Below are 124,907 nucleotides of genomic sequence, written 5' to 3' on the forward strand. Positions count from 1 at the left end.
TTTATATGGACATCCCATTTGGTGCCTAATTGAAGCAAGTGTGCTTTGCCTTGAATCTAGGGCTAATTTGGCCTTCATTGTTGTGGGTGTGAAGCAGCTTTTCCCTGTCATTATTTGATATTTATCTATATGGCAGTGGTGGGTTTCAAAAATTTGTAGACCCTATTCTGTAGATATGTCTTTTTTTGTGGGAGTGGCTCGGCAGTCATTTGACCGGGTGGGAGTGACTAGGTGGGTACGGTCATGTGATTGGGTGGGCATGACCAACTCGATGTCACTCACTTGCCCCTCCTCTCCCAGCCAGTCCTTGCCTCGTCTTGTATGTTATGGTGGGAGAGGAAGCATTTTCAAAGTCATCTCCCCCTTGAGCCAATAAGATGAGATTTTGCTGTTTGCTGCCTGCTGTACATTTCCAAATATTGTTTATTACCATTCTCTTGGTAAGACTGGGTGGAGAGCTTTATAAAGAATAACAGAGTTGGAAGGGACCCTGAAGGTTTTCTAGTCCAACCCCTGCAGAAGCATGAGATGAGACCCTATGGACAAATTTCTTAAAAACCTCCAGTGATGGTATACCCACAATTTCTGAAGGCATCCCATTTCTCTAATTGTTCTGTCAAGAAATTTCTCATTTCTAAGTTGGATCTGTTTGCTAAGTTTCTGTCTCACAGATCCGTCTCACAGTTACTTCCAGTTGAGCCAGGCACCACCTATTGTAATACATTTTCCTTGCCTGTGTAAAATCTTACTTTGCTCTTCATTAGACTGCATTTTTAGTGAGAAATGATGTTCTACAGTTGTATTCAGTTTACTACAATAATTCTTGCAAACTGCATTAAAGGTTGAAGAATACACCTCTGCTTATACTGATAAAGATTATTCTTTTTCAACATTAAAGCATACAGTCAATCAAATATTTCCAATCCTACAATTGAAAACACATTAGAAAGGCCTTTAGTGCCTTTAGTGGATATTTTACCATTCTTTCTCTTCTCCTTTAATTAAATCTTTCTGCTTTATTTTTTTTTCTTAGGTGTTATTGCAATATTTCAAAATTTTCACAGATCCTTCACAAAGAACCAGTTCTAATTTAACTGGAATACAAAACAATCTTTCCAGTCTGGAATTCCATGACTCACACACTGACCCCCTCAGCTCCTCAACACTTCTCAGTGTTTTTGTTAGATCGGGTAAAGGAGGCACACATGGCTTCAGTAACAACAGCTCTTCATTGCAAGTCAAGTAAACATCTGGCTGGGGAATGGTCGGGCAGCAGCCCTTTTTAATGGGATCTGTCAGACCTCTTGACCAATGGGATTCAACCTCTGTTCCCGCCGGAACAGAGGACTTGGTGGAAACCTCTGTCAGTCTGTCAGCCGGGGGGGGGGGGGGAGGAATATCTAACACCCCTCTAGGATGGATCAATCTAACTGGTGACATCACGCAGGTAGGCGGGCTTTTGCGTTGCTCTGCCTGACCTGCGCAATTCAATCTTGGTGTTTTGTTCGAACAAGTCGGACGGACCTGTTGATTCCGCAGACCTGCCTAATGGAATCTCCTGGAACTTTTCACAGGCCGTGACTGGAGCTTCTGGAGTTGACTTGCTCGGAGCTTGCTGTGGGCCTGCATCGAAACCAGAGAAGTCTTCCGATATTCTTGGGCCTGATTTGGTCTTGGAAGTCCTGTTATTTTTTGTGCAGTTTTGACCGGTTTGTGCAGGAGTTACTGTTGGTTGTCTAAGCACCAAGTTGGACATGCGGCTGCAGAATTGGTCTATGTGCCTTCTCCAATTTCTACCGTCCTCGAGTTCTATTGTGTATGATCGAGAACCGGTAATTCCAATTATGGTTGCAGGAATCCACAACGTTCCCTCGGTGTAGTTATGTGCGTATACCGAACCCCCTATGGTGAAAGACCTAATCTTGCTTGTGGAGTCGGGGTGTTAAGGTGGAATAATTTGGATGTAGCAGGTCTAAGTGAGACCTTAAACAGCACCCCATGAGGAGTTCAGCGTGGCTTTTCCCAGTGGTAGCACTGGGTGTGATGTATTGAATGAGTAAGTAGTGGTCGAACTGCTGGCAGTCAGCAGAATTAGCCTGCAATACTGCATTTTGAACACTCCACCACTGTACCTTGAAGAAGCGAAATGCTGCAGAACTACATCTCATTATTATAACTTGCAATTTTGGCTCTCCTGCTGCTGCTTCTTGCTGGGAGATCGTTGTGAGGCTGAGTAGTCACAATGTACAGCCATGATAAAGGCATGTTGTTCGGGCTGCACCATAAGGAGGTTAGTCTACTTTGCACTCCACTTGGACAGCAATGGGAGAAGACTTTGATTTTGAGAGAGCAGGGTACCCGGAATGGGCAACTTTTAACTCAGGTCTGACTTTGATCTTCTAAGGACAAACTGGACAGAAACAAGGTTGCTCCAGGTGCCAATAGTGGAAACACAAATGGGAGCTGATTGATCATATTAACTGTGACTTGGGAAAGACTCACAAAGTTCATAAGTTGTGACGGATTGCTCCCTCAAAAGGTTCCGGGATCTCTGACAGAATGATGACATCTTGAGGGTACTTCTGTCCAAAGGCTAAATGGTCTAGATATCCGGCCATAGGTTGAGGTACTCCAGTAAGCGCTCATGATGTAATTTTATTCATAATAGTATTCATTCATATTGCGTGTTTTTAAAATAATTGTTCTGGTGTTTTATATTTTGATACACATTTTGCATATTTTTTGTTTTTGCACGAATGCTGTCTTGTACGTCATAGAAAATAAATAAATAACCGCTATGGGGTTTCCGAATGTTAGTGCTCTGCAAAACCATCCTCAGTTATTTGAAACTCTAAACTTGTCATTTGGATTCTCTCAGAGGTTCACTTAGTGTCGGATGTCCCGTTTGAAAAGGTAGATAACACAACCTAAAGGCTCAAATAGGGCCCACACTGCAGCACCTCCCCAGCCCACATGTGGCCTTCCACAGACCTCCCCCACCCTGAGACCTCCTGGGCACTGCTTGCAGCCCCACTCGGTCCCCAAAGGTATTGGGCTTGCTTTCCTGTCGTCCTGGGGTCCCATGGCCTCATCCCCATCTGCCGGTCATTGCTCACTTTTATTTATTTATATCCCACCTTTATTATTTTTGCAAGGCGGTGAATATATCCAACATATTTTTTCCTCATTTCTTCACAAGGACCCTATAAGGTCAGTTGGGCTGAGACGGGGTGGCTGGTTTTGGTCATCTTTCTTCCATGCCCAAGGTGTATTAGAACTCTGCATCTCTTGCTTTCTGACCCTGTCCCTTAACTCCTAGACCAAATCTTTTGAGTAGATCTCTTCAGGAAAGAGCCGCTCCAATGCATGGCCTTCTTGACAAGAGGATTTATGCTGCTGTCCTGAAAACGGGCTCCATTCTGAGAGCAGCTGCAATGATTTTTGGCCACTCCAAAAGGGCAGCCACTTTGTGGACAGCACTCCAGGGCTTCCACTCTATAGGGAAGCTGAGGGCCAAAGCAGCCGCTCTCTTCGAACATCCTCCTCTAGTCAAATTCTGGAGATCATATTTGGAAGGACTTATGATCCACACCCCTGCCTAATGGAACTTCCCTTCCACATGCAGGGAAGTAGGCAGTGGGGTACCCCAAGGTTCCCACTCTTTCCTTAGGAATACTAATTAGCATTAACTGGGTAAATGGGGAAGGAAGAGAACTGAGCTGGAAGGGACCTGGGTGGTCATTTATTGTCAAAGTCAATTGATCGGCAAACACAAGGTGTGAGACCAGAATATACTTTGATTTAAGTACCAAGATAGAAGGATCCAGGCTTTGAAAGCCTCTAAGGCCCCGATTACAATTTTACACTCAATTTTTATACTCCAAAGTGAGTCACACAGACACACCCTTTCCCTCTAACTAATAATGCTAATAATATTTATTGATTACCTGGGTTACAGCTTCCCCCCCCCAAAAAAAGATTTTACACCTGTTCTGCTAAATAGCTAAATCTCAGGTCACCTGTTGCCTACCCCAGGTCACAGGTATCTTTCAAAGCTTCTAGTTTCATATTCTAACTGTTGTTTTGGGGGTTTCCTTGTAAGGGAGCTATTCTTGCATTCAACATCCTGGCTAAGTGGTTTTTGCAACTCCCTTAAGTCCCTTTCGTAGACCAAATTTAGTTGTGAAGATGCCATGTATCTCCAATTCTACAATGGGGTATGTAGAATATGTTGACTGAATTCTGAAATGTGGAATAGAGAGCAAGGAAGGGGTGGTGCATGGCCAAAGGTGGAGCTCCTGCCTCATAATCAGGAGGTTGTGCAATCCTATGTAGGAGCAGATATTCCTCTTTCTGTGGCACAATGAGAATATATCAGCTGAAACAAATTCCGCATTGGTAACAGGAAGACAGGAAGGTACCAAGATAGAAGGACCCATGCTTTGAAAGCTGCCAACTCCCAGATTATAGTTTTACCCCCAAATTTTATACTCCATGGTGAGTTGTCTTCCCACTAATAATGATTGGTTACCTGAGTTACAGTGCCCTTCAAACACTATTACGTTTGTTCTGCTAAATAGCTAAATCTCAGGCTGCCTGTTGCCTATCCCAGGTAACAAAGCATCTAGTTTTTTATTCTAGCTATGTGATATTGGGGGTTTTCTTGTAAGGGAGCTATTATTACATTCAACATCCTGGCTAAGTAAGTTGTTGCCTTGTGTGGAAGCCCAATGTTTCAAAAAATAATTGCAAGAAAGTCCAAGGGTCCAGAATGAGAAGCGAGGAAGGCCCAGGTAAGCCCCCAGGAAGGTGGGCTAAATTATGATTACTCTCAGGTGTCACAGAGTATTACGCAAAAGGAAAATAAGGCAAGGAGATAAACTACATGGAAGTTCCTGAACTACAAAATGAGGGGGGGGGGAAATATGATTATTCTGAAATCACTTTTATCTTCTTCCCTTAATGATTTGCCCTGTCACCCCCTCCCACAATGTAGGCACCCCACAATAATGAAAATCTGTTTTAACATTTTCAAGCTGCCAAGAGTCTCCTGGAATCAGGAAATTTAAATAGTATATATTATAATAATAGAGGGAAGGATGTCTACATTCAAGGCTTCCTTTAGGCTGGCAATAGCCATCGCGATCTCGCCCGCCCGTCCTTCCAGCGGAGAGAAGAAGAGGGTCTTGATGCCAGGCGGCAGGAACACCTAGAGTGCGGTGGGGTGCTGGTGGGGGAGACCCAGCTGCAACCCCCCTTCTCCCGCCAGGTGGAAAGGGGGCCACCCGGAGGTGCCCACGGGGCTGCAGGCTTAATGGGGCGGCAGGCTCAATGGGGCGGCAGAAAGGGTTCCGGCACAGGAAATCGAGGGAAACCTCCGTCCATTCGCACCCATTGCAGCCGCTTTGGGAATCCCCCATTCGCCCCTCTCCCTGCCCCAATTCCGCCAAGCAGGCTTGCGGGGAGGGGGCGGAGCCAACGGGGCAAGGGAGGAGCCAAGCAAGGAGAGGAAAGCTAGGAAGGCAGCCGCTGTAGAGTTGAGCAGGAGGTGTGGCCTGGCGGCAGCCTGCCAATAAGATGGCGCACCAATGCAAATGACGCAAACTGGCTTTCTTCCCAACTTCCGGAATCGGGCCAAGAGCTGCAGGAGGCGTGACCAGGAGAGAAAGAGGCTGGAAAAGGGACGGAGACCGATCTGTCCTTCACTTTCGGATTCCGAGAAGCAACGAAAGGACTTTTTCCGATTCGGGTGCGCATGCGGCCTGGTGCAGGTAGGGCGCAGGGGACGCCGGGAGTCGCAGTCCGGGAGGGTCCTCCATAGAAAAGAGCCTTGTGAGGGAGGGAGGAGAAGCCGGGGCGCCCGAGGCCTGGTCTGGCGGGCGGACGTAGGAGGCGGAGGTTTCAGCCCGGGCGCAGGGGACGCAGCCGTGACCTGTCGTGACCTGTCTCTCTCTTTCTCCCCTGCAGGAGATCCCGGCGCAACTTCTCAGGGAGACGGCGGGGAAAGGCCGGGAGGCTCCGGGACTGCAGGGGGGATGAGCCCAGGGGGACCCCGGGAAAGGCGGCTGCCTGGAAAGCGATGCGGGGAGAAGGAAACGGTCGGAGTCCCCGAGACGGTCCTGGAGGGCGGAGGCTCCTTCGGAAGACCCCGGAATCCCCAAAAGATCCAGAAAAGAGGAAAGAAATATCAGTGCCCGGAATGTGAAAAGTCCTTCAAGAGAAATGACCATCTTGAAAACCATCTAAAAATCCACTCATTTGGAAACCCACATAAATGCTTTGAGTGTGGAAAGAGCTTCAATTGGAGAGGGGATCTTATGCAACATGCAAGAATCCACACAGGAGAGAAACCATTTAAATGCCTGGAGTGTAGAAAGAGCTTCAGTCAGAGGAGCAGCCTTTATAAACATCAAAGGATCCATTGGGGAGTGAAAGGGAAGAAATGCCTGGAGAGCGGAGGGACCTTTGGAAGACCTGCAAGTCCAGGAAGGATTGAGGAGGGAGAAGAGAAATATCAGTGCCCAGAATGTGAGAAATCCTTTAAGAGAAAAGCTTATCTTCAAAGACACCTAACAGTACACTCAGGCGATAAATCATTTAAATGTATGGAGTGTGGAAAATCCTTCAAGAGAAATGGACATCTTCAAAGACATCTAAGCATCCACACAGGAGAGAAGAAATACCAATGCCCGGAATGTGAAAAATGTTTCAGAACAAAGGACTTCCTTCAAAACCATCTAAGAATCCACACAGGAGAAAAACCTCATAAATGCCTGGAGTGTGGAAAAAGCTTCAGTTGTCCGAGCAGCCTTTATAAACATCAACGGATCCACACAGGAGAAAAACCTCATAAATGCTTGGAGTGTGGAAAGAGCTTCAGTCAGATAATCAGACTTTATACACATCAAAGGATCCACTTGGGAGAAAAACCTCATAAATGCCTGGAATGTGGAAAGAGCTTCAGTGAGAGGAACAGCCTTTATAGTCATCAAAGGATCCATTCAGGAGAAAACCCTCATAAATGCGTGGAGTGTGGAAAGAGCTTTAGTCGGAGGAGCAATCTTTATACACATCAAAGGATCCACACCGGAGAAAAACCTCATAAATGCCTGGAGTGTGGAAAGAGCTTCAGTGAGTTGGGAAATCTTTATAGGCATCAAAGGATCCACACAGGAGAGAAGAAATACCAATGCCCAGAATGTGAAAAATCCTTTAGACGAAAAGACCATCTTAAAATCCACCTAAGAATCCACATGGGAGAAAAACCTCATAAATGCCTGGTGTGTGGAAAGAACTTTAGTCAGAGCAGTGGCCTTTATACACATCAAAGCATCCATTGGGGAGAGAAACTGAAGAAATGCCTGGAAGGCGGAGGGTCCTTCGGAAGACGTCTGACTCATCCTGTGAGTCCCCGAAGGATCCAGGAGGGAGAAGAGAAATATCAGTGCCCAGAATGTAAGAAATCCTTTAATAGAAATGCATATCTTCAAAGGCATCTAAGTATCCATTCAGGAGAGAAGAAATACCAATGCTCCGAATGTGAAACATCATTCAGAACAAGAGATCATCTTAAAACCCACCTAAGAAAACACACGGGAGAAAAACCTCATAAATGCCTGGAGTGTGGAAAGAGCTTTAGTCGGAGAAGCAGCCTTTATACACATCAAAGGATCCACTCGGGAGAAAAACCGCATAAATGCCTGGAATGTGGAAAGAACTTCAGTCAGTTGGGAAGCTTGTATAGACATCAAAGCATCCACACAGGAGAAAAGAAATACCAATGCCCAGAATGTGAAAAATATTTCAGAAGAAAGGAGTTCCTTCAAAGCCATCTAAGAATCCACATGGGAGGAAAAACTCATAAATGCCTGGAGTATTGAAAAAGCAATGGCATTTATCAAAGGATCCATTGGGGAGAGAAATGGACCTCTTCATAGGCATCTTAAGTATCCACTTGGGAGAGAAGAAATACCAATGCCCAGAATGTGAAAAATCATTCAGAAGAAGAGACCATCTTAAAACTCACCTAAGAATGCACACAGGAGAGAAACCTAGGGACCCTAGAGACAAATCGCTAACGTGTCTATTTACAGTTGGCCAAACTGAATACGCATTTCAATTCCTGAGATAGACTCTGTGACTTCTCACACTCCCTTGTGAATTGAGTAGATCTCTTCAGGAAATTTAACTCATAATCATTATAATACAGGAAAGGATTGCTACATTCAGGCTTCCTTCAGGCTGGCAATAAATAGAACAGATAGAATTCTTTATTGGCCAAGTATGATTGGCCGCACAAGGAATTTGTCTTTGGTGCATATGCTCTCAAGTGTACATAAAAAGTCAAGAAAGTACAACACTTCATGATAGTCATAGGGTACAAATAAGTAATCAGGAAACAATAGTATAAATCATAAGGATACAAGCCACAAAGTTACAGTCCTCCAGTCATATGTGGCAGGAGATGGGTGATAGGAACGATGAGAAGACTAATAGTAAGGCAGCCTTAGTGAATGGTAAAGATAGAGACGTCACCCACCCTTTCAGCAGAGAAAGAAAGCAGGTCTTCATGCCGGGCGGCTAGGAGCATCTGGATCCAGCTGCAATCCCCCCTTCTCCCCCCAGGAGGATAGGTGTCTACTGGGAGATGCCCATGTGGCTGCAGACTTAATGGGCTGGGGTAGGGAGCAGTTCCGGAGATGCAAAAATGTTCCCGCACACAAAAGCCAAGGCCGGCGAGGGAAACCTTTGTCCGTTCCCGTCCATTGCAGCCCCTTTGGGAATTCCCCATTCACCCCCAATCCCCCCCCCCCATTTTCACCAGGCGGCGGGAGGGGCAGGGGCGAAGCTAGCGGCACAAGGGAGGAGCCAAGCGAGGGGAGTGACCCAGATGGGAGGAAAGCCAGGAAGGCAGCCAGTGCAGAACCAAGCAGGGAACATGGTCCCACATATCGAGCAGGAATTCTCAAGGATCATGTTCTAACGTTTCAAACCACATGCCCACACCCCCTCTCTGCATCCTGTAAGAGGTGAAGATATTCCGGACCTCTGAGGCTTATTGAGGAATTGACAGAATATGGGAAAGTAGCGGGTCTGAAAATAAATACAACAAGGGCTATAATGTTGGTTAAAAATATGACGCTTGACTTAAAAGAGGGTTTAATGAAGAAATTGGAAATTCAAATCGTCAAAAAAGTGAAATATCTAGGTATACATTTAACAGTGAGGTGTGTGTCCATCGAAGAAGACAATTATATTAATTTGATTAATAAAACTAAGCAAGATTTAGGTGGAAAAATTTATAATTGTCCCTGATGGGTAGTAGTGCGATCATAAAGATGAATGTACTACCAAAATTTATCTTCTTGTTTCTGAACATTCCCATCAGATTAGAAAAAGGCTTTTTAAAGAATTTGAACCAATTGGCCTCTCAATTTATATGGCAGGGGGAAAAAAATAAGAATAAAACTCAAAGCTATGCAAGACACCAAGGAAAAAGGAGGATTTGGCGTTCCGGACTGGGAACTTTACTATACCGCGGCTATTCTTACATGGATAAAGGAATGGATAGTGTTAAGAAACAAAAGATTACTCACATTGGAAGGTCATGGCCTCCAAGCTGGATGACATGCCTTCCTATGGTATGAAAAAGGATTGGCACATAAGTATTTTCATAGACACTATGTTAGACAGTCCCTGATATTAGTTTGGAATAAAATTAAACATGACCACTATATTGAAGTATCTATTTGGCTATCCATGATGGGAGCATATATACACCGAAATTTATTTTTTTAAAAACTTTTTATTTTGTTTGTACAAACTTCACATCTTTGCAACACATTACATCTATTGTGCTTTTTTATCTATACAAATAAATCTTTTATAACTGTGTGTGTGTGTATTTATAGTATTTCATACATTTTTTATTTTTAAATAATCTATATTCTATAGATTATTTACTATATATCCTTTAGTACATTTGCATCATTTTGTATAATATTTATTTGCTATGATGTATCTCATATTTTTTTCTTTTGATCATTTTCCGGTTTTGTAGTTGTTTATTAATTTGTTGATCTTTCTTCCTTTTTTTTGGCTTTCCTGCTTCCCCCCCTTTCCTCTAGCCAATTGTATCATAAATCCCATATGGAGTAATATTCAGATTTTTCTTTCTCTTTTAGTTCTTTTGTGAGCCTATCTCTGCACATTCCAATATTTTTTTTAATTACGTTTTCTTCTGTTGGTATATAATTATTTTTCCAGTTTTGTGCAAATGTAATTATTGTTGCCATGAGTATGTGTAGAATTAAGTATCTTTTTTTTCATAATTTCCTTTTATAATTCCTAACAAAAATAATTCAGGTTTAGTGCAATTTGGTGTGTAGTGATCTCCTCTAGCCAATCTTTTATTTTTTCCCAATATTTTTTCACAGATGTGCACATCCACCACATATGGTAGTATGTTCCATGTTGTTGGTTGCATTTCCAACAGATAGGTGAGCACCCCAGGAACATTTTTGCAATTCTCACTGGTGGGAGATGCTATCGGCCTCCCCCCCGCGGGGAAGAGGACGTAGCCGTGACTCGCCTCTTTCTCTTCTCTGCAGGAGGACGGAGGAACCCCGACAGGGGAAGGAAGGAAGGAAGCGCCGCCTGAGAGCAGGAGGTCCCGGCGCAGCTTCCACGGGAGACGGCGGAGAAAGGCCGGGAGGCCCCGGGAAAGGGCGCTGCGGGAAGAAGGAAACGGACGGAGACCCCGAGACGGTCCTGGAGGGCGGAGGGTCCTTCGGGAGACCCCCAATCCCCAAAGGATCCAGGAGGAAGAAGAGAAATATTAGTGCCGGAATGTGAAAAATCCTTCAAGAGAAATGACCATCTTAAAAGCCATCTAAAAATCCACACGGGAGAAACACCTCATAAACGCCTGGAGTGTGGAAAGAGCTTCAGTCGGAGGAGCAGCAGTTATAGACATCAAAGAATGCACGCAGGAGAAAAACCTCATAAATGCCTGGAATGTGGAAAGAACTTCAGTTGGAGGAGCCACCTTTATAGACATCAAAGGATCCATTGGGAAGAGTACATATGTCTGGAGGGCAGAAGGTCCTTTGGAAGACCCCCGAATCCCCAAAGGATCCAGGGGGAAGAAGAGAAATATTAGTGCCCAGAATGTGAAAAATCCTTCAAGAGAAATGACCATCTTAAAGCCATCTAAAAATCCACACGGGAGAAACACCTCATAAATGCCTGGTGTGTGGAAAGAGCTTCAGTCAGAGGAACAGCCTTTATGGACATCAAAGGATTGATTGCAGACAGAAACAGAAGAAATGCCCAGAGGGCGGATGGTCATTTAGAAGACCTTGGAGTCCCCAAAGGATCCAGGAGGGAGGGAAGGAATATCCGTGACCCGTCAAAAGCGCGGACGGCAAAAGCGCGATCGACAAAATCGCGCCTTTGACGTCATCACAGCGCGACGAAAAAGATCGAAAAATTCAAATAAAAATTAATAAAAATTAAATTAAAGCAAGCCGATTCACATAAAGGTAAGGGTTAGGGTTAGGGTTAGGGTTAGGGTAAGGGTAAGGGTTAGGGTTAGCTTTAGAGCGTTAGCGTTAGCGTTAGGGTTAGGATAAGGGTTAGCGTTACGTTTTTCGTTACTTTAACGGTTAGGTTTAGGGTTAGGTTTAGGGTTAGGTTTGGGGGGGTTAGGGGAAGGTTTTAGCTTTATTTTTACATTTTTTCGATCTTTTTCGTCGCGCTGTGATGACGTCACAGCGCGCTTTTGTCGAGCGCGATTTTGTCCTACGCGCTTTTGTGGTGGAACCGGAATATCAGTTCTCGGAATGCAAAAAATCCTTCAAAAAAAAAAGTAGCTTTGGAACCATCTAAGGGTCCATTCAGGAGAAAAACCTCAGAAATGCCTGGAGTGTGGAAAGAGCTTCAGTCATAGGAGCAACCTTTATATACATCAAAGGATCCACACCGGAGAAAAACCTCAGAAATGCCTGGAGTGTGGAAAGAGCTTCAGTCAAAGGGACAATCTTTATAAACATCAAATGATCCATTGGGTAGAGAAACCGTAGAAATGCCTGGAGGGTGGAGAGTCCTCCTTCGGAAGATCACAGAATCACAAAAGGATCCAAGAAGGAAGGAATATCAATGCCCAGAGTATGAAAAATCCCATTTAAGGGTACATTCAGGAGAAAAACTTCATAAATGTCTGCAGTATGGAAAGAGCTTCAGTCAGAAGGGAAAGCTGGTTAAGCATGAAATAATTCACACTAGAGAGAAATCCAGCAAATGCCTGGCGTGTGGAGAGAGTTATACTGAGCGTAGAGACCTCCAGGGTCACCAGATAATTTATGTGGGAGAAAAATGATAAACCTGCCTTAATGTGAGAAGTGTGAGTGTATCTCAGGAATTGAATTGAATTGAATTGTGTATTCAGTTTGTCCAATTGTGAATAGACATGCTAGGAATTTGTCCCAAGTGCACAAACTCTCAGTGTCCTTACAAAGGAACAGAGTAATGATATCCATGATAATTATATTTACAATAAGAGGCTTGGGTAAAGAAGGTATTAAGTAAAGTAAATAATTGCCAAATAAGGGACTTTCCCAGGCTGATTAGTAAAGGACCTTTTCAATTGTACATGCCAGATGTTTCAACTGGCTGAAATTGTACCTTTTCACAACAGACTTAGGTGACTCATGATGCCATTTCCCATGTGAATGTTCTCTTTTTAATGCAATGCTCGTTTCAATACTTGTGCTTAATATTATGGGATATTACTGTCCATGTCTCTGATGTAACTGTAGCTGAGCAGGATGATTTCTTACATGCTTTAAAAAAGTCTGATTTAAATTTTAAAAAATATGTTTTCTATATTTTTTTTAAAAAAATCTTTTTATCCCATTCTGATTTCTTCCATGGAATAAACTCTTCTGTATTTTTTCTACTCTGTGGAGTATAAAATGAAACCAGATTCTGTGTTCTGGATTCCCTGTTTTCATTAAGGGAAATTTCTTAATACTCTAATAAATTGCCTTTAAATGGACATCCCACTTGGTGCCTAATTGAAGCAAGTGTGCTTTGCCTTGAATCTAGGGCTAATTTGGCTTTCATTGTTGTGGGTGTGAAGGAGCTTTTCCCTGTCATTATTTGATATTATCTATATGGGTTTTCCAAATGCCCCGGAATGGGCAACTTTTAACTCAGGTCTGGCTTTGATCTTCTAAGGACAAACTGGACAAAAGCAAGGTTGCTCCAGGTGCCAATAGTGGAAACACAAATTGGAGCTGATTGATCATATTAACTGTGACTTGGGAAAGACTCACAAAGTTCATAAGTTGTGACAGATTGCTCCCTCAGAAGGTTCTGGGATCTCTGACAGAATGATGACATCTTGAGGGTACTTCTGTCCAAAGGCTAAATGGTCTAGATATCCGGCCATAGGTTGAGCTACTCCAGTAAGCGCTCATGATGTAATTTTATTCATAATAGTATTCATATTGCATGTTTTTAAAATAATTGTTCTGGTGTTTTATATTTTGATACACATTTTGCATATTTTTTGTTTTTGCACTAATGCTGTCTTGTACATCATAGAAAATAAATAAATAACTGCTATGGGGTTTCCGAATGTTAGTGCTCTGCAAAACCATCCTCAGTTATTTGAAACTCTAAACTTGTCATTTGGATTCTCTCAGAGGTTCACTTAGTGTCAGATGCCCCGTTTGAAAAGGTAGATAACATAACCTAAAGGCTCAAATAGGGCCCACACTGCAGCACCTCCCCAGCCCACATGTGGCCTTCCACAGACCTCCTCCACCCTGAGACCTCCTGGGCACTGCTTGCAGCCCCACTCTGTGGGGATGTTTGCTTTTCTCAGTAGCTGGCAAACCACTGCTGAGGAATGCAACGTCAGCACAATGATCATTAAACTGATCCTTCCTTAAGAAGTGGGAAACATGAAATTTGGCACGTAGGTACATCGCTTGCAGCAGGAAAACATGAGCTGTCCATTAACCTTCTCACATAGATAACATTAGCCATAGCTTGGATTTTGTCTAGCTAATCCAATCAGTACAAAGTGTACTTTGATCAATGAATCAGTTTCTGCCACAGTAGCTGTATATAACAATAAAAGGGAGTTCCCATGAGCTGTTTGGGGTGCCTTCCCATTAACCTTCCTGCCTGTGCGTCTTTTCTTCATCACAACAACACCACTCAGTCCCCAAAGGTATTGGGCCTGCTTTCCTCTCCTCCTGGGGTCCCATGGCCTCATCCCCATCTGCCGGTCATTGCCCACTTTTATTTATTTATATCCCACTTTTATTATTTTTGCAAGGCGGTGAATATATCCAACATATTTTTTTCCTCATTCCCCCGCAAGGATCCTGTAAGGTCAGTTGGGCTGAGATGAGGTGGCTGGATTAGGTCATCTGGCTTCTATGCCCAAAGTCCTGGTCTTCACATTTGTGACCCTTGTCCCAATTCTACAATGTGATCTTTAGCGTATGCTGACTGAATTTTGAAATGTGGTATAGACGGTAAGGAAGCGGTGATGCATGGCCAAAAGTGGAGCTCCTGTCTCACAATCAGGAGGCTGTGAGATCTATCCTAGGTAGAGGCAGATATTCCTCTCTCTGTGGAACAATGAGAATATATCTGCTGAAACAAACTCCACATTGGTGACAGGAAGGACAACCGGCCAGTAAAAACTCAGCGCTTGAACTTCAGATAAAAATAGCATTGAGGGGGATTGCCTTAACTGAACTTCCCTTCCACATGGAAGGAATAAGGCAGTAGGTGCCCCAAGGTTCTGCCTGGGGCCCAATACTCTTTAATTATCAGGGTAGGATAAGATGGAGAATGGAACAAAAGAGAACAGAGCTGGAAGGGATCTTGTTGTTGTCCCCAAATCTGGGTCTTTGTTTGGTGTCAAAGAAAAATTGATCGCCAAACACAAGATGTGAGACCAGAATAAACTTTTATTTTGGTACCAAGATAGAAGGACCCAGGCTTTGAAAGCCTCGAAGGCCCCACTGCAGTTTTACACTCAATTTTTATACTCCAAGATGAGTCACACACGCACACCCTTTTGCCCTCCCACTAATAGTGCCTATAATGTTGATTGGTTACCTGTTACAGTTCCCCTCAAACACTTTCATATTTATTCTGCTAAATAGCTAAATCTCAGGCCACCTGTTGACTACCCCAGGTCACCGGTATCTTTCAAAGCTTCTAGCTTCATGTTCTAGATATGTGCTTTTGGGGGCTTTCTGCTAAGGGAGCTATTCTTGCATTCAAAAACCTGGCTAAGTGGTTTCTGACAGGTAAGTTGTTTCCTTCTGTGGAGATAGGATGGTTCAGAAAACAATTGGAAGAGAGTCCAAGGGTCCAGAATGAGAAGAGAGGAAGGCCCAGGTAAGCACCCAGGAAGGTGGACTAAATTATGATTACGCTCAGGTACCACAGAAAGTATTCCACAAAAGGAAAATAAAACGAGAGAAACTAAACAGAATTTACTGCATCATAAAATGAAGGGGGGGGGAAAGTATCCTGAAATCACTTTCATCTCCTTTTCTTAATGATTTGGCCCTCCCATAAAGTGCAAATACATTTGCAAACTGCTAGGAGTCTCCGGGGATCAGGAAATTTAAATCATAGTTATTATAATACACAGAAGGATCGCTACATTCAAGGCTTCTTTCAGAAAGGCAATAGCCATCGCGACCTCGCCCGCCCTTCCTTCCAGTGGGGAGAGGAAGAGGGTCTTTGTGCCAGGCGGCCAGGAGCACCTGGCGTGGTGGGTGCTGGTGGGGGGAGACCCAGCTGCAACCCCCCTTCTCCCCCCAGGAGGAAAAGGGGCCACCCGGAGATGCCCACGGAGCTGCTGCAGGCTTATAGGTGGTGATGGGGGGTAAGGAGCAGCTCCGGGGAGGCAGACGAACGCCGAGGCCGGCGAAGGAAATCTCCGCCCATTCCCGTTGATTTTAGCCCCTTTGGGAATCCCGCAATCGTCTCCGGCCCCAATTTCGCCAAGCCGTGCGTTGGGGAGGGAGCGGAGGGGCGGAGCCAGCGGCTCAAGGGAGGAGCCAAGCAAGTGGAGGAAAGGCAGGAAGGCAGAGTCGAGCAGGGGGCGTGGTCCCGCGGGGCCCGCCCGCCAATGGGATGGCCTGGAAGCTGTCCCGATGCAAATGAGGCGATCTTTTGCAGGAAAAGCGCTTTCTTCTCGACTTCCGCAATCGGACCAAGAGAGCAGAGCTTCAGGGGGGCGGTGCCAGGAGAGGAAGAGGCGGAGCTTGACCGAAAAAGGGACGAAGGCCGATCTGGCCCTCCCTTTCGTATTTAGAGAAGCGACAGAAGGACTTTTCCTATTCGCATACGCATGCGGCCTGATGAAGGTAGTGCGCAGGGAACGCCGGCAGTAGCACTCCGGGAGGCTCCTCCGAAGAAAAGAGACCTGTGAGGAAGGAGATCCTGGGGCGCCCGAGGCCTGGTCTAGCGGGGGAGGGGGGACGCTGGGAGGGAGGTGGAGGCGGAAGCCCGGGCCTCGCCTGCAGGGAAGGGGACGCAGCCGTGACTCGCCCACCCTCTCTCTCCCCTGCAGGAGGACGAGGGAAGGAAGGAGGCGCCCCCGATAGGAGGAGAGCGGGCCCCGCCCAGCAACCATGCCTTGTCCAGAAAGCGGAGGGCGATGCGGGGAGGAGGAAACGGGAGGAGACTACGAGCTGGGCCTGGAGGGCATAGGGTCCTGCGGAAGATCCTGGAGGCCCCAAAGGATCCAGGAGGGAGGAAAGAAATACGAATGCCCAGAATGTGAAAAATCCTTCAAAAGAAACGACCATCTTCAAAGGCATCTAAGGGTCCATTCAGGAGAGAAACCATTTAAATGTTTGCAGTGTGGAAAGAGCTTCAATCAAAGGGAAAGTCTTGATAAGCATCAAAGAATCCATACAGGAGAAAAACCCTACAAATGCCTGAAGTGTGAAAGGAGCTTTAATGACCATTCAAACCTCCGTCGACATAAAATGATTCACACACGAGAAAAACCTTATAAATGCCTGAAATGTGGAAAGAGCTTCAATCAAAGGGAAAGTCTTGATAAGCATCAAATGATTCACACACGAGCAAAACCTTATAAATGCCTGGAATGTGAAAAGAGCTTCAATCACAGGAGCGACTGTGATAGACATGAAATAATCCACTCAGGGGAAAAGGAATACAAATGCACAGAATGTGAAAAGTCCTTCAAAAAAACCAGAGATCTTCAAAGGCATATAAGAATCCACAATGGAGAAAGGAAATATCAGTGCCCGGAATGTGGGAAATCCTTCAAGAGAAATGACATGCTTAAAAGGCATCTAAGGATCCACACAGGAGAAAAGAAATGCGAATGCCCAGAATGTGAAAAATCCTTCAAGAGAAATGACCACCTTAAAAGGCATCTAAGAGTCCACTCATTAGAGAAACCATTTAAATGCCTGGAGTGTGGAAAGAGCTTCAATTATAGGAGCGAGTTTGATAGACATGAAAGAATCCACTCAGGAGAAAAGATATACAAATGCACAGAATGTGAAATATCCTTAAAAAAAGGGGGTTCTCTTCAAAGGCATATAAGAAACCACAAAGGAGAAAGGAAATATCAGTGCCCGGAATGTGAAAAATCTTTCAAAACTAATGGGCATCTTCAGAGACATCTAAGCATCCACTCAGAAGAAAAACCTCACAAATGCCTGGAGTGTGAAAAATCCTTCAAGAGAAAGGACCAACTTCAAAGCCACCAAAGAATCCACACAGGAGAAAAACCTCATGAATGCCTGGAGTGTGGAAAGAGCTTCTCTCAGAAGAGCAACTTTTATGTACATCGAAGAATCCATTCAGGAGAGAAACCTCATAAATGCCTAGAATGTGGAAAGAGCTTCATTCGGTTGGGACACCTTTATACACATCAAGAGATCCATTCCGGAGAGAAACCCTACAAATGTCTGGAGTGTGGAAAGAGATTCATTCTGATGGGAACTCTTTATAGACATCTAAGGATCCATTCCAGAGAGAAACCTTACAAATGTCTGGAGTGTGGAAAGAGATTCATTCTGAAGGAATACCTTTATAAACATCAAAGAATCCACTTGGGAGAAAAACTTCACAAATGCCTAGAGTGTGGAAAGAGCTTCAATCTGAGGGGAAACCTTTATAAACATCAAAGGATCCATTGCTGAGAGAAACCATGTGAATGCCTAGAAGACCTGGAAGTCCCCAAGGATCCCCAAAGGATCTAGATGGTAGAAAGGAAATACCAATGCCCAGAATGTGAAAAAAAAAATCTTCAGAACAAAGGACCTCCTTCAAAGGCACCTAAGAATCCACACAGGAGGAAAACCCTTATAAATGCCTACAGTGTGAAAAGAGCTTCCTGTCAAAAGGGAAAGCTTGTTAAGCATCAAATAGTCCACTCTGGAGAGAATCCCTACAAATGCCTGGAGTGTTGAAAGAGCTATACTGAGCATATAGGCCTCCATTGATACCAAATAATTCATGTGGGGAAAAATGATAAACATGCCTGAGTATGAGAATATCTTCAGTCACAGTTGTATCTCAGGAATTGAATTGCATATTCAATTTGGCCAAGTGTGAATAGTTGTTAGTTGCGAAGTTGTATCGGACCCATTGTGACCTATCTTGACTCTGGACACCGTCCTTTAGGCCTTTCTGTCCTCTACCATGCTTCGGTGACTCCATTCTGCCACCTCATTCTTTGTTGCCCCCTTCCTCATTTGCCCTCAATTTTCCCTGCATTAGGCTCTTCCAGTGAGTCAATCCTTCTCATTTGGTGGCCAAAGTAGTTGAGTTTCATTTTCAGTATCTGGCTGCCTAAAGAGCAGTGAGAGTTGATCTCCTCTAGGACTGACCTGTTTGATCGCCTTGCAGTCCAAGGGACTCGCAGGAGTCTTCTCCAGCCCTATAGTTCAAAGGCCACAATTCTTTCTTTCTTAATGGTCCAACTTTCACAGCCTCACATTGCCACTGCGAAACCCATAGCCTTGACTATGCACACTTTTGTTGGCAGGGTGTGTCTCTGCTTTTTAGTATGCTGTCTAGATTTGCCATAGCTTTCCTCCCCAGGAGCAAGTGTCTTTTAATTTCTTGGCTGCAGTCTCCATCGGCAGTGATCTTGGAGCTCAGGAAAATAAAATCTTTCACTACCTCCATTTCTTCCTCATCTGTTTGCCAGAAATTGAGAGAGTTGGATGCCATGATCTTAGTTTTCTTAATGTTGAGTTTCGAGCCAATTTTTGCATTTTCCTTCACCCACTTCAAGAGGCTCTTTAGATCCTCTTCACTTTCTTCCATTAGAGTGGTATCTGCATATCTGAGGTTGTTGATACTTCTCCCGGCAATCTTAATTCCACCTTCTGATTCATCTACCCCCGCCTCTCTCATGATGTTCTCTGCATATAAGTTAAATAGGCAGGGCAACAGTATACAGCCTTGCCGGACTCCTTTCCCAATTTTGAACCAATCAGTGGTTCTGTGTCCAATTCTCACTGTTGCTTCCTGACCCGCATATAAGTTACTCAAAAGACAAATAAGATGGTCTGGTACTCCCATCTCTTTAAGAACTTGCCACAATTTGTTGAGATCCACACAATCAAAGGCTTTAGCATAATCAATGAAGAAGTAGATTTTTTTTGGAACTCCCTAGCTTTGATGGTCCAACGTGTGTTGGCAATTTGATTTCTAGTTCCTCTGCCTCTTTGAAATCCTAGCTGTACTTCTGGTAGTTCTTGATCCACATACTGCTGGAGCCTAGCTTGTAGGATTTTGAGCATAACTTTAGTAGCACGTGAAATGAGAGCAATGGGGCAATAGTTTGAACATTCTTTGGCACTGCCTTACTTTGTAATTGAAATGTAAACTGACCTTTTTCAATCCTGTGGCCACTGTTGAGTCTTCCAGATTTGCTGGCAAATTGAGTGTAGCACTTTTACGGCATCGTCTTTTAAGATTTTGACTAGCTCAGCTGGAATACTGTCCCCTCCACTAGCTTAGTTGTTGCTCAGATTGTCTTAGATCAATTTGACTTTACATTGTAGGATGTCTGGCTCAAGGTCAGTGGCCACCCCATTGTGGTTATCAGGAACATTAAGCTCATTCTTATTCTTCTGTGTAATTTTGCCATCTCTTCTTAATCTCTTCTGCCTCTGTTAGGTCCCTGCCATTTTGGTCCTTTATCATTGCATGAAATGTTCCCTTCATATCTCCAATTTTCTTGATGAGGTCTCTGGTCCTCCCTATTTCTATTGTTTTCTTCTATTTCTTTGCACTATTCATTTAAGAAGGCATTCTTATCTCTTCTAGCTATTCTCTGGAATTCTGCATTCACACCACCAGATAATGTACATCCACAGCTGAGTGTCCTTTTGGCTTTGGCCAGCTGCTTCACTCTTTCTGTGCTACTACTACTAGCCCTCTGCTCTTCCCCAGTAGCATATTGGACACTTTCCAGCCTGAGAGGCTCATCTTCCAGCATCATATCTTTTGGCACTGACCATGGGTTTTTCATGGCAAAGATACTGGAGTGGGTTGCCATTTCCTTCTCCAATAGACACACTAGGAATTTGTCCTGAGTGCACAAGCTATCAGTGTACTTACAAAGGAACAGAATAATGCTATTCATGATAATGATAATTCCAGTAAGAGGGTTGAGTAAAGAAGATGCTAAGAAGATAATTGCTGCCAAATAAGGGATCTCAGCCGGTCTAGGCCATACCTGGCTAGGAACAAAGGGAGCTGTAGTGCATTGGGGGTGGGTGGGCTTGGACACATACGAGTGGTGGGTGGGGCTCATGCACAGGGAGGCGTTCGTATTGCATTTGGGGGTTGGAGCACACATGCATGCATTTGCGTATGTGCTTTCGGCATTCTACACCAAAGAAGTTAACTATCACTGCTCTAGTTCCTCTGATTGGGTAGTCGGGACTATACACTTACGGCAATGTCATTCCATTTTCCTTTCATGTTCACCCAAGTGCATTCAAGGGGTTTTTCTTCTTTTTGCAATTAATTGCCTAATAAATTGCCTTTAAATGGACATCCCACTCGGTACCTAATTGAAGCAAGTGTGCTTTGGCTGAATCTAGGGCTAATTTAACCTTCATTATTGCTTAATAGCATGATTCACTTAATGACCGTGATTTGCTTTGCAACCTGCTTGTAAGCTCTCTAGAATAGCTGTGAGCGATTAATAGCTATGAGCGATATAAACAAACAAACCTTACAAAAAATGGTCTTAAATTTGGCACAACCCACTTAACATCCTTCCTTAGCAATGGAAATTCTGGACCCGATTGTAGTTGCATGTCCAGGACAACCTGTATTGGAGATCTCTAATTCTATAAGGGAGTGTATAGAGTGTGCATGACTGAATTCTGAAATGTGGTATAGAGAGTATAGAAGAGATAACTATGGAAGAAAATCTACATAGGCAGATATTTGTATGTAAGCCAAAGAAGGTGAAGTGAGGACTGTAGTTCCCAAGTTTCCAGGCATTTTGTCTTGATATTCCTCTCTGGGCACAATGAGAATAATCTGCTGAAACAAACTCCACATTGGTGACAGGAAGGGCATCCGGCCGGGAAAGACTCAGCGCTTGAACTTCAGGTAAAAGTAGCATTGAGGGAGATTGAACAAGCATGCAAGTCAAAATAGTCAAGGAAGAGAATCCATCCTGAATATCTACAAAACACCTGGCTCAGGAATTCTGGGAGTTGACGTCAACTGGTCATAGCAGCAATAGCAGTAGACTTATATACCACTTCATAGGCCTTTCAGGCCTCTCTAAGCGGTTTACAGAGAGTCAGCATATTGCCCCCAACAATCTGGGTCCTCATTTTACCCACCTCGGAAGGATGGAAGGCTGAGTCAACCCTGAGCCAGTGAGATTTGAACCGCTGACCTGCTGATCTAGCAGTAGCCTGCAGTGCTGCATTTAACCACTGCGCCACCTTGGCTCTTAAAGGGTCATAAAGGGGCCAGGGAACTACTTCCATATGGAGGGAAGTAGGCAATGGGGTACCCTAAGGCAGGGGTCTCCAACCTTGGCAAATTTAAGCCTAGTGGACTTCAACTCCCAGAATTCCTGAGCCAGGTGTTTTATACATATTCAAGATGGATTATCTTACTATTTCCTTGCCTACTTCCAGCAAAGGTGGCTGGGGAATTCTGGGAGTTGAAGTCCACCAGGATTAAAGCTGCCAAGGTTGCAGCCCCCCTGCCCTAAGGGTCCGCCTGGGGCCCAGCACTTTTCCATAACCTTCATAAGCAATTTAGACGAGGGCTTAGAAGGCCAACTCATCTAATTGGCGGACGACGCTAGCAGCGGTTTTAAAAATAGGCTCAAAATTCAGGATGTGGACAGATTGGAAGTCTGAGCCCCAAACGCAATTCTGTGGCGAGAAAGGCAAGGTTCTCCGCAGGCGATTCCTCCTGTTTAGTAGCTCTCTGGTCCGGAGGGCGGGTTGCTGAAGTCCCGCCCCCGGAAGTCCGCCCCTTTGGCGGCAAGAGGAGGAGAGGGAGACGCTCGGCCGTCTCCCGCGGCCCATGGCCGGGCACAGCGCCCTCCCGCCCGGCGCCGAATTCGGGGAAGGCGGGGAGCCTCCCTGGGCAAGCCTTGCCGGTAAGAACGGCCGATTGGCCCTTGCCTCTGAGCACGGGCAGAGTGTCTTTTGCAGGGCAGGGGGGAGGGGGTTGAAATTTCTTCGGGGTGCTGTGCCTCTTTCCTGGCTAGGCGGGGGGTGATGGTTCCTGGGCTGGAGGAGAACCGCCGTCTCTCAAGAGAGGACTCCAGGCCCCATGGTTCCCACCCAGGGAGGTCGCAGACTGGGGGTGGTAGTCGCTGGGATTGGTGCTGGTTCAACTGTGTGTGAGTGAGGGTAGGGGGGTGCAATTCCCATTTTCTGCAACAGAGCCGAGGAAGAAAGTACTTCTGAGCATGTGCAAAGTACTTTTGCTTGTATTTTTTTTAAATTTTCTATTTTATTAATTACATCCTTAGTGCATAACAGTGTGTTCTGGCTATATGGTTTGCTTAACCATACAGATTGCATTCTTTTTGTGGTTTCCTCTGACTTCTCTCATTGGGGCCAGAGGTTCAGATACAGTTACTATGATGTGAGATTTATAGATCAATTGAACACGTGAACACGTAGATAAAATAGGCAGGAACATTAGAGAACAGCTTGACCCTGTGCCCTTGAGCCATTACTTGAAGAAATACCATAATACAATATGTGGAAGACATCCTATTGGTGTTTGATTAAATGCTATCACAGAGCTCCAGAAGAATGAAATGAACATGAGCTTTTTATTTTTGAATTATGCTCAGTCAAGCCAGGGTCCAAACTGCCAAGATAGCTTAGTGAGTTATGCAACCACTGAACCTCTGCCAACTTAGGGATGACTCCGGCACACTCAGTGGGGTCCCAGCCTTGCCCTTGCAAAAGATGCAGTTCCTGATCTTTCGGACAAGGCTGGTGTCAAAATGTTTTGACTTCTAAAAACCAGTGGCTATAAAGGTATGGTGACAGACGGTCCTTTCAAAATACGTGTAAAGCATTTACCACATTCCAGATTTGCACTCTGCAGATCTGTGCACATATTCTGCCTTCAGAATAGTTTTGCAAGTTTAAACAGAAAAGGATGGATGCTTTTTAATGAAAAAAATGCATTTATTTAGATAATACAGGATTAAAAGATCCTGTATTAGAATATAATAAAACTCCGGTATAATTAATTACTACCCATGTTGTACAACAGATATCTTCTATTTTGATTTCTAATAAAGGGCTGCACAACTAAAAACAAACAATACAGATTACATTCTTAATCTCCACCCCTTTTTTTCCCAACCATTGATAAAACAGGTTTCATGTTTGATAATAATCTGTATCTTCTTCCTGTTTAGTTCTTTTTAAAAAAAAATTTTTTTTATTTTTAAAACAAAAACAAAACAACATATACAAAAAACTTTCCTCAATTTCGTCAAGCATGTCATTTGGTTACAAACTTTTGTACGTCAGTTTTTACAATTAGAAATAAGATCACTGGTTATCCATTAAACATAACTAAATACATCACTATCATTGAGCATTATGTGTTCAAGTTACCATTAATATTAATCATCCATAGAGTATACAATACTTATAGTGTGGCATATTCAACTCCAGAAATAGTTTTCCATTGTTAATCCAAGTAGTTATTGAAATATTTCAATTCATGTATGTATCAATTATTCATTACCTCATCATTAGTCCATTTAACATATAAAAATCTTTCCAGTATAACATGATCATTACTTACAATTATACATAGCGTTCAAACCATCCCACTCTTATACATTAAATACATAGTCATAAACAATGACTATAACTTCCTGTTTAGTTCTTAATGTCGGTCTGTCCATTTCTGCGCACTCTAATATTTTTCTTAATTTTTTCTTCATCTCACGGTGTTTCTTGGTTTTTCCAGTGATACAATCCTCGCTGCGGTCAAGATGTGCAATATTAAATGCATACTTTTCTTACCAGGTTTACCTGATATTATACCTAATAAAAATAATTCAGGTTTGAAATCTACATGCTTCCCTATCATCTTTTCTAGCCAATGATGTATTTTTACCCAGGGGTTTTTTTCCGCTTTAAGCACAAATCCACCACATATGATAGTATGTGCCTGTTTTATTTTTTACTTGTATTTTTACTCGCAGAAGGTGTGGTATTCCCATCCTTGACTTCTAAGGACTGACATTGGCAAGCTGAATTGCCTTGCGGGTGGGTGGGTGGGATTTAGAGGGTCTTCCTGTTCTTTTCACTTGTTTTCTTACCTGCCGCAGGTGGGCTGCCTGGAAACCTCGGCGAAGGAGCCAACCCCTTTTCCTTCAAGGCCTTCGTGAGAAGCCAGGAGCAAAAGGCAGCCACGGCCTCCTATATGGGCACCAAGAACGGCAGCCCCGAGGTGAGGGGGAGAGGGGGGGGAGGTGGTTTTTTTGGGGGGGAGGACAGGAAAATGGGGGGAAACTGGGCTTTTTCCCTCTCCAGAATACCCCACCCCCTTTTGACACTGCCGGCCTCAAAGCAAGTTGGCTGGGGAAAAAGAAGCAAGAAGTATTTTGCTGGCGGTTTAGAGTCAATTGTGAATTTGGGCAAGAGAAGCTGCAGGGAATTCCTTTAATACTGATCGATCAATGCAGAACTAATCAATGCAAAATTGATTCCTAGAGGAAGATTATTAGCAGGGCCCAATTGCCTGCCCATGGTTGCTGGTGAAGGACAGGCAAAGAATCTTTTTAGAAAAAACCAGCATCACAATATAAATAATAGCCATTTTCTCTGCTGATTACTGTGTTTTCGTTGAGCAGCAGTTTCAAATAGAATAGTGCTGGAAGGGACCTTGGAAGTCTTCCAGTCCAACCCTCTGCTGAAGCAGTTCTTCATAAGGAGTTGAGGGAACCCCAAGATATTGGAACAACCTGACATAAAACTTATTATCTGAGGAAACTTCCCAAGATATCGAGTGGAGGCAGACATTTGGCTGACCTACATAGCCCCTTTTTAGAAGAAGAGGCTAAGCCATAAAATCCCAAGGAATCTACAAAATATGAAAGTTGTTGATTGCTCTATTTTGTATACATGCTTCTAACTGCTTTCAGTGGTTTGAATTTGGGGGTTTGGTTGTAATTATTTTGATGTGTGTTGTTTTTGGTTAGGCTGCCTATATACATACATACATATATACATACATACATACAGACATTCATACATGATGGGAAGCTATACATTGAACAAATAGATGCATCCATGCTGTAGTAGCTGAACTTTGCTTAATGGAGTTCTTTAACAGTGTTGTTTCTCCTCCCTTGGTGAGGCTGCAAAAATGGTGGGGATTGACTTCAGACTGCCAAAAAAAAAAACATTTGGAAATCTCTCTTAAAAGAAGAGAAATGTAAGGGAAATGAACAGAGTGGTTCCTTCTTGTACAGCCAGTCCTTGACTTTACAACAATTCATTTAGTGATCAAAGTTACAACAATAGTGAAAAATGACTTATGACCATTTTTCACACTTGTAACCATTGCAGCAGCTCCGTGGTCACGTGGCTTACATTCGGGTGCTTGACAACTGGTTCATTTTTATGATGGTTCCACTCTCCCATTACCACGTGATCCTCTTTTGCGACCAGCAAAGTCAGTGGGGAAACGAGATTCACTTAACCATGTTACTAATTTAACACAGTTGTGCCGTGATTCACTTAACAGATGTGGCAAGAAAAGTAATAAAATGCAGCGAAAAACAAATCTCTCACTTAGCGACATAAATTCTGGGCTCAATTGTGTTCATAAGTTGAGGACTGCCTGTATTGGCTCAGGTGACACAAGTGGCCATGAATGGAGGACACTTTCGGTCTTCAGCCTCCTGGCTTTCCTCACATTCTTCGAAGAGTTCTGATGGAGTTTTTTACTGTCAATAAATGAGTTGTTATCGCCCTTGAGGGGATTTTTAGAAAGCTACTGTCATGTTTCCGAAAGATGCCCTAATTAATCCATGAGCCTCAAACCAAGTTTCAAAAGAAATCCAGTCATTTATTAGGAACAGCATTTCGGCAATACCCCATTGCAGTCAGATCTGATCTCATTTTAATTATGGCTGAACTTTACCCCTGTTTCCACCCTCCCCTCCCTCTGTGTCATAAATCACATTCACCAACGAGATGCACCCTCATAAGCCTGCTGTAGTAATCTGAGATCCGAACTCCAGCTGAAGGTATGCATGGAATGCGCTCCCCGTCTTTCCTCACCATGGCAACTACAGCTTCTGCTAGATCAGGGGTCGGCAACTCGTGGCTCTGGAGCTACATGTGGCTCTTTCATCCCTCTGCTGCGGCTCCCTGTCGCTCAAAATATGCATCACAACCGCCAATGTATGATACACACTGGCATGTGATTTATTGAGTTTTTCGACCGCCAGTAGACCAACCATGAATAATTCCAAAGAAAAGAAAAGTTTTCAGAAGAAAACAATGTTTAATAGTACGTGGGCAGATTCATTTGCTTTCACTGCTGACATGACTGGTAAACCAGTATGCTTAATATGTGGTGAGAAATTGGCAAACAACAAAAAGTTGAATGTTTGTGGCAGGTGGATAATTTAAGTTTGGCTTTTTACTGAGGAGGACTCAAATAGGCACTGAGTGTTTTATTTGAAAGTAACCTTGAACTCAGCATCTTCTCTTTTTTTTCTCCAGAGCTCAAAAAGGTTTTGTTGCATGCAGGAATAAAAATTTCTTTTCTCTGTAGCAGTTCATTGATTTCATAAATGCAATACACTATAGAGATTTTTTTTTAATTCTTAGCATAAAGGTAAAATATATGCAGCGTTGTCTTCATTTTAGATGTCAAAAGGGTTTTGTGGCTCTCGGTGTTTTCTATGGGAAATGGGTCCAAATGGCTCTTTGAGTGTTTAACATTGCTGACCCCCTGTGTTAGACAGTTTGGTGCAGAAAGGCCCTTTGGCCTCGGCGTAGGAAAGGCGTGAAATGCTCAGAATCCCAAATGTTTTGCTTTGCTTGCAGGAGCCATTGAGGTCCTGCCTCCTGCTGGATGAGAGCTCCTTCTTGGCCGAGTCGCTGGGGTCGAACAAGGACTTGCGAGAGCCGTTTTTTGAAGACCCAACTCCCTCGGACTCCTTGCTGCAAGATGAGGAGGATGACTGGAGCGGCTCCTATCAGCCCTCGGCCGTCGAAGAAGCCCACTTGGTCAGAGCCCCCAGCGCCTCACTCAGCAGCAGCCCAATAGACTCTTTCTACGGCAATGTCTCAGATCTCCAGACCTTCTCCCCAGAGCAGCTGGGAAGAAATGACCACGTCTCCTGTGGCTGTCTTGGGAAAGGGGACCAAAGCTCGCTGAGTGATCAGACGTCCCCAGAAGATGGCTTCTGCCGACTGCTGCAGCTGCGTTACCAAGAAGTAAGTGTCGTCGTCCTTGTGGGGGAAGCTGGCTTCTCCCAGACAAGAAGGCTAAATTCCTAGAAAATATAACTTGGCTGCATGCATATCCCACCTTTCTTCTGAGGTAACGTCTTTGGTTTCACCCCTTCGTTTTTATCTCCACAGCAACAATTTTATGAAATATGTTGAACTCATAGGTTGTTGTTCCGACCCCCTCCTCCGTCCAGTAACGAATGCCGAGACAAGCTTAAATGGAATGTACTTTAATTAGCAAAACACCAAGACCTCGGTGGCTGAAAGCCAAGCATAACAAACAGATAAGGACCTTGGCAGCAACTCAGGCAAACTCAGGCAGCAATAAACACAGATAAGGCTTGGCAGCAATCCAGCCTGCCAAGCTCACAGTACTGTCCTCCTGCGTTGACTTCTACAAAGAGGGCCGTGTGCACAAGTAGCTTTTATAGTCTGGAGAAGAGCTAACACCAGCGAAGTACAATCACCTCCTGTAATTGCGTGATTGTTCCTGACGCCTAGTAGCTCTTTAATGGCGTGCATTCAGGAACAACTCACTGCTGGCTTCTGGATCACTCTCCCTTATCTCCTCCCCACTGGTCCAAGGTTCAGGCGCCACCTGGTGGCCAACCAGTCTCTCTGCGCCCTGCTCGGAGTTGGAACCCTGTCCAGGGTCCTCCACATCTGCCAGAGCCGACTCATAGGGCCCCTCGCTGTCGGAGTCTGGTGGCAGCTCCAATGGCTCCTGCTGGGCCACAACAGGTTGTGATTAGTATAAAGATACTGTCAGCTCTTTGGGGTAGGCCAGACTAAGAAGTCAATGCCACATAGCCGTGATGGCTGTCACTGCCATATAGGCCTAAAATTACTTTTATTAGGATGGCTGTAATAACAGAAATTTGCAGTCCTGAATGCGTTTCCCCTCCTCACTTCCTGTGTACTAAGGAGGGCTTTGTCTGAGGCGTTTTCTCAAGTTACTGTTCTGCCCCGGACTTGGGTTTCTTTTATCTGATCACTGAGGATGCCCATGATTTGTTTTCCAACTTCCAAATACTCACAGGTCCAAAATGAGGGGAATCCCTGTTTTCTATTCCAAAGGTTTATCTCATCCTGTTTCGTATCAAATTTCGCTTCCAATCATTTGGTGGCATTCCCTTCCTAGCACAAAGCTTGGGATTCTATCCTTGCAAAGCTCCATTGCGATTCCTTTCATGAGGCTGAATGGGCAGGCTGGTGACCTGGTGTGTTCTTCATGGTCTGAGAAATTTTGGGTTGGCTTTTTTTGTTTTCCTTCCTGGTTGTGGTGTGGAATGTAGGAATGCAGCATCACACGGATTTTGAAGCATTGCAGGGTTTGCTAGGTGCTTTGTGAGAAACACAAACTTGGCATTTGAAAAGACAGAAATTTTGTGGATTTCTGTGGTCAAGACTTTTTCGCCTCTTTGGCTACTTGTCATTTCCTTGGTTGTGACCTTGGGTTGATTTTCTATCTTGCTGCCTATCCACTTTTTGAACAGTCCCTTCCCAGAATTCCCAAATCCTTCAACGCCTGAATCTTTTCCTCTTTTACATAGCTGAAAGAAGAAAATTCCAACTTAAGAAGTACACTAAGCCAAATTCAAGCTCTTTCTGAATCTCAGGCGGAAAGGTGGGTGTAAAATTAAGATTAGTAGAAAAATAAAACTTTAATTGATTAGTTCTCTGACTTGAGCCTCCTGAATCAAGAGAGAAAGTACATTTAATCCTGAGAAATAAACATAGCATTCTAAAAATATGAAGGCTTGTCTGACTGGAGGTGACCTGGTCACTCCAGAGTGTAGATTTTTTTTCTCCAGTTCTTTTTCCATTAGTCCCAAAGGATAAAAATCTGGTTTCATTTCTATGTCCATTTTCAGGATTTTCTGTATTAGAGTGTGAATCATACCTCCCGTTTTTTTGTTTTTGTTTTTTGGCTTTATCACATGTTTTGAGAAAAATATATTTGATATATTTTCTATATATTAAAAAAATGGTCAAGGAGACTATGAGCAACAAAAAGCATCTATTTATTTACACTTGCGCAAGTGAATTCTCGGAAAGGTGAGAATACTGAACAGTACAACAGGTGAGACTTAAATACACAAATTGTAGTCTCATGGGTATCATTAAGGTGCGTCATAATACAACTACATGAATGTACTTGGCCTAATCAATAACAATAGTTGGCAATATTGACAATAGTAGGCAATAATTAAGCTACAGCCCAAAAACAGATCTTCTGTGTTCCTCCTTGTAAAGTTTTCCCCTTCACATGCATGTCAAGAACGTACAATATTTTAAACTATATAAAATTCCCCCTCATTTCCTCAGTTCCCACATTTTGGACAATAACAAGGTAATAACCGAGCTTCCTGAACATATCTAACATCATATCCCCAGCTACGTCACATCCCCAGCCAGGAGACTTCCTAATTCCCACCTATTCTTGGCTAAGTCAGAGTGACCCAAGTTGTCATAATTTCAGCAAAACATGAAATGCTTTTCCAGCTAGTATTTTTCCATCTAAGCTATATAGATATGTATTGCAAGATCTCATTCAAAGTGGAATCTGTTAGGTTCATTCTTTTTTAGACAAATAATTCAAATCTGATCCCATTTCTTTCACATGTCCACCATAGATGATAAAAAGTCCCTTCTTTATTTTTACACTCCCCGCATTCATTTGACATGCCTTTATACATCTTAGAAAGCTTTATCTGGTGTTAAACATCAAGCCTGCTTTAAAAGGCATCCTGGCTGATTTCATGCTCCCAGGAGACAGCGAGGACAGAACTCACAAGACTCTGGAGCTGGAGCTCAAAGGTGGACTCATTCCTTCTCTCCACCAGAATAAGGTATCTGGAAAGGACTCTAGAGAAGAGCAAACGGAAAGAGGAGAAGGAGGCTCGTGAGCTGGAGGCCATGGTGCAGCAGGTGGAAGAGAATCTCCAGTTAATGACGGTGAGTCTGGGGCGCTGTGGGAGCCAGCCCTCTCCCGTGAATGGCTCTGTATTGGGGTAAGGTGGTAGCTGAGCCCGTCTCGTTCTGGGGCTCTGAAAGTGCTTCTCTCATCCTCCTGCCAGAATTAATAGGTGGGATGATCTTTGTGTGCCTCTATTTACCTGTGTGGTAGTCCTCTCCCGGTGCTAAAAACTGTGGATCATGTTTGCCCACAGCTGTTCAAATAAACCTTTCTCTGTTTTTCATTCCAGAAACGGGCCCTGAAGGCAGAAAACAGTGTCATTAAGCTGAAGCAGGAAAACATGCACCTTCAGGTACATAGTAAGGCCTCACGCCAGTGGGACAGATAGAAAAATTCTGAAGAAGCTCGGGGAGATAGAATACGGTTGGTCCTTGATTTACAACTGAATTTGGAACTGGAAATCTGGTCATAAGTCAAGCCTTCTATGGGACTGGAAGTGTTTTTCTAACATATTTGGTGGCACTTGTTAAGCTAATTCTGCCTTCTGGTGAATACTGTGGTCATTCAGTGAATCTCTTCATTCAAATAGCATTTTGTGCTGGAATACTGGAAAAAAAGCATGAATTGCATTCACACGGCAACTGTGGGACTCTGCAATTGGTTGTAAAGTCGATGGGTTGCAAGGCACGTGCCCTACAGTAAGGGTGGGGGGATGACCATTTACAACGGCCAGGGGGTTTCTTTATTCCATGGCAGTCATAAATTTGAAGTGTTTTTAAGAAACTGGTTGTAAGTTGAGAACCACCTGTATCCGAGCTTGTAAATGTAGATTTCGTAAATTGTGCAGAGTTCCACCAGTGAGTAGTCTCTGAAGCATATTTTCCTGGCTTGAATAGAGAGAACCTCTGAGGTTCAGGTGTACAATTGGACAGACAGACAGACAGCCTCTAACTGCTCTCCTCTGCTCTGTTTCTTCCCAAGCCAGCTAGGGATCTAAAATTAGCAGCTGCACCAACTTCTGGAATTGTGATTCTAGCTGGCTGTGGGTCTGTGAATTCTGAGCTGATTTTGACTCAGTGCTGCTTTCTAAAGCCAGTGAGGTAGAATGATACACTCTACAAAGCAACTTGTTTCCTGTAAATGCTTTTTTTTTAAAAAGGGGGCTTTCTAAAATAAATGTCAAGCTTCCTAACGATGTCATAACTGATTCATAATAATCGAGCCAATGTTTTAATACAAAAACCAGTGATTTATTGATGGCTTCATTAGGGAATATTCGTTCGCAGCCAAATCTTTGCTCTGTTTGTCTGCTTCTAAACTTTTCCTCCCCTCAGTCTGTGTCATCAATCATGTTACCCAATAGATACACCTATCTCAAACCAGCTACTGTAATCAGATCCAACTCTGCAGGCAGAATGCATGGAATGCACTCCCACTCATTCTGTCCCCATGACAACACGGAGAGTTTACAATAAAGATATAGGGAAGTAAATGATCGTATGCAAACCTCCTTGGAGGTCTTCCCTGGGCCTTGAACGTTTTGCCAGAAACACCCTTAGCTCGTGTCACGCTTTGAAAACTACAGGGACTGAAAAAGCAATGTTTGTAAAGTCCGTGGCTAATAAATGCTTCTCTGCTTACATGAAGGTTCAGATGGAAAGCCTCAAATCGGAGAACAAAGCCTTAAAGTCTGGCCATCTGGAAAACCTGACCACGGTCAAGCAAAATGCAGATGTTGCCTTGCAGAATCTCCTCTCTGTGATAACGAGATCTAAATCATCAATCAAGTAAGTCTTGAGTAGGAGAAGCAGATGAAAACACTGAATTCATACAAGATGCAAAGTTTTGTTTAACAAGCCACAGTTGGCTTAACATATAAAGGTAAAGGTTCCCCTCACACATATGTGCTAGTTGTTCCCGGCTCTAGGGGGCATTGCTCATTTCCTTTTCAAAGCTGAAGATATCTCTGGTCATGTGGCCGGCATGACTCAACGCTGAAGGCACACGGAACGCTGTTCCCTTCCCACCAAAGGTGGTCCCTATTTTTCTACTTGCTCATCTCCTTTTCAAAGCTGAAGATATCTGGTCATGTGGCTGGCATGACTCAACGCTGTAGGCACACGGAACGCTGTTTCCTTCCCACCAAAGGTGGTCCCTATTTTTCTACTTGCTCATCTCCTTTTCAAAGCTGAAGATATCTCTGGTCATGTGGCTGGCATGACTCAACGCTGAAGGCGCACGGAACGCTGTTCCCTTCCCACCAAAGGTGGTCCCTATTTTTCTACTTGCATTTTTACATGTTTTCAAACTGCTAGGTTGGCAGAAGCTGGGACAAATCACGGGAGCTCACTCTGTTATGCGGCGCTAGGGATTCGAACCGACAAACTGCTGACCTTTCTGATCGACAAGGTCAGCATCTTAGCCATTGAGCCACCGTGTCTCATGGAGTGGTACATATACCACTAGCCAATTTGTGGGTTTGTAATATATCCCACTTTAGCCATAAAAGCTAGTTAGGTGAGCTTGGGCCACTCCCTTTCTCGGCCTAACTCACCTCACAGGATTTGTTCTTGTAAGAAGAAGTAATTAGATATGTTCCCCACCTTGAGTTCTTTATAAGAATAATAAAGGTGAGCTATAAATAAATAAACCTTTCTGTTCCAATGGATTCCTTTTTAAAAATGGTCCTGGAGTTTAAACAAATTGTTATGATGGATGGGCTTTTCCCAGATAATGGTATGTTAATTCCTACTGCTGTTTTTTCTCCTTTTTTTAGTGTCTTCAAAACACATCTAACTTAAATATAAAGGTTAAATGCTGCCCTTTGGCTTCAATGTGGTAGCTACCCAGCGTAATGCTTGAATTACTCTTTACAGCTAGGGAAGATAATGTGTGTAGGAATAGAGGAAACGTTACATAAAGACATGTGCAATAAAATGCCATGATATCAGTAGCTGGTTACCTTGAATACCTATGAGCTCACCTAATTAGCAGAACCAGATGTGGGAAGAGAGGAAAGTTTACGTACAGACATGCGCAGTAAACTGCCAATGATCTCAGTGACGAATGACCTCAACTGTTTATTAGAACCAGGTAGTACCAGGAGATACACTCTATTGCCAAAAGTATTCGCTCCCCTGCCTTTACTCGCCTATGAACTTACTGCAAGTGACATCCCATTCCTAATCCATAGGGTTCAATATGACGTGGGTCCACCCTTTGCAGTTATAACAGCTTCAACTCTTCTGGGAAGAGGTTCAGGAGTGTGTTTATGGGGATTTTTGACCATTCTTCCAGAAGTGTATTCATGAGGTCACACACTGATGTTGGGTGAGTTTACGTGGCCTAGCACTTCGGGGCTGAGTTGCTGTCATTCCCAAACACTTCCGCGTTCTTATAATACAGCTGACAGTTGACTGTGGAATATTTAGGAGCAAGGAAATGTCACCACTGGATTTGTTGCACAGGTGGCATCCTATCACAGTTCCATGCTGGGATTCACTGAGCTCCTGAGAGCGACCCATTCCTTCACAAATGTTTGTCAAAACAGTCTGCATGCCTAGGTCCTTGATTTTATACACCTGTGGCCATGGAAGGAATTGGAACACCTGATTCTGATTATTTGGATGGGAGAGCAAATACTTTTGGCAACATAGTTGTATGTGAAGCATCTACTCTGGCCGGGATGGATTTAGATATTGACAAGTAAAATGAACCAATAAGATGCTGTTGCTATCCCTGCTTTTGCTTTGCTTGTTAAAACTGTATAAAAGCCAAATAAACTCTGCATAAGGCGGACAGACATTTTAGACACCACTGCTGTGACGGATTTCTGAAACCTACAAATGTGGGCTTTACAAACCATTGTTTTCCAGCTTAATTGATTTTGGCTTCAGCTGCCCAGCTGCTAAACTATCAATCAGTGCATTTATTTATAGAAGGATATACAGATTGGTAACCTTTATTCCAGAGGTGGAACTTTTTTACTACCGGTTTGGGCGCACTCACGCGACACTTTGGCACATGTGCAGAAGCATCCAGGCAGGTGGGTGGTGCCTCCCGCTGCCGCTACTACTACCGGTTCGCCCAATCCAGGCCAAACCAGCAACAACCCATCTCTGCTTTATTCTGAAACAGAACACTTGAATTCCCAAATTTTTAATCTTGGAAGAATCCAAAATGGCTGGAAAACAAGGTCAGAGCAGAAAACCTTGTACTGCACGGGGGTCAAGCTTGCTTGCATCATTTTTTGCCTTTGCGCATCCAGCCCATGGGTTTGACACCTCTGTTGTAGTGGCCCACATATGGAGGGGGGGATGCTTGAGCCATGGAGGCTGGGCCTGTGATGCCAAGAAGTCAGTTGTGACCTCAAAGCATAGAGATGGAGTTTCTTGTTTCCTTAGGTTTTTTTTTGGGGGGGAGGGGGGAAACATGGGAGTTTTACATTAAATTAGCCTATTTAAAGTTTTATTTGGGTTTTCAGCTCCAAAATAGCAGAATACAGTGGATCACCAGAGAGAGAGAGAGAGCAGAGTGTAAGAGAATATAGACTTGAACAAGTTGGGCCTGCCTGAATCCCTGCAGGCAGCAACATAATTGTCATCATTGTGCTTATTACTGTCGTGTGGAGGCTCTGCGTTCGAGGCCAAACTCTCCCCCCCCCCTCAGCCTCATTGATGTGGGGTCCACCGGCCTACCTCGCAGGGTTGTTAGGGAGAAAATAGGAGTGTTGCTTCAGAGAGGAGGGGGACAACGTATTTTTCAAAGCACCTGAAGGCCAGACAAGGAATGATGGGTGGAAACTGAACAAGCAGAGGTTCAACCTGGAAATAAGGAGAAATTTTCTGACAGTGAGAAGAATCCACCCATGGAACAGAAGTTGCCTTCGGAAGTTGTGGGAGCTTCATCCCTGGAGGCTTTCAAGAAGAGACTGGACTGCTGTCAGAAATGGTGTAGGGTCTCCTGCTTAGATGGGGGCTGCACTAGATGACCTACAAGGTACCTTCCAACTCTGTTAATCTATTAATCTTGTGTTCCTTCTAGGCAGCTGGTTTCTGGTGCAGAAGAACTGCAGCTTGTGGCTGACCTCCTGAGGTCTCTAGACAAAATATCTGAGATACCATCACAAGGAACCCCCTGAGTTCCCTGAGGAACCCCTCTCATTCTTGGAGAAAACTAAGATTGGAAGCTGGATTTTTTTTCAGTGGCTGTGATCTTTAACTTCTGAGACTGTTAAGAAGGTTGCAGCTCTTAGTTACTACATCTGGATTGATCAATGGAAAATATTTCATGATGTGCAAAAATAACTAAATATTTTCACACTTCACTGTTTGGCTGCTCATTTAGAGATTGCTTTAAAAGTCTAGTCAGGAATATATTTCTTATTTAACATGGGTGCCAGAGATATTCTCGAGCACACACAAGAGATATTATTAAAATTGTCTTCTATAAATCACATTTTTTGAAAACCAGCTGTTGTACAGGTGTAATAAAACCTTTCATTGCTTTTGTATAGCAAGGTATCCAAGATTTAACCTTCTGAATATAGAGTTTTGAAGCTTTTTAGTTTCTCCAGGTTTTGTAATAGTATTATTTTTTAAATTAAAATGAAACTGCAAGTATGGAGCTTGGTTTGGCTTATATTTTATGTTTTGGTCTCCCCCCCCCCCCCCAATCATGGTGAAGAGCAGGTCCATAGGCAAATGCCGCCTCTTTAAGGATTGATTTTGGAAGAATTAGATACGAATGTGAACTCTTTTGGGGGCTGAAGTTTCCATTTGCTGCCTGTGTGTTGGGAATGCACATAAATATATTTTTATATTTTTGTTTCTTATGATGACTGCTTTCATATATTTGGCTTTGTTATATACTGCTCAGAGTCCCATTTTTGTAAGATGGGCAGCCACATAAATGTGTATATATAAAAGCCAAATACCACTCACTCATCACAAAATCTGCAAACTGTAAAGCCTACAAACTTGAAATTCAGCATGGCTCTCTCAGCTTCTAAGTGCTTGCTAAGAAAGGGCTTTCGAAATGACCATCAGATCATCAATATTTCTTATATGGCATTATATTAACACGTGTTAATGCTAAGGAGTTAGACATTTCTACTCCACCTGAATGGAAGTCTCTTCCAACTGCCAGTTTCCTTATACGGCAGTGGCCAGTGGGAGTTTAAGACATTCTATTCCCTCTCCCCACCTGAAAAGAACTCTTTTCCAACTGCCAGTTGCCTTATAGTAACACCCTCTGATGCTAAAGAGTTATTTATATACATATATACACACATATACATACATACACACACACAACACATTAATTTGCAAACTTTAAGTTTCAATTTATCAAGTCCTATCAAATAGTTTCGTAGCCAAGCATGAGTATCCAGCTGGTATAAAATGCACCTCTTTTCTAGTTCATAGTGGTTTAGAAGTGCTAACTGACAAGCTGTTTTACGATTATTTGGAGCATTTTGAAGATAGTGTATTGAGTGGCTGAAGGAGAATTGTTTTACCTAGTCACAAAAAGAATTGAACAAACTAAGGCTTTCATTGCCAACTGCTGAGTGAGAAGTGCCAAAAACATGAATCTTGAGATTAAGTCTTTCAAGAAATAATTTTCTTAAAAAGATACTGGAGCTGGATGCATTATTTTAATTAGTATCCTTTAAGAGAAGCTGGATGCATTATATTAATTAGTATCCCTTAAGAAATACATTTCTTAAAGGAGCCGGATGCATTATTTTAATTGGTATTCTTTAAGAAATAATAATTTTCTTAAAGAATACTAATGCATGCAGCGCCAATTAAGGTTCATTGTGGAAAAGTTGTGTAGTATTTTGACTTCGGAAAAACTGAATTTAACTCTCAGGAACAACTTGACTTGAAGGATTCAGCCATGTATTAAAATTGGCCCCAAGTTCATCAAGGAAAAGTGTTACATTTAATTTATTTAATACTCTGAAATCCTAGTGGCATTTTGGGATCCCTCTCCTGGCTTTCCTCAATCCCATTAATGCAAATATTAGAATTTCAAGCCTAGATAATGGTGGTTTGGGTGAGCTCACACCCAGAAGTCATTTTCCTGCCCATTGGTTCCCTTAAGTCCCTCCACAAGCCATGATTGAGCAAGCCATGGCTTGTTTAGTTTGCTTCCATTCAGAGGCAGCGCTCCTATTTTCTCCCTAACAACCCTGCGGGGTAGGCCGGCTCGCTCCGCATCGTCTAATGAGGCTGAGGAGGGTTGCCCTTGAACTGGGAGCCTCTACGTGACAGTTATGTATCTTCCAAAGCACGCAAGGTAACGCGCCCGTCTGCCGCGGGAGATCGCGCGGACCGAGCGGTTCCTTGTGAAAGCGCGCCGGACGCACTGCATCCTCTCCGTTCATTGGCTACCGTCACATGTAGCAACCCCCCCATTTCCGTTTCTTTTCCTTCTGATTGGCTGTTCCCAAGACATCATGTGGTCTCTCCCTGTCGTCGTGCGCCGCTATTGGATGATGCTCCGCGGCCACAGATTGGCAAATCCCGGAAAAGAAAGCGAACAGCGCAATGGCTGACGAATAGACAGGAGGGCGGAGCCTAGGCGATCGTTGGGCCCAAGAGTAGAAGTAGGTGGAGGTTTCTCTTTCCTGAAACGGGAAAGAGGTGCTTGTAATTCCGGTTTCATTAAACCCGTGCGTGACGTCACTTCCTGGTCCGTTACCCGGTATGTTTCCCCTGCTTCCGGCTGAGGGTTCCTAAGCGTTCCTCCAACCGTAGCGGCTTTGAGCAGGTGAGATCCGTGTCGTCGGTTAGGCTGGGGCAGCCGCAGCTTCTTTCGGCCCGGGGGAGCGGCGGCCGACAGCTAGGCCCGCGGGAAGCCAGGGCTGGATTAGCTGTGTTTTATGATTGGACCAGCTGGGATAGGCTGGAGCCATCCCCGCAGCGCGAATGTGTCGTGTGAACGCAGCTGAACCGGGGACAGGAGGGGGGCGGCTTTTGCAGGGTGGGCGCCTTAAAAGGAGAAGCCCTCTCCCTGCTCCTCTCGGGCCCTTCTCGAGGGTCCCTTTCCCACCCACACGTTGGGAGGGTGCTTTATTTTGCATGTGGCGCTTATTCGTGTCAGAAGCACCTGCGAATGGCAATCAAATGGGTGTAAAATCGGTCGTAAAAATACAGCACGGGCTGCTCTGAGGAGCCTCCCAGAATCCTTTGGACAGTGAAAAAAAATAATAATAAATGAAATGCATGAAAGAAACAAGCGTGGCTCCTTTTTTATAATTTGAATTTGGCTCTTCAAATGTTATCTTTAGGGAAGCTGCAAAGCAGCATCTGTATTTTTTTGCATCGGATGAAGAGAGCACATCTTTCGCCTTCTGTCCTGGCTACTTTTTACAGAGTTTTTAACAAACTGCATCCCTGTCTGGTTCAGTGGCAGCAACGCCTCAAATAGAAAGTCCCTACAGAGAGTGGTGAGGACAGTAGAGAAGATTATAGGAAGTTTGCTTTCTGTCATTCAGTATGCTGCTTATAAGTGCTATGTACTTAGGACTCCAAGCATTGTTAGAGACCCCACACATCCACGGTGGACTGTTTCTTTTGCTCCCCTCTTGGAGGAGGTTTCAAAGTAGGACTACTAGATTCTGTAACAGCTTTGTTCCTTATGCCGTCCATCTTATAAATTCACAGGATTCTTTCTCCCCATTCTTTTCCCCTGCACCATGTATATGTATACATTCATACTAGACTGTGATGCTTCTCTGTGTCATATATTGTGGATATGTGAGTATATACATCATGGTTATCCTTTGAGAGCTGAACACTCTCAAAATTTCATTTCAATATATTCAATGTATTAATGTACATTTAAAGTGACAAAGTTCTATTCTGTTCTGTCCCTCCCCACCCCATCCCATTCTGCATTCTGTTCTAATTCTATTCTATGTTCTGTTCTGTTTGAATTATATTCTGTTTTCAGTGTTCTGTTCTCCTCTTCTATTCCAATTCCTATTCCTTTTCTATTATTTGACTTTTCTGACTTGTTTACAGGCGCCTCAGCAATGGAACTCGAGGCAGAACGAGAGAAAATCAGGCGGGAGATTGAAGAGCTGGAGAGGAGTTTCGGCCCAGTCATTCCATCAGATAGGATTGGAGCGGTGGACTCCAGCTTAGAATCTGGCTCTGAAGAGGAAGGTGTGGCCTGGTGGAAAAGATCTCCATCTTGCCTTTTCAGATCCTTCTGCATCAGAAGTCTCCAGTGGCTGGACCCCAGTTTGGTGGGGAGGAGAGAAATAACTGAAACCAGAAGCAGGGCCTTCAGTACTATGAACAGCATTCTTGTGCTAAAATTTTACCTTGTGCTTCCAGAAGATGTCCACAGTGCTTAAATGTTATTGTAAAACACCACAAGAGAAAAATGTGATGGGTCCTGATGGAAATTAATAGAAACTCACAGGACTGTTAATTATTACAAAACTAGAGAACTGTTATCGTAATGATCATTTGTAAACTATATGTGAAATGGGCTTCCCGGTCACCATCTCAGCAAAAGTTATAAGTAGTCCCTTGTTTCCAAGTTATCTTTTGAAATCTTTACATTGCAAGTTGCCCAAAGAACTGCCAAGTGGGCTGCATATGAATAATAAATAATTAAAATGTTTCTTTCTCTTACATTTATCTCTTCTCTCCTCAGATGACCTGGAAGAGGATGAATCTGATACTCAACTTGAGATGGCAAGTAACAAATCGGAATTCTTGAAAGTTGGGAGGCCTTTGAATATTGTTGCACTTCTGGACATGTTTTCCTTTCTAACATTCATCTTTATAGAAATACAGGAATGACTAAAAAGAAGGAAGCAATGCAATGGCTTGAAATTGGGAGAAAGCAGAGTTTCTTGTTCATTTAGCTGCTTTTTGAAACCTGCCTTGTCCTTTTATATTTTTATTAATGAATATTAATACTCAAGAGTTTAAATGTACAGCCAATTTTGCAAAGAGCCAATTTACATACTTTCCATTCATAAAAGGACTTTAAAACTATGCAACTGGCTCTTATAATACAGCTAAATAACAAAATCCATAAACTCTCTGGATTCTAATGATTAAAGATAAATAATGCCTAGCATTAAAATAATAGGAAAAGGTGGAAAAAAGAAATGAACGTGTAGTAACATAACCTTTTTTTTTCATTCTGCAGGCCTTGACCTTAACATTTTTATTTAGAGGAGTTTCTTGTTTTCAGGAATAACAATTTTCTAGCTTTAATCCCTTCTTCTCTCTCAGGAGGTGGACCCAGGTGGGGAGAAAGATGATAGTGAGGAAGATGAGGAGGAAGTCAACCTACCTCAAACCCCCGAAACCTGCCTCCAAATGAACCTGGTTTATCAGGAAGTGATTCAGGAGAAGATTGAGGAGATCAACAAACTCCTTGCCCAAAATAAAAAGCAACAGGTGAGTTAAACTGCGGGTAGCTTGGAGCAGGGTGGAAAAGCCTCATCTCCTTTAAGACCCACCTTTTCCAGAAGAATTGTCACAGTATGCCCATTTCACAGATTAATGGGGATCAGAGTATCAAATAGCTTTAGAGGAGATGTGGTATGATCTCCAACACACAAGTCCAGCCCTCCTCTCTCTCACACACACACATTATAATTTCTCCTGTTGTGAAATTCCCCTCCCTCCCTTTTTCCTTTGATTTGTTGACCCATGACCCCTTTTGGATCAAAATGTAAATTTGAGAAAGCATAAATGCCTTTAAAAGGCCGGTTAATAACTGACTGGTAACTAGCTCTAGGGACAGAGCAACTATCTGTACACGTTTGTCGCTCAACAAGTCAGCAACTGGCCTTTCAGTTTTGCCTGCCATGTGCTTCATTCAGCCATTCAGATGACCACAATCGAGCCCACAACTTTGTTCATAAAGTGGGTCATCATGTAACTGTGTCTGATTTTATGATCCTTTTTTTGCAATGATTACTAAGTGAACCCATTGTATGCTATTGGGCAATTTTTGCTGATAACCAGAAGTAAATTCCCACAACACTGTTGCAGTGGGACAGTGTAACTGTCACAGTGGGAAGGTAACAACGCACGGAACACTGTTACCTTCCCACCAAAGGTCCCTATTTTTCTACTTGCATTTTTAATGTGCTTTCAAACTGCTAGGTTGGCAGAAGCTGGGACAAGTCACGGGAGCTCACTCCGTTACGCAGCACTAGGGATTCGAACCGCCGAACAGTTTGAAAGCACATTAAAAAATGCAAATAGAAAAATAGGGACCACTTTGGTTCTTGCTGCTTAGCAACCATTAAAATGGGACTTACGACTGGATTCAAAATTCTGAAGGTTTTGAAACTTTAATTTACCCTTTTTTGATTTATTAGCCACTGAGCCACCTTGATTAATATATTATAACAATATTAATTTCCTATCCCTTGTGAAACAGGCCGCCAAAATTTTAAACTAATTCTATTTGCAAATTATTAACCTGTCGTTTAGATACTATGTTAATGACAAAATAGTGAAGAGGAAGAACAATAATAAATAAAAAAGGGTAAATTAAAGTTTCAAAACCTATTAGAATTTTGAATCCGGTCATAAGTCCCATTTTTGGGATCTGTCATACGTTTTAATGGTTGCTAAGCAAGTAGTCTGTTGCCAGGTGGTTTTCAGAATCCTTATATTTGTCTTGCAAGCCCTGCACTTTTCCCCCAGCCCTGCTAGAAGCGAGGAGAATTTTGTAAGGATGTTCACTCAGCTGAAATGTCTGAATAATTGGGTGGTGAGATGCCTTCATCTCAATTCTGGGATGCAGTTGCCCACAATTCTGGCTTCATGGGAGCCTTCTGTTTTTGAATGCCCTGCAGGAAAAACTCACCTGGGAGCTGGCTGGAACAAAAGGCATGAAATCGAGCGATGGGAAATCCTTGCCAGCAAATATGTTTTTGGGCCATTTTATGAAGCCATATTTTAAGGACAAAACATCCGGATTTGTAAGTATAACCGCAATGGTAACTTATTCAACTCAGATGCTGCCTGGCTCCGAAAAATCTCTCGGTGGCCCACAGCAATCAAATTACAATTGGGTCATTAAAAAGAAAAGATGGGGAGTGTGAGAATGGGTGTCCTTCCCACTCGCCCAAGGCCTGGGAAGAGACCCAGGGCTTCACGGCTCTTCTGAACAGCAGTGAGGGCCGTCGGGATCTTGGGAGAGAAAAGTCATTCTAGTGGGCAGGTGCAACTGTAGAGCAAGTGCCCTTTCCAGGGTCCCAATAGGTAACAAGTGAAGGATTCCTTAGGACCACAATGGAACCCAAAGTTTCTGTTGTTAAGCGAGGCATTTGTTCAGTGAATTTCCCCCCCTTTTTATGACCTTTGTTTATGCCACCATTGTTAAGTGAATCCCTGCAGTGGCTGAATTAGCCACACGGTAGTGAATCTGGTTTCCCCTTTGACTTTGCTTGTCAGAAGGTGGCAGGGATTCCATAATCCGTTGCCAAGCGTCTGAATTTTCGATCACGTGACCCTGGGGATGCTGCGACGGATGTAAGTGTGAAATATGTCACTTTTTTCAGTGCCGTTGTAGCTTTGAGCGGTCACTAACTGAACTGTGGTAGGCCGAGGGCTACTTGTACAGATCATGGCCACGTTGCAAGATCAGAGTGGCTAGGCAGATCCCACGGGAGACAGGTAGTCCTTCCAGTAACCAAGTCTTGGAGGCCAGGGGTCCCCTAACCTCGGGTCCCAGCCCACTACTACACCTTGAGGCTTTTGGAACCGAGGCACGGAAGTGGTGGGAGAGTGCATGCCCTTACATCCTCACTTGCACAAGCAGCGGGTGAGTAGGTGTGCTTCATTTGCACAAGCAGCAGGCATGCGTGCCCATCACTCGCGCAAATGGAGCTGCGCATGTTATAGACCAGTGATGGCAAACCTTTTTCACCTTGGGTGCCAGAAGCATGTGGTCTAACGTACACACATGTGTACCCACCCCTGTAATTTAATGGCTCCCCCCCCCCGTGCCATGCCTCCTGTGCATGGACACATGATCCCCCCCTGCTGCCCCAGACATGCGTGCACGGCTTTCTTGGAGCCTGGGGAGGGCGACAACGGCCTCCCATGCCCCACAGGAGGCCCTCCAGAGGCTGGAAACAGCCTGTTTTCTGACTTCCAGTGGGTCCAGTAGGTCCACTTTTCACCCTCCCTAAGCTCCAGGTGCTTTCTAGGAGCCAGGTGAGGGTGAAAAATGGCCCAACACACAAAAATCGTAAGTTCGGGAACGGAGGGTGAAAAATGGCCCAAAATCAGGGCCCAAAATCAGCTGGCCAGCATGCGCATGCGTGCTAGAGGTGACAGGGCAATGCCTTGCGTGCCCTCAGAAATGGTTCTGCATGCCACAGCTATAACATGGTTATAGACTTTAGCAATTTCTAATTTCCCTGGTTTGCTTCTCCCTTCATATGAAAGTCATCTTTGTTGTTGTTTTGTGTCAAGTGTGTAGTCCTTAGCTGTTGTCAATGCAGGGAGAAAGATTTCAGCCAGATCCGATGTCCCTCCTAACAGGATTAAGCTGATCTGTGCCAAGCAAGTCACTTTCTCTCTCTCTCTCCTGCAATCTGGATTTGCTTTTCCTGAAATCTCTGAACAGAGTCTCCCCTTCATTCCAGAAGCCCCCAGGGAAGGGGGTTGTTTTGTGGCAGGGATTGAAGTGGGAAGAGCAATAAAAGTTTGTTGGATTTTTTCCCCAGGGCCCTCCTGCCAACGATGACGCTCGAGAAAAGGCCAGGCAAGGCATCAAGTCTTTCGAGGAGCTGATCACTACCAAATGTAAGCGGCTACGGTAAAAGGACCGTTCACTGGGGAAAGGGATAAGGGTCCTCACTGTTCTGACCCAGCCTTAGCAGAAGCAAGAGACAGACTCCTTGTCACGAAAACACCTTCTTTATTTACCCCTTGTGAATTAATGGCATTCACACACTGAAAAATCCAAGCAAGAGTCCTTCAAGAAGTTAGCTGCAGTAACAGACCTTATCAGTTCCTTGCGGCCATTTGCTCCCACTGTAAGGCTGCAAATTAAGTTCTGGCAAGCAGTCTTTGACGCACGAAACACAATGACAAAATATTCAGAAATACGAACTGTTGTCTCCTATGACAACCACTCACCTTTCCTTCTACTTATTCCCCAGCCAGGGAGGGGCCATTCAGCGTCCATATGTGCTTTGCTTCCCGAGTCAACTCCTCGTCCTCCATTGTTCACCTCTCCTAACTGCTCTGCGCATACATGCACTATGAAGCAGTATATAAGGGCTACTGCTATTCCTTGATTCCCTTGCAAACTGGGCTACCTCTCCCTGACAAGGACTTCACAACATTCAAAGCTAGCTTTTTTCCCCTCAGACTGAGAATTCTATCCTGAGATGGATCCATTGAGCATAGAATGCTACTTTCCTAAATCCCAACCCTGCTCTTCTTCCCCAGGGAAAAACCGGGAGAAGCTGCTCCTGCATCAGGCCATCGTGAGCGATCGCTTACAGCATCTGCTGCAGCCAAAACTGTTCAAGTAAGTTCCCTTGACTTCTGGTTAAAAAAAAAAAAACAGGAGGAAAGAACCTCTTAGCCGCACCAATTGTGTCGACCGGAAGAACCCATACTTTCTGTCTACCAATTTTGGGCTTTTCGTAACCTTTCTTGAATTAGAGCAGGGGTGTCAAACTCAGGACCCGGGGGCTGGTGCTTAGATCTCGCCCACAGGGCCGCCCTGGAAAGAGTGAGGGACCAGCCTGCAGTGCCTCTGCCAGCAAAAATGGAGCTTTGGAGGGTTGCGCGTGGCCCTAGAAGCCCATTTTCGGTGGAAGTGTGGTTGGGCCACCACGGGCGCCTCTGAGTGATGTCAAGCTGGCTACACCCACTCTGGCCACGCCCACGCCTCCTACCTAGGTAGAACCCAACCCTGATGCATCCCTCAATGAAATTGAGTTTGACGCCCCTGAATTAGGGGGAGATTTATTCAATGCCATCGTGCATTGGGACGGTCTTATACTTTGGAGGGATAGTAATGGAAATAGAATAGAATAACAGAGTTGGAAGACACTTTGGAGGTCTTCTAGTCCAACCCCCTGCTCAAGCAGGAAACCTTACACCACTTCAGACAAATAGTTATCCAACATCTTCTTAAAAACCTCCAGTGTTAGAGCATCCGCAACTTCTGGAGGCAATTTCTGTTCCACTGATTAATTGTTCTCACTGTCAGGAAATTCCTCCTTAGTTCTAAGTTGCTTCTCTCCTTGGAGCAGACAAGCTTTCTAGGAAACATGTCTAACTTTGAGGCTGCATCTCCTTAGGAAGAAAATCCCAGCCTTAGGGTGAAAATCTTTGTTTCTTCATCACTCCATAAACAAGCTGGCTTTAAACTTTCAAATAAATGGTTCCTGTTCTCCAACCTGCTCTTAGAAGGGGTTTCCAGAAGACACAAATTGAGGCGCCTCTAGAATCGGCCCAGGCACACTGAGGCTTTGGTTCTTTCTACTCCTTGAGATGAATTTCATAGTATGACCGGAAAAATGCGAAAGGACAAGACTGCTCATATCATCCAGCTTGTTGCAGGGGGTTGTTCCCATCTCTGTTTTTTGCGTAGATCTCTTCTAATTTTTTTCAACAGGGTGGATTATCTGAATGAAAAACGGGAGAAATCCAAGGATGAGATGGAGAAGCAGATCTTGGCGAAGCAGATCCAGGAAACGGAACGTGAAATAAATGAAATCAAGTAAGATTCACCACTTGAACACCAAAATGACAAAGATCTTCTTCTGGTGACTGCTCGTGTCCCTGAAATGGATGTGAGCCAGAGCGTAGTTTGGGAAGCTTTCCTAAAGGAATTAAATCCACCTTCCAACAAGAATGATCTGGCAAAAGGGAGCAGGAGAGAAAGAGGGAAGGAGTTGACTTCTGCCTTGGTCATTGCATCCGACTCAAATGATTTAATTAAATCTCTCAAGAGCCCATGTGGCTCTCTACCACGTATTCCATATTCCAGTCTTTCTCAACCGTGGCAACTTCAAAATGTATGGACTTCAGCTCCCAGAATTCCACCAGCCGGCATGCTTGGGAGAAATTCTGGAGTTGAAATCCACAGACCTTAAAGTTGCCCAAAGTTGAGAAAGATGCTCTTATTCTAGGGGTCTCCAACCTTTTGGATCTCAGGGCCTACTAAATTCATAATTTTAAATCTCTTGGACCGCTAATATGATCTGCTTAATGACTGTCTGGCTGGGCATGGTTAGGTGGTCATGTAACTGGGTGGGTGTGGCCAACTTAATGTCACTCACGTCGAGGGTCACTCACCACCATCTACTCACCCCTCCCCTCCCATCCACTCCTCACCCACCCTGGCTCCTTAGGGCCCCAACAGGAAGCAGTTGCTGGAGCTGAGCAGCCACCAGGAGAAAGAGTTGGTTCAAATTGGATCTGACTGAGAAGGATGCTCAGCAGAAGCACTTCACTGAGGACTAGGAGCATAGGCTTTCCAAGCAGAGGGGAAACCTACAGGAGTGCAAGGCCAGGGACCGGCTCCTGGAGGCTGGAGGCTCAACGGACTGAAATGGTCAGCCAGTTCCAGACTATGATGCAGTCCCATTAGAACAAGGCCCTCCGGCTCTTTGCTACCAACGGCGCTTCCCACCAGTCTTCGGCCAAAGCCCCCCACCAGGAGGCCAAAGCAGAGCCCAAGTCACAATTTCTGCCCCCTCCAACCCGCAGAAAAAGATCCTGAAGGGGGAGACTCTCTGCAGCAGCACAAGCGTTCATTGCACATATCCGACCAAGGGGCCATAGTTTGAGGACCCCTGATTGAGTGCAATATAAAAAATGCAAATAATTTTTCTGCGGACCACTAAAATTTGCTCGCGGACCACGGGTGACTGCTGCTCTATTCTAAGAAAAACTCTAATTTTTATAAGGGTCTTACACAATATGCAGGGCTAGGATTGGGTGATAGTTCCTTAAAGTTGCTGAAGAAAACTGGTATACTGAATGGATCCCTACCTGGCGTAAAACTGTCCAGAAGCAGGTTTTTCAGTCCCTGATGCCTGGTCTTTGATTGAGGACCATCTTGGCAGTGTTAAGAAGTTAGGGCTAGGATTATAGGAGCAACTTATAAATTGTGGGATACTCTGAATTTGAAGCTGCTCTGGTTCCTTTGGGTACATGCCAAAAATCTCTGGGCAGTCAGTTTAGTAGTTCACCATGGGCATGGTTTTGCCAAGAACAGAAGTAACTTCAGGCTTCAGTGTTGTAAAACACAGCTGTGTGACCACAGGACACTGCAAATGGCTGTGATTGTGGCTGTGTTGCAGGGGACCGAAGTTCGCTCATGTGACCGAGCTTGTGTCAGAAATTTGAATCCAGGTCACAAGCCAAGGTGGCCTGTTTCCCCAAAAATAAGACCTCCCCAGGTAATCAGCCCAACTGGGCTTTTGAGTGCATGCGCTAAAATGAGCCCTCCCCCAAAATATTGCAACACAGCAGCAGCCTTGAGGTGACCACACTCGCCCCCTCCTGCACCTCAAAAATAATAAGACCTCCCTGAAAATAAGGCCAAGCTCTTATTTCGGGGGGTGGGGGTCAAAAGAAAATAACACCCTGTCTTATTTTCAGGGAAACACTGTAGGTCTGTTGTAACTTTAACGTAGCTAAGCTCCTCTAAGTCATGGACTGTCTGTATGTTAACAAGCAAAACTGAGCTGAAAATGGTGCAGCAACGTTTAAACCCAGGAAGGGAGATGACTGCAAACTCTCTCTTCTCCTACGCATCTGTTGTTGTGGCCCACCAGTGGAATTGGTGGCAGATTCAGACAGTGAGGAAGTTGGGGAGGAATCTGGGCCAGTCCTGGAGTCTGGGGAAGGCTCTGATGAGGGGTCTGTGTGGGAGGCAGAGAGGGGGGCAGGACCATCTGACAGTTATCAGCTGCCTTCGAAGTTGGATATCCATGGGGCTGAAGAACAGCTGGAGCATGTTCCCGATGTGCGCATGCGCAGAGCTGCCAGGAGAAGGGAACAGCTAAGGAACAAGGGCCGATTCAGGAGTAAAGGCACAGGTGGAGGGTGAATGGCCCCTCCCATAGGGAATAAAGAGGGGAAGGTTGTTTGCAGGCGACAGTTCGCTTAATTGGTTTGTGACTTTCCAAGACTCCTTGCTAAGTACAGCGTTGTGTTTGGAAAATATCAGCCTTGCAGCTCTCCAAGCCTGATAAGGTCTGTGGTTGTAAATTCACTCTTGAAAGACACTTTGCTGGGACTTTGCTGGATATGAATGAGAGGAATTCACATTGGCTGAATAAAAGGGTTTTGTTGGGTCTACTTCATGATTTGGTGAAGCCTAAAGTTAGAACATCTGCCTAGAGAACAGCACAAATATTTTTCTAAGTGTGGCTGTATTTCCTCTGGATGTAGCATGTTGCCAGAAGAAGCTTTGCTGGGAAACAGACATGATGAGCACGACTGGGACAAGATCGCCAACATCAATGTGAGTCCACCCAGTCCCTCTGCCTAGTGCCTCCAAAATCTTCTGCAGGAACAGTGGAGGGAAATTTGCCTGGAAATGAGATTTCCCCTGTGTGTCTTTTTTTTTAAATTAAAACAACAACAACACTGAAGTTGTGACCATTTATTCCATCTTGCCTCCTCTCTAGTTTGAAGGAACACGCAACGCAAAAGAGCTGAGGAAATACTGGCAAAATTGTGAGCATCCCAACATCAACAAGAAGGAATGGAGCGAGGAGGAGATTGAGAAACTGAAGGAAATCGCTGTCCGGCATGGCGGTCTGCATTGGGAAGTGGTCGCCCAAGAGCTGGGGGTAAGGCCAGTGAGTCTAGCCAGGATGCGGTAGAACAGGGTGTCAAACTCAAGGCCCAGGGGCCGGATCCGGCCCGTGGAGTGCTTAGATCTGGCCCATCGGATCATTCTGGAAATAGTGAAGGACTGGCCAGCAGTGCCTGTGCTAGCGAAAACGGCATTTGATAAGATCTATAGTTGTAAATTCACCCTTGAAAGACTCTTTGCTGGGACTTTGCTGGAGGTGAATGAGAGGAGTGATGTCGAGCTGGCCACACCCACCCTGGCCATGCCCACCCCTGCTCCCAAAGGTCAAACACAACTTTGATGCGGCCCTCAATGAAATTAAAGTTTGACATCCCTGCAGGAGAACCTATTTGTGTGTGTGTGTGTGTGTGTGTGTGTTTGTGTGTGAAGGGCAGTTAAAAGTTCGAATGTCCGGGGACGTCTGTGGTGACATCATCATGCTTGGAGCTGAGGAACGGGAGCTCTCCTAACCTCTAACTCTAACTTCTTCGTTTGGGCTCATTTCTGAGCGCTGTGGATCCTGAAGGGACCAGCAGAATAAGGGGGAAACTCTGAAGCCGCTGGGATGATAAGGCAAATCCCCCAGCGGGTAGGAGAAACCCACTAAACGGACAAGGATCTATCCTGCCACTTGGTTAGGACCAAAGCGATGGCAACCGCATAAGAAGGAAGCAGAGAGAGAAAGCAATTGAACTCGAGACATCTGTTACTATTATTGACAACCCAAAGAAGAGGAGGACAATGCGAAGTTGGTAGAGAGGGTTAACTGGAAAGAAAGAGGCTCTGGGAAGGAGACTGTTTTTGCAGTTCAGATTTTTGCCGAAAAGAAGTGAGAGCATAGATACTGAGTTGGAATTGACAGCCTGAATAACTTGAAGGAAATTGGCTACAGTGAGAACGAAAACCTGGCATGGACAACAGGAGTAGAACATAGTAACTGCTGAGAAGACTTGGAAGGCACAGAAAGGATTGTTTAACAGTCGGGTTGGTTGTTGACTTTTTCTTCTTGCTCTTCCTTCTACCGTTTTGTTTTTCCAAAGAATAGTTGAACTTACAAGTATTTGGTATTTATTCACCTCGGAACTTGGAACGGTACCAGAGACAGTAGAGAGAGAACTGCTTTGGAACGATTAGAGGGCGTCTTCACCCACCCCCTTTATTTTCTTTTGCCGCTGGACTTGCTGTATTAACTAATTGACACTAACAGTGATACTGAGGAGAGGGTGACACCTAATGGATTATAAATTTGAACCGTGACATCTGATGGAAGAAAACCAACGGTGACATAAGCTGATATATATACATAGAGAGAAACTAATTACTAGAATTGAATACCTGTATAACTGATACAATTGAGAGCCATCTATTTGTATAACAGTGTGATATATAACTCTATGATATATAATAATTAGGGATCAAAAACAGAATAGAATAATACATATGAATGTTTAGATATTGAAATGTGATATTAAGGAAGATTAATTATTGTTAAATATTGAGATATATAATTATTGATACCATTGATATTGCTGATAAAGTAGAAGTAAAGTAGAATGTATATGCAATTGTGGGCAAGGATAAATGGGGGATAAAAATGGCAACTTCGGTAAATTTAGTGAAAAAAACTACACACAATATGATTTCGGCAACACCCCCCTCCTCAAATCAAAGATCAATTGAGAGCGCATTGGAGCTGGATAAAGGTGGAACGATGGCAGGAACAACAGGACCAGCACCAACAATGCAGAGTATGCAATTGATGCTCTAGATGATACAACAGACATTGACGAAAAGCCAAGAAGTAATGGCTACAAATCATGAAGAGACAAGGAGGAATCATGAAGAAATGAAAAATGAAATGGGAGAATTGAAAGGAAATATCAAAAACGTGGATGACAAAATTGAAAGGATACAGAATGTCTTAGCAATCAATGAACAGAAAATCCAGAATATCGAAACAAAAATAGAACAAACAGATCAGAAGATGGAAAAAATGGAGCTAGAATATAGACAAGTTAATAAAGAATTAGAGTTATCAATAATCTGACTTGAAAATGAAAGCGCTGCTTCTAAGCTGATTCTATCTAAGATTCCAAAACATACCGGAAGAGAAGGAGGAAGACCTGAAAGGAAAAATGATCAAAATCTTCACTGAAATTCTACAGAGAAAAGAACAAGAGTTGAAAGGGGACATCGATGAAGCTTATCGTGTGCATACTTATTATGCCAGAAGACATAGGCTCCCGAGAGAAGTGCATGTAAGGTTTGCTAAAAAAACAGCTAGAGATGAAGTGTACAAAAAAACCAGAGAAGGGACGATTACATTTCAGGGAAAAGAATTGATCACACTTAAACAGATTCCACGGAGAATTCATGAACAACGTAGACAATACGAATTTTTAACAAATCAGTTAAATAAAAACAGAATAATGTACAGATGGTTGGTACCAGAAAGGGTATTGGTATCTTGGCAAGGGAAAAGATATAAGATAGAGAATATAGAAGAAACACAGAAATTCTGTGAAAAACACTGCAAAGGGGAAGAAGACCAAGGAAGTAAAGAGGACCTAGAAAGTAGAAGTCAAGAGGAAGAAACATCAGAAGACAAGGAAAGGAACAGGAGAGAAGAACAGAGGCAAGAAAGAGAGCAGAAAAGGAAGGCGCGAGAGGGAAAATCAGATACAAACCAGAAACAACAAAAAACACCACATCTAAAGATGGACCAGGAAATAACAATTATTTCGATAAACTTGAATGGACTGAACGCGCCAAAAAAAAAAGGTGCAGATGTTTAATAAGCTTAAGAAACTGAAGGTAGATCTAACCTGTATACAGGAAGTGCATATTAAAAGGGAACATAGGAACACTGGAAAACAAAAAACTAGGGAAATTATATACAGCACTGGCAGATTCAAAAAAAAGAGGGATAGCAACCTATATAAAGGAAAAAATAAACTCCAAAGAAGTCTACTCTGATGAAGAAGACAGGATGCTAATGATTGAATTAGAGACAACAGAAAAACCGATATTATTAAGTCATATATGCACCAAAATCAGAAACAAGAAGAATTCTATAGGAAATTACACAACAAAATAAACGAATTAGAATATGAAAATATTTGCTTAATTGGGGATTATAATGCAATAATGGATTTAAAAAATCGGCTATGAAAGCAAAAAGAAAAATAAAACAAAAAAAATACATTACCCAAATCCTTTTTTGAGATGGCAATGGAATATAAAACTACATGATATTTGGAGAGAAAGGCACAAAACAAGAAAGTAATATACCTTTTATTCAAACCCCCACCAGTCTCTATCAAGAATTGACATGGCTTGGATTTCATCTGGTCTATGTAATCAATTAGATGAAATTGAAATAGAAGCAAATGAGTGGGCAGATCATAATCCAATAAAATTAAGATGGAAAGGTCAAAGAAGAAGAAAAAGATGGATGATGAATTCAAATATTGTAAATCAAATAGAATACACTCAAATGCTGAAGAAAGAATTAAAACTATTCTTTAGAATGAATAAAAAAGACACCTCAATTCAAAATCTCTAGGACATTATGAAAGCATACACAAGAGGCCTTACGATTGCCTACATGGCGAGAAAAACTAGAAAACAAAAAGAGCAACAAGAATGTATGCAAAAATAACTTATGGAAGCCGAAGATGAACTACAGAAAGACCCAAAGAATAAAATTAAAAAAGAAAAAAGAGAGATGATAAAACATAAGATCAACTTAATAACTCAAAAGGAATTAGCACAGAAAATTAAAGCAGCCAGACAAAATTACTTTGAACAAGCCAACAAACCTGGACGATGGCTGGCATACAGATTGAAGAATGAAAGAGAAAAAAGGATGATATATCAATTAAAAGATGATGAGGGAAGAATTCAATACAAAGCAGAAGAAAAGAAGCATATTATTCATAAATACTTCGCAAAACTATACGCGCAAGATAGTATGTAGGAAATCAAAATAAAACATTATTTAAACACCGAAAAGATAACACCAATCTCAAAAGAACAAAGGGAGGCGATAAACAGGCCAATAACGTTAGCCGAAGTGGAATTAGTCCTGAAAAACCAGAAAAATCATAAAACCTCAGGGCCAGACGGAATACCAGTGGAGTTATACAAATATAACAAAATAATATTGGAAGAACTAGGAGTGGAAATATTTAATGAAGTTTTAGGAAAAGCCAAGATACCTGAATCATGGACAGAAGCAATAATATCGCTAATCCCAAAAGAAGAAACCAACCTACAAGAAATTCAAAATTACAGGCCAATTTCATTACTAAACTCCGATTATAAAATATTTGCAGCAATTATGGCAGGAAGAATTAAACAGATTTTAAATGAACGAATACACCTGGACCAAAACAGATTTTTACCTCACAGACACATTAAAAATAATACGAGAGTCATCCTAGACATAATAGAGTATTACGAGGCGCATCCAGAAAAGCAAATGGTACTGGTTTTCCTTGATGCACAAAAAAGCATTTGACAACGTAATATGGAAATTTATAATAGCACTATTGGACGAGATGAAATGGGGAGAAAAATTTATAAAATGATAGAGGAATTTTATAACAGACAGCTAAAGTTCTGATGAATGGAGATCTAACAGAGAAGATTGAAATAAAAAAAAGGAGTCAGAGAGGGATGCCCCCTCTCTCCTTTGCTGTTTATATTAACTTTGGAAATTTTATTAAATGAAATTCGGAAGCACCAGGGAATAAAAGGTTTAAGACTCAAAAATGGAGACTATAAGGCCCAAGCCTATGCTGATGACTTAGTATTTGTTCTAGAGGATCCATTAGAATCCAGTCTGAAATTAATTCAAAAATTAGAATATGGCGAAGTGGGACTAAAGATCAATAGATACAAAACAAAAATGATAATCAAGAACATGACAGAAAGCAAGAAGAGGAACTGGAAGTAGCAACCAGAATGCAAATAACTAAGAAAGTGAAATACTTGGGGATCCGGGTATCGGCAAAATGTTCCACAATTAAAGATGATAATTATAATAAATTAGTGATACAAATAAAGAAAGATTTAGAAAATTGGAAAAATATTCCGCTATCACTCATGGGATGTATAGCGACAATTAAAATGAATATATTACCAAGAATCTTAATTCCTGTTGCAAGCCGCACCTATTAATCCGGGTAAAAAATTATTTCAAGAATTAAACAAAATAACAGCTAGGTTCATTTGGCAGGGGCGAAAAGCGAGGATTAAACTAAAGTCAATGCAAGACAGCAAGGAGAGGGGAGGCTTAGCATTACCAAATTGGGATTTATATGCATCAGCAGTAACAATAACATGGGTGAAGGATTGGATAGAGCTAAAGAATAAAAGAGTTTTGACCTTAGAAGGCCATGATTTGCAAGCAGGCTGGCATACATTCCTATGGGATGATAAAAATAAAATGCACAAATACTTTCCAAATCATTTAATCAGAAGAGCGTTATTGCAAAAATGGCTCAAAATCAAAAAAATCCACTATATGAAAATCCCGAATTGGCTATCACTGACAGAAAGGACGATTCACCCAAATTTTATAGATTTGAACAAAATGCTAAGATACAGAGACTTAATTGATAGACAGGGAAATTTAAAAACAATTGAAGAATTGGCAGAACAGATCATGAAAGTTGACTGGCTAACTTACCTCCAATTCAAAACTAAATACAATAATGATACTAAATTATATGACATTGAAACAGAACCACACGAATTGGATAAAATTATTCAAAGCTCAGATAGAAAGATGATAGGGAGAATATATAAATTTATATGAAGTATAAAATGGAAGAGGAAATTATGAAAGAACAAATGATAAAATGGGCGCAGAACTTTGGCTATAATATTGAATTAGACAAATGGGAAAAAATTTGGGGAACAAACTTAAAAATGACACTATCAGTTGCATACAAGGAAAACCAGTACAAAATGTTTTACAGATGGCACCTGGCACTAACAAGGTTAGCTAAAATCTTAACAAATACCTCCCCCAAATGTTGGAAATGTGAATCAATATATGGAACATATTACCATTTATGGAGGACCTGTGAGGAGGCTAAACATTTTTGGAAAAGGATCAAAAATTGGCTGGAGGCAATAACGGGGGTTAAAATAGAATGGAAACGGGAAGTTTTTTTATTAGGAATAATGTCTGCAAAATACAAAAAAGAAATCCAGTATTTAATACTACATATAATTACGGCGGCAAGGATTGCCTTTGCCCAGAAATGGAAAAACAAATTAATTCCAAGTAAAGATGAAACAATAAGAAAGGTTATGGATTGTGCTGAAATGTACAAACTAACTAAAGAAATCCAGGGAAAAGAAGAATCAGAATTCTACCAGATATGGGATAAATGGTATAGGTGAATGGGAGGAAAGAAACAAGAATCAATGAAGGAATATAACAAAACTCAAAAAATAATAGTTATGAGTAAAATAAGAGGGTTAAGAATGGTGAAATCCAAATGAGATATAATAGAAGGGGAAATAATATAAGGTGAGCCGTATCGATTGATAATTATTAGAAAGAACAGGAAGCTCCTGTTCATATTGTATTGTGTAAATGTGATGTGCATCTAAGTTGTGTGTGTGTGTGTGTTTTACATGTTTGTTAATTAATTTTTTTTAAAGTCACTTATCCTTTGGATATCCATACGAACCATTGAAATAAATGCATGCGTGGGTCGTCCATGCAGCTGCTCCGACTCCTCTGCCTTCCCCATTTCTCCCTCTTTCTGGCCCGCTATGCTCCTCCCAACCCGCTGCTTCTTCTCCCTCCCCAGACGCAGCGCACAGCCTTTCAGTGCCTCCAGAAGTTCCAGTCCTACAACAAAGATTTCAAACGGAGCGAATGGAGCCCTGAAGAAGACCAGATGCTCAGGCAGCTCGTGCAGGAAATGCGAGTTGGGAATCACATTCCTTACCGGAAAAGTAAGCCACCTCCTAGTGTCCTGATTGTAGCACCCGCTGTCAAGGTTCCGACTGACAAACCCAACCAAACAGAGTACATCATTTCGGCACAGAATGAAAGCAAAACCAGCTCTGGTTAATTTTCGGGCAATTCAGTGTATGAAAGTATAGAATCCTCCCTCCTTTCATTAGTGTAAATCACATTGTCCAATTAGGTGTCCAGATGTTGTTATTGTTGTGGTGCACCGGCAGCCTGCAGCGCTGGCAGCAGAGTCGGGCAGTGAGGAGGTTGGGGAGGAACATGGGTCAGTTCTGGAGTCTGGGGAAGGCTCGGATGAGGGCTCTGAGGCAGTGAGGCAGCCAGGGCCATCTGGTAGTCATGTGCTGCCTCCGGAGTCAGACATCAGCGAAGCAGAGGAACAGGAGGAGCCTGTTCCCAGCGTGCACATTCCCAGAGCTGCCAGAAGGCAAGAACACTTAAGGGAAGTGCTCCTGGTGACCGGGGAGGACAGAGACCAAAGAGGCAACTTGGGAGTAAGGCTTAGAGATGATTGGCTCCCTCCCATAAGAGATAAAAGAGGAGCAAACAGATTTGAGACTTTGCAGGAAGCAAATTTGTTCGTTCTGGTCGATTTAAACTCTGAAGCTCCGTCTGACTCTGCTCCATTTGGCCTTGCAAAACTAATTGGCAATTAGAAAAACTAATTGGCAGCATTTGCAGGAAGATAAAAGTGGTTGCTTATCAGCCTTACCCTGAAAGATTGTGGCAGACTTCTGTCAGACTCTTGACAGACTCTTGACAGACTGGTTGTGAATCATTACGGGTTGTGAATGAACATAATTCACAGCCGTTTAAAAGGGTTTTTGGGACTAAGCGTGTGATTTTTACTGTCTCAGTGTTGCAGAAAATGACAGGCGTTAGACTTCTCAGGATACAGGAAAAGTTTATTTGGCAGCCAGGTTCAGAAAGCTAGCCCATGGCTTAGCATTGCAAGTTCTGAACAACCTTCATTATCGAAGCACACATTCTTATACATTCTCAAAAGCATTGCAACACGGAAATACTTAACACATTTCTTAGTGGTTACCTTGAGGAGAAAGTCTTATAAGGAGATGGGGTCTTACTTCTTTTGTTTATGGAGTACGTGTCATTAACGAACTTTAATTGAACCTTGGACTTTTGACATAGGCTTTTGACATAGGCTTTTGACATAGGGACATCTTGTGGTTAGGCACTGGCTTCCTGTTTCTTTTGCAAGCTCCAACTCTGTCTATGTGGCTTTTAATATAGAAGTAAAGGGGCTGTCCAGCCTGACCCAGTAGGTTTCACACTTAATGTCCAAAACTACGTCTGCTTTATCAGGAAGCCTAAGTCAGAGCAGTTATGGGAAAATCTCCACGACTCTGGCAGACACCTGCTGATATGTCCTTGGTTCCCTTGGTTATCGTCTGGAATGCACCTCCCAATGTCTCCCTCCCAGAAGTGTGGGTTTTCAGCTCCCAGAATTCCCCAGGTAGCCAAGTTGGTTGGGGAATTCTGGGAGCTGAAGTCTACACATCTTCACGTGGCTAAAATTGGGAAACACTGGTTTAGATTCTTGCATGACTCCTTCCAAAACATCCCCGGTTGGCATTTGAGGGCCAAAGAGGCGAGGATTTTAGGTGCCCAGGCGTGAGATGTTAGAGCAGCTGATCTTGAGAGGCACCTGGCTCAGGTAATGCGAGGAAGCCCTCTTCTGTGGGAAGGGTCAAAGCAGCTGGTGCTGAGCATAAGTGACGATCAAGCCATAGGGATTTTCTGATCCAGTAAAATACTGACTGTAAATGTTGTCTGTTCCACAGTGGCATATTACATGGAGGGGAGGGACTCGGCCCAGCTGATCTACCGCTGGACCAAGCGAGTGGACCCTAACTTAAAGCGAGGCGCCTGGACACCAAAGGAGGATGCTGTGAGTAAGGACCCTTACCTGTAGGGAGGCTCAACAACCCCTTTTGCTTAACTCCACTGGGACCCACCTGGGCATCTCCGCCAGCTCCATTTTCTTTCTTTTTAAATAAATTTTATTAATTTTCTATTGATTACATTTCTTAGTGCTTGATAAAGATTGTGTTGTCTGAGTATTTAATTTGCTTAACCATACAGATTCCGTTCTTACTCTCCACCCCTTTTTTCCAACAATCAGTGAAATACCGTATTTTTCGGCGTAGAAGACACACCTTTTCTCCCGCTAAAAAGTGTGGAAATGTTGGTGCGCCTTATACACTGAATACAGCTATTTTTGGCCTCACAAAGCCCTGTCTCCTCATCCTGTTTTTTGTGAAAAATGGGGCTGTTTTTGCCTTCCCCCACCCCCCAGAAGCACTTTGAGGGCTTCAGCAGGGCTGGGTTAAGGGAAGGGAAAAATGCCCACATTTTAGCGAAAAATGGGGCATTTTTACCTTCCCCGAGCCCTGCTGAAGCCTGCAGAGTGCTCCTGGTGACCAGGGAGGACAGAGACTTTTTTTCCTGACTTTCCTCTTTGAAAACCTAGTGCGTCTTATACACCGGTGCGTCTTATAGTCTGAAAAATACGGTAAGTTCCATTGTTTGATAATATTCTGTGTCTTTCTGTTCGATTTTCGACGTCAGTCTGTTCATTTCTGCACAGCCTAGTCACTTCTTAATCATCTCTTCACCTTGAGGTGTTTCTTCATCTTTCCAATATTGTGTGAAGATAATCCTCACTGCTGTTAAGATATATAATACTAAATACATACTTTCCTTATCAATTTTTTCTGATATCATCCCTAATAAAAACAGTTCAGCTTTAAAATTGGCATGGTTCCCTACTATCTTTGCTAGCCAACTGTGTATTTTTGCCCAAACTGCCTTTTCTTGATTTCCTCAGTTTGTTTGAAGGAGGGCAGGTGCACCCCTCTTCCTCCGCCAGCAGCATACATTCATTTGCCCCCCTTCCCTTTTGCCTTGTCCTTCCAGTTGCTCCTGAAGGCCGTGGCAAAGTACGGAGAGCGGGACTGGTATAAAATCCGGGCAGAGGTGCCTGGCAGAAATGACCTGCAGTGCCGAGACAGGTAAGTCCCACTTTGGCTGTTTGAATTGGAGGTTGCTACTCAGACCAGGCCCATCTCTGCCTGTCCTGTGTTAAATTAGTAGACTAGCGAAATACTGTGGACATAAGATACTTAGACTTCAGCAAAGCATTTGACAAAGTAGACCACAAGCTACTTCTTGGTAAGCTAAAAAAAAGCGGAATAAGTAGCATCACCATCAGATGGATTTTTAACTGACTGACAAACGAGTAGTCCTTAACGGGTCTAAGTCTACATGGAAGGAAGGAGGCAATGAGGTACCAGAGAATTCTGTCTTAGACCCAGTACTCTTCAATATCTTCATAAACAACTTAGATGAGGGAATTTGCAGATGATACTAAGCTGGCAGGAATAGCCAGCACCTTAGAAGATAGGCTCAAGATCCAGATGGGTCTTGACAGACTTGAACACTGGGCCCTATCGAACAAAATGAAATCCAAGGGAGAGAAAAGTAAAGTCTTACATTTTGGCCAGAAAAACCCAAAGGATGCATATAGACTGGGTGGAACCAGTCTTAACAGCAGTAACTGTGACAGGGATCTTGGAGGCTTAGTGAAGAACCACTAAATAGGAGCCAAAAAAGCCAATGCAATCCTAAATTGCATTAACAGAGGGATGCAATCAAGATCAAGGGAGCAATAGCAATAGCAATAGCAGTTAGACTTATATACAGCTTCATAGGGCTTTCAGCCCTCTCTAAGCGGTTTACAGAGTCAGCATATTGCCCCCACAGTCTGGGTCCTCATTTCACCCACCTCGGAAGGATGGAAGGCTGAGTCAACCTTGAGCCGGTGAGATTAGAACCGCTGAACTGCAGATAACAGTCAGCTGAAGTGGCCTGCAGTACTGCACCCTAACCACTGCGCCACCTCGGCTTGAGGTGCTGATAGCACTCTATAAAGCCTTAGTAAGGCCACACCTGGAATACTGCATTCAGTTTTGGTCACCACACTATGCAAAAGATGTTGAGACTCTAGAAACAGTGCCGAGAGGAGCAACCAGGATGATGAGGGGGCTGGAGGCTCAAACATAGGACGAATGGTTGCAGGAACTGGGCATGGCTGGTCTAGGGAACATAGCCACAAAGCTATCAAATTGTCATAGTAAACAAATAAAACTATAAATTGAAAGATAACACGTTTTCAGGAACTGGACCTGCCTAGTCTAGGGAAGAGAAGCACCAGGGGAGACAGGAGAGCATCTTCCAATATTCTCCAAAGCATCTGAAGGCAGGCAAGGGACAATGAATAGAAACTGAACAAGGAGAAATTCAACCTGGAAATAGGGAGAAATTTTCTGATGGTTGTTAAAATGAATCACTGCAGTTGTTAAGTTAGCAATACAGTCGTTAAGTGAATCTGGCTTCCCCCCCCCCCCCCTTGACTTTGCTTGCCAGAAGGTGGCAAAAGGGGATCATACGGCAACGGTCATAAATATGAGTTGCCAAGCGTCCAAATTCTGATCACGTGACTAAGGGGAGGCTGCAATGCAAAATGTGAGAAATGCTCTGAGGTTACTTTTCTCAGTGCCGTCGTAACTTTGAACAGTCACTAAATGAATGGTTGCAGTTCGAGGGCTGCCAAGAGTCCCCATTGTCCAGCATAACACCTTTCTTTCCTCTCTACCTATGACTGTAGGTACCTGCATTCCTTGCACTACGACATAAAGAAGGGGAAATGGAGCGAAGAGGAGGAAAAGAAACTGATTGAGCTGACCGAAAAACACGGCAGGGGTAAGGGGAGGGGCTCCTGACCAAGATGGAGGGGGGACGTGGGGCTTGTGCCCTTGCCTGTTGTGGGGGAGGGGTTCAGCAGGCCCTAGAGGTGTCCTGTTAGTTCTCCGGGGGGTCTTAGTGGCTTCACATGAGCTCACAGAGGAAACATTGGACTGCCATTTGTCAGAAATGGTGTAGGGTCTCCTGCTTGGGCGTGGGTGTGGGGGTTGGACTAGATGACCTACAAGGTCCCTTCCAACTCTGTTAATCTGTTAAGGAATATTGCCAGTCACATGAAGCCTTAGTGCCGCTTTACAAAACCCTAGTAAGGCCACATCTGGAATACTGAAATCAATTTTGGTCCCCACATTATAAAAAAGAGGTTGAGACTTTGGAAAAAGTGCAAAGAAGAGCAATTAAAATGGCCAAAGGCCTGGAGACTAAAACATATGAAGAACGGCTGCAGGAATTGGGTCTGGCTAGTCTAAAAAAAAGAAGAATTAGGGGTGACATGATAGCAGTATTTTAATATTTGAAGAGCTGCCACAAAGAAGAGGAAGGGGTCAAAATACTCTCCAAAGCACCAAAGAAGGCAGGACAAGAAACAATGGATGGAAACTAATCAAGGAGAGAAGCAACCTGGAATTAAGGAGAAACTTCCTAACAGTGAGAACAATTAACCAGTGGAACAGCTTGCCACCAGAAATAGTGGTCGCTCCATCACTGGAGGTTTTTAAGAAGAGTCTAGACGGTCACTTACCTAAAATTGTATAGGTTCTCCTGCTTGAGCAGTGGGCTGGACTAGAAGACCTCCAAGGTCCCTTCCAGCTCTATTCTATTCTAAACCTGATGCACTTTCCAATGTTTTGATTTTTGCACGGAGAGCAGAAAGCTGGCTATATGCCCTCCTCTGTCTTCTGTGATGGGCGCTTTAAAAATCAATGCTTGTCTTGCCTTATTGGACGTCATCCTTCATTTTGGATGGCTTTTTAAGTTTTCTTAGCCCCTTTCCTGCAAGAAATGCAGCGTCGTTTCTGAGAGCGATCCTCAGAAAGGCTCCCCAGTCCCAAAGGTGCTTTTTTCAAGAGGCAACTGGACTCCCTGGTTTTTCTTTGAAGATGTTTTGCTTCTCATCCAAGAAGCTTTTTCAGCTCTGAGAGAAGAAGAGCTGAAGAAGCTTCTTGGATGAGAAGTGAAATGTCTTCAAAGAAAAACCAGGGAGTCCAGTTGCCTCTTGAACAAAAGCACCTTTGGGACAACCACGGATGACTAAGGATCTCCACAGACAAGCCTGCTCTGCTTTACAGATTATTTTAGTTCCAGGAAGTCAGGAGGAAGTAATTCCTTTGTTCTCTCTCTTTTTAGGCCACTGGGCAAAAATAGCCTCGGAGTTGCCCCACCGTTCCGGGTCTCAATGCCTAAGCAAGTGGAAAATCTTGCTGGGGTACCGGGTGAGTTCAGCTCTTCCTTATGCCATGGTTTTTGTTTTGTGATGTCGTAAGAAAATTCCAATAGGAAACAAAGGCAACAACGCAAGCAATAATTCTTACTTTTAAGATCAGAGGTTTATTGTCTCTAATAATTTGGAACCTGAGAAATGAATAGATATAAAAGATGTAACAGCAATAATACACTGCATTAATGCAGAGGGCCAATGGGAAATAGCAAGTCTTACAAGGACTGCTATAAATCCAAGAGCTCCGAGCCGATCCTGAACCCATCCTTTATACTTTTCTTCTAACCACATACTTGCTTCACAACCTCACTAACTCTCACTGTCTGCGAACACCTGTGTACATTACTTTCAATTCCTCTTTTCCAACAGTTTCATTCTTCCTGTTTTAAACGAATCCATACAAGTGCATATTTTAGGAAAACATATTTCACAGTTAGCAACGGTTCAGCAGGATTACAAATGTTTCTGGTAAATTTTGAAATCATCCTAGCTGAAAACTAAGAGCTGTATCTCTTTCTTCTGCGACCTTCTATTACCCATAGGACTTATTGAAGCCCCTCTTTGGCTTCTTCCGGACTTACAGGAGGGGAGAGGAACTTAGGAACTCTCCCTCCTCTTCACTATCACTATCACCGATCCTGACCTCCATATCTGCACAAATCCACCTGACTGGACTTTTCAAGATCTGCGCAATTTTTATGGATGGAGTGTGTATGGTATGATTGCTGATGAATGAACCCACTTAATTTTAACTAATTTATATTACCTATTGTATTTTTGTATTTTTTTTAATTGACTTTAGTGGGGTATGTATGAGAGAGTGACTGTGGGTATGCAGGAGAGGACTGAGGGTGCAGCCTGGTGCCTCCTCCACTGAGTGCATAAGTAGAAGTGGTAGGGGGCCCAGGCCTACCTCTCGTCCTAGAATGAATGATAGATTTGGCCTGCCGGTGAAAGTGGGGGCCATGGGGGGGGGTCTACGGGGATGGGGGGAGGCCGGAGCATTCCGGTCATGATAGGGCAGGTTTGACAGGAGCTACAGGGCTAGCCATTACCGGGGAAGGAGGGCTCGCTACATCGCAACGATCCCTTGTTCCAGCCCTGTAAGCTCAACTCAAGGACCTGGTGGCAGGAGAAGCCAGGACCCTGGTCTCAGGTTGTTGTTGTTAAATGCCAGGTCTGTGATTCATAAAGCTCCCCTCGTCCGGGACTTAATACTTGACGAGGGGGCAGACCTGGCATGTATTACTGAAACCTGGCTGGGCCATGAGGGAGGAGTCCCCCTCTCAGAAATGTTCCCGGAAGGGTTTCAGGTGCTCCACCAACCATGACACCAGAGAAGGGGTGGGGGAGTGGCAATTATTATCCGAGGATCATTAGTTCCTCGCAGGATCCCTGCTCCGGAGACTGTAGGGAGTGAGTCCCTTCTCTTGAAGTTGGACCTAGGGGTTCAAGTGGGCTTGCTTTTGATGGACCTACCTCCTAGCTACGTCACAACAGCCTTGCCTGCGCTCCTGGAGAGAGTAGCCGGGTTGGCGGTTGAGTTCCCCAGACTGATAGTACTGGGGGACTTCAACCTGCCATCCCTAGGCGAAAGCTCTGACAGGGCCCAGGAGTTCATGGCTTCCATGGAATTGACCCAGGTAATTCAGGGTCCAACTCATAGGGCGGGACACACGCTTGACCTAGTGTTTCTCTCGGGGCAGTGGAGACGTGATCTGGAGTTAAGGGGTATAGAGATCTCGCCCTTGTCATGGTCAGATCACTTCCTGTTGAAGCTTGATTTTCGGAAGCTACTCCCCCACTGCAAGGAGGTGGAACCGATTAAGTGGTTCCGCCCCAGGCACCTGATGGACCCGTTGGGATTTCAGAAGGAGCTTGGGGAGATACCTGACTCTCTCGCCCACAATCCGACGGAGTCCTTGGTCGCCACGTGGAATACAGCGGCGACTGAGGCACTAGACCGGATTGCGCCTTTGGGGCCTCTCCGCAGCAGTGGATCCAGGAGGGCACCTTGGTTCACCGAGGAACTCCGGGAGATGAAGCGCCAAAAGAGATGCCTAGAGCGACGCTGGAGGACTAGCAACTCCGAATCCGACCGAACACTACTAAGAGCCTTCACTAGGACTTATTTAGTGGCGATACGGGTGGCAAAATGTGCACATTTTTCCACTCTTATTGCGTCTGCAGAATCTTGCCCAGCTGCCCTGTTTAGGATAACCCGCTCCCTCCTTAAAGGGGGGGAAGCGGGGGATGCCTTACAGGGACGGGCTGAGGAGTTTGCTCAGTTTCTGTCGGACAAAATCGCTCAGATTCGGACAGACCTTGACTCCACTTGGACAGTACCAGCGGAGATGCCAAGGGAGGGTCTTGCTCAGATTTCCTGGAATGAGATCCAGCTTGTCACCCCTGATGAAGTGGACAAGACCATGGGAGCGATGAGTGCCTCTACCTGTTTACTGGATCCGTGTCCCTCCTGGCTGGTTTCGACCAGCAGGGAGTTAACACGAGGCTGGCTCCAGAGAATTACGAACGCCTCCTTGCAGGAGGAATCTTTTCCACAACCTCTGAAGGAGGCGGTGGTGAGACCCCTCCTCAAGAAGCCTTCTCTGGATCCAGCTATTCTTAAAAACTATCGTCCAGTCTCCAACCTCCCTTTTTTAGGGAAGGTTGTTGAGAAGGTGGTGGCCCTCCAACTCCGACGGACCTTGGATGAAGCAGATTATCTAGACCCTTTTCAGTCTGGTTTCAGGCCTGGTTACAGCACCGAAACCGCTTTGGTCGCACTGACCGATGATCTCTGGCGGGCCAGGGATAGAGGACATTCCTCTATCCTTGTGCTCCTTGACCTCTCAGCAGCCTTTAATACCATCGACCATGGTATCCTTCTGCGACGCTGGAAGAGGTGTGAGTGGGAGGCACCATTTTACGGTGGTTCTCCTCCTACCTCTCCGACAGGTCGCAGTCGGTGTTGGTTGGAGGGCAGAGGTCGACTCCTAGGCCCCTTAATTATGGGGTGCCGCAGGGATCAGTCCTGTCCCCCCTCCTATTTAATATCTACATGAAGCCAATGGGTGAGATCATTCGCCGGCACGAGATTAAATACCACCAGTACGCGGATGATACACAGCTGTATTTGTCCGCCCTGTGCCAACTCAGCGTAGCGGTGGAAGTGATGTGCCAGTGCCTGGAAGCTGTTAGGGTCTGGATGGGAGTGAACAAACTCGCACTCAATCCTGACAAGACCGAGTGGCTGTGGATGTTGCCTCCTAAGGACAGCCCAGCTAGTCCGTCCCTAAACCTGGGAGGAGAACATTTGCTCCCCTCAGAGAGGGTCTGCAATTTGAGGGTCCTCCTGGATCCGCAGCTGACATTAGAACATCATCTGTTGGCTGTGACCAGGGGGGCCTTTGCCGAGGTTTGCCTGGTGCACCAATTGCAGCCCTATTTGGACCGGGAGGCACTGCAAACAGTCCCTCACGCCCTCGTCACCTCAAGACTGGATTACTGTAATGTGCTCTACATGGGGCTGCCCCTGAAAAGTGTTCGGAGACTACAATTAGTCCAAAATGCAGCCGCATGAGTGATACTGGCGACATATTACACCTATCCTCCGTGAGCTGCACTGGATTCCTATTGGTCTCTGAGCACGATTCAAGGTGCTGGTTATCACCTTTAAAGCCCTACATGGCTTAGGACCGGGATATCTTCGAGACCGTCTTCTGCGCCGAGGTGGCGCGGTGGTTAAATGCAGCACTGCAGGCTACTTCAGCTGACTGCTAGATCAGCAGTTCAGCAGTTCAAATCTCACCGGCTCAGAGTTCACTCAGCCTTCCATCCTTCCGAGGTGGGTAAAATGAGGACCCGGATTGTTGTTGGGGGCAATATGCTGACTCTGTAAACCGCTTAGAGAGGGCTGAAAGCCCTATGAAGCGGTATATAAGTCTACTGCTATTGCTATTGCCGCACACCTCCCTAAGACCGATAAGATCACACAGAATGGGCCTTCTCCAGGTGCCATCAGCTGGACAATGCCGGCTGGCAACGCCTCGGAGCAGGGCCTTCTCTGTTGCTGCTCCGGCCCTATGGAATGAGCTACCCCCAGAGATCCGGACCCTACCCACTCTCATGGCCTTCCGAAAAGCTATCAAAACCTGGCTATTCCGGCAGGACTGGGGCTGTCGACCTCTGGATTGAGGTCCAGCCCCGCTTAGATTGGGTGCATGTTGTGTCTTTTTAAATTTGTTGTGTTTTTTTCTGTTTTTAATTTCTCTTAACTTCTGTTTCTGTAAGCCGCCCAGAGTCCTTCGGGATTGGGCGGCCTATAAATTTAATAAACAGTAAACAGATCAAGAGGCTATATTTCTTGATTCTCACAGTTTATTATTTTGGAAAAAGTTTTCTTTATTTTTTCTTTCCATACGCATTTACAAATATACATTCTTGTAGATACTGTTAACATTTATCTGTTGACGTCTAACAGTTATCAAAATCTGCTTAAGAATATAATAGACACTTTCTTGCCACCCTGCATCTCCATCTTGTTTTGCAACAATCCTACTCCTTCCTTCTTTTCAATCTTCCTTTTCTACGTTCATCTTTCCTCCTTTCCTTCCTCTTTTCTTCTTCCCCTTCCTCTCCCCCACCCCTCCTCTCTTCTTCTCCTCCTTATCTTCTCTCCTACTCTTACTATCCCTCCTTTGCCCTTTCTTCTTTCCCCCCCTCTTCCTTCCTCCTTCCGTTGTTGCCCTTTCTTGTTTTTTGTCTAGTGAGTTTTCGGGGTGGCAGGGAACACCCATCTGTTCTGATCCAGCTCCCCAAACACAAGAAACCCTCTGAAATGAGCGCCAGCAGCCCCAGCAAAAAGTTCCTCTCTCACCTCAGGCTAACAAGTCTGTCTGACTAGGAGATGAATAGTTGTCTATCACACCTATTCATCTCTGCTCCCTACCTTTTATCTCCAGAGCTAGGGAGGGGCCTTGCTAGCAGCAGTGGCTCTTCCATCCCAAGGTCCAGCCCATAGATTTGCACTGCTCTCCTCTCCTCTGCCTTCTGTACATCCGCATGTCAGGCACTGGACCCAGCTGTTCCTCCTCTTCCTCATCAGCCACCTTCAGACCTGGGGGCTGTTGACTCTCCATCTGAGGACTGACGGACGGTCCAGGCTCCACCTCTGTCTCTCTCTGCCAGCTCCGTTCCCTCTTCCCCCCTCGGAGCTCCCAGCTTGCCTTGATGTTGACCTTGACTCCCACACTGCGGCCTCCTTTGATTCGACTGTTGGAGGGGCTGGCAGCCGACAGGTTGCAAAACTATCTTGATGGGGGGCAGGTTCTTCTCCTCTTGTCCCACCAGATCGAAGGAAGGCTGCTTTGACATTGTGCTGAGGATTGGGTCTGACACACACAGTTAATTATAATTCAAGTTCCACAGTTTCTTCTTATTTCCCAATTCTGATCCAGCTGCTGTATTCCAGTTCAGCTGAAGTGGAGAGAAAAAAAAGGGGGAGACATTCTTCTTTTCCTCCACAGCCACAAATTCAAACCCTCCTTAAACACTTGGCTTTCTTTGTTCTTCCTTCTGGCAAATGAAAAGAATCTCCATATTCTTTCAACACGATGATTTTCAGCAATACAACTTGGTATTTTTAAATCCAGTTTTAAATCCAGGAAAGATAGAATTATGGACAGAAAAAAGAACACTTTTTCTTGATTTTTCCTTTTGTTATCTTCCACCTCTCATTGATGAGGGTTGCTTAAGATATGTAAATTAGAACAAGCTCAAACATAGCAAGTCTCCTTGGTGTTAGTATTTTTAGCTGCTGTTCCCCCCTCCTTCTTTTCCCATGTGCAGTTCCCAATTGTCAGTTAATCTCTTTTAAAGACACAATCTTTTCAGCTCCAAATTCAAAGCTTGCATTTCAGTGGGTTAGTCAATTCTCATTTCTGTCTACAATTTGTTTAAAGCAAGCAGTTCTCTTTGGCCTTCACGATTTAAACCACATTTTTTTTCTTTCTTTCTTTTCTTTCCACCAAAATCCCAATCTGTCCGTTAATATTATTTTCTACTCACGAGATTCTTTGCCTTTTCCAAAATTCTGATTTGTGTCAGTTGGTTATTCAAATCTTCTCACCAGGTCTCATCCCTCCTTCCAGACACCGCTTCTGCTCCAAAGCTTAGTCCGGAAGCTTCAGCTTTGTAGCAACCATTTTACAACGTCGCATCCCCCGACGCCGATTCAGAGAGCTAATCTTTGACCTACAAGAAACCTGTTACATTCTTCTACGTCTAATGTGACGCAGCTTCCTTCTTCACTTTCCCTTCAGGAAAGTTCTGATCCAAAGATCCATCGGCATCAGTTTGTCAGCCAGAATTTACGTGAGGCTCTTCAGACCCCACGGTTTTTTCTGTCTGTCTCGCTGAGGTACTTCCGGTCCCTCTGGGGCGTGGTTCCCACGTTGGGAACCACTGCTTTTAGAAGGAAGGGATAATACTAGTTTTGCAGTAGCGCGCGCGCACACACACACACACACACACACACACACACACACACACAGCCTCCCCAAGTGCCTTGCTCTGTGTTGCAGCTCTCTCTGCTTTGTGTTAAAGAAGTACCGGAGGAAGAAACAAGGAAGCAAATGTCATCCAAGGCGCAAGCGTGTCCACCGATGGAACTCCAGCCCCTCGGACTCCAGCAGTGACTATGCAGAGCCCGATTTGGATGCCGACAGTGCTGAGGATGAGAGGCCCAAGGCCCATCGGACCAAAGGGGCAGGCCGCTGGAGAGTTCCCAGCCTGGATCTCTGGGTCCCTGCCAGGAAAGAGCTGTCTGAAGCCAACCCTGGAGAGCTGCCCGCTGTCACTCGGCTTTCCAAGGGTTTTGATGTCAACAGGAAGCGGCTGCTGGGTCCAGAAGAGGGCCAGAGGACAGAAGATCTCGTTGCCCACATCCCTGAGACTCCAGCAATGGCTCAAATGAAAGGGAACGAGGTAAAAAGGACACACACACACATACACACACACACACACACTGGGTGTACGGTACCTAAAATCCCAGCTTTAGGTGGCTCAGTTTTGGATGTGGTTTCCAGAGACCACTGAGTTACCATTTTTGCAGAGGGGGAAATCCTATAATGTGCTATTAAAATATGACTATGATAGGGACACAGTGGCTAAGATGCTGAGCTTGTCGATCAGAAAGGTCAGCAGTTCGAATCCCTAGCGCTGTGTAACGGAGTGAGCTCCCGTGACTTGTCCCAGCTTCTGCCAACCTAGCAGTTCGAAAGCACATAAAAAATGCAAGTAGAAAAATAGGAGCCACTTTTGGTGGGAAGGGAACAGCGCTCCGTGCGCCTTCGGCGTTAAGTCATGCCGGCCACCTGACCACAGAGACGGCTTCAGACTGCGCTGGCTCTTTGGCTTTGAAATGGAGATGAACCCTAGAGTCAGGAACGACTGACTCATATGTGTGAGGGGAACCTTTACCTTTTTACCTTTATGAGGAGTCGTCATCATCATTGGCCCGTAATTCACTGAGTTAGTAATGATTTAATTCAGGGAAAAGGACTGTAGCCGCCTTCCTCCTCCTCCTTGCCAAAGGCCAAAGGCTGAAAGTCATTCTGATCCTTGGTTTGCGATGGAAATGTGTCTCTTGGGTCTGAACAGCGCAGGCAGAAAGTCCAGTCAGCTTCCCTGCTTATATATGAAACCTAAAGTAAGGACAGGACACCATGGCTCAGAGGTTAGGACAGCTGGAAAATTGACAGCCCAAGTTTGAGACCCGAGTGCCGTGCGACAGGGTGAGTTCCCTTACTTGCTCCAGCTCCTACCCACCTAGCATGCACATGCAAGCAGATAAATAGATACACACATTCTGCGTGCCGAGGTGAATAATTATGCTGGCTGCATGAGCACGGAAGTGTCTTTGGACAACGCTGGCTCCCTTGATTGAGAAACGGGGGTGAGTTGGATATGAATGGACAGGGGGAACTTTTAACTTTGCCTTTAAAGCAAGTATACAAATTGAGGTTGAGGATTGAGGAGGAACGGAACTCTTTCTTGGTTCCCAAAATTTGGGATTTTAATAGTAGTTTTAATCAGCATGGTGGGGGAAGTTCAACTCAACTGTGACATAATTGGCCTGTTTCTGGCCTCCAGAGGCCGTTTTCACCCTCCCAGAGGCTCAAGGACAGCTTCTGGAGCCCAGGAAGGCCAAAAAGGCCACACATACACACACACACAGACACACCCATGTGGTGCAGAAGGCTGACTAGACCACGCCCACCAGGCCCACACCCACCATAACCACGCCTACCCAGCAACTGGGCAGAGAACCCCTTACTAAATTTTGTGAAGCCCACCCCTGCCAAGAACGGCATGCTTTATACACTTCCCTGCCTAACCACACCGTTTCATGCCACAGCGAAAACTATTACCCAGTACTTGAGCCGTCCGTTTTGACTTTCCTGTGAAAAGAAATAAAAATATAGAATTTCTGAGCATACCCCTCCAAGGAATTCTTCTGTAAGTACCAAGTTGAACTGTGCTGGATTAAGAGTATAATTCTTGTTTAAAAATTGAAGCGTAAATTCTCCTTTGGTCGTTCCCCCCGCCCCTCTTCTTCCTCCTCTTCTGCAGAATTCTGGGAATGCGAGGGACACATGGAGGGTTTCCTTGGCTTATGTGAAAAGTGTCTTGAGGAGGAACAGCTATGAGCAGCAAAGGAGAAATGTAAGCTTCTTTTTTCATGTTTTATTTATATTATCATTTCCATCAAACTGTGTGTGATCTGGGTGCAGTTATTTGAACAGTCATCATCCGCATATTTGTTGTTATATTCATCACAATAATATAATAATATAATATATTAACATATATTAACTATTATGTTAATATAATTATAACAGTACCTAACATCTTCATCGTCAAATTCTCTCCACATTAACATTTCCTCTTTTTATATCTCCTCCTTTCTAACTTCTGTTTTTGTTATCTAACCAGTGATAAAATACATCCCACATCAAAAAATATTCAATTTCTTCTTTATCCTTAATAATTAGTGTTACTTTGTCCATTTCTTACGTTCTAGTATTTTCTTAGTTATGTTCTCATCTGACGGAATCTCGTCATTTTCCCATTGTTGCGCAAATACAATTCTGGCTGCAGTTAGTATATGTAAAACCATAGTCTTTTTATCACATTTTTCTGGTAGAAACCTCATAGAAATATCTCTGGTTTCATGTCTATATGCTCCTTTATCATTTTTTTCCAACCAAGTGTGTATTTTCATCCAATATTTTCTACCTTTGGGCAAGTCCACCACATACGAGAGTGTGAACCCAATGGTTGGTTACACTTCCAATATTGAGCAGATCTGTCTTTATAAATGGAAGCTTCTTATGAGCACCCCACTTTTCAAGGGAGGAGAGGAGGGGGAGGGGGGGGTTTCCCCTGTGCTCAAAGACTCCGGTCAGGGAAGTTTCAAGTCTGCCTGTTGCTTCTATTTATTCCACAGAAGTATAGGTAGTCCTTGACTTATGACCGCTAGCTTAGAGACTGTCTGAAGTTGCATCTGACTGGGCTTAAGGGCCTGAAGTTTGGATAGTTGAGCCCCAAAGTGCAGTCACATGGCTGAACTTTGGGCACTCAATCACACAGCCACATCTGTGGCCGTTTGCAGTGTCCCCAGTCATGGGACCACTTTTCCCACTGCTTTGCTGTAAATCAGCAACTTGTGATTTGGGTAAATCTACCCCGGTACCGAATTATTGCTTTACTTAACAACCACAGTATTTGCTTAACGACTGCTGCTGCAAAAACATTGTAAAATCATGTCTGTGGTTGTCCCCGAGGTGCTTTTTTTAACAGGCAACTGGACTTCCTGGTTTTTTTGTTGAAGACGTTTCACTTCTCATCCCAGAAGCTTCTTCAGCTCTGACTGGATGGTGGGGAAAGGAAGGATTTATGTTCCTTGCAAACAGCTGGTCCTTTGCATTTTTGAGTCCTTGAGGCCACCTGGAGGTTTATTTGTGTCTTCAGGGTCACCTGAGTGGTGCAAATGATTCCTGTACTCTGCAATTTTTCCCTCTGGGAATCTGTTCCTACTCCCACCCCATTCCAAGGGTCTTCATCCCAAATTGCATAGCTAGAAATCTGTAGAGATTCTCAGTCATCCAGATCAGGGTTGTCCCAGTGCTTCAAGGGCCCTCTAAAACAGTGGGTCTCATAAGGCCAGACCTTCAGTGGATGAATCCTCCGTGCACAAACATGTCTTCTTCTTTGTCCTCCCCAGCGTGAAATAAGAAGAAAGAAACGCTTTGCTTCCAGCTCTTCGGATGGCCCCAGAGGTTCTCAGTTGGCCTTGTCAGCCGGTATGACGAAGGATGGGATGGGGAAGACGACACTCTACCGGAGACTGATGGTGGCAGTCACGCCCTGGGCTGGGAACATGGTGCAGGAGTGGGCCCTCCGGATGAAGCAGGTGGCTTCCCGCAAGTCAAAAGGTACCTGCGATCCAAGCAACAGCCTGTCTCGCTCTAAGGAAGCCTCAAAGAGTCAATTTAGAGAAGGCCATGAGGCCGTCAAGTCCAGTGCCCTCCACAGTGCAGAAATCCCTGTGAAAATATCCCCGCAGTATGGTTCTTGAGACTCTTAGGCTCCACTCCTGAACCGTGTTAGGAAGAGGCCCCTCAGGAAGGCAAGATAGCAATAGCTATATTCCGCTTCACAGTGTTTTACATTCATCTCTAAATGGTTTACAGAGTTAGCATATTTCCCCCAACAATCTGGGTCCTCACTTTACCCACCTGGGGAGGACAGAAGGCTGAGTCAATCTTGAGCCTGGTGAGATTTGAACTGCCAAATTGCACGCAGCTGGCAGTCAGCAGAAGTAGCCTGCAGTACTGCACTCTAACCACTGTGCTGCCGTGGCTCATAGGATGAGAAGTAGTGGATTATGGGAAGGCAACTACCTGTCAAAAGTTGGGGGGAAATATTGAGAACATCTGTTCAGAGGAAACCTCCCTTTGGGTGATCCTCCCAAAATTGTTTTCTCATAATGTGAAACATAAATTGGGGGGGGGGGGAGGGAGTGCAGACTGAAAGAAAGGAGAGAGTGAACCATGAAGAAGATGACTCTTAATTCATTATTCTGATGCAGTGTTTCTTGACCTTAACATCTTGAAGATGTGTGGACTTAATGTGATGTTGAGATGTTCCTTTCACCATCCATTTGCAGCCTGGGAGGGCAGAAATAGGAATTATGTCTAGTTCAATGAAAAGAAGGACAAGGGGTGACATGATGGCCATCTTCCAATGCTTGACAGGCTGCTGCAAAGAAGAGGGGGGTCAACCTATTTGTTGTGGCCCACCAGCAGAGCTGGCAGCAGATTCGGACAGTGAGGAGGTTGGGGAGGAACCTGGGACAGTCCTGGAGTCTGGGGAAGGCTCGGATGAGGGCTCTGCATCAGAGGCAGAGAAGGGGCCAGAGCCATTTGACAGTTATCAGCTGCCTTCGGAGTCAGACATCAGTGAGGCAGAAGAACAGCTGGAGCCTGTTCCCAGTGTGCGCATGCACAGTTGCCAGACGAAGGGAGCAGCTAAAAAACAGGGGTCGGCTTGGGAGTAAGGCCACAGGAGGAGGATGAATGGCCCTCCCAGAGGAAATAAAAGAGGAGTGAAAGAGGAGGGGAGTTTGCAGGACACAATTAGTTCGCTTTGTTGGTTCATGACTCCCCAAGACTCCTGGTCAAGTTCTGCAGAGATCGGCCTGTCAGATTTCCAATCCAGATAAGGTCTGTGACTGTAAATCCTCCCTCGAAAGACTTTGCTGGATGTGAAGGAGCAAAATTCACAGTCAATTAATAAAAGGGGTTTTTGTCGGGACAACAAGGAGTTTGCTTCAGGGTCTTGGGGAGCCTCCGTCAGAACACTATTCTCCGAAGCACAGGGAGGAAAAAAGAGTGCAACGGATTTGAAGCCTTCTTTCTCTTTCTCCTTCCAGCGGACATGATCTTCAGGCAGCTGCAGACGGCCCACCTCACAAGCACACCGTTGTTCACCTTCCTGATTCAGGTGGGTGAAGATTGCCAGCCCGACGTGGCTCCCCAGGGCTGCAGCCAAGTGTCCTCCAGTCAGACATCCTTGGGGAGATGGTGGGGGGAACAGGTTGTCTCAGTCTAGGAGGGGCAAGAAGTCAAAGGTCTCCAAGAGGAGCTCCATCGAGGTTTGTTGGGATCAGCCCGCACAGGAATTCATATCTTCCCACAACTGGGCCTCAGTTTCTACCCTGGTCTTGGCTTATCTGGGGCATTTGGCTCCTCTGTTTTTTGATCCAGATTCTCCCTTCCCAAAGACTGCAGGAAACCATGATTGAACTAAGTCCTTGAGTTACAATCAGTCGCTCAGCAATAGTTTGAAATTCCAGTGGACCAACCGGTGTGGGTGTTTATGACCCAGATTCAAAGTTCTGGCAGTTGCCTCCCACCCCTCGCTCTGGTCGTGGGACCTCATTCCAGGCACTCGGCAACCAAGCCACATTTAAGGTCTATTTGCAGCACCCCTTGGTCCCGTAGCCTCATGGAATTATGTTTTTTACCAACCCCCAATGTTTGCTTCCAGTTTTCGGCAAAAAAAAGAGGTGTCTGTCGTGATCCATTGGTTCACTTAAAGACGGCAGGTTTTGTTGAACGGTCCTGTTCTGCAAAAAGGGTTTTAAAATCGGGTGGGCCATGTGACTGACCTGTTTGGTGGGTATCACGAGTCATGACTGGGTTGAACAGACTCCCGTATGCTCATAAGCCCCTTTTCACCAGCCCCCACTCAATAGAAGAGAAATAGGATAGGATAAAGAAGAGAAATTGGAATGGGATGGGATAGGATAGGATAGGATAGAAATAGAATAGAATAGAATAGAATTAGAATAGGATAGAGAAGAGAAATTGGAATGGGATGGGATAGGATAGAAATAGAATAGAAAAGAAATAGAATAGAACAGAAATAGAATAGAACAGAATTAGGATTGAATTAGAATAGAAATAGAATTAGAATAGAATTAGAATTAGGATTGAATTAGAATAGAAATAGAATTAGAATAGAAAGAATAGAATAGAAATAGAATAGAAATAGAAATAGAATAGAAATAGAATAGAAATAGAATAGAAATAGAATAGAAATAGAATAGAAATAGAAATAGAATAGAATAGAATTAGGATTGAATTAGAATAGAATTAGAATAGAAATAGAATAGAAATAGAATAGAAATAGAATAGAAATAGAATAGAAATAGAATAGAAATAGAATAGAAATAGAATAGAAATAGAATAGAAATAGAATAGAAATAGAATAGAAATAGAATAGAAATAGAATAGAAATAGAATAGAAATAGAATAGAAATAGAATAGAAATAGAATAGAAATAGAATAGAAATAGAATAGAAATAGAATAGAAATAGAATAGAAATAGAATAGAAATAGAATAGAAATAGAATAGAAATAGAATAGAAATAGAATAGAAATAGAATAGAAATAGAATAGAAATAGAATAGAAATAGAATAGAAATAGAATAGAAATAGAATAGAAATAGAATAGAAATAGAATAGAAATAGAATAGAAATAGAATAGAAATAGAACAGAACAGAATAGAAAAACTTTATTGTCACCTTTTCTGAGGATGCTCTTCCTTTCTCGTCCGAGCCTTTCGCCTCGCCAGAGACTGATCCCTCCCATCTCTCTTTCTCTCAGCTCCTTCATATCGACGTGGACGGCTGCATGAAGGTGATTCAGAAAAGGAAATCCCGGCAGCCGGAGCTGCTGAAGACCATCATTGCGCCTGTGGGCAACAACAAGCAGGTCTGGTCTCCTTTGCATCTCTTCGTCAAAACCAAGGGAGGAGGAGGACAGGCAGGGCAAGATCTTTCCTAACGGGGAAGCCATGGAGAGCTGGAATCCAATGTTCCCTCTAATTTTTTTTCAGTGTGTGCGTTAAAGTATAGTATTTGAGCAGCACATTTTCATGCCTGAGCACCTGGTTTTTTTTCACAGATGTTTCACAGAGCAATTGATTTATAGGATCCAAATTGGAATGGAGAAAAATGGTTTTGTGAGTGTGTGTGTGTGTGTGTTTGAGTGAGCGAGGGATCCAGTAAGGGAACTGCGCCTATTTAGGAAAGAAGGTAAATTATTGCAAACATGGTCAATCGAAGATAAGTATGGGGACAGGTTGGGCAGTAGAGAGAAAGTGATAAAAGAGTGGGAGAGAGGAAGAAAAAAAGAGGGAAGAGAGACAGAAAGAGACAGAGAAGGACAGAGAAAGTGACAGAAGAGTGGGAAAGAAGGAGAGAGAAAGAGAGACAGAGAAAGAGGGTGAAAGAGACAGAAAGAGACAAAGAGGAGAGAGAAGGGAGAAGGAGAAAGTGACAGAAGAATGGAAAAGAGGGAGAGAGAAAGAGAAGAGAGAGAAAGAGAAAGAGGATGAGAGAGAAAGAGAAAGAGGATGAGAGAGACAGAGAGAGAAGAGAGGAAGAGGAAAGAATAAGAGAGAACATCTCATTTCAACCCTGAGGTGCAAATATTATCTTTGATTGGTAATTTTATTTGTCCATTTACTGTCCAATACTCTCATTTCTCCTTAAATTCATCAAGAATTCCCTTCTTTTTATTGAATTTATCACAATACCATGAGAACAACTTTTTCAGCATAGCTTTACAGCTATTTAAAATGTATAGTAATTTGACTTACTTGACTTAAGTCTTTAGCGTCGGTACGGCATCGCCAATCCCTTCGCTGTAGAGTCGCATGCATCCCGAATCAACGGGATCCATGATATAGTAATTTAGGTCAGGTTTTCAGAACATTAGTCTATTTATAAGTCACTAAGTGCAAAGAAACAGAATTCAGAAAGTTGGCTTCCCTTTTTGTAATTGCCTACTGTCTGCTTAATTTTCTACCTACATTTTTGATAACTGATATTCACTGTTGACCCAAGAAGCCCATCATAGAAAGAAACCTTCCCTATGAACTTTGTTGGGTTTCCATGGAATGAAGTTTGATCTTTTTCTCAACCATACAGTAGCATATTCTTTCTAAGGAGGATATAATCAAGATAGTCCATAATTGCCTATCAACCTAACAGTATGGCAATTGACAATCTCTTTATATTTCAACTCTAACTCTTTCAGTCTTAAAGGTTTGGTGAGGAGAAATCCAACAATTCTTTTAAAGAGGAAAAAAATGCTTGCACAATTGCACCCATTGAGACATACACAACACACAACACACAGAGAAACAAACTTAACAAAGTGCTAAGTCTGCCCACCAACTAACTAACTAACTAACTCTCTCTCACTCACTCACTCTCTTCCTCCCTCCCTCTCTCCCTCCCTTCCTCTCTCTCTCTCTTAAAGAGAGGGAGAGAGAGAATCCCTCCTTCCTTCAGCCCAACACTCTTGCTGGCATCCCGGACGGATGAGAGGGACTGCAGAGGGTCTCCTCGAGTCTAGGGCAGCGAGTCATTCGATGGGAAAGTTGCCTCTTGGAGGGAATGACCCGGATTGGCTCTCGCTTCATCTCTCACCCACGCACCTTAGAGGGAACAGTGCTGGAATCCCTGCTCACAGTTGGCTTCTTGGGTGTTAGGGGAGAGGTCCTCACCTTCATCCTTGGGGGCTTTTCTTCTTGGCAAAGCAACGGAGGCAATATTAGGAGTCCTTCACTACAATTAGGGTGGATCGATTTTCTGGAAATCATAGATCCGAAATAGGTAGAGTGGTGTGGTAGCCTAGAGATGGAGCTCTCGCTTCACAATCCGGAGGCTGTGAGTTCGATCCTAGGTGGAGGCAGGTATTTCTCTCTCTCTCGGCACCATGAGAATATATCTGCTGAACAAAACTCCGCTCTGGCAATAGGAAGGGCATCCAGGAAACACTCCGCTCCATTCAGTTGCCCAGCGTCCACCCCACAAGGGATTATGGGGTCGTTAAAAGATGAAGATGATAATTCAGAAATGGATTCATAGCTTACTAAACAAATCCCCCAAGCAGAATTTTCTGCTTTTCAAGCAGTAGATCCCAGATCCTTGCCTGCCTTTTTAGTGTGGGAGAGTTTGTGAGGAAAGTCATTCTGGGATCACTATTGCCCCTGAGTCCGATAGATAAGCATAGGGGCAGGGGAAGAGCCTGCCACTCTCTGAAGCCGATTCTCTTTTCCTTCGTAGCCCTCGTCTTCCCAGGATGCCAGAGGTGTGTGTCTCCTCCTATTTTTGCTTACAGTTTTTCTGCAGAACATGGGGTGGAGGGTGCTGATTCCCGGCCTACTTTGCAGTCCTTGCCAGGTCCAAGTGCCAATCTGTGGGCATGCCAGGTCCAAGGAGCACCGCCAGCCTGGACGTAAGATGGGATACTCAGGACCTATGCTCACATCTCAAGCTCCAAACTCCTCAGGCTGCTGTCAGAAGCCTTTCCTTGCCCTGGAACTCACTGTGGCCCCTGCCTAGATGCTTCCCACCTATTTTCCCCCAATAGTAGGAGCAGATGCCTGAAGGTGAAACTGAGCCAACAGAGGGTTCTAGTCAGAAGTGGTTATTCAGCAGGTTCTGACCAGTTCTGGAGAACCAGTAGTGGAAATTTTGAGTGCTGTATTTTTTGGCGTATAAGACGCACCTTTCCCCCCCCCCAAAAAAAGAGGGTGAAAATCTTCGGTGCATCTTATACACTGAATACAGCATTTTTTGCCTCCTGAAACCCCATCCACTTTGCAAAAATGGACGTGCAGAGGGTTTGGGAGGCTTGCAAAGTGCTCCTGGGGGCTAGGGAGGGCAAAAACGAGCAAAAAATGGTCTGTTTTTTTTCTTGTTTTTGCCCTCCCCAGCCCTCAGGAGCACTCTACAAGCTGCCTAAAGGCTATGCATGCCCTTTTTTTTGGCAAAAAAGGAGGCATTCAGAGGGTTTGGAAGGTCTGCAGAGTGCAAAAACTTTTTTGAACAAATTTACCTCTTCAAAATAATGTTGCATCTTATACTCCAAAAACTATGGTAATTCAGAGAACTGGTAAATACCACCTCTGACTTGCCCGCCCCCATCTATTCTCTGCCTCCCGAGTCCCAGCTGGTCGGGATGAATTGGGGATTTTGCAGTTTCCTTCCCCTGCCACACCCACCAAGCCCACAGAACCGGTAGTAAAAAATGTTGAATCCCACTGCTGGTCCTGGTCCAGGGGCTGGCTGAGATTCCAGAGCCAAAGGGCTGCCCCTTGGAGGATTGGGACTCTTTGAAGTCAGGCCCTGGCAGGTGATGGAAGGACAGAAGGCAAGGAGGAGAACCTTGGGCTCTAACAGGATTGTGTCCTGTCTCCAAATGGCACAGCTGGAGGGCTTTATGGAGCAGGTTTTTGGGGGGGGGGGGTTGAGTGGCTGCAAAGATCTGAAGTTGGAGCTTCTGCTTTATTTCTGCCCAGCTCAGCCCGGCCCCCCAGCGGCCAGCAGCCAGATCAACAAGAAGCTGATTCCCTTGAAGGCTAAAGAGGGGCCCATCCCCACCAACACATGGAAGGCCCATTCGTCACCTGGCCCGGCCCCCAAGCTGAAAACTGTCTCGGAACTGCTGCGGGAGAAGAGACTGCGCGAGCAGACGGCCAGGAAGGGCACCCAGAAGAGGATCTTCGTCGCCCCTCAGCTGCTCCTCTCTACCTCTGTCATGGTCCCACAGACAAGGGGTCCCACTGCCCCGTTGGCCAACTGCACCCCTGCTCCCACGGCCAGCCAGGCGTCACTAAGGCCACCTCCTGCATCAGCTTCCATCCCCTTGGGGACATTGTCTGGAAGGGACTCAGCCCCTCCAACAGACCTGGCGGGGGGCTCTCAGGAGAGGTCCCTTCCCTGCAATGGGAACAAGGATGAGGCAGCTAGAGAAGAAGGCAGAGACGGCGGCCAAGAGAGCTTTGCGCATCAGGGGGCTCCTAAAGTGGCCGGAACGCCTGTGGGGACTTTTGCTAACGTGAACTCCATCCCGGGAGATGCTCTTCATCCCTCTCCGGCCTCTGGTGCTTTACCCCACCTGGTAGCTGCCCACTCACAGCGCAGTGCAGTTGTCCAACCCACCCTGCCCATCAGTTGGGTGCTGACCCCTCAAGGCCTTCTCCCGGTCACTCTGCTGAGTATCCCCAGTCAAGGGAAGCCACTGGCCAGTGGCTCTGCTACTCCGTCAAATCCCAGCCAGCCTGTGGAGACTTCGGCCAAGATCCCAACCCCAACTCCTGGAGTTCCGGTGGTGGAGGGACCTCCCATTCCTTCTGGCTGCCCACAGAATGATGCAGACACTCAGCTGAGGGATGTTCCACCTCTTCCTCCTGCACCGCTTCTTGGGAACTCCACAGAATCGGGGTGCCCTCCGTCCCCTGCTGGTTCCGGGGCACCTTCCTTGTCTTGCAGTGTCTTCGGAGGGACTGCCACCCCCACCCCCAATTCAGAGGCTTTGCCCCCGCCCCATCCCAATCAAGGCCCAGCCGCTCTGGAGGTCCCCTCTGACCCAGCCCCACAGGCCTGCCACACGCCATGCCCACCCCAGGAGGGCGCAGCCTGCCCCCTTTCTCGTCTCCTTTCCCTAGAAGCAGAGCCGGCAGTGAAAGCATGGGCCAAGGAGAGCCGGGAGGCCAGGGCTCCCTCACTGGGAAGGGGCCTGCCGTATCTGCCCCCGTTTCTGTGCAGCTTGAAAACCCTCTCGGGGCTGCTGCTAAATAAATCTTCCCTGGAGCAGAGCGCTGCCTCTCTTCTGGACCCTGAAGGGCGGCAGGAAGAGGCTGGCCAGCCAGACCTGGAGGCCTTGAGGGACATGGTGCGCCAGAAGCTCCAGGACAACCCTGCCTATCGGCTCCTGAGACAACGGTTCATGGCGGCCTTTAGTTTCCCAGCTGCTCTGGCCGCACTGCCCCCTCCCCGGGTGGCCACGACCCTCTCGGGGGGCAGGTGGTGGGAGAGCAGCCAGGGAGAAGAGTCCAGCTCATCTTTGGAAGAGGAGGAGGAAGAAGAGGAGGAAGCTGAGAGACAACCCCAAGAAGCAACCAGAGATGGCCCTCCTGAGATAAGGGAGGCCAGCGAGGAACTAGAGGTAATCTTGGTGGTGGGAATCCTTAAGAGAGATTTTAGTGCTTTTTTCTAAGTAGACCTGTGGTATCTTACTACAAATAACACAATTTAAGAGCCATGGTACAACAGTGCTCAGAGTGCAGTACTGCAGGCTACTTCTGCTGATTGCTGGCTGCCTGCAATTTGGCAGATCAAATCTCACCAGGCTCAAGGTTAACTCAGCCTTCCGTCCTTCCGAGGTGGGTAAAATGAGGACCCAGATTGTTGGGGGCAATAGGCTGACCCTGTAAACTGCTTAGAGAGGGCTATAAAGCATTGTAAAGCAGGATATAAGTGCTATTGCTATTTATGGTCGCACCCAGGGGTGAAATTCAGCAGGTTCTGGAGAACCGGTAGTGGAAATTTTGAGTACTTCGGAGAACCAGCAAATACCACCTCTGCTGGCCCCAGAGTGGGAAGGGAATGGGGATTTTGCAGTATCCTTCCTCTGCCACGCCCACAGAACCGGTAGTAAAAAAAATTGAATTTCACCACTGGCCGCACCTATAAATTGACTCTGGGTATAAACAAGGAATCAAACCTCAGCGAACAAAACAACATAATCAATACAAATCAACAGCGACAAGCAGCATCTCAGAGGTCTTTAAAACAATGTGTTTGTAAATAATAAAAAGAACTGCGGAACAATCAACAAGAACTCAATTTGGCATCCCAGCCAAAATTGTCCAACGATCGATCAAGGTTGTAGGCCCTTCCACAAATCTGAGAGGGCTGAAGGCACCTGGATCTTAGCAGGTTGCTGTACCACACAGACCGGTGTTGTGATGTAGAAGGGAGAACTGCTGGGTACCCCAAAATGATGCTGCTTAATTAAAAGGGGGATTGCAGAGAGTGCCCAACTCCCTCATTCATTCTGGGGTGAGCAAAAGCAAATGACAGACAGGTGGTCCTCCAAGTAACCTGATGGATCTTGACAGACTTGAACACTGGGCCCTATCGAACAAAATGAAATTCAAGGGAGAGAAAAGTCCAGTCCTACCCTTAGGTAAGAAAAACCCAAAGGACATATAGACTGGGTGAAACCGGGCTTAATAGCAGTAACTGTGAGAGGGATCTTGGAGGCTTAGTGGACAACCAACTAAATAGGAGCCAAAAAAGCCAACGCAATCCTAAATTGCATTAACAGAGGGATTCAATCAAGATCAAGGGAGGTACTAATACCACTCTATAAAGCCTTAGTAAGACCACACCTAGAGTACCGTATCCAGTTTTGGTCACCACCCTATAAAAAAGCTGTTGAGACTCTAGAAAGAGGGCAGAGTAACCAAGATGATGAGGGGACTGGAGGCTAAAACATACGATGGACGGTTGCAGGAACTGGGCCTGGCTGGTCTAGGGAAGAGAAGGACCAGGGGAGCATCTTCCAATATTTGAAGGGCTGCCAAGAGAGGTGGGGTGGAGGTGGGTTCAAGCTATTTTCCAAAGCAAATAGGGTTGTATGCTTAGCCTAAGCAGAGTGTCCTTCCAGAGGCCCCCAGCCTGTAAATCAAACATGATACATTGATGGAAGCCAAGGAAGGCTTTGGATATAGAAAGCCTAGGATAGAGATGTCCTGATAGAGATATTGGGACATTCTCCTGGGTATGAAAACATCTGTGTGTGTGTGTGTGTGTGTGTGTGTGTGTGTGGTGTACCTTTCATGTTTCTTGGTGACCAAGAAAATAAATATCCAATAGTAAAGTTCTTAGCCTTGGCTCAGCCAGTTGGGGAAATCCTGAGAGTTGAATCCATTCATCAGGGATTGGGGGGGGGGGGGGAGACTGAAACCACACAGAGAATGTGGGTTTGCGGAGTAAAGGATGCAGGCAATAGGCCAAGCCCAGGAATCCGTCTGTGTCTACAATTGGTCTTGGGTTGCATCTGTGAATCTTGTCGTCTTTTTAGGAGTCTGGAATGGATGTCGACTCAGACCACGGCTGCCCAGGCAAGGTACGAAGAAGCCAGCGTCTCCACAAAAGGGGAGTCCCTCTGTGACGGCGGCAGCCCCTTTGGTTCCATTACTCTCTTTATTCCTAAGCCCAAGCGTGTGTTTCTGGGGACCCCGACGATTGCCCTCTGGACCCCGTTGTTCCCATGTTCGGTCCGGAGAGGAAACCTCAAAGCCGAGGCAAAATTCTATCTCGTCATCTTTGCCACTGGGTCGATTTTGACAATTAGCAGCATCTCCTGTCTTAGGATGCGGGGAAATTGCCTTCCTTCCTTCCTTCCTTCTCAAGCAGTCTTACCCCGTCTGGCGTAATCACAAAGGCTGGGATTGCGACTTCCAGAAGTCCCCAGCTGGCATGGTCAGCACTGGGAATTCTGGGACTTTGGAGGATGGAAACATGCGGGAATTGGCATGAGTCCTGGACGTCCAATCGGATTGTGAACATCGCACCGTCTGACAAACAAATGCCCTTTTTGCTCTTATTTGTGGCAGTGGGACTGTCCCGGCATGCTGGATCTGTGTGCTAAGCCACGATAAAGGTTTATTTTGTTGGGGCATGTCACTTTTTGTGTTTTGTCAACCAAAGGATGGGACCAAGTGCTTTGTGTGTACAGCTGAGACACAGTTCTCTAAAATATAGGATTTTTTCCTACAGCTTCTTGCAAGCTTCCTTCCCCCTGAGTTGCTTCTCCCAAGGAGGCTATTGGCACCAACTCCCAGGGATACTCCAGCCCAGTGATGGGAGTGACATTCAAGGAAAGGAGAAGCAGGAAGTTACTGGCAGTTGCTACGTTGACTTATAGGGGTCCTTGAAGAAAGCTATTTGGGTTATACGGACTGTTTCTCATTTTGTTTCCCAGAGCACGATGTGAAGCAAAGTTATGCTTCTAAGACAGCTGTCAGTTGAATCCCTGTGTAGACTTGTGTGCAAGCAAGCAAACGGGCTCCGAAAATTGGAATAGCAACTGCTTCGAATAAGTTTTAAATTTTTTATTCAATTTGGAGTTGAGTTTGTCTGTTTTGCATTAAAATCTTTGTGTTTCACAAGGCTGGGTTTTATTTCTGACCATCTGGTATGAGAGATATTAGGGGGAGAAGCTTTGCATGTGTGAAAGGCAGGATTAAGGAGCCCTGCTCCCCCAAACTGGCCAGTAACAGAATAACAGAAGGGACCCCAGAAGTGATCAGGAAAAACAATGTTTAAATAATTTGTAATGTGATTCAAATTAAACTATGAGGTAGTAGAGAATAGTACAATCACTAAACAAACCATAAAGTAAAATAAATAGTAAAATGGTCCTTTCACTGAAGTACTATTGGTTTAGTTCAAATAGTTATGGTTATTTTTTACTGATTATGGAAATAATAGTAAAATGGTTCAGAAGTTTATATATCCTTATATGTTAGAGTTGGTGATTCAGCACTTGGTCAAGTTGTTGACGCACACAATTTCAAATGGCAATGAAGGGTAGGTATCCACATCTGCCTTATTGGATTAGAGCTGTGATAAATGTACAAGGAATTTATTAGCTCTTCAGAAAACTTTGTGCATTTCAATCAGAGTAGAACTGGAAGGGACCTTGGAGGTCTTCTAGTCCATTCCCTACTCAAGCAAGAGATCCTATACCATTCCAGACAAACCTCCAGTGAAGAAGCACCCACAACTTCTGGAGGCAACTTTTTCCACTAGTTATATCCACAAAATAAACATATTAGAAATTTAAAAACATTGTAAAAAATATTCCACTCTGACTTATTTATAAACCACAAAAGGAGGTAGAATGATGATTGCAGTTCAAGGCAATAAAAACATTCCACGACAATAAACTTTTTTGCAATTCAGCTGTAAAACTTGACAATGGTTGTAAACAACTTTTCAAAATGTCCCTTCAGTTTTCTCAAGATTGTTTACTCTATTTTTAAAAATTGTATTCAATTCCTTCATGATTATCCAAAAGCTTTTTGGAGGGAAGGGTTACATGCAGGCACTAAGAAGCTACCAGAAAGGAAGCAGCTTTGGACACTGCAACCCACCCATCTGCCTTCCTTGGCTTCTTGCCTACCAGCTGTGTTGGGACAGATGTGTTCCAGGGAAGACAGAAAGGCCGAGATGCCAGTGGCTTCTTCCAGGAAAAGGAGGCAACCCTGCTGAGCGATACATTGAAATACAGCACAATTGACTGGTTCAATTAATTTTGCGAGGGAGATATACACTGAATACAATTGAACTCACATCCCTGGCACAATTTGCAAAAGTTGCACCCCTTCAAAGAAAGCATACAATGATGCAAAACAATTTTTAAATAATTGGTGATGTGATGCCAGTTAAACTATTAAGGCAACAGAGAATTGGGCAAACACTAAACAAACAATAAGAAAAAAGGAAATTTTATTGAAGCAACAGTAAAGAATAACCAATAGTAACCGTGATTGTTGTTTTGCAGTTGAGGGGCTGCCCTACCTCGCAGGGGTGGTGGGGAAACAATGAAACCATGATGGTCTCCTGCAAAGGAGGAGACACACCTGGAGGGAGAAGGGCTCTTTTGATGGCTCCCCAGGTGTTTTCTCATCAGATGCGACCCCCAGGAAAGGAAGCCCTCATGGCTGCATTTGCATGGCCTTCTCAGCTTGGCTGGTGTCAGGTTAACTTTTCATGCAGTCAGCCTGTGAACCCAGCCGGGGCTCAGGATGTGCAAAGCCAGGAGTGGGAGGCGTGTTGTGTGAATGGGGTCTCTGGTCCCACCGACTCCTTTCAGGCAATGGCCTAGTTCCCCTCCTTCCCAGTGGACGGCCTGCAGCAAATATGAAACCCCCTTAGATGTGAAGAGCTGCCAGGAATCCTTATCACCTTTGCAAGCCACACTTGCCATTGATTTCATAATTCTGACCCTAGTCAAGTCTCATGGCCTGAAAACGGGCAGAGAATGATGGAGAAGCTGTTGGCCCCCATCCCTCAAACTGGTCACCCCTCTGGCCCTCAGGCTTCAGCTTCTCAGATCCGAGAATTGAATACCTTATTTCAAGTGTGGGGAATGGATGCATGTATGACATTTACACAAGGACACGCTTTAATAAAAGGAGAAAAATAACATAGAAGCCAATGAAGACTCTGCCAGCTCCTCCAAACACAGCATATTCCTACTTGTCTGGGAATATCCTGAATATCTATAGAGATTCTCATGGTTGTCCCAAAGGTGATTTTTCAAGAGGCAGCTGGACTTTCTGGTTTTCCTTTGAAGGTGTTTCGCTTGTCATCCAAGAAGCTTCTTTGGTACGACAGAACGGAGGAAGCTTCTTGGATGAGAAGTGAAACATCTTCAAAGAAAAGCAAATAAAGTCCAGTTGCCTCTTGAAAAAGCACTTTTGGGATAAGATCTCCTGCTTGAGAAGGAGGTTGGACTAGAAGACCTCTAAGGCCCTTTCCAGCTCAGTTGTTTTTATTGGGTTAGCTGACAGGGGAACTTCCTCCACAGGTCTAAAAAAAGGCCTTCCGGACCTCACTGGGCTCCAACCTCAGATCGCCTCAGGGATTTCCTGCAAAAACAAGAACATTAAAACGAAGTCAAACCTTGAAAGTTGCCATTGGGGAGATGGTTGACATCTAAGGTTAAAGACTTATGGAGGGGCTCCATCAGGATCGCCTCCCAGCCGAGGAGGAGCTGCAGTGCAAGAGAGCAGAAGGACCAGGAGCCCCTCCAGCCTTTGGGGCGACGCATCAACCAGGAAAAGCCCCCCAAGGCGTTGGGGGCCCTCCAGCCCCGGGTCCCTCTTCCTGGGGAGGGAGGGGGCGAGTAGGGGGGCAAGAAGCTGGGGGAGGGGCTGCAAGGGGCCTTCCTGGAGGTCAGAAGAGGCTGAGGATCCACATATTAAGGGGGGGGGTGCTGGAGGGGATTCTCTCCACTCCTGGCAGATTTGCAAAGAGGGCTTTGGGGGTTCAGGAGCTGCTGGGAGAAGCCCCCCCCCCCCGATTCCCCCCCCGCCTGCCTAGGGAGAGACCCCGGGTGGGGGGGAGGGGGCAAAGGGGGGGGGCAAAAGAGGCACCTCCAAGATCAAAGGGAGACTTCCGCCTCACCTCCGAACGGAAGGAAAGCAATCCTCGGCACTGCGCAGGACCCATCTGGCTTGAAGGAAGGCGGAAGCCGATTGGTCGCTCTGGAGAGGCAAGCGATTGGCAGGATGACTCTTAGGGGCGGCTCCTCCAAAGCAACAGGCGGAACCTCTGGAGAAAAAAGGGCGTGAAGCCTCCACTTCCGGAAAAGAAACGGACAACGAGGGAGCTGCCTGAAATGGCGACAGAGGAGCCCGGCTCATTCGTCCTCCTGCAGGTTTGGCGCAGGGGATGCTGGGAGTTGCAGTCCGAAAGTTTCAGAGGGTTCGGCCTGGGCCTCTCCTGACGGGAAGGGGGCGGAACTGTGACCCGCCTCTCTCTCTCTCTCCCCGCCCACCCTGCAGGAGGACGAATGAGCCCGGCGGAGGAAGGAAGGAAGAGCTGTCTGAGAGCAGGAGATCGAGGCGCAGTTTCTCAGGGAGACGGCGGGGAAAGGCCGGGAGGCTCCGGGGCTGCAGGAGGGATGAGCCCAGGGGGATCCCGGGAAAGGCCGCTGTCTGGAGGCGATGCGGGAAGGAGGAGACGGGCGGAGACCCCGAGACGGTCCTGGAGGGCGGAGGCTACTTCGGAAGACCCCGGAACCCCAAAGGATCCAGGAGGAAGAAGAGAAACATCAGTGCCCGGAATGTGAAAAATCCTTCAAGAGAAACGACCATCTTGAGAACCATCTAAAAATCCACTCATTTGGAAACCCACATAAATGCTTTGAGTGTGGAAAGAGCTTCAATTATAGAGCAGAACTTCGGCAACATGCAAGAATCCATACAGGAGAGAAACCTCATAAGTGCCTGGAGTGTGGACAGAGCTTCAGTCAGAGGAGCAGCCTTTATAGACATCAAAGGATCCATTGGGGAGAGAAAGAGGAGAAATGCCTGGAGAGCAGAGGGTCCTTTAGAAGACCCCGGAATCCCCAAAGGATCCAGGAGGAAGGAAGGAAATATCAGTGCCCGGAATGTGAAAAGTCCTTCAACAGAAATGACCATCTTGAAAACCATCTAAAAATCCACTCATTTGGAAACCCACATAAATGCTTTGAGTGTGGAAAGAGCTTCAATCAGAGATCAAAACTTACACAACATGCAAGAATGCACACGGGAGAGAAACCATTTAAATGCCTGGAGTGTGGAAAGAGCTTCAGTCAGAGGGGCCACCTTTATCAACATCAAAGGATCCACACAGGAGAAAAACCTCATAAATGCCTGGAGTGTGGAAAGAGCTTCAGTGAGAGGAGCCAGCTTTATCAACATCAAAGAATCCACACAGGAGAAAAACCTCATACATGTCAGGAGTGTGGAAAGAGCTTCAGTGTGAGGGGCTCCCTTTATCAACATCAAAGGATCCACACAGGAGAAAAACCTAATAAATGCATGGAGTGTGGAAAGAGCTTCAGTCAGAGGAGCACCCTTTATAGACATCAAATGATCCACACAGGAGAAAAACCTCATATATGCCTGGAGTGTGGAAAGAGCTTCAGTCAGAGGGGCCATCTTTATCAACATCAAAGGATCCACACAGGAGAAAAACCTCATACATGCCTGAAGTGTGGAAGGAGCTTCACTGAGAGGAGCAAGCTTTATCAACATCAAAGGATCCACACAGGTGAAAAACCTCATACTTGTCTGGAGTGTGGAAAGAGTTTCAGTCAGAGGGGCACCCTTTATCAACATCAAAGGATCCACACAGGAGAAAAACCTCATATATGCCTGGAGTGTGGAAAGAGCTTCAGTCAGAGGGGCAACCTTTATAAACATCAAAAGATTCACCCAGGAGTGACGCATCATAAAATCCTGGAGTGTGGAAAGAGTTTCTAGGAGAGCGGAAGTCATTATAACCATTAAAGAATCCACATGGGAGAGTAACCAGATACAGTCAGTCCCCAACTTACAGCAATTCATTTAGTGACTGTTCAAAGTTACAATGGCTCTGAAGAGAGTGGCTTTTGGCTTTTTTTCACACTGACGTCATTTGATCAAAATTCAGATGCTTGTAAACTGACTCCTTTTTATGACAGTTGCAGTGTTCCGGGGTCATGTCACCTTTTGTGACCTTCCTGCAAGCAAAGTCAGTGGGAAAAACAAATTTACTTAACGCTGTTACAGTTGGAGTGATTTACAGAACTGGCAAGAAAGGTCGTAAAATCCACTTCAATGTTTCACTTAGAAAGAAAAAATTCTGGCTGAATTGTAGTTGTAAATCGAGGGCTGCCTGCAAATGCCTGGATAGTGGCAAGCGATTCACTTCACAGCAACCCCTTCACATCAAAGAATCCACAGAGGAGGAAAACCATATAAACCCCTTGAGTGACGAGCGTTTTTTTCTATATCAAAGGATTCACATTTTTAAAAACCTGTAAACTTGATTGAGTGTGGAAAGACCTTCCGTCATGATACATGTCTGAGTAATTGAGAGTAGAGGAGAGTAGAGTTTTTTATTGGCCAAGTGTGATTGGACACACAAGGAATCTGTCTTCGGTGCATAATTGTACATAAAAGCTATGTGATAATCATGATCATGATAATAAAACTACAAATGAAATTAAATATTTTATTCCATTAAGTGTAATTAGACACGCAAGGAACATGTCTACAGTGCAGAAGCTCTGGGTGTACATGCACAGCAACACAATGAAAACAACAATAATTGGAAGGGATCTTGGAGGTTTTGTGTTCTAATCTTTTGGCCCTATACCAGTGATAGCTGTTTTTTAAAGTTGTGACCCCTGTACATGCGCGCACAACATCCACGCAGGGAGGGATTTTTGCCCTCAACAGGCTCTGAATGCTTTCTTGAATCCTGGGGAGGGGGCCGGGGGAAGCCATTTTCATCCTCCCTAGGCCTCAGGAAAGCCTCCAGAGCCTGGGAAGGATGAAAAACAGGCCGAAATGGCCCACCAGAAGAACGAACTTCTGGTTGGCCTATTGGGCTGTTTTTTGCCCTCTAGGCTTTTCTGAGGCCTGTGGAGGCCGAAAACGGCCTCCCCCCGCCCCTGTGGAAGGCCGAAAATCATAATGGGCGCCAGAGGTGAAGGGGGCCGTGCCGGCAAATACGGCTCCGCATGCTAGCTATGGCATTAGGTTTACCATCACGGCCCCTTTACCATTCCAGACAAGTTCAGTCTCTTCTTAAAAGCCTCCACAGATGGAGCACCCACAGCTTCTGAAGGCAAGCCATTCTACTGATTAATCGTTCTCACTCTTAGGAAGTTGGCAGAGCATCAGCAGTTATGATCCACTTTAGACTTCCAGCTGGCTTTCCCATTGACCTCTGGAAAGGATCTTTATATGTATTCAGTAGTATGAAATTTGAGGAGAAAAATTCTCCGCCCTTAAACTTGGCATCACTGTAGTCAAGGCAGGATACTAATTATAGAGATCAAAGGGGGGGGGGGGAGAATGTTTCTAAAATTATTACTATTCCTGGATCCTTGTGTTTGGGAGAGCTTTTGCTCTTTGATGGGGAACTGTGAGAGTCCCTATCACCTTTGCAAGCCACTCTTGCCGTTGATTTCATAATTCTGACCCTAGTCAAGTCTCATGGCCTGAAAAAGGGGGCAGAGAATGATGGAGAAACTCTTGGCCCACATCCCCCAAACTGACCAACCCTCAATCTCCCAGGTTTTAGCTTTTCAGGCCCCCATAATTGAATACCTTATTTCAAGTGTGGGGGATGGATGCATGTATGACATTTACACAAGGACACGCTTTAATAAAAGGAGAAAAATAACATAGAAGCCAATGAAGACTCTGCCAGCTCCTCCAAACACAGCATATTCCTACTTGACTGGGAATGTCCTGATTGTCTATGGAGATTCTCCATCATCCACGTCATGGTTGTCCCAAAGGTGATTTTTCAAGAGGCAGCTGGACTTTCTGGTTTTCCTTTGAAGGTGTTTCGCTTGTCATCCAAGAAGCTTCTTTGGTACGACAAAACGGAGGAAGCTTCTTGGATGAGAAGTGAAACATCTTCAAAGAAAAGCAAATAAAGTCCAGTTGCCTCTTGAAAAAGCACTTTTGGGATAAGATCTCCTGCTTGAGAAGGAGGTTGGACTAGAAGACCTCTAAGGCCCTTTCCAGCTCAGTTGTTCTTATTGGGTTAGCTGACAGGGGAACTTCCTCCACAGGTCTAAAAACGCCTTCAGGACCTCACTGGGCTCCAGCCTCAGATCGCCTCAGGTATTTCCTGCAAAAACAAGAACATTAAAATGAAGTCAAACCTTGAAAGTTGCCATTGGGAGATGGTTAAGGTGACCAGATTTTGGCAGGACAGTCACGATTTCGCACAATTTGTCCCACATCCCGGGGTATTCTTAAAAAGTCCAGATTTTTGTGACCGGACCCAGAGGTAAGCCTGCCCTCCCCCAACCCTGTATACCCGTCCTGGCGTCTGGTATTTTGTCCCTTCTGTCTCCCCGTTGCTCAGAAAAGCAACTTCGGGAGGGTCCTTTGCTAGCAGGCAGGTTCTAGGACGCCTGCAGCCACCAAAGGACCTTCCCAGAGTTGCTTTTCTGAGCAACGGGGCGACAGAAGGGACGCAATCTCCTTTCATTCTCCCTCTGCCTCATTCACTCGTTCGGGCAGCAGAGAATGAAAGAAAATCGCATAGCCGAGGACAAAGGAACCTGCAGCCTCCTTCATTCAAACGTTCAGGCAGCGGAGATGTGGGGGGGGAGCCTTTCTCGCACGCCTTCTTTCTCTGAAGCCGCGCCGGATTCAGCAAACTGGGCAGCACGTGCCCTTGGGATTGTGCAAGAGCCGAAGAACAGGAGGCGAGAATTCGGGTGCTGCACAAGGCCACGGGGGCACCCTACCTTCTTCTCTCTGATAGCCGCCTAGTTAAAAGGAGGAGGCGGCTCCGCTGGTCCGGAGCCCATCCAGGAAGACGAGTAACGCAAGGGGATCCCTTCCCCCGCAGATGGGCTCCGGACCAGCGGAGCCACCTCCTCCTTTTTAACCAGGCAGCTATCAGAGAAAAGAGGGCAGCGCATGCCCGTGGGCTTATGCAGCAGCCAAAGTTCGCCTGGTTAAAAAGATTGCCTGGTTAAAAAGGAGGAAGGGGAGGCTCCGCTAGTCCGGAGCCCATCCGCGGGGGCAGGGATCCCCTTCGTGTTCCTCGTTTTCCTGGATGGGCTCCTCCTTTTTAACCAGGCGGCTAGAGAAGAGGGCAACACATGCCCATGGGCAAGAAGCGCAAAGGAGGAGCAGAATGGCCTTAATCATGTTGAGCTGCCCAGTCAAAAAGCCTTTTCCTTCTGTAGACGAATGGGTCAACAACTAAAAATACAACAATCAACTAATTACCAATGATTTGTTTTCTAGGGTGAAGAAGATAAAGATGTGCCAGAGTTTCATCAGTTCATAACCCAGTTTGGATGGAGTTGGGAGGGGTAACGCAATCAAGAAGGGGTTGGGAGATTGAATGAAAATTTATTCAGACATGTGAAATATATTAATGAATGTAAAAATTGTTAGCAGAATACTTTGTTTTTAATATGAATAAGGGTACATCTATGGACTGAATGTACAGCTGTAGAGATTAACTTGACTTTGCACTTAATAACTATAGTTAGGTTGTCAGTGGCGCAATACTAGAAGAAGGAAGACTTGCCTATAATCCAAGAAAGGACACTGAAAGTCACAAATTTAGCCGAGATGGCTAAAATACCTACATATCGTAAGCACCAATTAAACGAGAGAAATAAATGAGACTAGGTAAAATGGATTGATTATATACAAAATAAATATGGATAAATGAGATGGGGAAAAACGGATTGATTATATTCAAAATAAATACGGGACTAAGAAATTCCAGATAGCTTATGATTAACACCAGGACTGATATAAATTGTTTAAAGTTAGTTTCGCAAGGAGGAGCTAAGCTCGATGTAAAGAAGTTATCAATTTTTCTATTCTTTTTTTCCCCCCAATATATTTTAGACTGTTTTTGTTAAAGATTTATACCGTGTATGGGTTCTGGGAAGTTGGGGGAGGGAAGGCTGGGGGGGAGCTGGGGGGGAGGGTAGGAGGGAGGGAGGTTTGACGAGGGGTGTTAAATTCTAAGGTAATATGATTGCACATGTATACTGTTTTCTCTTGTTTTTTCTTTAAAACTACGATATGTTAAGTATATTGTTATGGAAGTACAACATGGATTGGAGTTGGCTCAGAAGCGGAAATACACCAATGAGAGGAAGAGTGGGAAACAGAAGGGAGATGGGAAGAGAGGGAGAGGAAAGGGTAAGTGGGGAAGATGAGGAGGACAAGGAGGAGCGGAATGTAGAGAGAAAGATGGGATAGGAGAGAGGGTAAGGGGGGAAGATGAGGGTGAGGATAAGGAGGAGTGGAATGTAGAGAGAGGAGAAGGGAAGGGGAAGTAGAGCAGGAAAGGATGAGGGAAGGAAGATAGAAAGTAGGAGAGAGGTAGAAGAAAGAAGTGCATGGAGAGCAGAAGAGCTAACAATGGGCTTTTATCTTTTTTGGGGGGTTGTTGATGATTTATTACTATATGATACTGGCTATGTATAGTATACATGTGATTGTATGTTATGAAAATGGAAATAAAAAATATGTATTTTAAAAAAAAACTTTGGAGTGAATCCAGGAAGAGGGAAGAGATGGAAGACTGGCTTTTTGCTCTGATTTCTGAGCCCCCAGCTGTTAGTGACAGAGGAGGAGGAGGACGAAGGAAGGGATTGCATTTTGTCAGGCTGACAGCTCATTCTGTGGCATTTTTAAAAAGTCCCGATTTTTTTTTTAAGTACAAAAGGAAAAATCTGCAAAAAGTCACGGGGAGCACCAGGGATTGTTCCTCGCAAAGCATCATGGTCGCAGAGAATGCAAATGAAGGTGCTTATCTCCCCGCCTGGCTCCGTGTTCTAGTATTCAAATTGGAGTCACACTGAGTCCCATTCAGAGGACGGAGGGACGCTGTGCTTTTTTTTTGTTTTACCTATGTTCTCACAACCATGCAAAGGTGGGTTTTGTGCTACAAGGATCTTTCCTTCCCTGTCTGCGGTTCCGATTGCAGTCATCCTTTGCTTCGGATTAAAGCACCGTTTCTCATTCCTTGCAAAACTGGGGAAACGGCAGGGCTGCCTCCCTCCCCCCTTTGCAGCACACTCGGTTGCAAAATGTTCCCCTGATTTGGTTTATAAGTTTGCAGCAATGCGATCCAACAAATAGGAAAGTTTTAATAAGATCTTCTGACTTTATTTGGTCTCTGCTGCCCCCCCCCCACCCCCAACCCCGTTAGCCCTTGGGTTTTGTCCCCTCCCAAGGAGAGAGTGGGAAGGAGAGGAAGGAAGGAGGGAGGGGGAAGGAAAAGAAGAAGGGGAGGGGGAGAAGATGGAAGGAGAAAAGATGGATGGAAACGAAAGAATAGAAGGAAGAAGGAGGAAGGAGGAGGAGGAAAATGGAAGAAGAAAGGAAGGAAGAAAAAGAAGAAGGGAGGGAGAAAAGGGAAGGAGGTAGGAAGAGAAGGGGAAGAGAGGGAAAGAGCAGAAAGACAAAGAGGATGAAGTTGATAGGCAAGAGGAAGAAGGAAGGAAGAAAGAAAAGGGGAGGGAGGGAGGAAAGAAGAAAAGATGGAACTAGAAAGGAAAGAAGGGAGGGAGGGAGGAAAGGGGAAGACAGGGAAAGAGCAGAAAGACAGAGAAGGTGAAGGTAGATAGGCAGAAGGAAGGAAGAAGGAAGAAATAGGAAGGAGGGAAGGTGAAAGGATGGAAGGAGGAACAGAAGCGAAGAGGAAGAGAGAGATGGAAAGACAGAGAAGGTAGATAGGCAAGCTGAAGATGAAAGAATGGAAGGAGGAAGGAAAAGGAGGGAGTGAGTGAGGAAAGAAGAGGATGGAAGGAGAAAGGAAAGAAGAGAGGAAAAGAGCAGAAGACGGATAAGGTGAAGGTAGATAAGCAAGAGGAATGAAGGAAGAAGTGTGGTGTCTCGAGGAGGGGGAAAACATTTAGTGACCAAAGTTACAATGGCATTGAAAAAAGTGACTGATGACCATTTTTCACTTAGCGACCATTGCGACCATTTTTCACACTTAGCGACCATTGCAGCATCCTCATGGTCATCTGATCAAAAAAAAATTGACTCCTTTTTATGACAGTTGCAGTGTTCCGGGGTCATGTCACCTTTTGTGACCTTCCTGCAAGCAAAGTCAGTGGGAAAAACAAATTTACTTAACGCTGTTACAGTTGGAGTGATTTACAGAACTGGCAAGAAAGGTCGTAAAATCCACTTCAATGTTTCACTTAGAAAGAAAAAATTCTGGCTGAATTGTAGTTGTAAATCGAGGGCTGCCTGCAAATGCCTGGATAGTGGCAAGCGATTCACTTCACAGCAACCCCTTCACATCAAAGAATCCACAGAGGAGGAAAACCATATAAACCCCTTGAGTGACGAGCGTTTTTTTCTATATCAAAGGATTCACATTTTTAAAAACCTGTAAACTTGCTTGAGTGTGGAAAGACCTTCCGTCATGATACATGTCTGAGTAATTGAGAGTAGAGGAGAGTAGAGTTTTTTATTGGCCAAGTGTGATTGGACACACAAGGAATCTGTCTTCGGTGCATAATTGTACATAAAAGCTATGTGATAATCATGATCATGATAATAAAACTACAAATGAAATTAAATATTTTATTCCATTAAGTGTAATTAGACACGCAAGGAACATGTCTACAGTGCAGAAGCTCTGGGTGTACATGCACAGCAACACAATGAAAACAACAATAATTGGAAGGGATCTTGGAGGTTTTGTGTTCTAATCTTTTGGCCCTATACCAGTGATAGCTGTTTTTTAAAGTTGTGACCCCTGTACATGCGCGCACAACATCCACGCAGGGAGGGATTTTTGCCCTCAACAGGCTCTGAATGCTTTCTTGAATCCTGGGGAGGGGGCCGGGGGAAGCCATTTTCATCCTCCCTAGGCCTCAGGAAAGCCTCCAGAGCCTGGGAAGGATGAAAAACAGGCCGAAATGGCCAACCAGAAGAACGAACTTCTGGTTGGCCTATTGGGCTGTTTTTTGCCCTCTAGGCTTTTCTGAGGCCTGTGGAGGCCGAAAACGGCCTCCCCCCGCCCCTGTGGAAGGCCGAAAATCATAATGGGCGCCAGAGGTGAAGGGGGCCGTGCCGGCAAATACGGCTCCGCATGCTAGCTATGGCATTAGGTTTACCATCACGGCCCCTTTACCATTCCAGACAAGTTCAGTCTCTTCTTAAAAGCCTCCACAGATGGAGCACCCACAGCTTCTGAAGGCAAGCCATTCTACTGATTAATCGTTCTCACTCTTAGGAAGTTGGCAGAGCATCAGCAGTTATGATCCACTTTAGACTTCCAGCTGGCTTTCCCATTGACCTCTGGAAAGGATCTTTATATGTATTCAGTAGTATGAAATTTGAGGAGAAAAATTCTCCGCCCTTAAACTTGGCACCACTGTAGTCAAGGCAGGATACTAATTATAGAGATCAAAGGGGGGGGGAGAATGTTTCTAAAATTATTACTATTCCTGGATCCTTGTGTTTGGGAGAGCTTTTGCTCTTTGATGGGGAACTGTGAGAGTCCCTATCACCTTTGCAAGCCACTCTTGCCGTTGATTTCATAATTCTGACCCTAGTCAAGTCTCATGGCCTGAAAAAGGGGGCAGAGAATGATGGAGAAACTCTTGGCCCACATCCCCCAAACTGACCAACCCTCAATCTCCCAGGTTTTAGCTTTTCAGGCCCCCATAATTGAATACCTTATTTCAAGTGTGGGGGATGGATGCATGTATGACATTTACACAAGGACACGCTTTAATAAAAGGAGAAAAATAAGATAGAAGCCAATGAAGACTCTGCCAGCTCCTCCAAACACAGCATATTCCTACTTGTCTGGGAATATCCTGAATGTCTATGGAGATTCTCCTTCATCCACGTCCTGGTTGTCCCAAAGGTGATTTTTTCAAGAGGCAGCTGGACTTTCTGGTTTTCCTTTGAAGGTGTTTCGCTTGTCATCCAAGAAGCTTCTTTGGTATGAAACGGAGGAAGCTTCTTGGATGAGAAGTGAAACGTCTTCAAAAAAAAAGCAAATGAAGTCCATCTGCCTCTTGAAAAAGCACCTGTGGGATAAGATCTCCTGCTTGAGAAGGGGGTTGAACTAGAAAGCCTCCAAGGCCCCTTCCAGCTCGCTTGTTCTTACTCTGTTAGCTGACAGGGGAACTTCCTCCAGAGGTCTAAAAACGCCTCGGACACCTCAGGGATTTCCTGCAAAAACAAGAACATTAAAATGAAGTCAAACCTTGAAAGTTGCCATTGGGGAGATGGTTGACAGGGTTAAAAAGCACTTTTGGGATAAGATCCCAAAGCACTTTTGGGATAAGATCTCCTGCTTGAGAAGGAGGTTGGACTAGAAGACCTCTAAGGCCTTTTCCAGCTCAGTTGTTCTTATTGGGTTAGCTCACAGGGGAACTTCCTCCACAGGTCTAAAAAAAGGCCTTCCGGACCTCACTGGGCTCCAGCCTCAGACACCTCAGGGATTTCCTGCAAAAACAAAAGCATTAAAATGAAGTCAAATCTTGAAAGTTGCCATTGGGGAGATGGTTGACAGGGTTAAAGACTTATGGAGGGGCTCCATCAGGATTGCCTCCCAGCCGAGGAGGAGCTGCAGTGCAAGAGAGCAGAAGGACCAGGAGCCCCTCCAGCCTTTGGGGCGACGCATCAACCAGGAAAAGCCCCCAAAGGCGGTGGGGGCCCTCCAGTCCCGGGCCCCTGTTCCTGGGGAGGGAGGGGGCGAGTGGGGGGAGATGGGGGATGAGCTGCAAGGGGCCTTCCTGGAGGCCAGAAGAGGCTGAGTGTCCACATATTAAGGGGAGGGTCCTGGAGGGGATTCTGCGGCCCCGGCATATTTGCAAAGGGGGCTTTGGAGCTGCAGGGAGGAGCCCCCACCCCAGATTGCCACCCCACCCTGCCTAGGGAGAGACCCCGGTATCTCCAAGGTCAAATGGAGACCTCCGCTTCACCTCCGAACGGAAGGAAAGCAATCCTCGGCACTGCACAGGGGCTCTCTGGCTTGAAGGAAAACGGAAGCCGATTGGTCTCTCTGGAGAGGCCAGCGATTGGCAGGATGACTCTTAGGGGCGGAACCTCTGGAAAAAAAAGGGCGTGAAGCCTCCACTTCCGGAAAAGAAACGGGAGACGAGGGAGCTGCCTGAAACGGCGACAGAGGAGCCCGGATGATACAGGTTTGGCGCAGGGGATGCTGGGAGTTGCAGTCTGGGAGAGTCTCTTATGCGTCCGAAGGCTGCGGAGGCTTCGGCCTGGGCCTCTCCTGACGGGAAGCGGGCGGTACTGTGACACCCACCCCCTCTCTCTCTCCCCTCTGCAGGAGGACGGAGGAGCCCGGCGGGGGAAGGAAGGAAGGAAGCGCCGCCTGGGAGTAGGAGATCGCGGCGCAGCTTCTCAGGGAGACGGCGGGAAAAGGCCGGGAGGCTCCGGGACTGCAGGAGGGATGAGCCCAGGGAGACCCCGGGAAAGGCCGCTGCCTGGAGGGCGATGCGGGAAGGTGGAAACGGGCGCAGACTCCGATACGGTCCTGGAGGGCGGAGGCTCCTTCGGAAGACCCCGGAATCCCCAAAGGATCCAGGAGGAAGAAAGGAAATATCAGTGCCCGGAATGTGAAAAGTCCTTCAACAAAAACGACCATCTTGAGAACCATCTAAAAATCCACTCATTTGGAAACCCATATAAATGCTTTGAGTGTGGAAAGAGCTTCAGTCATAGCAGCAGCCTTTATACGCATGAAAGAATCCACACAGGAGAAAAACCTCATACATGTCTTGAGTGTGGAAAGAGCTTCAGTCATAGCAGCAACCTTTATCAACATCAAAGGATCCACACAGGAGAAAAACCTCACACATGTCTGGAGTGTGGAAAGAGCTTCAGTATAAGCGCCAACCTTTATAAACATCAAGGGATTCACACAGGAGAAAAATCTCATATATGCCTGGAATGTGGAAAGAGCTTCAGTCAGAGGAGCAACCTTTATAGACATCACAAGATCCACACAGGAGAGAAACCTCATAAATGCCTGGAGTGTGGAAAGAGCTTCAGTCACAGGAGCAGCCTTTATCAACATCAAAGGATCCACACAGGAGAAAAACCTCATGAATGCCTGGAGTGTGGAAAGAGCTTCAGTCAAAGTCGCAGCCTTTATGTGCATCAAAGGATACACACAGGTGAAAAACCTCATAAATGCCTGGAGTGTGGAAAGAGCTTCAGGCAGAGATCAAAACTTACCCAACATGCAAGAATACACACCGGAGAGAAACCATTTCAATGCCTGGAGTGTTTAAAGAGCTTCAGTCGGAAGAGCCACCTTAATGCACATCAAAGGATCCACACAGGAGGAAAACATACATGCCTAGAATGTGGAAAGACCTTCTGTCAGAGGAGCAAGCTTTATCAACATCAAAGGATCCACACAGGAGAAAAACCTCATACATGTCTGGAGTGTGGAAAGAGCTTTGGTCATAGCAGCAGCCTTAATAAACATCAAAGGATCCATAGAGGAGAAAAACCTCATACATGTTTGGAGTGTGGAAAGAGCTTCAGTCAGAGGAGCAACCTTTATCAACATCAAAACATACACACAGGAGAAAAACCTTATATATGCCTGGAGTGTGGAAAGAGCTTCAGTCAGAGGAGCAACCTTTATACACATCAAAAGATCCACACAGGACGGAAACCTCATAAATGCCTGGAATGTGGAAAGTGCTTCAGTCGGAGGGACAGCCTTTATATACATCAAAAGATCCACACAGGAGAAAAACCTCATATATGCCTGGAGTGTGGAAAGAGCTTCAGACGGAAGGGCAACCTTTATCAACATCAAATGATCCACACAGGAGAAAAACCTCACAAATGTCTGGAGTGTGGAAAGAGCTTCAGTAACAGGAACCATCTTTATACACATGAGTGGATCCACACAGGAGAAAAACTTCATAAATGTCTAGAGTGTGGAAAGAGCTTCAGTCAGAAGAGCAGCCTTTATACACATCAAAGGATCCACTCAGGAGAAAAACCACTTAAATGCCTGGAGTGTGGAAAGAGCTTCAATTGGAGGAGCAACCTTTATCAACATCAAAGGATCCACACAGGAGAAAAACCTCATAAATTCCTGGAGCGTGGAAAGAGTTTCTAGGAGAGCGGAAGTCTTTATAAACATCAAAGAATCCACATGGGAGAATAACTAGATACCGTCAGTCCCCAACTTACAGCAGTTCATTTAGTGATTGTTCAAAGTTACAATGGCTCTGAAGAGAGTGGCTTATGGCTGTTTTTCACACTGACGTCACTTGATCAAAATTCAGACGCTTGTAAACTGACTCCTTTTTTTTTCTTTTTATAAATTTTTATTTTAAACACACAAGCACATCAACAGAAACAAACACATGAGTTAAAAACAACATAGGAACAATATGTTCCATCGAATATCATACAGCAGTTCCGAATCGGTTTCTTTGCAGTTAGTGTTTTCCCTTCTGTACATTTCTATCTTGCGTTCATAATCTCCTTATTCGTTATCCATTTTTATGTACAATTCTTTATTTATTTATACTTAGCTACTTATGACCAAATATTATTTACCTATATTGTGGTTTATATTTTTACTGTCATTTATTCTCTTATGTACAGTTATAGGTATATAGGTTCTTTTTCTTTGCCATTCTTATATTATTATTATTCCATTTAAAAGGTTATAAGGTATAGTTTGAAATGCTTTGTTTACCATCCTTTGCACCTGCTATGATACCACCTTATTTTCTCTTTCTTTTCTTTTGTCCCTCCCTTCCTTCCTTCCTCTACTTCCCCTTCTTCCTTCCCTTACCTCTCCCCTACTCCTACCCTCTTCTCCTTCCTACCCTCTCTCCTTCTTTCTCTCTTCCTCCCTCCTCTCCTTCTCTTTCTCTCCCTTCCACCCCCTTCCACCCACCTCTCCTTACCTCTTTCTTCTTCCCCTACCTCTCCTCCACACTTTTTCTTCCTCTCCTTCTCTTTCTCTCTCTTCCACCCTCCACTCTTTTCCATTCCTTCGTCCCTCCATTCTCTACCTTCCTCCCCTCCTTTCCTTCCTCCTTCCCTTCCTTTCTTTTTCTATTGTTATAGGTGTCTCTTTCAAATCCCAGTTTATGTTCATTTGGGGATGGTATTTCCACAAGCCCATTTTTGTTTCATATCATTTCCTTTTTTCTCTATCATTCTACAGTCTATATGCCAGCTATCGTCCTGATTTGATTTCACCAATCATGACCCCCTTGTTTTATTCATAACTATTATTTTTGAGTGTTGTTCTATTCTTTCATTGCTTTTTATTTCTTTGCTTCATCCATCTATACCAATTATCCCATATTTGGTAGAATTCTGATTCTTATAGCAATAACAATAGCCGTTAGACTTATATATCGCTTCATAGGGCTTTCAGCCCTCTCTAAGCGGTTTACAGAGTCAGCATATTGCCCCCAACAATCTGGGTCCTCATTTTACCCACCTCGGAAGGATGGAAGGCTGAGTCGACCTTGAGCCGGTGAGATTTGAACAGCAGAACTGCAGTCAGCTGAAGTAGCCTGCAGTGCTGCATTTAACCACTGCACCATCTCAGCTCCTTTTCCTGTATTTCTTTCGTTAATTTATCCATTTCGGCACAGTCCATAATTTTTCTTATTATTTCATCTTCATTTGGGGTTAGTTTGTTTTTCCACTTCTGGGCAAAAGCGATCCTTGCTGCTGTAAGTATATGCAGTATTAGATATTGTATTTCTGTTTTGTATTTCACCGACATAATTCCTAATAGAAAAACTTCAGGTTTCCAATCTAATTAAACCCTTGTTATTTCCTCCAGCCAATTTTTGATCCTTTTCCAGAATTTTTTTGCCTCTTCACAGGTCTATCATAAATGATAATATGTTCCATGTACCGAATCACATTTCCAGCATTTTGGGGACGTATTTGTTGAAATTTTAAACTGACTCCTTTTTGGGACAGTTGCAGTGTTCCGGGGTCATGTCAACTTTTGTGACCTTCCTGCAAGCAAAGACAATGGGAAAACCATATTCACTTAATGCTGTTGCATTTGGAGTAATTTATGTAACTGGCAAGAAAGGTGGTAAAATCCACTTCAGTGTTTCACTTATAAAGAAAAATTTGCAGCTGAATTGTAGTAGTAAATCGAGGGCTGCCTACAAATGCCTGGATTGTGGTAAGTGATTCACTTCACAGCAATCCCTTAATTCACATCAAAGAATCCAAAGAATATATATATATTGCCTGAGTGTGGAAAGACCTTCAGTCATGATGCATGTATAAAAATGTGAATCCTTTGATATCGAAGGAAGTGCTACTCATTCAATGGGTTTATACGGGTTCTTCTCTGTGGATTCTTTGATGTGAATAAAGGGATTGCTGTGAAGTGAATCACTTACCACAATCCAGGCATTTGTAGGCAGCCCTGGATTTACAACTACAATTCAGCCGCAAATTTTTCTACATATATATATAGAGAGAAAAATTTGCGGCTGAATTGTAGTTGTAAATCGAGGTATATATATATATATACTTACCTGAGTGTGGAAAGACCTTCAATCATGATACATGTCTGAGTAATTGAGAGGAGAGGGGAGGAGAGTTTTTTATTGTCCAAGTCTGATTGGACACACAAGGAATCTGTCTTTGGTGCATAAATTCATTATACATAAAAACTATGAGATAATCATGATCATAGTAATAAAACTACAGATCAAATTAAATATTTTATTTGGTCACATGTAATTAGATATGCAAGGAATATGTCTCCAGTGCAGAAGCTCTGGGTGTACATTCACAGCAAACCATAAGAATGGTGTATGCCCACCCACCTATACATGCACGCGCAACCTCCATGCGGGGAGGGATTTTTGCTTTCAACAGCCTCTGAAGGCTTTCCTGAATCCTGGGGAGGGGGCCAGGGGAGGTTTTTAAGAAGACACTTGACAGTCACTTGCCTGAGATGGTCTGGGCTCTCCTGCTTGAGCAAGGGGCTGGGATAGAAGACCTCCAAGGTCCCTTCTAGTTCTTTCTGAAATTTTCTTTGCTCCAGAAGGTGCTGCAAGAAACAATGGTTTAAATTACACATATTTTTATAGACTTTGGGGAGGCTCTAGAGGCCTTGTACTAGTCTGGGTGTTAATCTGTCAGTAGTTCAGAAATATTGGATTCCCAACTGGGCAGCTGTGGACGAGATGCTTGCCAGATCCCTGCCCAAGGGCTGCAGTTGAGAGCTGCTCTGACACGGGGTCCAGTCCTCCCTCTGCCCGGCCTAAAGCCAGTGCTGCTGTGCCCGGAATTGTAGACTGTCTGACCCAAAAGGAGAATCACACAATCGTCCAGCCATTAATTCAATCCAGTTCACAATTTGAGGAGAAAAATTCTCTCCCCATCTTTAAACTCAGCACCATCTAACAATACTTTGGGGTTCAGAAAAAGGTTATCACCTAAGCAGAAATAATGGAGGAAGCTCACCTGGGACGATGGAACACAACAGCATGGCAGCACAAAGGGAATGCGATGGGAAGTTCATCCAGAGCTACATTAATGAGTGGAGCTTCCCTTGACAGAGGCTTTCTATATCCAAAAATATGCCTTTTGTGCAAAAATGAGAGTTGGGCAGCTTTAGTCATCGGTTTGGTCACCCACTAAAGACATTTGCCTAGTATTGGTTTGAGTAGAAAAGGTGGAGCAGGTGAGCTTTGGAAGCCACCTGTCATCTCCATTGGAATTCTTATGGCTTTATGACCTCATCCATGCAGGCTAAAAAGCCAGTTGTCAGAGTGAAGATCCCCCTCCAAGTGGAAAGTTAGTCTTCAGAAGGACTCCCGAAGTCTGGGAAATCATCCCTTTATTTGTAGCCAATTTATCAGGATTGTGTTGAAAGGGCGAAAATGCCCATTTGGCCCCTTCTTAGAGGGAAGCAGGGTGAAAATGAGAAGACCAGCTCTTTTTCTGTTGCTTTTCATTTCTGATCCTTTTAAATCAACTCTTCCTCTCCAAACTCAGGCACCAAGATTACTATAGAACTTGATTACCTGAATTTGAGAGACTGAGAGGAGCAAAGAGGATTCTTTGTCCATCTGAAAATGAAGATCATCAAATAATCCAAGCATAATTGCATAATTGTACATAAAAGCTATGTGGTAATCATGATCATGATAATAAAACTAAAATATTTTATTTCATTGAGTGTAATTAGCAAGGAATATGTCTCCAGTGCAGAAACTCTGGGTGTACATGCACAGCAACACAATAAAAAGAACAATAATTGGAAGGGATCTTGGAGGTTTTGTGCTCTAATCTTTTGGCCCTATACCAGTGATGGCTAACTGTTTTTTAAAGTTGTGACCCCTGTGCATGCGCACACAACCTCCATGCAGGGAGGGATTTTTGCCCTCAACAGGCTCTGAATGCTTTCTTGAATCCTGGGGAGGGGGCCGGGGGAAGCCATTTTCATCCTCCCTAGGCCTCAGGAAAGCCTCCAGAGCCTGGGAAGGGTGAAAAACAGGCCAAAATGGCCAACCAGAAGAACGAACTTCTGGTTGGCCTATTGGGCTGTTTTTTGCCCTCTAGGCTTTTCTTTCAGAGTTGAAGGGGGCCGTGCCGGCAAATACGGCTCCCCATGCTACCTATGGCATTAGGTTTACCATCACGGCCCCTTTACCATTCCAGACAAGTTCAGTCTCTTCTTAAAAGCCTCCACAGATGGAGCATCCACAGCTTCTGAAGGCAAGCCATTCTACTGATTAATCGTTCTCACTCTTAGGAAGTTGGCAGAGAGCATCAGCAGTTATGATCCACTTTAGACTTCTAGCTGCCTTTTCCATTGACCTCTGGAAAATACCATGATGTTTATGGCATCACGGCAGTGCTAAAGCACCCATAACATTTCCAAATATCAATCCCACAGGAATGATAGATCCTCTGTTTTGGTCTTAAAAGAAACATTTGTATCTTACAATTCAGGGGTTGCTACCAGAAGGTTCTGAGGAAACTTACCAATTTCCATTGTGCCCTCAGGTCTTTCTATACGCTTGGAAATTAGGGAGTTCTTGGTTAATTCTTCCATTGAAAAAAAAGACTCTCGCCTCTTCTGTACTTTTTGGCACACTCCATCCTTCCATACAGACAATAAACTGTCCTCTTGATTATTCATAAGGCAACTCACCCTTTTCTCTCCACTTTGCGTCCAACCTGATCCAGTGTTACCTTTGCTCTCTTGTTAGCAATTCAATTTATGCGTTCCATAATGAGTTTCTTGTACTTCCTTGTAACTTTTATATTTTTATCATAATCTTGTAATACAGAAAGTTTCTAGATACTTCTAGCTTTTCAACTGTCCGAGAAGGGACTTTCTCAGGCTGAATAATAAAGGACTTTTTTGATTGTACTCGCTATAAAGTTTCAGTTGATGAAAATCATCAGGACGCTTAGGAGACTCGTGACACCTTTTCCCATGCGAGGGTTCTTTTAGTACAATGCTCATTTCAATGCTGCCCCATGCAGTTAATGTGGCTCTACTGCCCCCTCATCCTGGCTTTGCTTGCCATTTTCATTTCTCCTCCTGGAATTGATGAGATGGGCAGCTTTAGTTATTGGTTTGGTCACCCACTAAAGGCATTTGCCTAGCATTGGTATGTGTAGAAAGGATGGAACAGGTGAGCTTTGGAAGCCACCTGTCAACTCCATTGGAATTCTGATGGCTCTATGACCTCACCATGGAGGCTAAACTGCCAGTTGTCAGAGTGAAGATGCCCTCCAAGAGGTAAGTTAGTCTTCAGAAGGACTCCCAAAGTCTGGGAAATCATCCCTCTATTTGCAGCCAATTTATCAGAGTTGTATTGCAAGAGCGAAAATGCCCATTTGGGCCCTTCTTACAGGGAAGCAGGGTGAAACTGAGAACACCCAGCTTTTTTTCTGTTGCTTTTCATTATTTGATTATTTTTAATCAAGTATTAATCTCCAAACCCAGACACCAAGTTTTCTATAGTTTATAAGTTTCTATAGTTTATATATATTGATTACCTGAATTTGAGAGACATTGAGAGGAAGGAGCAAAGGGGATTCTTTGTCCATCTGAAAATGCAGATCATCAAATAATCCAAGCCAAGCAAACATTTATAGGGGGGGGTGTCAAATGGTATATAGATTCTGGATTAGTAAAGAAATGATGAAAGGATAAAATACACTGATTGCTCATGAAGTTTAAAGAACAGAAGACAGAACAGAAGACATTAATTCTAGATAACATTCCACAAGGGACAAATGTATGGGCTACATTAGTCTTTCCCAGCTGGGTTGGGGTGTTTCTTGAAAGTTGCAGATTGATTGAAAGAAACTCAGAATACTCTGTTTTGTAGTTCCTGAAAAAGCAAGTTCTCACATACAGAATAAAGAGCCTTAGTCAAGAAGGAAAACAGGGGAGACTGCCTGTTAAAATGCCATTTTAAATTAGTGATGAAGCCTTAATGGGAGGCCAAAGGATCACACAATATAACTTGCTGTGAATCAACTTGCTTTCTTAGACTGCCTCAGTTTTCTCCTGTTTTAGACCATTTTTCAAGTGGTTATTTTTGCTGGGGGAGGGGAGATGGGTGGGATGCTGGTTGTATAGGACATCTGTGGGCTGATGTTCAACGTTTTCCAGAGGAACCAACGTATCCAGTGCAGGATAGTAATAATTACAGGGAGCAAAGGAGAGAAACAATTCTTTATATCTATAATTTGTGAGGGAGATATAGGAATACAACTGAACTCACATCCCTAGCACAATTTGCAAGAGTTGCAGCCCTTCAAAGAAAACATGCGATGACACAAAATAATTTTTAAATAATTGGTAATGTGATCCCAGTTAAACGATTGAGGCAAGAGAGAATAGCGCAATCACTAAACAAACCATAAGAATAAAGTAATTGGTAAAATGGTCCTTCTCCTGAAGCTGAAACCAATAGTAAAGCTGAACCAATAGTAACCGTGGTTGTTGTTTTTGCAGTTGAGGGGCTGCCCTACCTCGCAGGGGTGATTATTGGGGAAACGGAGAAACTATGATGGTCTCCTGCAAAGGAAGAGACACACCTGGGGGAGAAGGGCTCTTCTGATGGCTCCCCAGGTGTTTTCCCACCAGATGCGACCCCCGGGAAGGGAAGCACCCATGGCTGCATTTGCATGGCCTGCTCAGCTTGGCTGGTGTCAGGTAAACTTTCCTTGCAGTCAGCCTGTGAACCCAGTTGGGGCTCAGGATGTGCAAAGCCAGGAGTGGGAGGCGTGTTGTGTGAATGGGGTCTCTGGTCCCACCGAGTCCTTTCAGGCAATGGCCTAGTTCACCTCCTTCCCCGTGAACGGCCTTGAGCAAATATGTCTCCCTTGGCTTCCCTATTTCTGCTGGCTGCAAGGATGGCATGGAGGGCTACTCTCCCTGCTGCTTCCCCTCCCTCCTGCTTCAAAGACAGAGACTACCTCCACTGCTTCCACTCGTGGGCCTCTGTCTCGCCAAGAGCCAAGGGGCATTTCATGTGAAGCCCCCTTACATGTGAAGAGCTGCCAGGAGTTCTTATGGCCTTTGCAAGCCAGTCTTCCCAATTGCCCCTGGGGAGGAAGAGGCTGAGTTGGGGGGGAAGCTGAGGGGGCTGCAAGGGGCCTTCCTGGAAGCTAGTCAGTGAATAGCTGGTGAGGCAATCGGGCAAAAGCGGCCCTATGTCTACCAGTGGCGGGGCTTCGGCGGGGCTTTCTGAAAGCCCCAGCGAAACCCTGGCGGGGCTTTCCAAAAGCCGCCCCCTAAACCCCGACGCATCCCGCTCTATGGTGCGGCTTTCTGAAAGCTACCCCCGTAGCCCCAATGCATCCCGCTCTATGGCGGACGTGACGGCAGGCCTTTAAGAAATAAAAAATAAAGTGCCAGCCTGCGCTCCAGCAGAGGCGGATAAAACACACACAGACACAAATTACTTACAATTATACAAATCATAATTATTTACAAATTACAATAATTTTGAATTCCTCTCCCTTTCCTCTGACCCACATACCTTTTCCAGCTGTTTCACAGAGGATTTCAACTCTCCTTTTGTCTGCCATGATGAAAATGTAAAAAATGTAAAAAGAAAAAGGCAAGAGCTGCTGAAGACAGGCTGGGTTAGTTAGGAGAAAAATTCTGGAAGCTAGTCTTTAAACTCGGCACCATCCAACAATACTTTGGGGTTCAGAAAAAGATTTCTGTATCTAAGCAGAAATAATGGAGGAAGCTCACCTGGGACGATGGTACACAACAGCATGGCAGCACAAAGGGAATGTGATGGGAAGTTCATCCAGAGCTACATTAATGAGTGGAGCTTCCCTTGACAGAGGCTTTCTATATCCAAAAATATGCCTTTTGTGCAAAAATGAGAGTTGGGCAGCTTTAGTCATCGGTTTGGTCACCCACTAAAGACATTTGCCTAGTATTGGTTTGAGTAGAAAAGGTGGAGCAGGTGAGCTTTGGAAGCCACCTATCATCTCCATTGGAATTCTTATGGCTTTATGACCTCATCCATGCAGGCTAAAAAGCCAGTTGTCAGAGTGAAGATCCCCCTCCAAGAGGAAAGTTAGTCTTCAGAAGGACTCCCAAAGTCTGGGAAATCATCCCTTTATTTGCAGCCAATTTATCAGGGTTGTGTTGAAAGGGCGAAAATGCCCATTTGGCCCCTTCTTAGAGGGAAGCAGGGTGAAAATGAGAAGACCAGCTCTTTTTCTGTTGCTTTTCATTTCTGATCCTTTTAAATCAACTCTTCCTCTCTTTGGGAGTCCTCCTGGATCCACAGCTATCTTTTGACCACCACCTGACGGCTGTGAGCAGGGGGGCATTTGCCCAGGTTCGCCTGGTGCGCCAGTTGCGACCCTACCTGAATCGGGAGGCTCTCACAACAGTCATTCGGGCCCTTGTGACCTCTAGGCTGGAATACTGCAATGTGCTCTACATGGGGCTGCCCTTGAAGAGCATCCGGCGACTTCAGCTAGTCCAGAACGCGGCCGCGCGAGTGATTGTGGGTGCGCCTCGGTTCACCCACATAACACCTATCCTCCGCGAGCTGCGCTGGCTACCTGTCGATCTCCGGGTGCGCTTCAAGGTGCTACTAGTCACCCATAAAGCCCTGCATGGTAGTGGATCTGCGTACTTGAGAGACCGCCTTCTGCCAATTACCTCCCTGCGACCAATTAGATCTCATAGATTGGGCCTCCTCCGAATTCCATCGGCCAGCCAGTGCCGGCTGGCAACTACAAGGAGGAGGGCCTTTTCAGTAGTTGCTCCGACCCTTTGGAACGAGCTCCCTGTGGAGATTCGTACTCTCACCACCGTCCAGGCCTTCCGCATAGCCCTTAAGACCTGGCTAGCCCGTCAGGCCTGGGGACAAAGATAATTGCCCCTCCCGAATGATGAATGAATGTTGCTCATTATTTTACTTATATGTGTCTATGTCATTGTTTGTATTCCCCCTCCTGATTTTATGTGAGCCGCCCTGAGTCCCCTCAGGGAAAAGGGCGGCCTATAAATGTTAATAAAAATTCTAAATAAAATTCTAAATTCTAAATTCAAACTCAGGCACCAAGTTTACTATAGAACTTGATTACCTGAATTTGAGAGACTGAGAGGAGCAAAGGGGCTTCTTTGTCCAACTGAAAATGAAGATCATCAAATACTCCAAGCCAAGCAAAAGCATTTATTAAGGATGGGGTGTCAAATGGTACATACATTCAGTGTCAGTAAAGAAATAAGGAAAGGATAAAATACACTGATTGCTCGTGAAGTTTAAACAACAGAAGACATTAGAAGACATTGATCCTAGATAACACGCCACAGGAAACAAATGTATGGGCTACATTAGTCTTTCCCAGCTGGATTGGGGTGTTCCTTGAAAGTTGCAGATGGATTCAAAGACGGTCAGAATACTCTGTTGAGCAATTCCTGAAAAAGCCAAGTTCTCACACAGAGAATAAAGGGCCTTAGTCAAGAAGAAAAACGGCACACTGCCTGTTAAAATGTCATTTTAAATTGCCTCAGTCTTCAACTTCTCTCTTCTAGGTCTTTTCTCAAGGGGTTTTTCTTATTAGGGGAGGGGAGATAGAGGGGATGCTGGTTGTATGGGACATCTATGGGCTGATGTTCAAAGTTTTCCAGAAGAACCACTGTACCCAAGGCAGGATACTAATTATAGAGATCAAAGGGGGGGAGAATATATCCAAAATTATTACTATTCCTGGATCCTTGTGTTTGGGAGAGCTTTTGCTCTCTGATGGGGAACTGTGAGAGGTAGTGTAGGGAATCAACCAGAGAGATTTATATAGAAGGAGCCTCTCTCTCTTCCCAAATGAAAGGTTGCCCAGAGATGAAAAATAGGCCAAGCCTTCTCTGAGCCACCAACACAGTTAACCATAATGTTTATAAGTCACTTGTCAGGGATTTCTGTTCTCTGAAACAAACAATGCATTGTTAAGCTATCAGCATTAGTAAGGAAACCAAATTGATTATATGAAACAAAATAAAGCTGCATCAAAAAGTTTTTTGGAGGGAAGAGTTGCATATGGGCACTAGAAAACTACCAGGAAAGAAGCAGCTTTGGACACTGCAACCCACACATCTGCCTTCCTTGGCTTCTTGCCTACCAGCTGTGTTGGGACAGATGTGTTTCAGGGAACACAGAAAGGCCAAGATGCCAGTGGCTTCTTCCAGGAAAAGGAGGCAGAGGGGTGTAGACCAACCCTGCTGAGAGATACCTTGAAACACAGCACTATTGAGTGGCTGAATTAAATTTGCGATGGTGATATAGGAATGTGTTCTGACCCCCTCCTCCGTCCAGTAACGAATGCCGAGACAAGCTTAACTGGAATGTACTTTAATAGCAAGAAACCAAAACCTTTGTGGCTGAAAGCCAAGCATAACAAACAGATAAGGACCTTGGCAGCAACTCAGACAAACCTTGGCAACAATCCAGCCTGCCAAGCTAATTACCAAAGTTGTCCAACTTTTAGTCAAGGCGTTGACTTCTGCAAGAGGGGTGTGTGCACAAGCAGTCTTTTTATAGTCTGGAGACTATGACTACCAGTTGAGTGCAATTACCTCGTGTAACTGCGAAACTGTTCCTGACGCCTAGTAGCTCTTCGGTGCCGTGCATCCAGGAACAACTCACTGCTGGCTCACTCTCCCTTGTCTCCTCCCCACTGGTCCAAGGCTCAGGTGCCTCCTGGTGGCCAACCAGCTCTCTGCGCCCTGTTTGGAGTTGGAACCCTGTCCAAGGTCCTCTACATCCTCCAAAGCCGACTCATAGAGCTCCTCGCTGTCGGAGTCTGGTGGCAGCACCAACGGCTCCTGCTGGGCCACAACAGGAATGTATAAAACAATTTTTAAATAATTGGTGATGTGATGCCAGTTAAACTATTGAGGCAAGAGAGAGTAACACAATCTCTAATTTTGCAGTTGAAAGGCTGCCCTACCTCGCAGGGGTGATTACTGGGGAAATGGAGAAACCATGATCCTCTCCTGCAAAGGAGCCAAGGAAAAGACCTACTTGGGGAGAGAAGGGCTTGATGACAGCTCAGGTGTTTTCCCACCAGATGCAACTCCCAAGAAGGGAAGCCCTCATGGCTGCATTTGCATGGCCCGCTCAGCTTGGCTAGTGTCAGGTTAACTTTCCTTGCAGTCAGCCTGTGAACCCAGTTGGGACTCAGGATGTGCAAAGCCAGGAGTGGGAAGCGTGTTGTGTGAATGGGGCCTCTGGTCCCACTGAGTCCCCTTTGAGGTCCTTTCAGGCGATGAACCAGTTCCTCCTTCCCAATGGACGGCCTGGGCAAAGGTATCTCCCTTGGTTTCCTTCCTTCTTGTGCCAGCTGCAAGGATAGCATGGGGGGATACTCTCCCTTCTGCTCCCCCTCCCTCGCGCTTCAAAAACGGAGCCACCCTCCACTGATTCCACTCGAGGGCCTCTCTCGCCAAGACGGTGCGTTTCATGTGAAACCCCCTTAGATGTGAAGAGCTGCCAGGAATCCTTATCACCTTTGCAAGCCACACTTGCCATTGATTTCATAATTCTGACCCTAGTCAAGTCTCATGGCCTGAAAACAGGGGCAGAGAATGATGAAGGAGAAGCTGTTGGCCCCCATCCCCCAAACTGACCACCCCTCTAGCCCTCAGGCTTCAGCTTCTCGGACCCGAGAATTAAATACCTTATTTCAAGTGTGGGGAATGGATGCATGTATGACATTTACACAAGGACACGCTTTAATAAAAGGAGAAAAGTAACATAGAAGCCAATGAAGACTCTGCCAGCTCCTCCAAAGTCCAAACACAGCATATTCCTTCCCGAATGTCCCGAATGTCTATGGAGATTCTCCGTCATCCACATCATGGTTGTCCCAAAGGTGATTTTTCAAGAGGCAGCTGGACTTTCTGGTTCTCCTTTGAAAGTGTTCAAAGGAGGCCACCACTTCACCTGCGGACGGAAGGAAAGCAATCCTCTGTACTGCGCAAGAGCCCTCTGGCTTGAAGGAAGGCGGAAGCCGATTGGTCGCTCTGGACAGGCCAGCGATTGGCAGGAGGACTTCTTGGGCGGTCCGTTCAAAGGAACAGGCAGAACCTCTGCAGAAAAAAGGACGTGAAGCCTCCACTTCCGGAAAAGAAACGGGCAACGAGGGAGCTGCCTGAAACGGCGACAGAGAGACCGGATGATGCAGGTTTGGCGCAATGAATTTTGGGAATCGCAGTCTCGGAGATTAACTCGGGGAAAAGAAGCCTGGGAGCCAGAGGCCTAGTCTGACGGAGGAGCGGGCAGGGAAGGACCGTGACTGGGCCTCTCCTGCGGGGAAGGGGATCCAGCCGTGACACGCCTCTCTCTCCCTGCAAGAGGAAGGAGGAGCCCGGCCCGGGAAGGAAGGAAACGCCGCCCGAGAGGAGGAGAGCGGGCCCCGCGGAGCAGCTCTATCCGGTCCCGGCGCGTCTTCTCCGGGAGCCGGCGAAGAAAGGCTGGGGGCTCCGGGGCTGCAGGAGGGATGAGCCCAGGGGGTCCCCGGGAAAGGAGGCTGCCTGGAGGGCGATGCGGGGAGAAGGAAACGGGCGGAGACCGCGAGACGGTCCTGGAGAGCGGAGAGTCCTTCGGAAGACCCCGGAATCCCCAGAGGATCCAGGAGGAAGCAAGGAAATATCAGTGCCCTGAGTGTGAAAAATCCTTCAAGAGAAATGACCATCTTAAAAGCCATCTAAGAATCCACACGGGAGAAACACCTCATAAATGCCTGGAGTGTGGAAAGAGCTTCAATTGGAGGGCAGAACTTATGCAACATGCAAGAATCCACACGGGAGAGAAACCATTTAAATGCCTGGAGTGTGGAAAGAGCTTCAATCAGAGGAGCAACCTATATCAACATCAAAGGAGCCACTCAGGAGAGAAACCTCATAAGTGCCTGGAGTGTGGAAAGAGTTTCAGTCAAAGGAACAACCTTTATAGACATCAAAGGATCCATTTGGGAGACAAAGGGAAGAAATCCTTGGAGGGCGGAGGGTCCTTCAGTAGACCCAGGAGTCCCCAAAGGATCCAGGAGGGAAGAAAGAAATATCAGTGCCCAGAATGTGAGAAATCCTTCAAGAAAAATGGAAATCTTAAGAGCCATCTAAGGGTCCACACAGGAGAAAAACCTCATGAATGCCTGGACTGTGGAAAGACCTTCAGTCAGAGGGGAAACCTTTATATACATCAAAGGATCCACACAGGAGAGAAACCTCATAAGTGCCTGGAGTGTGGAAAGTGCTTTGGTCAGAGGAGCAGCCTTTATAAACATCAAAGGATCCATCTGGGAGAGACATTGAATAAATGTGTGGAGGCTGGAGGGTCCTTCGGAAGACCCCGGAATCCCCAAAGGATCCAGAAGGGAGAAGAGAAATATCAGTGCACCAAATGCCAAAAAACCTTCAAAAGACACAACCTTCTTAAAAGGCATCTCCGGGTCCACTCATTAGAGAAACCATTTAAATGCCTGGAGTGTGAAAAGAGCTTCAATTATAGGAGCGAGTTTGATAAACATGAAAGAAATCTTCAAGCGCACCTTGAAGATCTTCCAATCTACTCAGTTGGAAACCCATATAAATGCTTTCAGTGTGGAGAGAACTTCAATCGGAGAGGAGATCCTACACAACATCAAGTAATCCACACAGGAGAGAAGCCTTATAAATGCCTGGAGTGTGAAAAGAGCTTCTGTCATAGCAGCAGCCTTTATAAACATCAAAGGCTCCATTTACAAATCCGTTACCAATGCGGGGAATGTGAAAAATACTTCAAAACAATTCAAAACCTTAAAAAACATCAAAGAATCCACTCGGAAGAGAAAATGAATAAATACGTGGAAGACGGAGGATCCTTTGCAAAACTCGACAGTCCCCAAAGGATCAAGGAGGGAGAATGGAAATATCAATGCCCGGAATGTGGGAAAACTTTCAAAAGAAATGGAAATCTTCAAGGCCATTTAAAAACCCATTCAGAAGGAAAAAAATATCAATGCCTAGAATGTGAAAAATCCTTCAGAACAAAAGACCTTCTTAAAAGCCACCAAAGAATCCACACAGGAGAAAAACCTTATAAATGCTTTGAGTGTGGAAAAAGCTTCCGTCACAATAGCACCCATGACAGACATCAAAGAATCCACACAGGAGAAAAACCCTACAAATGCTTTGAGTGCGGAAAAAGCTTCCGTCAGACGAGCACTCTTTATACACATCTATTAATCCACACGGGAGAAAAACCTCATAAATGCCTGGAGTGTGGAAAGAGCTTTGGTGATCACAGAAGCTTTAATAGACATAAAAGGATCCACACAGGAGAAAAACCATATCACTGCCTGGAGTGTGGAAAGAGCTTCAGTCATAGCAGCAGCCTTTATACACATCAAAGGATCCACTCAGGAGAAAAACCCTATAGATGCTCTGAGTGTGGAAAGAGCTTCAGTAGGAGAGGTTCTCTGTATAGACATCAAATGCTTCACACAGGAAAAGAAATCATATCATGGCCTGAAGTATGGAGTTTCTAGGACAGCGGAAGTCCTTATAACAATCAAGGAATCCACATGGGAAAATAACCAGATACAGTCAGTCCTCGACTTATAGCAGTTCATTTGATGACTGTTCATAGTTACAATAGCTTTGAAGAGAGTGGCTTAATGGCTGTTTTTCACACTGACGTCACTTAATCAAAATTCAGATGCTTGTAAACTGACTCCTTTTTATGACGGTTGCAGTGTTCCCGGGTCATGTCGTCTTTTGTGATCTTCCTGCAAGCAAAGTCAATGGGAAAACCAAATTCACTTAACGCTGTTACAGTTGGAGTGATTTACGTAACTGGCAAGAAAGGTCGTAAAATCCACTTCAATGTTTCACTTAACAAGAAAAATTTGGGACTGAATTATAATTGTAAATTGAGGGTTGCCTGCAAATGCCTGGATTGTGGCAAGCGATTCACTTCACAGCAATCCCTTAATTCACATCAAAGAATCTACAGAGGAGAAGAACCCGTATAAACCCATTGAATGAGTAGCGCTTCCTTCGATATAAAAGGATTCACATTAAAAAATATATATATGTATGTCTGAGTATTTGAGAGTAGAGTAGATCCTTTATTGGCCAAGTCTGATTGGGCACACAAGGAATCTGTCTTCGGTGCATAAACTCATTGTATATAAAAGCTATGTGATAATCATGATCATAGTAATAAAACTACATGTCAAATTAAATATTTTATTTGGTCAAGTGTAATTAGACATGCAAGAAATAAGTCTCCAGTGCAGATACTCTCGGTGTACATGCACAGCAACACAATAAAAACCATAATTGGAAGGAATCCAATCTTTTGGCCCTATACCAATGATAGCTAACCTTTTTCTAAAGGTGTGTCCCCACCCAGTGCTGTATGCAGACGCGACCCTCCATGCGGGGAGGGATTTTTGCCCTCAATAGATTCTGAAGGTTTTCTTGAAGTTGGGGTGGGGGAACCGGGGAATGCCATTTTCACCCTCCCTAGGCCTCAGGAAAGCCTCCAGAGCCCAGGGAGGGTGAAAAATAGACCCAACTGGAAGAACAAACTAATTGGCCTATTGGACCTGTTTTTCACCCTCTCCAGGCCTTCCTGAAACCTGGGGAGGGCAAAAACAGCCGAAAACAGGGTCGTGCAGTCAGGGGAGGCAGGGCCTCACCACTGTCATCATGAAAAGAAAAGAAAATCTAAAAGGAAAAAGGCTGAGGTAGTTGCTGCCAGAGTCACCATGGATGACTCTGCTTAGTACTTAACTGTAAAAAAGCCTCTAAAAAAGTTCCCTCTACAGGAGGCGGCAGGAGAACGAGGTGCCTCATTTAGTCTGACTTTATGATCACTCGAGCAGAGCTAAGCAAGGGTTAAAAGCCAAAAAGTTCCTTATGTAGATGAGGCACCTGGTTCTCTCCCCTCCTGTAGAGGGCATTTTTTAAACTGTCCTCTTGATTATTCATGAGCCAATTCACCCTTTTCTCTCCCCTTTGCCTCCAACATTATCCAGTGTTACCTTTGCTCTCTTGTTAGCAATTCAACTTATGCGTTCCATAATGAGTTTCTTGTACTTCCTTTTAACTTTTATATTTTTATCATAATCTTGTAATACAGAAAGTTTCTAGATACTTCTAGCTTTTCAACTGTCCGAGAAGGGACTTTCTCAGGCTGAATAATAAAGGACTTTTTTGATTGTACTCGCTATAAAGTTTCAGTTGATGAAAATCATCAGGACGCTTAGGAGACTCGTGACACCTTTTCCCATGCGAGGGTTCTTTTAGTACAATGCTCATTTCAATGCTGCCCCATGCAGTTAATGTGGCTCTACTGCCCCCTCATCCTGGCTTTGCTTGCCATTTTCATTTCTCCTCCTGGAATTGATGAGATGGGCAGCTTTAGTTATTGGTTTGGTCACCCACTAAAGGCATTTGCCTAGCATTGGTATGTGTAGAAAGGATGGAACAGGTGAGCTTTGGAAGCCACCTGTCAACTCCATTGGAATTCTGATGGCTCTATGACCTCACCATGGAGGCTAAACTGCCAGTTGTCAGAGTGAAGATGCCCTCCAAGAAGTAAGTTAGTCTTCAGAAGGACTCCCGAAGTCTGGGAAATCATCCCTCTATTTGCAGCCAATTTATCAGAGTTGTATTGCAAGGGTGAAAATGCCCATTTGGGCCCTTCTTACAGGGAAGCAGGGTGAAACTGAGAGCACCCAGCTTTTTTTCTGTTGCTTTTCATTATTTGATTCTTTTTAATCAAGTATTAATCTCCAAACCCAGACACCAAGTTTTCTATAGTTTATATAGCTTATATATATATTGATTACCTGAATTTGAGAGACATTGAGAGGAAGGAGCAAAGGGGCTGTTTTGTCCACCTGAAAATGCAGATCATCAAATAATCCAAGCCAAGCAAAAACATTTATTAAGGATGGGGTTTCAAATAGTACTTAGATTCAGGGGCAGTAAAGAAATGAAGAAAAGATAAAATACACTGATTGCTCGTGAAGTTTAAACAACAAAAGATATTGATTCTAGATAATATTCCACAAGGGACAAATGTATGGGCTACATTAGTCTTTCCCAGTTGGGTTGGGGTGTTTCTTGAAAGTTGCAGATGTATTGAAAGAAACTCAGAATATTCTGTTGTCTAGTTCCTGAAAAAGCAAGTTCTCACATACAGAATAAAGAGCCTTAGTCAAGGAGGAAAACATGCCAAAAACGGGATACTGCATGTTAAAATGCCATTTTAAATTAGTGATGAAGCCTAAAATGGGAGGCAAAGGGATCAATCAACTTGCTTTCTTAGGCTTTGCCTCAGTTTTCTCCTCTCTTCTAGGCCTTTCCTTAAGGAGTTTTCTTGCTGGGGGAAGGGAGATGGGAGGGATGCTGGTTGTATAGGACATCTGTAGGAGGATGTTCAACGTTTTCCAAAGGAACCAACATACCCAGTGCAGGATACTAATAATTATAGGAAGCAAAGGGGAAAATCAATTCTTTATATCTAAAATTATTACTATTCCTGGTTCCTTGTGTTTGGGAGGGCTTTTGCTCTCTGATGGGGGATTGTGAGAGGTAGTGTAGGGAATCAACCAGAGAGATTTATATAGAAGGAGCATCTCTCTCTTCCCAAATTAAAGGTTGCCCAGAGATGGAGCGTAGGCCGAGCCTTTTCTGAGCCACCAACACAGTCAACCATAATGTTTATAAGTCACTTGTCAGGGATTTCTGTTCTCTGAAACAAACAATGCATTGTTAAGCTATCAGCATTAGTAAGGAAACCAAGTTGCTTATATGAAACAAAATAAAGCTGCATCAAAAAGCTTTTTGGAGGGAAGGGTTGAATCTGGTAATAGGAAACTACCAGGAAGGAAGCAGCTTTGGACACTGCAACCCACACATCTGCCTTCCTTGGCTTCTTGCCTACCAGCTGTGTTGGGACAGATGTGTTCCAGGCAAGACAGAAGGCCGAGATGCCAGTGGATTCTTCCACGAAAAGGAGGCAGAGGGGTGTAGACCAACCCTGCTGAGAGATACATTGAAATACAGCACTATTGAGTGACTGAATTACATTTGCGAGGGAGATATAGGAATGTACACTGAATACATTTGAACTCACATCCCTGGCACAATTTGCAAGAGTTGCAGCGCTTATTTATTATTTATTTATTTATTAATAGGACTTGTATGCCGCCCACTCCCTAGGGACTCTGGGCGGCTCACAACAAATAAAAATAAAAGCATTTAAAATATTTAAAAATACAGAATTAAAAACAATACAACATCCATTCCATCAAGTGGGGCTGGAAATACTCAACAGTCCCAGGCCTGCCGGAACAGCCAGGTCTTGGTTGCTTTACGGAAGGCCGGGAGAGTGGTGAGGGTCCGGATCTCGGCAGGTAGTTCGTTCCACAAAGCCGGTGCAGCTACAGAGAAGGCCCTCCCGCGGGGGAGCCACCAACCTCTGCGATTTTATTGGTCATTGGGAGGTAAACGGCAGGAAGCGGTCTCTCAGGTAGCCAGGTCCAATACCATGTAGGGCTTTGAAAGTAACGACTAGCACCTTGAAGCGGGTCCGGAGACCAATGGGAAGCCAGTGCAGCTCAGAGGATAGGTATAACATGGGTGTACACCCATTATCGCTCGCACGGCTGCATTCTGGACCAGCTGTAGTCTTCGGACACTCTTCAGGGTAGCCCCATGTAGAGTGTGTTACCGTAATCCTTTCTTGAGGTGACGAGTATGTGAGTGACTCTTTGAAGTGCCTCGTGGTCCAGATAGGGCCGCAACTGGTGCCCAAGGCAAACCTGGGCAAAGGCCCCCCTAGTCACAGCCGACCAAAGAAAACATGCGATGACACAAAACAATTTTTAAATAATTGGTGATGTGAGGCCAGTTAAACTATTGAGGTAAGAGAGAATAGGGAAAACACTGAACATACCATAAGAATAAAGGAAATAGTGAAACGGTCCTTCTACTGGAGCTGAAACCAATAGTAAAGCTTATATTTTTTTGACCCACGAAATATGGCCTTGGGCTTATTAGAGGGGATGGGCCTATTATTTTTCCGGTGCAGGAAGCAGCAAGCATACCAGCCCCACCCTCTCCATCCCACCATCTGCAAGTTCTCTTTGCATCCTGGCCTTCGCCTGCCCTGCTTGCCTGCTGGGGAACAGCTGACTGTGCTAGTCTGGCCTTGGAGGGGACGGGGACGGGAGGGGGGGGGGGCTGTTCCTGGCAGAACGAACGAACACACACACACCAAACATACACACTCCCCTTCCAAGGCAGCCACATCCCTTCACTAACTTGCTTTCTAGGATTGCTTTCCTTCCGTCCGCAGGTGAAGTGGTGGCCTCCTTTGAACACCTTCAAAGGAGAACCAGAAAGTCCAGCTGCCTCTTGAAAAATCAAGAAAAGTAGACCCTGTGCCTATGGTAAAAAAAAAATACCAGAAAATACCTTCCAAGTCCTCACAAAAAAAATAATAAATGATCTCGTTAAGTTGGAAGTAAACTAACAAACTACTTTTCTTGCCCTGCACCTGGTAGTGGAGGATGGAGCAGGAAAGCAGGTTACTGGAGGGATGTGGCTTCCTGGGGAGGGGGGGGGGTTAGGGATCTCTTTCTCAGACACACATACACAACATCCTTTCCTTGGTCGCTCTCTACAGACACAGAGGCGGCTTTGGATAGAGCATTTCGGGTATGTGCGTCTGCGATGAGATTCCCACGTAAAGAATGATTGCCAGGAATAGGGGGGGGAAGAGTTTGCCTCTTATCCTGTTCTGAGTCTGCTGAGCTTCAGAACAGGGTAAGAGGAAGGAAAATCTCCCCATTTTCAAGCTGTTCGCAAAAATGCCTCATTCCAAGCCTTCAATCCTGCAATATGCTGAAGGTTCGACATGGAACATTTTTGCAAACCGTTTGAAAATATGGAGGGGGCTATTCCTGCCTCTCCCCTTGTTCTGAAGGTAACAGACTGAAAACAGGATAAGAGACAAAATCCTCCCTCCCACCTGCCTTCAGTCTTGGAATATGCTGAAGGCTCGAAATGGAAATTTCAAATTTTCAAACCTCTTGAAAATAGGGAGGGGGGATTCTGTCACTTATCCTGTTCTCAGTCTGTGCTGACCTTCAGAACATTGGGGGGGGGAGGCAGGAATATCTCCCTCCCCATTTTTCAAGCCATTTGCAAAAACTCTCCCTTTCGAGCCTTCAATGTGAATATGCAGGTGAGAAGCGACCTTTTGTAGGCATTAAAATCCATACATTTGGGACATCGGAATACCTGCGAAGAGATGCTGCTGCCGAAGTACAGGAAATCTCCACACACACACACACCTGCAGATCATCCTTTCAAAGAGGAGTTTCACCAGGACGAAGGTGGCTTAAGGCGGCGGCGTTTGTGTCGCCTTCCTCCTGGTGAAACTCCTCTTTGAAAGGACGATCTGCAGGAAAGTGGGGCGAGATTTCCTGCACTTCGGCAGCAGCATCTCCTCGCAGGGCTTCTTCCATTGTCCCAAGTGTATGGATTTCCATGCCTTCTTCCACTCGTGTGCCTGTCTCGCCAAGAACCAAGGGGTGTTTCATGTGAACCCCCCTTACATGTGAAGAGCTGTCAGGAGTCCTTATGGCCTTTGCAAGCCAGTCCTCCCAACTGCTTCCGCACTTCTGGCCCCAGTCAAGGCTCATGGCTTGAAAACAGGGGCAGAGAATGATGAAGGAGAAACTCTTGGCCCACATCCCCCAAACTGACCAACTCTCAATCTCCCAGGTTTTAGCTTTTCAGGCCCCCAGAATTGAATACCTTATTTTAAGTGTGGGGGATGGATGCATGTATGACATTTACACAAGGACACGCTTTAATAAAAGGAGAAAAATAAGATAGAAGCCATTGAAGACTCTGCCAGCTCCTCCAAACACAGCATATTCCTACTTGTCTGGGAATATCCTGAATGTCTATAGAGATTCTCCGTCATCCACGTCATGGTTGTCCCAAAGGTGATTTTTCAAGAGGCAGCTGGACTTTCTGGTTTTCCTTTGAAGGTGTTTCGCTTGTCATCCAAGAAGCTTCTTTGGTACGAAAGAACGGAGGAAGCTTCTTGGATGAGAAGTGAAACGTCTTCAAAAAAAAGCAAATGAAGTCCATTTGCCTTGAAAAAGCACCTGTGGGATAAGATCTCCTGCTTGAGAAGGGGGTTGAACTAGAAAGCCTCCAAGGCCCCTTCCAGCTCGTTTGTTCTTACTCTGTTAGCTGACAGGGGAACTTCCTCCAGAGGTCTAAAAACGCCTTCAAGACCTCACTGGGCTCCAGCCTCAGACACCTCAGGGATTTCCTGCAAAAACAAAAACATTAAAATGAAGTCAAACCTTGAAAGTTGCCATTGGGGAGATGGTTGACATCTAAGGTTAAAGACTTATGGAGGGGCTCCATCAGGATCGCCTCCCAGCCGAGGAGGAGCTGCAGTGCAAGAGAGCAGAAGGACCAGGAGCCCCTCCAGCCTTTGGGGCGACGCATCAACCAGGAAAAGCCCCTCCTGGGGAGGGAGGGGGCGAGTGGGGGGAGATGGGGGATGGGCTGCAAGGGGCCTTCCTGGAGGCCAGAAGAGGCTGAGTGTCCACATATTAAGGGGAGGGTCCTGGAGGGGATTCTGCGGCCCCGGCATATTTGCAAAGGAGGCTTTGGGGGCTTAGGAGCTGCAGGGAGGAGCCCCCACCCCAGATTGCCACCCCACCCTGCCTAGGGAGAGACCCCGCTATCGCCAAGGTCAAATGGAGACCTCCGCTTCACCTCCGAACGGAAGGAAAACAATCCTCGGCACTGCACAGGGGCTCTCTGGCTTGAAGGAAAACGGAAGCCGATTGGTCGCTCTGGAGAGGCCAGCGATTGGCAGGATGACTCTTAGAGGCGGAACCTCTGGAAAAAAAAGGGCGTGAAGCCTCCACTTCCGGAAAAGAAACGGGAAACGAGGGAGCTGCCTGAAACGGCGACAGAGGAGCCCGGATGATGCAGGTTTGGCGCAGGGGATGCTGGGAGTTGCAGTCTGGGAGAGTCTCTTATGCGTCCGAAGGCTGCGGAGGCTTCGGCCTGGGCCTCTCCTGACGGGAAGCGGGCGGTACTGTGACCCCTCCCCCCCTCTCTCTCTCCCCTCTGCAGGAGGACGGAGGACCCCGGCGGGGGAAGGAAGGAAGGAAGCGCCGCCTGGGAGTAGGAGATCGCGGCGCAGCTTCTCAGGGAGACGGCGGGGAAAGGCCGGGAGGCTCCGGGACTGCAGGAGGGATGAGCCCAGGGAGACCCCGGGAAAGGCCGCTGCCTGAAGGGCGATGCGAGGAGGTGGAAACGGGCGCAGACTCCGATACGGTCCTGGAGGGCGGAGGCTCCTTCGGAAGACCCCGGAATCCCCAAAGGATCCAGGAGGAAGAAAGGAAATATCAGTGCCCGGAATGTGAAAAGTCCTTCAACAAAAACGACCATCTTGAGAACCATCTAAAAATCCACTCATTTGGAAACCCATATAAATGCTTTGAGTGTGGAAAGAGCTTCAGTCATAGCAGCAGCCTTTATACGCATGAAAGAATCCACACAGGAGAAAAACCTCATACATGTCTTGAGTGTGGAAAGAGCTTCAGTGGGAGGGGCAACCTTTATCAACATCAAAGGATCCACACAGGAGAAAAACCTCACACATGTCTTGAGTGTGGAAAGAGCTTCAGTCATAGCAGCAACCTTTATCAACATCAAAGGATCCACACAGGAGAAAAACCTCACACATGTCTGGAGTGTGGAAAGAGCTTCAGTATAAGGGCCAACCTTTATAAACATCAAGGGATTCACACAGGAGAAAAATCTCATATATGCCTGGAATGTGGAAAGAGCTTCAGTCAGAGGAGCAACCTTTATAGACATCACAAGATCCACACAGGAGAGAAACCTCATAAATGCCTGGAGTGTGGAAAGAGCTTCAGTCACAGGAGCAGCCTTTATCAACATCAAAGGATCCACACAGGAGAAAAACCTCATGAATGCCTGGAGTGTGGAAAGAGCTTCAGTCAAAGTCGCAGCCTTTATGTACATCAAAGGATACACACAGGTGAAAAACCTCATAAATGCCTGGAGTGTGGAAAGAGCTTCAGGC

General features: G+C 45.0%; 6 protein-coding genes, 1 long non-coding RNA gene and 1 pseudogene across 10 annotated transcripts in view; 7 read left to right on the top strand and 1 right to left on the bottom strand.

The window, feature by feature from the left end:
- Window positions 1-5,644: 5,644 nt before the first annotated feature.
- On the top strand, window positions 5,645-8,095 carry LOC148048517 (uncharacterized). Its single transcript, XM_087704527.1, has 2 exons — window positions 5,645-5,771; window positions 5,968-8,095. Exons 1-2 carry the CDS (start codon window positions 5,756-5,758, stop codon window positions 7,878-7,880), a joined length of 1,929 nt encoding a protein of 642 aa, XP_087560653.1. The 5' UTR covers window positions 5,645-5,755; the 3' UTR covers window positions 7,881-8,095.
- An 8,172-nt stretch (window positions 8,096-16,267) lies between these two features.
- LOC148048518 (uncharacterized) lies at window positions 16,268-20,546 on the top strand. The gene is made up of 2 exons (XM_087704528.1): window positions 16,268-16,409; window positions 16,616-20,546. Exon 2 carries the CDS (start codon window positions 16,677-16,679, stop codon window positions 18,225-18,227), a length of 1,551 nt encoding a protein of 516 aa, XP_087560654.1. The 5' UTR covers window positions 16,268-16,409; window positions 16,616-16,676; the 3' UTR covers window positions 18,228-20,546.
- Window positions 20,547-22,468: 1,922 nt separating this feature from the next.
- Window positions 22,469-36,101, top strand: ENTR1 (endosome associated trafficking regulator 1). The gene is made up of 8 exons (XM_014064413.2): window positions 22,469-22,684; window positions 24,899-25,020; window positions 27,633-28,025; window positions 29,594-29,667; window positions 30,887-30,998; window positions 31,250-31,312; window positions 32,608-32,747; window positions 36,004-36,101. The coding sequence occupies exons 1-8, from the start codon at window positions 22,609-22,611 to the stop codon at window positions 36,098-36,100; spliced, it is 1,077 nt and encodes a 358-aa protein (XP_013919888.2). The 5' UTR covers window positions 22,469-22,608; the 3' UTR covers window position 36,101.
- Window positions 36,102-38,585: 2,484 nt separating this feature from the next.
- SNAPC4 (small nuclear RNA activating complex polypeptide 4) lies at window positions 38,586-85,381 on the top strand. 2 transcript variants are annotated; one of them, XM_087704525.1, is made up of 24 exons: window positions 38,586-38,736; window positions 39,993-40,136; window positions 40,636-40,676; window positions 41,226-41,393; window positions 42,809-42,934; window positions 44,690-44,768; window positions 45,420-45,501; window positions 46,600-46,704; window positions 49,389-49,461; window positions 49,628-49,792; window positions 56,631-56,778; window positions 58,600-58,706; window positions 59,735-59,829; window positions 61,485-61,579; window positions 62,927-63,012; window positions 69,624-70,004; window positions 71,652-71,744; window positions 73,306-73,516; window positions 75,016-75,086; window positions 76,755-76,862; window positions 79,226-79,250; window positions 80,464-82,112; window positions 84,036-84,080; window positions 84,734-85,381. In XM_087704525.1, the coding sequence occupies exons 2-24, from the start codon at window positions 40,004-40,006 to the stop codon at window positions 84,815-84,817; spliced, it is 4,170 nt and encodes a 1,389-aa protein (XP_087560651.1). In that variant the 5' UTR covers window positions 38,586-38,736; window positions 39,993-40,003; the 3' UTR covers window positions 84,818-85,381. The 2 variants fall into 2 exon arrangements, with proteins under 2 accessions (XP_087560651.1, XP_087560650.1); XM_087704524.1 differs by lacking the exons at window positions 38,586-38,736; window positions 39,993-40,136; window positions 40,636-40,676 and having other exon boundaries at window positions 41,195-41,393; window positions 69,627-70,004.
- Window positions 85,382-88,412: 3,031 nt separating this feature from the next.
- Window positions 88,413-102,152, top strand: LOC148048519 (uncharacterized). The gene is given in 3 exon segments (XM_087704530.1): window positions 88,413-89,955; window positions 98,889-98,903; window positions 99,827-102,152. Coding segments are annotated over 3 exon segments (2,862 nt in total). The 5' UTR covers window positions 88,413-88,692; the 3' UTR covers window positions 101,411-102,152.
- Window positions 102,153-113,904: 11,752 nt separating this feature from the next.
- LOC106552591 (uncharacterized) lies at window positions 113,905-118,412 on the top strand. The gene has a single exon (XM_087704526.1). The coding sequence runs from the start codon at window positions 114,256-114,258 to the stop codon at window positions 116,281-116,283; it is 2,028 nt and encodes a 675-aa protein (XP_087560652.1). The 5' UTR covers window positions 113,905-114,255; the 3' UTR covers window positions 116,284-118,412.
- Window positions 118,413-119,920: 1,508 nt separating this feature from the next.
- LOC148048520 (uncharacterized) lies at window positions 119,921-123,673 on the bottom strand. 2 transcript variants are annotated; one of them, XR_015695461.1, is made up of 3 exons: window positions 123,563-123,673; window positions 121,079-123,107; window positions 119,921-120,592 (listed from the first exon to the last, which is right to left on the bottom strand). It is a non-coding gene; the product is annotated as an uncharacterized LOC148048520 (long non-coding RNA). The 2 variants fall into 2 exon arrangements; XR_015695460.1 differs by having other exon boundaries at window positions 121,079-123,600.
- A 51-nt stretch (window positions 123,674-123,724) lies between these two features.
- Window positions 123,725-124,907, top strand: part of LOC148048521 (uncharacterized) — a 12,103-nt pseudogene continuing 10,920 nt past the window's right edge. Inside the window, exons 1-2 of the transcript XR_015695459.1 lie at window positions 123,725-123,784; window positions 123,929-124,907. The exon at window positions 123,929-124,907 is cut by the window's right edge and continues 981 nt beyond it. The product of XR_015695459.1 is annotated as an uncharacterized LOC148048521 (transcript). The remainder of the gene's footprint in view (window positions 123,785-123,928) is intronic.

This window comes from Thamnophis sirtalis, unplaced genomic scaffold (assembly GCF_051295495.1).
Source record: "Thamnophis sirtalis isolate CommonGarterSnake01/CBP01778 unplaced genomic scaffold, rThaSir2_p1.2 scaffold_2, whole genome shotgun sequence".
Classification (NCBI taxonomy): Eukaryota; Metazoa; Chordata; class Lepidosauria; order Squamata; family Natricidae; genus Thamnophis; species Thamnophis sirtalis.

Excerpts from the sequence above, each read along its gene's own strand:
- ENTR1 (XM_014064413.2), top strand. The coding sequence starts at position 22,609 with ATGGCCGGGCACAGCGCCCTCCCGCCCGGCGCCGAATTCGGGGAAGGC. Across the intron at positions 30,999-31,249 it reads AGAATCTCCAGTTAATGACG|AAACGGGCCCTGAAGGCAGA; the intron begins GTGAGTCTGGGG and ends TTTTCATTCCAG. Across the intron at positions 31,313-32,607 it reads AGGAAAACATGCACCTTCAG|GTTCAGATGGAAAGCCTCAA; the intron begins GTACATAGTAAG and ends GCTTACATGAAG.
- LOC148048518 (XM_087704528.1), top strand. The coding sequence starts at position 16,677 with ATGCCTTGTCCAGAAAGCGGAGGGCGATGCGGGGAGGAGGAAACGGGA.
- SNAPC4 (XM_087704525.1), top strand. The coding sequence starts at position 40,004 with ATGGAACTCGAGGCAGAACGAGAGAAAATCAGGCGGGAGATTGAAGAG. Across the intron at positions 41,394-42,808 it reads CCCAAAATAAAAAGCAACAG|GAAAAACTCACCTGGGAGCT; the intron begins GTGAGTTAAACT and ends AATGCCCTGCAG. Across the intron at positions 49,462-49,627 it reads ACAAGATCGCCAACATCAAT|TTTGAAGGAACACGCAACGC; the intron begins GTGAGTCCACCC and ends CCTCCTCTCTAG.
- LOC106552591 (XM_087704526.1), top strand. The coding sequence starts at position 114,256 with ATGAGCCCAGGGGGTCCCCGGGAAAGGAGGCTGCCTGGAGGGCGATGC.